At 43.1% G+C, this 144,179-nt stretch overlaps 2 protein-coding genes and 1 long non-coding RNA gene across 10 annotated transcripts; 2 read left to right on the top strand and 1 right to left on the bottom strand.

Moving 5' to 3' along the window:
- Window positions 1–47,362: 47,362 nt before the first annotated feature.
- MAP3K8 (mitogen-activated protein kinase kinase kinase 8) lies at window positions 47,363–76,040 on the bottom strand. Of its 4 annotated transcripts, none has more exons than XM_060006366.1 (8): window positions 75,931–76,040; window positions 68,681–69,042; window positions 59,884–60,051; window positions 56,725–56,986; window positions 55,120–55,226; window positions 50,583–50,735; window positions 49,694–49,940; window positions 47,363–48,397 (listed from the first exon to the last, which is right to left on the bottom strand). In XM_060006366.1, the coding sequence occupies exons 2-8, from the start codon at window positions 69,017–69,019 to the stop codon at window positions 48,267–48,269; spliced, it is 1,407 nt and encodes a 468-aa protein (XP_059862349.1). In that variant the 5' UTR covers window positions 69,020–69,042; window positions 75,931–76,040; the 3' UTR covers window positions 47,363–48,266. The 4 variants fall into 4 exon arrangements, with proteins under 4 accessions (XP_059862349.1, XP_059862348.1, XP_059862350.1 ...); XM_060006365.2 differs by lacking the exon at window positions 75,931–76,040 and adding an exon at window positions 74,138–74,636; XM_060006367.2 differs by lacking the exon at window positions 75,931–76,040 and adding an exon at window positions 73,796–73,833.
- Window positions 73,846–80,425, top strand: LOC132421143 (uncharacterized). 4 transcript variants are annotated; one of them, XR_011246383.1, is made up of 3 exons: window positions 73,846–74,070; window positions 77,469–77,555; window positions 80,149–80,425. It is a non-coding gene; the product is annotated as an uncharacterized lncRNA (long non-coding RNA). The 4 variants fall into 4 exon arrangements; XR_011246384.1 differs by lacking the exon at window positions 73,846–74,070 and adding an exon at window positions 74,099–74,191; XR_009518512.1 differs by lacking the exon at window positions 73,846–74,070 and adding an exon at window positions 74,690–74,767.
- A 12,016-nt stretch (window positions 80,426–92,441) lies between these two features.
- On the top strand, window positions 92,442–126,077 carry MTPAP (mitochondrial poly(A) polymerase). 2 transcript variants are annotated; one of them, XR_009518510.1, is made up of 10 exons: window positions 92,442–92,604; window positions 97,399–97,571; window positions 98,099–98,332; window positions 99,391–99,615; window positions 105,403–105,614; window positions 108,832–109,058; window positions 118,174–118,266; window positions 118,346–118,419; window positions 120,106–123,091; window positions 123,633–126,077. XR_009518510.1 is itself a non-coding variant. In XM_060006364.1 (9 exons), exons 1-9 carry the CDS (start codon window positions 92,451–92,453, stop codon window positions 120,439–120,441), a joined length of 1,728 nt encoding a protein of 575 aa, XP_059862347.1. In that variant the 5' UTR covers window positions 92,442–92,450; the 3' UTR covers window positions 120,442–126,077. The 2 variants fall into 2 exon arrangements, 1 of the variants encoding a protein (XP_059862347.1); XM_060006364.1 differs by having other exon boundaries at window positions 120,106–126,077.
- The last annotated feature ends 18,102 nt before the right edge of the window (window positions 126,078–144,179 follow it).

Raw genomic sequence — 144,179 nt, 5'->3', positions numbered from 1 at the left:
CTTTTCGGAGTCCTGTCTCTGGCCCTCACTTTATAGAGCAGGCACTGCTCCGTCGAAGTTGTTAGACACTTTTCAAACTACAGCCGTAGAAGGACTTGGTAATGGGAGGAAGCCCTTTGGGAGGCACTAATGTAAACAGAATCGTCCACGCTAATTATACAGTAGACCTTTGCCCTTCCCGAGGCCACAGACCCCGACACTGATGACGACAGAAACAGCTCTTGAGCAGACGACGTGCTTTCAAGCATCACGTTTCTTCCAGGGTCGTGTTTCCCTTGCAGATCTTCAACCCGCTCGCTAACTGTAATGTAAACTTTAAGAAGCATGTATCACGTTGGATGACCATTCTTGTCAAGGAAACACGCCTTTTCAACTCACAGGCCTACCGAAGGCACGGTGGGCCTGTAGCCAGGCTGCCCGGGTTGATACCAGCTGTACTTATGGGTGGAGGGACAGCGGGCTTGTGAGCCAGTGTCCTTCTGCCTCGGGGGCTGCGTCCCACCATAAAATAACAGCCCCTCCTTCCTAGGCATGTCTTGAGGCTCAGAGCACATAGATCTGTGGTCAGAGACCCCCCGCCCCACTACCCTCCCGTTTCAAACCCGCACCTCAGTGAAAGCTTTCTTCGCTTACCATGTGACGTGCACCTTCATGGCTACTCCCAACCAATGGTAAGACAAAGATAACGTAAATCTGCACACCTCACAGTAGAACTAAGACCACTTGTCGGAATATCTGGTATGTCCCAGGTGCTCACATTATTATTTCTAATCTCTGCAGCCCGGCTCGAAGATTATTATTATCTTCATTGCATAGAAAAGGCAATTGAGGCGCAGAAAAATGAATCACCTGCCAAAGGTCGGCCAGCCAGGAACAGCGGACGCAGGGCTGCCCCACTCTGAGCCCCGTCCCCCGCGGTCAGGCCCCGGGGTCTTTCCCTAAACCTGCAGGGAACATGTGCTTCGGGGCAGGCCCCAGCAGGCCCCTGTGCCACGAAGACGCCCTGACACACAGAGGCCTGGGCCCGGAGGAGGCTTGTCTCTTAAGGCGCCATTTACTTTTCCTTCTTCACAATTCACCAGGGATGCAGAGGGCAGAGCTTCTCATCCTCTGGACCCATGGGATTTGTTACCTCGGTAGCTGGTGTCATGCGTAATATGTCACACCTGTCAGGGTGAATTCCACAAGGTCACACCATTCGGGATGAGGGGCAGACTTCCTGGGGGAAAGGGACAATTCCATAGGCCAAGGGTCAGCAAGAGAAGAAGAAGGCCTGAGATTTGGCTTTGAGAAATAGGTACTAACAAATAGAGCAAACGTAAGCAGACTTCATAGAGAACGGAAAAGTCAAAGGTTTTGGTGGGCCAGATTTCCAGGAGCTTATTACAAATACGAAGGATTAAATTCAGTGCACCTCTACGTCAGCCCTATTCCGTACGTGCTCCAAATCAGTGACTTTTACCAATGGGACCAAGAATAAAGAATTCCCTCTACGTGGAACCCTAAGTCTCTCCTCGCCCCCTGCTGAGGAGACGGACCTCTGCTCACCCATCTGAGTTCTCACCTTCCCGCGAGAAGACCATTCTCGGTGCCAAAGGAAATCTATTTTATTGTCACTTTCTCCTGGTCTCACTTTCCTGGGATTAACCATTATGCGTTTGCTATTTCCTCACATCCCTGTGCAAGGCCATGCTTTTCTATTCAGTGCAACTTCATTTTTTCCAATGTCCATCACAATCTACTACATTATTTCACCACCCACTTTTTTAAAAAAAATACGCGTTTATCGGAGAAAAGCAAGGATTATTCTATCTCAATCACCGTCACACACCTAGGGTTGGTGGAGTGGTATGTGTGTGTTGAATAAATGAACGAAAAATCTAATGAGTCAGAACCACACGGGGTCCTCTTAAACGTTAACAGCCAAGGAGAAGGCAAATTTCAACACCGTGTGGAGCAGACTCGGGCCTTGGGGGTTAATTCTTTTTCTCCGTTTGTTGCAGTAAAATAGAAGGAACAAAGGCGGATTTGGGTTTCCCACTCTCCCATGGTTTTTCACTCACCGCTTCCCAAAGAGAGTTTTTGGTGGAGAATTAGGGTATTCAGGGTCAATAACCACAGTGTAACCCATCTCAGAACAGAAGGAGATCCACTGATGTCTACACCCTGGGGGGCACCATACGAAACACAAAACAAACGACGGCTTCGAGCAAAGCTATCATAGGTACCCGCCTGCTGGGCTGGTTAAGATTGTAGTCGGGCCATAAACAGGAGTGTGCACATGACCTTCCCAGGGGCTCCTGGGTCTGTGCTGTGCTTCTGCCCAGGCTCTGCATGGCTTTGGCTGCAGAGGGTTGCGTCAGCGCTGGAGAGAGACCTGGGAAGGGCGACAGTGAGGCTGAATTTTGAAAACTCGTCACTAGATGGCATCACGGAGTTGTCAAGTCACACAAGGAACTGGTTTTTCTGCTTCTTAACTAATTAATGAGATGCCCTGGGATTTTTCGGTGCAGTGTTTTCCTTAGTAGTTGGTAACCTCTTGTGACCATTTCTTCGAGGGCAATCTTATAAGCAGCAGCTTGAAATCCTGCAGCAGATGCATGAGAGTCCTGTGAGAGCCCTGGGTGCCACGTGTGATCTCCACGTGTGAGCTGGCCAAGAAACGGCTCTCTGTGAACCGTGGTTCTCAAATTTCTGCACAGTCCACTTTCATGGGCAGACGTCAAAGAAAAAAGGTGGGGATCAGACGGGTGTACGCAAACCAAAGAGTACACAAAATTCAATTCAGAATAATACCGTACACGGTTCAGAATTGGCGACATGGCCAGTGTCATTTGTGCCATGTCGTGACAATAGGGAAACGTCAAGTTTCAGTCGGGTCACAATAGGGTGTGTGAGATATTGTTTCTGTCGTGATTTCTCCTCCTGCCGACGGACCTTTCCTGGAAGGAGAATTTCAAGTGCATGAAGACAAGTCCTGAGTCTCTAGGGGCCCATCAGACTTGGTCTCTCTAATTTACTTTGGGTGCTAAGAATGGTACTCTTCAAACAAACACCCAGCCAAAACTATCTACTACTCTTCAAGTCTCGAGCATGAGCCTGAACAACTCCCAAGCTAAAAACAATCATTGCTAGCGTTTACTGAGCACCTACTGCATGCCTGGTCATGTGTCGAGCCCTCCACCGGCATGTCTCATCCTACAAGAGGCCTTTGAAGAAGGTACTGTTAAGATCACACGCATTGCCTGGCAAAAGGAGAGGCTTCTTTAGGTCGCGTTCCCAGTAGCAGTAGATTAGGGTTCAAATCCAGGCCTAATTAACCACTACGTTATTCCAGCCCCCCAAGACCAGTGAACTGCCAAGAAAACAACGTTTTAAACCCTTCACGGAATTTTCCTGTAACTCAAGAGGGGCTCGTGGGCAGCGCTGATCTTGGAGATTTTCTGCAGCCTGCCTCCTATGTGGCCTCCAGCGGGTCCAATCACGTGTCTCCTTTATACAAGACTTTGGCTAAGCTGTTTCCATAGGGTCGGGACGTGGACTATTGACCGCTGGGTATGAAGCCTTTTACACGTGTGGATCACGTTAAGCCAACATGATATCTTGGATGTAGGAAAGTGGGCTTAAGTAATGAAATGCCTTACGTCTATGTATTTTCTATTTTCTATATATTTATATTATTTAGATATATAATATGTTATATACTTATATGTGTACCATACAGCACTTTTCCAAAATACTTTCTCTATCTTCTCCCTGGGTTCTCAGAACAGAGCTGTGAGCTAGAAGAGAGGCACTATTATCCCTTTATCATATGCAAGTTAATAGCTCTGTGCAGGGCCAGCCTCGCTGATGGGCAACCGATGTAGTCACACAGGGCTCCACACTCTGAGGTCTCAGAAATTGAGGATTAGTTAATTACCCGTTAAAATTCTTTCCAGTTTGGTCTTTGAATTTGTGTTTTGTCAGGGAAGTCCGATAGGAGGATGGGACATGTCGGGAGGTTAGCGTCACCTGCAGTCCCACCCCTGCTGCCTCCTGGCCTCCAACTTTTTGGCCATATGCTCCCGGCTGCCACCGCCCGTCCCACCCGCCGAGGCCTGGACACAGGCCTGGAAAGGGCCAGGCTGGGATGCATGCACCAGGCACCCTGTCTCATGGCGGGGCCCTGGGGGTCTGTGAGGGTCCGTACTCACCCTCGAGCTGTCCCTGTGCTTAAGGGGGTGAGACCCTAAACAGAAAATACAAACCACCATGGCAGGTGGGCCGAGACGCGGCAGGGAAGACTTTTTCCCCACTTTTAGAACAAGTCCACAGTCTCATACCGCACCGGACCTTGCTAATTATGCACCTAGCCCTGGTTCTGTGAGTCGCTCAAGGTTCCAAAATCAGTGCAGACCCATGAGGGGCTCCTACCATGCTTTCCACCGAGTCAGACTGGCAAGGAGCCCATGTCTCACGAAAGAGTTCAGTAAGTTTCTGCAAGCAGCAGTCTCCCTTGGGGGTGTTTAAAAACCAGATTCCGAGAATAAAAATGCATTTGTGGGGCTTCCCTGGTGGCACAGTGGTTAAGAACCCGCTTGCCAATGCAGGGGACACGGGTTCGAGCCCTGGTCCGGGAAGATCTCACATGCCACGGAGCAACCAAGCCCGTGCACCACAACTACTGAGCCTGCACTCTAGAGCCCGCGAGCCACAACTACTGAGCCCATGTGCCACAACTACTGAAGCCCGCGTGCCTAGAGCCCGTGCTCCACAACAAGAGAAGCCACCGCAGTGAGAAGCCCGCGCACCACAACGAAGAGTAGCCCCCGCTCGCTGCAACTAGAGAAAGCCCGCGTGCAGCAACAAAGACCCAACGCAGTCAAAAATAAATAACTAAATTTAAAAACTTTTAAAAAATGCATTTGTGCACACCTAGGAAGGATGTTCTGCAGGGCAGGGGTCTTTGTCTATTTCGATCTGTATCCCAAATGCCCACATCAGGACCCGGCATGTAGTTGGTGCTCAAAAAAATATTTGTTGAATAAATGAATGAGTGACGGTTCAGAAACCCTTCTCTAGAGAGGTGTTATCCGGAAGGCAGGGCCTGTGTCTTGTTTCCTCTTCCCCTCTGAGCAAAGGACAAGGCCGAGCTCTGTGAGGGAGCCAAGTTCATTCTGGCTCGTGGGTCAGTAGTTACCTGATGGAACGGGCAAAAGTCAACAGGCCATCGTTTCATCCAGGGAAGTCTTTACGTGTTTCTGCCCCCGTGACAGCCACCAGGGCCCCCAAATAATGCCATGAGCATTGCTCTAATGTCCACTGATGAATGACCCGAATGACCACAAAGTACATATGTGGCCAGGGTGAACCCTCCCCAGGAAGGAACGTGAAGGTCTGGGTCTTTCCTCAGCCTCTCTCTGGCCAAGTTCCATTTGCCTTGGGTGTGGGACTCGGGGGCCAGGCCCACCCAGCCGCACGAGGCCTCAGAGAAGAGCATCTCAGGCAGGGAGGCGGGCAGTTGCCGTGGTGAGCCGTCGTACTTCCAGCCTGCACATCTCACAGATTCACAGAATGTGGATGCGGCTCTCGTAAAGGGCTGACCACAGAGCCTCGGAGGCCTGTGTCCTCGGCCCGGGTTACCTGAAACGCCGTGCCCAGGAGTCCGCGATGCGCAGAGAGTTTCAGTGAGAATGCCTGGTGGGCGAGCTCCCTGTCCAGGTCCTTATTAAGCATATTATTTCTACTGGAGCACATTCAGTTACATAGAACTGTCAGACTAAAGCCTTAACTATGCAGCACCCAACTCCATGAAGTGTATTTCTCCATGACTGGGGGAACGACGCTGCTTACTCTAGGAAAGAGAGGTTAAGCAGCCATGTTAATGTCTTTAAAAACTTATTTTTTTATTTTTAAAAAAAGTTTATTGGAGTATAGTTGATTTACAATGTTTAAAACCTTAACCGTTTTTAAAATGAGAAAATTGCCAATCACCTATTCTCCATAATCACAGAGGGCAAAACAGAGGGAAATAGGTTAGCAGTTCTGAACGGAGATTTTGAGTAGACGGATTGGAGGCTTTTAATGTAAAGGTGACTAATATACAAAACAGCTCCCGAGAACGCGTATAACACCTCCCTCACCAGAGAGATAAGACAAGGTACTTGTATATTCATTCAACAAGCATTACGATAAGCCCCAAACAAGTGCATAACACTAAGCTAGGTGCTAGGACAGACATAAAAGACATGCAAAACAGGGGCTAATGGGAGAGATGGGATTCACACACGACACAGCAATCACACATACATTCAACATACATGTAAGTGCCTTCCAGGCGGAAGAAATAGATTCGAGATTGGCGAGCAGGTTATAAAACTGAATCAGAGGTCTGCTTTTAGGAAGAAGGTGGACCAGGAATCCTGAAACCCTCCTGCTACAAAATCTAAAAATGTTAGATAAAATTCAGTATTTTAAGGGAATGGATGAGTTTGCAAGAAACTGAGGAAGCTCTCGTAAGAATGAAGTAGAAGCGCAAGTTCGGGGAGACACGCCCACATTGACCTTGTGGCTGATCCAGAGACATTTATCACCCACGGTGGTTTAGCCTCTGTTTAGCCTCGTTTAGGGACAGAGGAGACAAGACTTCTGCACCATTTGAAAGGGAGTCAGGTCAATGAACACCCCCTATAACCTAAAGACACACACACACGCACACGCACACGCACATTGCCCAGACCCAGGAAAAGACTAGGTCCCCAGGAAAGGGTGAAGTGAGAAGAAAAAAACTCTACCTCATGGGAGCATAGAACAAAGGGTAGGTCTATTTCTGCTTTGGCTCTGGGAAAAGGTTTTTAAATCCTCCTTGAGTATTCCTAGCCACTGACCAGCCCTCGTGTCAGCAGGGTTTGCACAGCCTGGAAAGCCACGAGCGGAGACTTTTGATTTCAAGTGGACATGATTGACAATGTCGTCACTGCCGGTAAGAAGCAAATGCGAATCCCTCCTGAAAATAAGTACACTCGAACCAACGAGGCCTTAAATAATTCCCACAGTGAAATGACAATAGCAAGGGCTCACATTAAAAAACTATAAACACACATGGAAGCAAGACACCATAAGCAAGAATGAGCAAAAAGAAGAAACAACAGGGAGCTCTCCAAAAGGACTTTGGCGTTGCAATGAACAAAAAATATAATTACTATAAGCAAAATTTGAAGAGTGAATACCATATTAGACACAATTGAAGAGAAAATTGGAACCTGGAAGATAGTTCTAATACACATACCCTAGAGGGACAGAAAATGAGAAGAAGAAAACATTAAAGAAAGGCATAGTGACATAGAGTGAGAGGGACCAACATACATTCAATCAGGGTTTAAAACCAAATATAACAGAAGTAGGGATGAGGCACTATTGGAAAAGGTAAGTCTGAGAATTTCCAGAATTGATGTATATTCAATAAGTCCAACAAATCCCAGATGCATACCTATAGATGCATACCTATAGAAACCTTATAGTAAACTTCAACATTACAAAAACTAAAAGATCTTTTAAGAAGTGAGAGAAAAAAGACAGATTATCTGCTGAGGAATGAAAATAAAATGAATAGCTATTTCTCAACAGCAAAAGTGGAAGTTAGAAAACTGTATTAATAACAATATAAATGCTACAAGAAAGTGAATATCAACCTAGAATTGCCTGAAAGAAACTATCTTTTAAGAAAAAGAGAAAAATGGGGACATTTTCAAAAAAGAAAAAAAAAATGAGAATGTTTAACGTAACAGATCCTCAAAAAGAAATTCTTAAAAAACAGGCTTTAAGAAAAAGGATATGATGACAGAGAGAAGGCCTGAGATACAAGAAAGTTCAGCGAGTAGACAAAGGGTAGGGAAGCCGTGTGGGAAATCTAAACTATAGACTATACGAACCGCTATACTGTTTAACGTGTGAAGTTCACAGTGATTGGACAGCATTCGTACGGGAACTGGGAGAAAAGAGACTGGCGTTAAAGCACCAGGAGTCTTTGATTTGGGAAGAAAAGAAAATTATTACTTAACTTTGGGTTTTGTAAGCTATTGACGTTAAATCATCAAGGGCAACCGATGAAAGAACCAATAACTTATCAATGGAGGGGGGAAAATGAATGACAAACACGCCCTACGTCACATGGTTGCGACTCAGAAACACAATTTTATGCCAAACCAAGTTCACACAGTAGAAGTTGATTTATATAAAGTTTAAAAAAATAAGCAAAACTAAGCAATATCCTTGTTTAGGGATTCATAAAAGGTTGGTAAAATTATTTTTGAAGAAGGCGAAGAAGTGCTCAGGATCATAATGAGCTCTGGGAAAGGAATGTAGGAAAGGTATTTGGTAAAATGCTTCGTTCTTAACTTGGGGTCATGCGTATATGCTCTTCTGTTAGTTGTGATGTTAAGTGTGAGTGTTATTATTATTTGAAACGCACATAGGCATTATAGGTATTGTTCTAAAATCTGAAGTGGGTTTACACTTACATTAGCTTGCTGCTGCTGAGAAACACACCCAAACTCAGTGGTTTTAAACAGGAATCATTTATAACCGCTCGTGCATCTGCAGACTCTCTGGGGCTCAGCTCATCTAGGCTGGCTTGACAAGGGACAAAGAAATAGGCTCTGCTGCTTGGAGGAACTATAAAGTCAGATGGCAGAAGTTATGAATAAAGAGAGAAGTGAAAACTTGAGGTCAAGGATATATCATATAACAGCTCTGAGGGGATTCGTTCAATAAACCAACACATTTTTTTCCCTTTTTACTGTGGTAAAATACACATAACCTAAAAAGTACCATCTTAACCATTTTTAAGTGCACAGTTGTGTTAAGTATATTTACATTATTGTGCAACCACCTCCAGGACCCCTTTCATCTTGAAAACCGAAACTCTTTCCCCATTAGGCAGTAATTCTTCATTCTTTCATTCCTCCAGCCCCAGGAGGCCACCATCCCACTTTCTGTTTTTATGAATTTTATGATTCCATAAGTGGAATCACATGGCATTTTTCTTTTTGTGACCGGCTCATTTCACTTAGCATAGTGTCCTCAAGGTTCATCCGTGTTGCAGCGTGTATCAGAATTTCATTCCTTTCTAAGGTGGGATAATATTCCGTTGTGCGTATGTGCCACATTTTTTTCAGCCATTCATGTGTTGATGGACACTTGGGTTGCTTCCACCATGTGGCTATTGCGAATAATGCTACTACGTACAGGGATGTACAAATATCTCTTCAAGTTCCTGCTTGCAATTCTTCTGAGTATATACCCAGAAGTGGAATTGCTGGATCACACAGTAATTCTATTTTTAATTTTAGAGGAACCACTATTCCGTTTTTCATTGCGGCTGCACCATTTTACATTCATTCCAACAGTGCACAAGTGTTCCAGTTTCTCTGCATCCTCACCAACACTTGTTATTTCCCGGGTGTTTTTTTTTTTTAATAGATATATACGTTAGCCATCCTAATGAGTTTGAGGTGGTCTCTCGTTGAGGATTGAATTTGCATTCAAGCAATGAGTGATCCTGAGCATCTTTTCACGAGCTTGTTTAGCCATTTGTGTACCTTCTTTGGAGAAATGTCTCCAAGTCCTTTGCTCATTTTTTAACCAGGTTGTTTGTTTTGCTGTTGCTGAGTTGTAGGAGTTCTTTATATAATCTGGACATTAATCTCTTATCATATAAATTATTTACAAATATTGTCTCCTATTCTGTCGGTTATGTTTTCACTGCATTGATTGTGTCCTTTGATGCACAGAAGTTTTTAACTGTGTTACAGTTAATTTATTCTTTTTCCTTTGCTGCCTGTGCTTTTGGTGTCATATCAAAGAAATTATTGCCAAATCCAATGCCATGAAGATTTTTCACTATGTTTTCTTCTAAGAATTTTATAGTTTTAGCTCTTACATTTAGGGATTTAATTTTTGTATACGGTATAAGGTAAAGGTCTAATTTCATTCTTTGCATGTAGATATCCAGTTTTCCCAACATTTGTTGAAAAGACTGTCCTTTCCCCATTGAACGGTCTTGGCATCTTTGTCAACAATAATTTGACCATATATATAAGGGTTTATTTCTGGGCTGTCTATTCCATTCCATTGGTCTGTAGGTCTGTCTGTAAGCCAGTATCACAGGTTTGATTACTGTAGCTTTGTAGTAAGATTTGAAATCAGGAAGTGTGAGGCCCCCAAGTTTAATCTTCTTTTTAAGATGGCTTTGGCTATTTGGGAATTGGACAAGCTCTATCGCGATTTCATATAAACTTTAGGATCGATTTTTCTATTTCTGCACACATGTCATTGGAGCTTTGATAGAGATTGCAGTGAATATGTAGGTCAATGTGGGTACTGTTGACATCGTAACAATCTTAAATCTTCTGACTCATGAATGTGGATGGCCTTTCCATTTACTGTTATATTTAATTTCTTTCAGCAATGTCTTGTAGTTTTCAGTATACAAGTATTTTCCTCCTTAGTTAAGAATATTCCTAAGCATTTTATTGTTTTCTTTTCAGTTTGTTTATTGTTAGTTGATAGATTAACTTCCTTGTTTTAGGCATAATGCCTTAAACACATGCCTAAGTAGGTAAGTCATTCATTTATCAATTATTTCTTGAGTACAAAAAAGTTAATGTTGAAAGTACATATATTGTATAGTCATAGAACCCTTAAAGAAAACTAACCGATAATTGGGTATATTCCCACAAAGAAAATTCAGGCCCCAAAGTTTCACAGGCAAGTTTCACCAATTATTCAAGGATTCAAAAATTTGAATATACTAATTCCTTAAGAGAATATATAAAGTCAGGAAAATTACCCAACAAATCCAATGAGATTAATATGACCTCATCATCATCAAATCATACAAGCAGTATGAGAAAGAAAATATTAATCTTGAGCACAGATGCAAAAATTTTATACAAAATATGTGCAAAATGAATCCAAGAACACGTTTAAAAAACAGATCATCGGGCTTCCCTGGTGGCGCAGTGGTTGGGAGTCCGCCTGCCGATGCAGGGGACGCGGGTTCGTGCCCCGGTCCGGGAAGATCCCACATGCCGCGGAGCAGCTGGGCCCGTGAGCCATGGCCGCTGAGCCTGCGCGTCCGGAGCCTGTGCTCCGCAGCGGGAGAGGCCACAACAGTGAGAGGCCTGCGTACCGCAAAAAAAAAAAAACAAAAAAAAAAAAAACAGATCATCACCGAATTCATTCCAGGAATGCAGCCAGATGGCTTCATTTAGAAACAGTCCCATATTTTATCACTAAATACATTAAAGGAGAAAACTATGTTTATCTTATAAAAAGGATTTGATCTTAGTAAAAACATTTGATAAAAATTCACCAACAATTCATTAAAAAAAAAACACCTCAGCAAACTTGTCAGGATCCAAGCACACTCAGTTGGGGTAATTTGAAAGAGTTTAATGATTTACAACAGCAAAGGCATAATGAAGGGAAACCAGTTGAGCTAGTACATACCTTAGGTCAAGTTCCCTGAAAAGCAAGACCTGAAACAGAAGTCAGATGCATGGATTGTATCGAGAGTTTTCGGGAAAAAGGAAGTGAGGGAGGCAGGATATGGCAGGAAAAGAAACTAGCAAGAACGTGATCTACCTGGAGTCTAGCTTTGGTCGGACCCCAGAGGAATTTCTGGAGCTTCAACTGCACCAGAGTTGGTCTTACCTTTAGGCAGCCTAGGGAGTCAGCCTCAATACCACTGGGTATGTTCATTCCCATCGTACATCCGGGAATCCAGGCAGTCGCCATTGGGTGAGCCTGTGCACTTAGTGGACCCACTACGAGATGGACCTGGGCTAAGACTCCATTTACCACCTGATTTCCAAGTGCCCCTCCTCGGGATGGTAGTAGCAGCTCAACCTGCCCTGTATCCAATAGTCTTCAAAAGGTGTCGCAGTACCACAGTCTTCAGTATTTTGTACCCAAGTAAATTTTGGGGGGAAGGACTAGGAAAATCACTACTTTATGCAATTTCCATGATGCTTCAGGGTCCTTTATGGCGAGCCAGCCTCTCCTTCAGCTGATAAGTTTTAGGTCTAAAAGCTACTTAGAAAAAAAGCAAAAGGGCCCTAACTTTCCACTGTGGTGACTGACCTCAGCCTTCTGCTCACCTATTTTTGAGGGCCTTTGATTCTATATGTTGACTCATACCCTTGAAGTCTGTCCATCTCTCTTGTCTGAGGCCCAACACGTTCTAGTAACCATCGCTATGGACCTCTATGGATAAGAGCTATTCAAACTCTGCAGCCCTTTCTGGTCATTACACGCACCTGGCTTCTGAGGGTTAAATGCTAGGATCCCAATTCTGGAACGATATCTCTCCCCTTCAGCCCAGGCGTACAGAAGACCACCTCCACTGAGCTTGCCAGCAAAGTCGGTGCTCCCCTAGCCAGCACATCCCTCATTATCTTAGTAAACAGGTGTCCTGCAGGGGCTCCCAAGAAGCAACCTCAGCTGGTGGTTTCCCCATCTTACATAGCAAATCACTGCAGCAGGCCCACCTCTCAGGGCCTTTGACCCCTCCCCACACGGTTGCCATGGCAGCAGCCACTCTGCTTCCCCATCACTCTTTCTGAGCGAAGCCAGGCAGCCAGGTCCTCACTCTTGGGCCCTTGCCAAGGTGGTCCCTCCTACTTAATAGGAGTCTCTCCATATCGACAAACACTCCCTTATCCAGACACACACGGATCCACCTTGATTCTGAACCCTCAAAAGCCACTCCCAGACACAGACTTCCTGCTCCTGCCAGGGCTGAGTAGCCAGGGCCTGCAGTGACTTGAGGGTACATCCTTCTCCGGCCCTAGCACACGCCAGGCTGGGATTTAGCCTCGAATGGGTCTGGTGGGCTGGAGGGGAGGGAAGGGCAGATGCTGAGGAGGACAAGCATTAACCCACACCAGCCTCTGCCTCATTTAAGGCTTCCGCACGGTCCTCGGGAGGCGAGGCGTCGCTATTCTTTAGAAGGAGGAAAGAGCCCTTTTCTTTATGAAGGGGCGTGGGCCACTTCCCGGCTGCAGACGGTTTAGGGGAATTCGTGTCTTGGTGGTTTATAAATACCAATAACCAGACTGCCCCGTGCAAAGCTTTAAGGTTCTACTTCTTTCCTACCAGATCCCTGACTTTGGCAGGAGGCTTATCAGGGCTGAGAATGTGACCTTCCGTAAAGATCTGCTACTCAACCAATTGGTTCCTGAGCTCAGAACTCAGCTTGGTGTCCCTCTAACTTTAGGAGAAATTAAGATTTGTTTAATGCTGCCAAGGAAACCCTGCTTCCACACTTTGCTTTGAACTGATGACTGATGGCCCCGAGCCTGACATTTTCTTCCTTCAAAGCATCAATTCAAGCCCCCTATTCCACAGTTCTTTGATGACTAAGGTATACCTTTCAGACAGATGAGACACTGTATAAGCCAATGCATCTATTTCCACCTATATTCCAGCCCAGTGTAAGAGAGGCAAAAATCTGGGCAGTTGCATTGGTGCTGCACACCAGGGACTAGCAGTACTGCAGCTTCCACCAGGGGCACTGCAAATAAATGTGGAAGAAATAGACCCTTCGTTAAAAGGGGCCATTCATTCAAAGGGGTAGGTATGCATTACAGCTAAAAAAGGAGAAAATGGCTTCCTACATGATATCATACACAAAGTGAATTACAGGTAGATTAGAAACTAAATGTCAGAGGCAAAACAATGAGCTTTGGAAAAATATTCTTACAACCCCAAAGTAGGAAAGGCTTTTTAGACTAGATACACATACACACACATGCAACCGAAGCCCAGAGAATCTCTTGCACATGTGCGCCAAGGGACAGGAAAAGAATGTTCCCGGTAGCGTTGTTGAAAAAGCAAAAAGGCCAGAAACAACCCAGCTGTTTCTTGATGGGAGAATTGATCAATAAATCATGGTATTTTCTTATAATGGAACACTGTACATCCCAGATTCATAATGAAAATGAATGAACGACAGCCACAGACATCAGTATGAATGAAGCCTCGAAATTTTAAAAACAAGTTGCTGCAGAACACAGACAGTCCGACCTTGTTTCCAGTTAGCTCTGGTGGCGGGAGGGATGTGGGATCAGAGCAGTCTGCAGGATGGTTAATAATCTCAGCCTCATTAAGAACAAGTGTATTTGATTCTTTTCTACGTATGTAAGAGTTCACCATCTTTTAATTAAAAAATGAAACTTATTTGACAGGATCCTTTGCCTCAAGCTGTTCGAAATCTAGGGAGGGAAGTGAGACATATAAGAAAAGAAAACTCTGAGACAAAATGTTTAAGAAAACTGCACGAGGGAAGAATGACTAGAACTAATATCATAACTGGGAAGATCAGGAAAGGCTGGTGACGTTCAGGATGAGCCTTGAGAAGATTTTTAAGGACTAGAGAGCAAGGGAGGAAAGTTGTCATCCAGGGTGAGTGCAGGTTTGGAGAACTGCAGAGGATCCTGGGAAAATGAGGGCAGTACTACATGACCAGGTCCCCTAGGAATTCCTACCACCCACTTCTTTAGAACAGCCTCCGCCATATCCAGGGTCCACCCATTTTCTCCAGTGAAATAGAAAGAGCGCGGCTTTGGAGCGTAAAGAAAGGTTTAGCTGTAGCCCCGCCATGCGCCATCTCTATGATCTGGGACGGACTCTCCTCCTTCAGTTGCCCCACAGTTATTTCAAGGTACGAAAAATGTGGGCAACTATGAGAACAGCATGGAGGTTCCTTAAAAACTAAAAACAGAGCTACCATATGACCCAGCAATCCCACTCCCGGGCACATACCCTGAGAAAACCACAATTCGAAAAGATACCTGAACCCCAGTGCTCACCGCCGCACTATTCACAACAGCCAGGACGTGGGAGCGACCTAAGCGTCCATCGACACATGAATGGATGAAGAAGATGTGGTGCATGTATACAGTGGAATATTACTCAGCCATGACCAAAAATGAAATAATGCCATCTGCAGCAACATGGATGGACCCAGAGATTATCATACTAAGTGAAGTCAGACAGAGAAAGACAAATAGCATATGATATCATTTATATGTGGAATCTAAAATATGACATAAATGAATCTACATACAAAACAGAAATAGACTCAGACATAGAAAACAAACTTATGGTTACCAAAGGGGAAACGGGGGGGGTGGAGGGAGAGATAAATTAGGAGGCTGGGAATATCATACACACACTACTATGTATAAAATAGATAAACAAACAAGGACCTACTGTATAGCACAGGGAACTATACTCAATTTTATGTAATAACCTATATGGGAAAAGGATCTGAAAAAGAATATATATATATATATATATATATATATATATATACACACACACAGATATATACGTATAACTGAATCACTGTGCTGTACACCTGAAACGTATAGGATATTATAAATCAACTATATTTCTGTAAAAAAAATTTTTTAATGTGGGTAAATGTTGGCTCTCCTTTTCTCAGGACACAGTTGTGTCAATGGCTTGATTTTTATCTTTGGCTTGACTTGTATCTTTAAATTCTACGTAGAGCAAGTATTGCTTCCTTGGGCCCAGAGAGAGGTGGCCCCAAAGCCAGCTTGGCCACGACCCGGAAGGCTTGAGGGAAGCGGTTTGTCCCTGCAACTCCTGCCCTGAGGCTCAGTTTCCAGGCTTGAAAAGCAGAAGACTGAGTCAGGGTAGGAAAAGAGTCCATCTCACTTGCCCCCCAGGGCAGCGGCTGAGTGAGGCGCACTGAGTGAGGAAGACTTCTGACTTTGCTTTTGGCCTCAGTGGAAGAGGAGGTCCTGACCTGTTCATATCTGGTCACTGGGCCAAGATCAAGGGCAGTGGTCTGTCCTGTTCTATGGTCTCCTGAAGTCAGAGGCCAAGTACCGTAGCTGGCCCACCGTCCAGACCCTCTAAAACAGCCAAGGTTACGATGAGCTCCCTGTTCACCAGGCGCTTCTTTCCTCTAAGTAAACAAGTCAGTTTATGCTTTAGGCAGATTTTAACTCTAAAATGAATGTCACCAAAGAGCTTAGCGTGCTTTTAGGAAATGTCCCCTTTTTAGTTCCTAGCTAGAGTGACATCAGACAGAAGCTCCCAGATGGAGAGCAAGCTTCTCTGGAGGAAAGTTGTGACCTTTCAAGAGGGGTATTAAATAGCCCCTCCTCATTTCAGCCAGGCCTGGGTGTTCCCACCTTGATAATCCGTGCCCATAACAGTCAGATGTGAACCTCTGATTTGGTGTGTGAGTCACCACAGGCCAGCATGGGACAGGGGAATACCCCGTCCACTAGACAAAACCTCACTACGGCCCGGGCGATGGGGTGAGTCAGACAACAGCTACCCTCGAGAATCTCTGGCTTGATATTTCCCCCACTTGGCTCAAGTACTTGAGGGGCTTTCTCCTTGTTTATAAAAGCAAAAGCAAAAAAAAAAAAAAAAACGCCAAGACACCAAATGGGATTTCAGAAGCTGGTTTCCAAATTGTTACATCCTGAATCCTTTGAAGGACTCTTTTGCTTGTCTGTTTTCACTTTGTGTTATGAGATATTTCAAAATTATTTAGGACAAACCGCCAGGTACTGACCACTCAGCTTCAGCAGCTGTGAATTCAAAGACCGTCTCGTTTCACCTCTACCCTCCCCACTTCCCCCACCCCATCCCCTGGGTTATTCTGAAGTAAATCCCATATATCACATCATCTCATCAGCAAATTCAATGGGGTTTTTTAACTTTTGTTTCAGAAATTAAACAAGCTATGGCCAAGCAAGTGGGTTCTGTCAGCAGTAAGAACCCATGTGTTACTACTCCCCCCTTACGGACGGTAACTTGTCCTAGGTCACGGTGGTGGTAAGTGACAGAGCTGGGGACAAACACGGGCGGTCCAGCTCAGCCAGAAGATAAACGCTTGGAACTTGGAGCCCTTGTTAAACTGCAAGTGACTCTCTAATAAGAAATACTGAGTGTGCAAGCTGGCGGCGGGCTTGCCTAATGGGCTCAATCAGTCTTTTTTCAAGCACCTGTTATGTTCAGAATAAACACTTCTCCATAAGCAGAGTTTTGCAATGTGCAAAGCCCTTTGGACTTCCTGATAGCCCTCTAAGAGTTATTACTGTGCATGCTTTAGGAAGGAGTAAACTAAAGTTCTGAACAGCCAACCAAGTCTCCCCGACATTGGCTGGTAAGAGGCCAGTTCCCTTCCAACGGGCAGGCTAGGTGTTGCCATCAGCAAATGTGCCTGGAAAAGCAAGAAGCATTGTAAAAATGTAACTTGTGTGTCTCCCTCTCTACCAAAAAAGCAAGCAAGCAAGCAAAGAGTGAGCAGTTCTTCCTGAAGGAGAGTGAGCACAGTGTCAAGTCCTGAACCCACTACAAGTTACCTAGGATAACTAAGGGTTGCATGACGCGCGGATGACTGCACCCGCGATCCGTGCCGTTGTAATAAACTTCAGTCTAAAAAGACGACGTGTGCCCTGCAGAAAATGAGAGCTCCGATTTGAAATTCTAAATTACTAGAAGCCTCCGTCTCAAGCTCAGCCACTCTCCCCAGACCCTCTCCACCCTCGGGCTGCTTGGCCCACACTAACCCCGCAAGGAAAGGGTGTGTTTGGATTCAGACACAAAGTATAGGCACAAAAAGTCCATCAGAGGAGCGGCCTTAAGAGGGGGAAAAAAATGCAATAGATAAAGGAATCTCAAGAAGCCACAGGAAAGAAATACGAGCACTGAAGTTACGTTTCCTGTAGTTTCAGGGAAAACATTCACTGTCATCATTCTGTGAAGCATGTCCACAGTCCTGCTTGCGCACAGGGCAGCGAGGCTGGGGTGCTTCCTGCCATCTTCACTCTTTCTGGGAAGTCTTACAAAATCACTCATCTGCGTCTTTTTTTTTTCGTTGAAGTCGAGTTGGTTTACAATGTTGTGTTAATTTCTGCTGTACAGCAAAGTGACTCAGCTACACACACACACACACACACACACACACACACACACACATTCTTTTTCATATTCTTTTCCATGACGGTTTATCACAGGATATTGAATACAGTTCCGTGTGCTGTACAGTAGGACCTTGTTGTCCATCCATCCTATGTATAATCGTTTGTATCTATTAACCCCAAACTCCCAGTCCAGCCCTCCCGAGTCTTATTTCTTGAAACCTCTCAACCAAAATATTTGTCACCTATTTAATAAAGTGCTCCTTCTACATACTGAAAAACAAGGCGTGCATTAATTATTTCAGTGTACCAAAAGGAAAACATGTTTACATGACTTACTAATTGACATGCTTGCTTGGACTACCTTTGCATGAAGTACTTAAAATCTACTTCTAAACAATCAAAGAATTACGACATGCACATTTTAAATCAATTTAGGGTTTAGTCTGTTCTAGTGAATGATTTCTTACATGATAGATTTAACCAAAAAGTCCTTTAAGGAGCCAGTGTTATTTTTTAACACAAGACCTCCTAGAGAACGGACTTGAGGTTATGGGGAGGGGGAAGGGCGAGCTGTGACGGGGCGAGAGAGAGTCATGGACATATACACACTAACAAACGTAGTAAGGTAGATAGCTAGTGGGAAGCAGCCGCATGGCACAGGGATATTGGCTCGGTGCTTTGTGACAGCCTGGAGGGGTGGGATAGGGAGGGTGGGAGGGAGGGAGACGCAAGAGGGAAGAGATATGGGAACATATGTATATGTATAACTGATTCACTTTGTTATAAGGCAGAAACTAACACACCATTGTAGAGTAATTATACCCCAATAAAGATGTTAAAAAAAAAAAAAGAGCTAAATATTCAGTCAGATTTCTGAGTATCTTTGTCAAATCATGATTTTTAAATTTTTTTTTTACTTGGCTTTTTCCCAGATACAATAGAAGCCAAAAAAATCTGCTTACTCGGAGATACTTCTTAAGCTACAGTAAAATTACCAAGTCCTAGGAGGCAGATACCAATTCCAAGTAAAATTAACAATTCCAAGGAGTCAGTTTCTCCTTTGGCAAGGGGCTAAGGGGTGTATCTTCTATTCCTCGGGGCCCAGGAGGAGATGATGGGGGGAGGGGGAATCAAAGCAGCAAGGCATTATGGGAAAGTCTTTAAATGATAATGAACCTTGTGTTTGGGTGGTACCACCTTGTGTGCACCATTGATCCTAGCTTCCAGTCCTCAGAGGGTCATCCCCTGCTGATTTCCTTCAAATGGAATGTCAAAGCCATCCCAACTTCACCCCCTCGCCCTCAAAAAACTAACAACCTAGATTCAGTTTTGTGGTTCTTGTTGTTCTAAGGAATCTAACCAGACACTTTTTTTCTCACATGAGCTTTGTAAACACTCACTTACTGCTGTCCTCTGGTTCTCTTGAGCAGTGGAACCAGCTGGGGACCTCTTGTCTGAAAGAGTTCTTAAGGGCCAATAGGCAGTTAATGTGGATTCGGAGTTTAGATTCTATCCTGAAGTTTAGACGATGCTGACCACGAATTTATTTTTAAAATACACTCTTCAGGAAGAGCTTTTGTTTGTTTTGAAGAGCAGAGCTCTGATGACTAAACTAAAACATTTATTCAAGATGTACCTCTGCTCCGAAGGAACCAGAATCAATTTTCCAACCACATCTCCTTAAACTCCCCAGCAAGGAAATGAAGGAGTGATCTGGTGACGGTACACCCTCTGGGATACTGATAACTAACTGTGAGCGAGGTCGGGCCATAGCCCCAGCATTTTATGTGCATTGCCTCATTGAACCCTCATAACTCTTTGAGGCTGCAAAATTATAATCCTCATTTTACAGATAAATGAAACCCACCCATGGAGAGGTTAAATAACTGCGTAAGTCACAGAGTGAGTCACGAGTGGTCCAGCCAGGACTCAAACCTGGGCTGTCCATCCCAGGGTCCACATCGTTACCTGCTCCTCCCTGACAGCTAGCATTATCTACACAGGGGCCACGGTGAGTACTTGACATGCATTATCGCACAGAAACCCCTCAGCAGCCCTATGAATTAGCACCATAATTATCCCCATTTTCCATAAGAAATTCTGAGGACCCCAGCTTGCTCAGAGAGCTAAGTCAACTCTTGAAGCCACGTCTATTCCTACAAAACCCAGCTCTTAACCAATGCACCCATCACAACCCACTGGGCTTGGAGAACTTTGTGCATTCAGGTAACCTAACACCAGGCACATAGATTGTTCCAGTGATATCTGTTCTCCATTGAAAAACTGAAACAAGAACAGATAGCATATGAGGAAGCACAGGGATATGGAAGTTTTACTCTTCAAAGTTTTACTTTTCAAAAGTAAAAGTTTCATTACTTTTCTGTAATTAAGGATTACAGACTGAAGATTAAGTTGCTCCGAATAATTACTTGCTGAATCATCTGTGTGTTCATCAAAGCTTAGCATAAAGAGTAACCGTTTAGTGGCAGAATGTAGATAATAAATACTGCATACTGTACATACTGCCGTTCAGTGGCCCTCGACACTATACCAAAGGCTTCCTTTCCTACTGAAAAATGAAACTGATGGACAATAAAACCTACACACGTATCCAAAACACTTTTTCATGCATAAGGATTTGTTTTGGATTTGAGAGAAATTAGAAATAAAGTTTTTTTAATCACTCATCGTGCTCGTACAGCTGCCTTCCAGTTAAAGATGGTGCGCTGAGCGCATGCCTTAGTCTCCACACTCTTCTAAATCACCACTAATATAACAGCAAAGGATTTTCTAAAGACCAGAAAAAAATGGGGAGGGGGGAATTGGGAAGCAGACAAGTAGGTGGTAATTGACTTAGCAGAACAAAGAAATTGAACACTAACCCAGTATTGGGAAAAGTCGAGAAAGTACCTTACATAAGCTACAGACTTCCAAAGGTTGAAGACGTGACATCATCGGGTACTTCTGAAGAACTGAAGACTGGAGATTTGGTTAAAAGTCTGTTTAAGGGCTTCCCTGGTGGCGCAGTGACTGAGAGTCCGCCTGCCGACGCAGGGGACGCGGGTTCGTGCCCCGGTCCGGGAAGATCCCACATGCCGCGGAGCGGCTGCGCCCGTGAGCCATGGCCGCTGAGCCTGCGCGTCCGGAGCCTGTGCTCCGCAACGGGAGAGGCCGCAGCAGTGAGAGGCCCCCACTCCTTTACTCCTAGGACTTCCCTCCCTGCCCTAGTGCAAGACTGGAGGGTTATTCTCTGGAAAGAGGAAAACAGAAGCCTTCTGGACTGAGGGAAGCCAGGCATAATCATCAAGGGTGATGCTTAGATTCCAAGAAAAAAGGATTAATTGAAGACATACTGAACGTTGAGACTCCAACCATCTTCCATGCTTGGTTCCCAGAAGGCTGATAGCCAGGCTTGTCACCTGAAACAAAAAATAACGCACAATCTAAAAGTTGAGAATTATGTTTTATTCAGTGGACACACTGAGGACTTCAGCCTCTCAGATAGCTCTGAGGCACTGTTCCGAAGAGGTCAGGGAGGAGCCAGGATGTATAGGAGTTTTTGCAACAAAGACCAGGTGGTCAGAACATCAAAAGATTACTGTTGGTTAATTAAAGAAAACCAGACGTCTCAAGTTAATTAATTTAGCACTTGTGTATTTATGGGAAGGCGCTGGAGTCTGGGCTCATTGAAGTCATTCTTTGATATGCACCTTAACTATCTAGGGCCAGTACCCTGTTTTTGTCCATCCTGAATGCCCTCAGAGTGCACCGTTAGGGGCAGCTGTAGTGGCTGATGTGACAGGTGACATTCTTGTCCACAGGCTTATACCATCCCAACAGGAGACCAGAAAATTCAAAGTCTACTCCAAGCCTGCGCATCCGGAGCCTGTGCTCCGCAACGGGAGAGGCCACAACAGTGAGAGGCCCGCATAGCGCAAAAAAAAAAAAAAAAAAAAATCTACTCCAAAAGGAAAGACGTAAAGATACAAATATTGATACAAATACTGAGTTTTTTCCAATGAAAGAGCACTTCCAGATCATGCTATAGTGTATCCCACAGTTAAAAACCATGCCTGTACGTCCAGCACAGCCAATCAGCTTTGAGCATCCAACGGTTAGACACAAGTGAACAGCCGAGGATCAGCAGACATTAGAAAAGCCTTTTAATAGGAAAAACAGAGGTCAAAGCAACGAAGCAAGAATAAAAATGTAAAGAAAAAAGAAAAGAAACATTTGTTAAAAACCTACCAACTTCCTCAGAACAAAATAAGATAGTCTATGCATAAAATAAGAGCAATGTTTTAAAAGAAGTTTTCCTGAGAAAAAACATTGTGCTTTAAAATTAAAATATAATAGGAGAAAAAAATTCTGGAAGGTTTTGAAGTTAAATTGAGAAAATGTCCCAGAAATTAAAAAGAAAAATAGGAGGAAAAACAACCACAAGAAATTTCTAGGAGCTAATTAAGAGTCCAGAGGAAGCTACCTGAGAAAATAAAAGAGAGCATAACATTAAAGGAATTATGCATATAAATTTCCCCAAGTCTGAACCTGAGTTTCCAAATTAAGAGTCCCAGGATGCCAGAATGATGTGCCGAGACACATTATCGCAAAGTTTCAGAACACGGGAGTTAAGGGTCAAGAATCTGAATGACTTCAAAGTTGTCAACAGCAATACCGGAAGGCAGGAGAAAACAGAACAAAATTTTCAAGGGAAATTATTTCTTATCTAGACACCTATACTCAGCTAACTATCAATTAAGCATGAGAGTCATTGGGGAAGAAGCAATTTCCTCTGTCTTTCTAGGTTCTTCTGTCTGGTCTAAGAATTAAATTGACATGAAACAGATCAACAGGAGAAAATCAAACAAAAGTTTAATAAAATGTCTACATGGGAGAGACCCAGAAAAACTGAGTAACTCACCAAAATGGCTGAAGCCCGCACCTTAAGTACCATCTTCAACTGAAGACCAAAGAGGATGCTGGGCTAGTGGTTTGGGACTTCAAAGGGGAGAGGACAGTTGACATGAGGATGGAAAAGCAAACGTTGGTAAACAGATGTTTGCTGGGCCACGTGGAGACAATGGGACACAGAGTGGACTCTGGTCTCCAGGCCCGGCTAGGGTTTCCCCACTACACCTGGCACATAATCTTTGCAGACATCTCTGGTAGTAACTCTATTCTGGAAACAGGACTTTTATTTAAATTCTTCAGGCAGCTAAGGAGCAAGGTGAAAGTTACTTTCTGAGTCTTTTTGGCCTTGACTGTTTTCAGCTCAAAATAATCTGCCTTTCAAGGAGACATTTTAAAAATATATATTTATTTATTTGGCCGTGCCGGGTCTTAGTTGCGGCATGCGGGATCTTTTAGTTGTGGCATGCAGACTCTTGGTCGTGGCATGCATGTGGGATCTAGTTCTCTGACCAGGGATGGAACTCGGGCCCCCTGCATTGGGAGTGTGGAGTCTTAAACACTGGACCACCAGGGAAGTCCCCAAAGAGACATTCTGGGGTGGCAAATCTTGCTCCCCTACAGAGTAAAATAAAGACACTTTCAGAGATGCAAGTTCTCAAAAACTGTCTCCCATGCACTCTTTCTCAGGAAGCTACAGAGAAATACTGAGATGAAGAAGTAAACAGGTAAGAAAGAGGACGGAAACCATGTGGTGGTGAACGTTCTCAAGATCTCCAGCCTTATTTGGTGGCTCTAGGGACCAGAAGACCAGGAGTTCCACCGACCTGTGAAGACGTGGGTGAGCCCCTCAGCCCTTCCTTCAGGAGAGAACCTGCTGGAAGGGAAGCAGCCAGTGACAGCCTCCGGCTGCCATGCTGGGCTTACTCTCAGCAGGCTGCCCCCACACAATGCCTGAGCTCGGCAGTGCTAGGGAACCGTTGGCTGAAACCTCCTGCCTTGGCCAGGTGTGACAACATGAGCTGTCTCACAGGAGGAGCTCCCAGTAAGGACCACAGTGCTGCCGCTGAGAACTAACTGGGAGAATCGGGTGGGGGGGGCGCGAAAGGAGGGAGGAGACCCCAGCCCATCATATATCCTGCCAATCTCCCAGAATCCACCTTGGCTGAGAGATGCACACTTCACCAGGAAGGATCCCGAGTCACCAGATGTGGACCAAGCAAGACGACTGGCCAGAGATGACCCGGAAACTGCCCCCATGACCATGAAACCCGAGACTGAACCGCACGGCAGAGCCATTCCCCTGGGCTCCCTCACCCTGCGGCTCTCCGCCCGGGCGCCCCTTCCCAATAAAGTCTTTTACTTTGTCAGCACGTGTGTCTCCTTGGACGATTGATTCCTGAGCGTTAGACAGGAGCCCACTCGCAGTCCCTGGAAGGGGTCCCCCTTCCTGCAAGAGCAGGGGTCCTAGAGCCAGCCACTTCTCCCCGACCTGGCAGCCCTCTAAGGGGACTCGAGCTGCCGTGCTGAGATTTCCTCAGAGCCACACTGCAGTCTGAGGCTCTTCCTACCCCACCTTCCTTCCTTCCCCTCTCCCTCCCCAGGTGCCAGGCCGGCATTCTGCTCTGAAGGCTCTCCTTACCTCTTCCAGCTCGGCCCTTCATCTTTCCCCAGGTGTTTCTTCCAGTAAATTGCTTGCCCTTTAAATACCATCTTGGTGTCTGTTTCCTGGAGGACCCAAACTGGCACAAATGCAAAACAAATTAGGTTAGAAGATTCCTGGAAAAGATTCTTCAAGAAGACAAAATATTAGAACACCCAATATGTTTGACTTTATTGAGCAATATTAACACAAGTGGAAGAGAGTTGAGGATGAGTAGTGATAAATAGACAATTATCTCCCTGCCTGTCCCCAGTAAAGGCAATGGTTAACTCCAGTGGGGAAAAGGCTAGTTTACCATGTCAACTGAAAAATTAACAACCTAGAAGTCGAGAATTATGTTTTATTCTGTGGACTAAAGAATTATGTTTTATACTGAGGACTTAAGCCTGGGAGGCAGCCTCTGGGGACCATCGTGACGAAGTGAGGGAAGAGTCAGGATATAAAGGGGGTTCTGCAACAAAGATCAGGTAGTCAGAACATCAAAAGATGACACTTAATTAAAGAAAACCAGACACCTCAAGTTAATGAATTTAGTACTTTTCTGTGTATGGGAAGATGCAAGAGTCTGGCCTCATTGCATTCATTCCTTTGATATGGACCTTAGCTATCTAGGGCCAGTATCCTGCCTTTCTCCATCCTGAGTCTCTTCCAGGTGCACAGTCAGGGCAGCTACAGTGGCTGCTGGCTTGCTGCCCACACATCCTTTATTACTGACATGGCAGGCGACATTTTTGATCCATGGCTACATGACTCAGCTCTAAAAAGCATAATAATAATAGAAACACCACACTGTGTAACCTAACTGAAATTATGACGTATGTTGGAAGAATAGGGAATCAGAAAGGGTCGGAGGATGTCATAGAAGCTGGTGCGGAAGAAGAATTAAATTGCCACCTTTTATATGGAGAAATCAATAGATAACGCCTAAACAGGAAACTCAAGGAGTAAGTATTTTATTTAGTGATGAGGTGACTGTTACCAAAAGAGTCAATTAAAACTTTTGAAAGTATTAGATGCCCTTTTAGGGAGCAGAAAATGGAGGGGGTAGTTCGGCCAACTGGGATTTGGGGGTTAAAAACCATAAAGAACAATCTAACTCTTAAACCATGCACAACTATAGCTTTCGTTTCAAAATACATTGACAGAGACTTCCCTGGTGGTCCAGTGGTTAAGACTGCGCTCCCAATGCAGGCGGCCCGGGTCCCAACCCTGGTTGGGCAACTAAATCCCGCATGCATGCCGCAACTAAGATGCGGGGAAGCCAAATAAATAAATAAATATTTTAAAAATAAAAATCTGTTGCTGAACAAAAGAATACAATAGGAGGAACCCAAGTATGAAGAAACAGGAAGGACTCAAGGAGACCTTGGAGGAGAGAGAAGAGTTAGGTGGGTGCGAGTTGAGGGCAGAGCACACGAGCTGGACCGAGCATCGCGGACATGTCTGACCCCGGGCTGTGCAAGGTGAGCACGGCTGGAGCCCGGCGATCAGTAAGGACAAGGACGCAGATGCGCCGGGACAGTCAAGTGGGGACACGGATGACCTTGTGAGCCACATCATCTCAGGGCTTCATCTTAGGAGCCATGGGAAGACTGAATTGTTCTCTGTGCAAGGATGTCTCAGACTAACATTTACTATTCATGTCTAGGATGCTGAGAACTTTTGAGGGGTGGGGCCGGGAGCCGGAGGGGGAGAAAGAGGGGTGTCCCGGACGCTGGCCGGCATCCTGAGGTCCTGAAGGATGGCTGTGCATCTTGATAAAGCACATACCTCAGTGCAGGGTGGAAACAAAAGACGTGAATGTGTTCTGTTTTAGCGACCATAGTTGACTTTGTCTGAAAGTCCTCTGGGTCAAGACGTCAAGGAAGCAATGAGATTCATAGGTTTAACGGAAAGATCTGGCCTAGACATGCAAATATCAATCATTAACACATAGACATCGGTAATTGAAACCCCTGGGAACAGGTGGTTTGGGAAGAGAGCTTGGAGCAGACAGACCTTGGGCAGAACCCCAGGGAAGCCCACAGCTTAAGGGTTGAGTACTGAGCAGCAAAGGAAATAGAGAGGGAACAGCCAGAGAGGAGGAACCACCGAGAAATGACACATGTCAGTGGTTAAGATTAAGTCATTGGAGAGTTTGCATCAATCTGTTCAAATGAATGACGAAAAGCCAAAGAAATCACTCAAGCTAGTGGTCTAGAGGAGTGTGTGTGTGTGTGTGTGTGTGTGTGTGTCTACACTCTCGCGCTGAAAATCTGCTTTGACACATAATTCAGATATCCAAATGGAACTCTCTCAGGATCACTTGAGTTTGGCTACATAGAGAGAGGATCCTCAAGGGCAGGCAATCATCAAACAAAAAATGGCCACAGGGGCTGCAGACTGACGGAAAAGAGACACCAGTGCCCAGCAAGTATGTGCCAAAGAGGCGTGACGCTGCTCACAAAGGCTGAGGCACAAGGAGACAACGGCGCAAAGGATACAGAAAAGTCAGAGAGGAAGAAAAAAAATGCTATTGTGACAAACTGGAAATTAGCTAAACTTTCAGGAGTTTTCAGACCTGTCTTAATAGGTGACAAACGGTTGTAACCAACGAACGGGTTTATAAGAAACTGTTTGGTGCATAAACACTAGATTGAGCGAGTTCTTTGGATTTTCGTCATTCATTTGGGCAGATTGATGCAAACTCTCAAACGGCTACACCTTACCCACTAACATGTGTCATTTCTGGAGGGTTCTTCCTCTCAGTGGGCTGCCTGGGGCAGGTATTGTCAGAACCTCCGGCTTGGCCAGACCTGCTTATCACACCCTGTGACTGAGGTCTTTCCAAGTGCTGAAACCACTTCCTAAGTACGAGAAATGAGATGTTTTTCTACTCAGGTAAAGTGCAAAATATAAACACAAGCCCTCTTGAAAGGGCAACTGAATAAAATTATGCCAAACTGGAACATCCACTTTAAAAGCCTGAAAATAATGCCCCCTTTGTTGAAATGATCTTATCAATTGCTTCTTTTCCTCTATACACTGTCTCAATAAAGCAACATCAAAAAACCCAATGAGGGGCTTCCCTGGTGTCGCAGTGGTTGAGAGTCCGCCTGCCGATGCAGGGGACGCGGGTTCGTGTCCCAGTCCGGGAAGATCCCACATGCCGCAGAGCGTCTGGGCCCGTGAGCCATGGCCGCTGAGCCTGCGCGTCCGGAGCCTGTGCTCTGCAACGGGAGAGACTACAACAGTGAGAGGCCCACGTACCGCAAAAAAAAAAAAAAAAAAAAAAAAAAAATGATAGGAAGGGGTTATCATTTTTTACTCTAGCAAAAAATAAATAAATGAAGTTCCTGGTCTCTGGAAGGTCCTCTGGGTATTTTCTGCATATATTCTGAATATTGTCTTGCTTGCTGTGAATGTTATATAAATAGTAAATGCCTCAGGAGAAGAGTTAATGCTAATAAATACTAACCCGTAGCAGTCAAAATAGGGCATCAGGAAAATCACAGAACAGTGGTTTTGACACGTAGGCCGTCGTTGGTGTTTTCACCACTGCAATAAAAGGAAATGCTTACTTCTTTCATTTCTCCTGTCCTGAAACAAAGCTTGTTAAACCATACCTTTGAAAAAATACCTTAAAAGAATATATTTTTTTCTCTTTTCATCTATTTCTTTTTTTAAAATTTTATTGAAGTATAGTTGATTTAAAATATTATATTAGTTTCAGGTGTATAACAAAGTGATTCAATATTTTCATAGATTATACTCCATTTAAAGTTATTATAAAATATTGGCTCTATTCCCTGGGCTGTACAACATAACCTTGTAGCTTATTTATTTTAAACCTAGCTGTTTGTACCTCTTAAGTCTATTTCTTTACTTCTTTATTTGCATTGATACATTTTGGTTGCTCGAAAATTTAGGCTTAGGGGATAGGTGAATCACACCCGAAGTTCAGCACCCCAGGAAAATGAGTGTATCTTGGTCAGAGTTATTGGTGGCAAACAATAAACATTGACTTGAGCAAATGTATGCAAAAAAAGCCATTTATTGGAAACATACTGAATGGCTCATCAGAAAACAGGTAGCAGCCAAGGGTGGTTGGGCATCTGAGCACATCACAGAGTCATGCTAGTTAGAACGCTGCCACTGGCCTTTGCTACTGTCCACCTTCGACTGGTTGTTCTTCTGCAACTCAACCCCATTCTGCCACCGTGAGGAATCCCTACCTGCCTGAGCCTCTCCTTCGCCCCATCCAGATTCCAAGCTTTAGCTGAGAAGCAGCAACTGGCCCTGCCTTGCAAATGAGCTCATACTCTGTATCCCAGGGAGAGCAGGGACAGAATACTTTTCCCACTTTGGGTTCTGTAGAGGAAAGCAGGACGCTGGCCCCATCAAGATTCCCACAATTAGGCATTCCTCAACACCAGAAAGGGAGTTCCAGTGCTGGGCAACCAAAAAATGACACACGACGACAATAAGAGCTTTCAAACTTTTTTGACTATGACTGTAAGAAGTGCACTTTACAGCACACATAAGACCCACCTCCTACTGTCCCATGAGTGGTGCACAAAAATCCACGTAGACTATAAAGCAAATGACATTCATAGAGTGTGCAGTGCGCAACCTGCGCATCTGTACCTAGCAGCCCTGTGGGCAAGCCATTTCATTCTGTTTACTTGGATTCAACTTCTTACAAATGTTCATTGCAATCCACTAAATCAACTACACACCCCATGCTCTGGACTGAATTGGGTCTCCCCCACCAAAATCCAGGTGTTGAAGCCCAAACCCCCAATGTGAGTGTATTTAGAGATAGGGTGTTTAGGACAGAATTAAAGTTACATGAGGTCATAAGGGTGGGCCCTAATCCAATAGGACTGGTGTCCTTATAAGAAGAGGAAGCACTCTCCCCATCACTTCCCCCAGGTGCGCACACACCCGGGAAAAGCCACGTGATCACACAGTTAGAAGGTAAGAAGGCAGCCGTCTGCAAGCCAGGGAGGGAGCTCTCACCAGAGCCCAACGGTGCTGGCACCCTCATCTCAGACTTCCAGCCTCCAGAACCTGTGAGAAATAAATCTCTGCTGTTTGAGGTACCCAGTATATGGTATTTTGTTATGGCCGCCCTAGCAGACTAAGAGGTCTCGAAACCACAATCTGAAAAACACTAAACTACACTCTGCCTAGGGGAAGGAGTTAGAAATATGTGGGTCCCTTTAGAACTCCATTTCTAGCTTCAGGGATTCCCTGATAGTTCCAGGCTGCAGCTGTTCCAGGGAAAGCTTACCTGTTCTGAACTTCCACCTCCCATTTCCCTCCCTCGGGCTTTGTTCTCCTTGTGTTTCTCCTTTGACCACTTCACTAACTCCACGTGGGAAATTGAAGAGGCCATCTTCCTTCCTCCCTCCCTCCCTCCTTTCCTTCCTTTCTCCCTTCCTTCCTTTGCCCCCTTTTCCTTCTTTACATCCTTAAGTAAACAGATTTTTTACGATCGCAACACTTCCTTAAGCTGCAGTATCTGTTGAAAACATTTTCACCAACTCAAAGTGGATCTCAAGTATCAAGGATCAACATGGAATGTTTGGCTTTGAAAGCTTTGTTAAGCCTTATTCTCCTCTCATTACGAGCAAAATGATAGTTTTTACAGATAAAAAAATAGAAAGGCCAGTTGTTTTGAAGACAAGCCTAGCCCCACCCAATATATAAAACCTAATCTAACGGGGGTCTAGATTAGGACTCTGCACCTTACAATGTTAAAAGGGTAGAGAATAATCTTACATCGACTTTCCTACATGCCTGTTACTTTGTATGTATTATCCCACCTTATCCTCATACTCATGGGGTAAAAACTCTGAACCCCACTTTCCAGGTGAGGACTTGTTCAGTCAGACAGTTTAAGTTCACAATGTAGTAAGTTTTGTCCAATTCTAAAGTTTGGAATTCTTTATTCTGTACAACATTGTCTTCCATTTTCTTCAAATCCAAGCAGAGTGCTATCTTTCCAGAATTTTGTATTTGGACATTGGAGTGTCCTAGACAGTGGGGCACTGTGACAGCTGCTTTTTGAGCCCCTGTGGTCCAAGTTCCCACGGTGGGCACTGCACACAAGTCCCCTGGATGGTAGGGTTTGTCCCCTGAAAATGTATAGTCTCTGCCCAAATGGGCTGCCATTGAAGCAGTCTGCTGAATTCTGAAGATAATTCATGGGCTTAGGCATTAGTACTGTAGTGTTTCTAGACTGGCAGAGAAGGCAAGGGAGGGCATGAGAAGGAAGTGGTGAGGGCAAGGTGCCCAGAGTCCCTCAAAGAGGTAAACAGTGGTCAGCGCCAGGTTGGGGAAATTTCTCTCTCTGGTCCTGCAAATAGAGTTGCACGCTAGAGTGATTCCCCGACACTTCTTCTGGAAGTACCCTGGGAGGCCCTCTGCTGGGACCCAGTTGTGGTCTTGACTGACCAGGTGGTTTGTTGCATCACATTGTAGCCAGGAAGAGTCTCTCTCTCTCTCTCTCTCTCTCTCTCTCTCTCTCTTTCCTCTCTTCCTCTCCTTTTGAAATGGAATTTCAGCTTTACAAGCAGGAAAACTGTGAACAAAGTTTGGTACAAATCCTGAACATCAAAGTGCAAGGTGAAGCCACAAGTGCTGGTGTAGAAGCTGCAGGAAGTCACCCAGGAGATCTAGCTAAGATCATTCATGAAGGTACCTACACTCAACAGATTTCCAATGTAGACTGAAAGAGCCGTCTGTTTCATAGAGAGAAGTCGATGCCTGGCTTCAAAGCTTCAAAGCACAGGCTGTCTCTCTCAGGGGCTAAGGCAGCTGGTGACTTGAAGTTGAAGCCAATGCTCTTCTACCATCCGAAAATCCCAGAGCCCTTAAGAACTCTATGCTAAATCTATCTACTCTGCCTGTGCTCTGTAAAAGGAACAGCAAAGCCTGGATGACAGCCCATCAGTTTATAACATGGTTTACTGAATATGTTCAGCCCACTGCTGAGACCTACTGCTAAGAAAAAAAGATTCCTTTCAAAATATTACAGCTCACTGACAAGGCATCTGGTCACCCAAGAACTCTGATGGAGATGGACAAGATTCATGTTGTTTCCATGCCTGTTAACGCAACATCTATTCTGCAGCCCATGGATCAAGGCTCACTTCAACTTCCTGTTCTTTTTTGAGAAATACATTTCATAAGGCTATAGTTGCCATAGACAGTGAGTCTTCTGACTGATCTAGGTAAAGCGAATTGAAAACCCTCTGGAAAGGATTCACCATTGTAGATGCCATTAAGAACATTCATGGTTCATGGTAAGAGGTCAAAATATCAACATTCACAGGAGTTTGGAAGAAGCTGATTCCAACCCTCACGGATGACTTTGAGGGGTTCAAGACTTCAGTGAAGGAAGGAACTGCAAACGTGGTGGAAACAGCAAGAGAACCAGAAGTGGAGCTGAAGATGGGACAAATTGCTGCAATCTCATGATAAAACCTGAATAGATGAGGAACTGCTTCTCATGGATAAGCAAAGAAGGTGGTTTCTTGAGAGGGAATCTACTCCTGGTGAAGATTGTTTGAAATGAAAACAAAGTGTTTAGAATATTCAATAGACTTAGTTGATAAAGCAGCAGGGTCTGAGAGCATTGACCCCAAAGTTGAAAGATGTTGTACTGTGGGTAAAGTGCTATCAACCAGCATTGTGTGCGAAAGAAATCACTTGTGAAAGAAAGAGCCAACCAATGCGGCAAACTTCACTGTTGTCTTATTTTAAGAAATCGCCAGGGCCAGCCCAACCGTCAGCTACTGGTCGAAATCAGCAGCCGTCAACATCCAGGCCTTCCACCAGCAAAAAGATTAGGACTCACTGAACGCTCAGATGATGGTTAGCATTTCTTAGCAATGAAGCATTTGTTAAATTAAGGTATGTAAATTCATTTTTTAGATATAATGCTATTGCACACCTAATGTACTACAGTAGAGTGTAAACATAACTTTTCTATGTATTGGGAGACCAAAAATTCAGTGTGACTCTCTTTGTTGCAATATTCACTCTATTGAGGTAGTCTAGAACCAACCCTGAGATATCTCTGAGGTTCGTCTGTAATGAGGTTCCTTAAGACGTGAGAGGAAGAGCAGGCTTAGACAAAAAGAAGAAAAGTCACCATTTGCCCCACCTTGGCTCCCATGTGGGGCTCCCAGGTGCAGGTAACTAGGGCTCGGATAAACAGGCTGGAGATACCTGTTTGGGGGTCTCCAGGAGGAGAAGACCAAAGGCTCTCGTCCCTGGAGCCAGCAGCTCTGTGGGATCTGGCCCCAGCTACCCCAGCTCCTCCCGGCCACTGTCCTGCTCTGCCTCACACGACCATGTGGATCTGGACACGGCTGCTGCCATGTTTTCAAACGTGCCAAGCTCTTTCCCACCTGAGGACCTGGTGTGGGAAGTGTGTAGAGAAACCATAGGTGTAGGGCAGGGGGCGTGCTGTTACCACCCCAGGGCCCAAGGGACATGGAGAGAGTGATCACCGGAGCCTGGAGAGAGAGCAAGCATCACCTGGCAGCACCTGGGATCTTGGCTTGAGGGAGGGAACCAAGGAACTAAGTGGCTGACCTCATGTTTTGCCCTCACCTCCTCTGGGTTCCCTTTGCCCAAACTGGACACCAGGGAGGAGAGTGGCAAGGGAGCCGGAGGCTGTTCATGTGGTCCATACAGGTCAGCCTCTTGGTACAGAGAAGGTGGAGAAAAGGTGGAGAGCGGATCTGGAATGGCAAATGGAAGACACACTACACAAGGACCCTAGGACCCGATAAAACCCACCAAAAATATGGACTTCGGTTGAGACGCTTCCCGACCAGAAGAGCACGACTACATGTTCAGACCTGTATTGCAAAGGCTCCTGGGAGACAAGGAAGCACCCTCTACCCCAGGGAAATCGGGTGTGTTCTAAGCCCCCAAGGACCACACAGATTGCATTTCCAAAGTATGTTCTTAGATGTGCCTCTCAAAACGAAATTCCACGTTCCATGAAAAAAAGGTATTGTAATCAAATAAGTTCAGAAAATCCTGGGTTAAGCTGATTTTTCACTTCGAGGTTTCTGAAGCCCTGTACTGTTCTAGGATACATAGTTAATCTCCAAAAGGAAGGGCTTCTTGGGAGCATCTCATGGACCACCGTGTTCTTTATGATACACACAGGTGCCACCCTGAGGATCAGGCTACTGTGATTCTAGCTGCAGGCCTGCCACTGCCGGGCTCTGTGGACACTGCAAGCCACTTAACCCACTTGGATCTCATCTTCCTTGTCCGCCCGAGTTAAGGGGTTGATCTACGATGTTCATATTTTTAAGATTTGTTGTCCACCCCAGAGTCAAAGTTGACCGATAACCTTGAATTTCTCAGGATAAAAAGCACGAGTCCTTGGGGGAACCTCAGAGCAACGGCCTCCTCAGAGGGCTCCCTGGTGACCATCTTCTCCCCTTGACCCAGACCTTAGTCCTGAACTGGTTAATCATCAGTTCTGCACAGCTCTGGTTCCTGGAAGTGACGCACGCTGACCTGAGTACCTGCAGCAAATTACACAGCCTCGGATTCTGCCCGGTCTGGTTCTACCTCTGTGACTTACTCATCTCCATCTGTGACACTCCAGGGTTCCCCAAGGTCATCCCGCTGTGCCCGGGATCACATGTCCTGTGGTTCTGAGCTCACCAGACCTCACCAGCAGCTCCACCCATTCTGTCCTCAGCACTTTTCTTCTAGCTGCTGATTTTTTTTCCATACCATTTTGTTTATTCCTTATATCTTCCTCTTTTTTCCTACCAACTATGGATAGCAGTTTCATTTTTCTTCTCTTTCTTCCTCAAACTGCCACTTCCCTCCTTCCCGTCTTCTCACTGCTCTCTGTGGCTCCCCTGTATTTTTCAGGGCAAAAGTTCCCATTCCCCTTCCTCAGTTGGGACCTTGAAATCTAACACCCCCGTCAATTGTGACACGGTAGCAAGTTAGCTATTCACTAGGGTGACGGTAGAATTGATCTTTCAGACTGAGATACTTTTGAGTGTGAAGGAGGGTGCTGGTAACAATTATGCCAAAACAATGGGTGTAAACCAGGACTGTTGCAGGCGGGGTTTTATGGTCGCCCCGTTGTGCGCAGACATGTGATTTAGCATACGGCTGACATTTTATATAATTTTCTCTCGAGTTGCATTTCTGTCCTAATCCTGCAGATTAGAAGCACTATTCCTGATGCATGTTTTCTTGAGTCACATGCGTTGCATGTCTGTCTCTGACCATCCCCTAGATCAGCAGAATTTCTCCTCTAAATGATGAGCTCCCTGATTTGGAGGTTAAACCTGCTGTCCTATTCATGGTCATGGTCACTGGAGTTGCCATTCAGACACCAGTAGCATCTGCATCCTTGCCTTACCCCTATCAACGTCCCAGCTTTTTTTTTTTTGTACCTTCTTTATCCACCCTGTCCCAACTTCCCGGCTCGATCTGATTGTCTTTCTTCTAGTCACCTATAGCAGCATTCACCAGCATAGCCCCAAAGTCGAGAGCAAGAACCTCTGGGTCCTAAACACCCGAAACCTCACCAGCCTGCTTCTGCTGTGAAGTTTGTGCTCTTCCTCCTCAGCAACTAGGTGCTTTTCGGCAAGTACCCACCCTGGTTTCACCAGCCTCTCTGTATTGTTTTGATGGTAAGAGATAGAACCCCAACTCAAGCCAGTTTAGCTCCAATGGGGAATTCATTGACGCAAGGAGTTGATAATGTGATGCAGCTGAGCCTGAAGAAAGACTGGGACCAGAGACATGAGTGGCCCCAGACCGTCTGCATCTCTTGACCTATTTGCGTCGTCAGCTTGAGTCTTCCCCCTTGATGCCTAGCGTGACCACATGCCAGGAAATGTGCTTTCTGTGCTCCCAAGTTTTACAGCTTCGTGCTGGGGAGACGGGGGGGCCAGCCATAGCCATATTTCCATCAATTCCTAGTTATGAACTTGGGGTATGACCACCAGGAGTCCCTGAGGTCACACCTGGCTGGGAGGGCACAATGGGTCGAGGCTTATCTCCTGGAGTATTGACGAGATCTCTGTTTGGATACAGGGGGGCGATCTCCCAACCGCTTGGTTCTTAAGGCAGGAAACAGGTTTCTTGGTGATCTATGTACCCGGGTGGTTTCTGGTGCATTCTCAGATTCTTCGGCCAGTTTGGGTTGATGACTGGGTGAGGAAGAGTTCATTTTGCTTAACTGGTGTGTGCTGGGTGAACGTCTGACATACCTTAGTGTTTTGACACTGAGGTAATTAACCCCATGGCATTGGGTCCCCAGTCCAAAATTCCAGGCAGGAACCAGCTCGCGTCTGATTCTCCATCCCTAAGTGGACGACCTGGAGCCAGAGCGAGAAAGGCAGCGGTGCTTTCCGGGAGGAGGGAGGTGCTGGTGGAGAGTCCCACAGATTCCTCGACGCTGTGTCTCCTGGACCCCACGGGCCATCCATCATCTTCCCCGTTTCTTCTCCTAACCCCTGGGAGATGTGCTTTCTCCTGCTTAGTGTGCAACGCTCTATCAGTTAAACTCACTCTACTTTCCTTTTTTGTTATTGTTTTATTTGTGATTATCAGCTGCTGGTGAGGTTGTTATTTTAGGAAGGTCCTTGGGAGTTGTCATTATATAACTGCCCGAGCCACCGCCCAACAAGCCAGAAATTGTCGGGGACACTCACCTCCACCCCGTTGTTCTAGCACAACAAACAACTTCTCATCTCTGCCCCCGCACCCATCTCCCCACTTCCTCCCCCGTGTCCCTTGCTGCTCCCTGGATTAGTCACATGCCTGTCAACTTTCAGCTGAGTTTTATCACGTGGGAGATTGATTCATTTGAGTTGAACTCCCAAGTTTCCTTCACCTTTGACACCTTTCTTTTGTGCACCTTGAGCTTCTTTTCAGATAACGTATGGTTGCTCCCTTTGGTCAAGTGGAGTGTCTCCTTCTTCAAATTTCTCTTGCGGTCTTTTCCGAGGACCTTGTTGCCCATGTGCCCTAGATCCACAGACCCACACACATACACCCACCACCACCTCCTCCATCACCTCCAGTTGGTGGATTTTCCCTCGGTGCCTCCCCTTCCCTCTTTCTCTTTAGGGATCTGAACCACACAAGCCCATCCTTGCCCCAGTGGGGACTATCTGCTTCCGCCTGTCCTTCACTCTTCTCGTGGTTATTCCCAGCTAATTCTTCAGCACCCCTTCAATTTCTTCAGCATGCCCTGATCCACCCCTGTTCCTGCCCCAAACCTGTCCTGCAAGCTTTGCCCTAGCGGTCCCCTGCCAGCCCTGTTTCACTTCCCCTCTCGCTCTGGGCCCACCTCTCCTGTGGCCTGCATGTGAGTAGTTTATATAAATGTAACTTCCTTCCACCCAGAGATTACCCCAGGCTTTTTGTTTTTTGAAACTCAAATCACAGATACAGGCACTATGCTTAAAACCCCATTCTCAACGGCACAGTTGAATTCAGAGTGTTTCCTCTTTTCTGTTGTATTTTTAAAATAACAAAGGTATTCTTTGTTGTTGTGAAAATAATACATGGTTTCAACAGAAAATTGTCAATTGAAATATTAACTTTTGCTGTCCAGTATATCTTTTCTTCTGTTTAAAAGGTACATTTGTTTTAATTGTAATCATATCACATATGCAGTTGTAGATCTTCCCATTTTCACTTAATATTAAGACTCGTTCCTCAGATATTCATTGTGTGTATCTGTGTGTGAAGGAGTGTTTCAGGTCCTGGAGATAGAATGCTTTCCACCCTCCTTGAGTTTATGGTCTAATGTCGGAAGTCACAGGGCACTCGTGATACTGTGTGGAAAGCATAAAGTCCAGTCTTGGAGGGGGTGATCAGGAAGGCTCCCTGCAGTGAAGCGAGGTCCCACCTAAGATCTAAAGAATTATCAGGGGTTACCTGGCAATAGGGAAAGACTGTTCTAGGCACAGGAAACAGCATGTGTGCAGCCTAGAGGGGAAAGGGCAAGAGAAGTTTAAAGGCTGATTCTAGAGAGGCGGTAATGGACGGTGTGAGCCAGGTTATTGAGTGTGTATTTTATCTTAAGAGCACCAGACACTTCCTTTTGAGCATGATTAGATTTTCCTGTAAGACAACTGTAGCTACAGTCATGAAGCAGGGATCAACTCCTTTGTCTAATTATTAACTCTCCCTAATATACTTTTTACTGATAACGTGAGATTCATAAGTGGAGGTACCATCACTTACTTAATCCTCTCCCTGCTGTTCCTGATATCTCACAGCTATAAATAACGTCGCAGTAAACATATTTCTCCTGGGTTCTCCTCTGCACAAACTGAAACCCTTTGGGACGCTAACTGAACAGCCTCTTCTACGTACTTAACCCTATGTTTTCTTTGTTCCGACTCTAGTTCATATTTCATGCCTCCAATCCAAGCACTTAACCAGCCTACAGATTTCGCAGGGCCTATTAGGACCAGCAGCTGGATAGGAGGTCCCCCCCGGGCTTGACTGTCCGAGTTCAGCCACCTCTCCATCCACTACCGAAGTTCCACGGGAGCTCTCAGCATTGCAGCAGAGACTCTCGCACATTTCACATCATAAAGAAAGCCCCGTGGAATGGACAGGTTCACGTGTGTTTCCGAAAGGAGCCGGGAGTCCCAGTGGGTAGAGAGCACGGTGGTGCATGGACACCACACACACTGACCGAAAAGGGACTGGAAACTCACATCAACCCTTTTCACACACTTCTTCTTTTTCTTCGGACCTTTTTTTAGTTTCCCCAGCTTACCTCTTAATTACCATCAGTGAGTGCAGGAGAGGAGGGAAGCATATGCCACCCTTCTTGAGTTGTTGGGCTATCTTAGGTCAGATGTCATGGATCCGCAATTGAAGATTTGAACTAAAAGTTCTAGGAAGCTTCTCACCAGTATCATAAATTACTAAACCTCATTTCACCAGCTTGGGTATCAAAAAGCCAAAACGAGTGTTGGTGGTTCCATGACTATTTAGGTAACGTGGCGTTCCTGCTTCTCCATCTTATTTCCTACTCGTTGCAACCCTTCTTGTTCTGGTGTCATCTTTCTTGACCACCTAGCTTCCTCTCAAATTAAATTTTATTCATTAAGGAAACACCATTTTCATGGTTCACAATTTCTTGCAAACTATGCTTTGTACGGCCGGGATATTAAAAACCACACCAAAGTTTATAGAACTTCCAGAAACCTTATACTAATAAACTATCCCATCCTTGGTACATTTTTGGGTGTATTTTTAAATCTCTTCTAAGTCTTATTAAAATTCCACATGCTTCCTTGTGCAGAAGCAGATTGCCAGGTAGAAGTCTTTCATTCACTTATTCATTCATTTATTCAAAAAATGTTTATTAAAGAACCCACTGTGAGTGAGCTTTGTGGTACACACTCTACTATACAAGGATCCGGGTGATGTAAAGTGGGACCCGGCTCCCAGGTCTAATCTCAAACTCTGATCAAGAGTTAAGAAGATATTCAATGTTCTGAATACCTCAATAAAAAAAGACGTTTTTGTACAACTTACAAAGATGACTCTATCACAGTGGCACACCTAACATAATGCCCGGAGCGTATCATGTTTTAACACTCCCTTCCTCTACATGACAAAACAAGTATGAAATGAAATAAATTATAGTTATGACCATAAAAGAAGCACAATGTTCTTTTACTGAGCTTCAACTATCTAATAACCATGCTAGTAAAAATATTAAGAATGAAATAAATATTACAGTTCAAAAAATATGTCAAATGATTAATATTTTTAATTGCATTCATTTGTTTTTTGAAAGAGGTAAAAACTGTACTTGTTTCTGTTGCAGTAGACAATAATAAATTATAGCTTCTGTTTTCCAGCCATAACACCTGCGACTCTGTCAATGACAGCCTGAGGTTTGGCTGATCTTCTTTGCATCTTCATGCGCAATACACTCTTTATTTGTATGCATTAGGTAAGTTGGTTACATTTTCTGATCTTGGAGTTGTGGCCTTACGTAGGAGACTCCAGTGGGACCCTGCAGCACACTCCTCTCTGGTCACCAGAGCTGCACGCTCTAGGGGTGCTGCTGTGTGTTCTGTGGGGGCCCTTCTGTCGGGGTGGGGCTGACTACTGTGGGCGTGCTGGTAGGTGGGGCTGACCCCCAGTCCAGTGGGCTGCCCGGCCCTGCCTCATGAGGACGTTGCTGGTCTGTTGCTGGCTGGTGTGGGCCCCGGCATGGTACCTTAAACTTATACAGTGCTGTATATCAATTACGTCTCAATAAAATTGGAAGGAAATAATTTTAATAAACCACCTATGTTCTCTGTAATTTTGGTACTCGGTAGACATTTATGAAATCATGATATTGCCTGTTTTATTCTCTCTTTCCTTTCTTTTAAACGGTAGAGTAGGGACCATCATTATTGTGAGAGACTCATTTTCCTTCTTGATGAGCTTACTCTTCAAGTCATATGCACCTGGTATTGGCCACACACAAAAAAGTTTTATTTTCTTGGTCCGTATTTTAGTTTGAAAACAACAATCAGTCATTTAAAAAGAAAAAATAATTTCAATTTTAAAGATGTTTTTCAAATTTAAAATATTTCGCATTTTGTAAATTTTACACTTACAAAACAAAAATATTGTACCTCATGGTTAGCTCTTTTTTACTATTTCAAATTTTAAACACGAATAGGAACTCCAAGCGGTCACATAGAATGACAGAATTGAAGTGACTCAAATCTGTTTCTTCTTCTCTCAAACCACTGGGCTATCAGTCATTGTTTATTTTGAATCGGTTTAAGCACGGGGATGCGAAAGACCAAGGGGCTGCAGACACCAACCATGACTGAGCGACGGTCCACAGTTATGTCACATTGGAAACTCATTCTTGAAACAAGTATATGGAGCTGAGTTCTCTGTGGGGATAACTTTGTAATTAGCGCCCAAAGTCAGCACCATACGTTTATTAAATAAGTAATGACTCCACTCTTATGAGGTACTTAGAGCAGTCAATTCAGAGACCGAAAGTAGAAGGGTGGTCACCAGGGGCTGAGGGGAGGGGGACAGGAAGTTAGTGTTTAGTGGGGCCAGATGGAAAGGGTTCTGTGGATGGGTGGCGGCGATGGTTGCGTCACAACGTGGATGTGCTTAGTGGCCCGTAACTGTGCACTTCAAAGTGGTGAAAATGGGAAGTTGTATGTTTTATGTAGCTTATTTTACCACAGTTTTTAAAATAACTAATTTTTTGAAAAACAAAAAAAGGGTAAGTAATTAAAATGTGCTAACTTTTAGCTTACACCTGTATTGAAAAGTCAACAGTCACCACAGCAATTGCTTAGACTTTAGGTCAAGAGATCATTTTTCAGGAAGGAGCGTTTTAGCACCAGTCAGGGCATAGTAGTGATCAAAAGCACAGCAGCTTGTGCTGATTTCATTATAGTTTGTGAGTTCTCTGTAGACAGTGCCCCGCCATCCCCTGAACCCTGGAGGACAGCTCCCAAGGCTCCATCTGAAACCGAGTAGGACCCTGTGGGGCTCCTGGGTATGGAAGCCTTTCTGTCCCCCATTTCTTCTTTGTAGGGGATAGACTCCAGCCTCCATGACCTTCCCTGAGTTCCGAAGGGCAGATTCAAACAGTTGCTAATCAGGGATGGGTGGGGATGCAGAGACAAGGGAGGAATAGCCAAGAAACAGAATCAGTTTTTCTGATTGCCTTACCCCTCGAAAAGGATCCTCTAGAAGGTTCTCTGTCTCTTGAATGTCTGCCTTCGTTCCCTTGGAGCTCTGTATTGGATACCATTCACACACCTCCCCAGAATCACGTGACCCCACCAGTCTCCTGTGTCCTTGTCTGCTTACTCATGGCTAACCAAGCCCCCTGCCATTGCCACACCTGCCACCACCTTATCGCCAGGTCTCCACCGAGGGAGGCGGCCACGTGCCAACATGGCCTCCATCGCTCGCTCGCTGGTGGGAACCACAGCCGCTCTGGCGCCCAGGCCTGACGGGACCCAGGAGGCTCTGGTTCCTCCCTCACGTACGGATTTGAGTGAAGCCACGCCGGAGCACGTGGAAACTGGTTTCCCAGCAACCGCTCAAAGGTGCCTGGAGACTGAACCCCGTGGCGCAGGGGAGCCAACACTCATGGGCAAACCTAGATCAGTGAGACAGGACACCTGTGCTTTTTCCTGAAGCTGCGGCCAGTTCAGTAATATATTGACTTGCTTCCCATCGTTTTCCGTCTCACTCCCTCTTCTTTCACTCTCACTGCCCTCGGATTGTACCACCCTCCAACCTCCAGGGAGGGAAGCGGGGCTGGAGGTTGAATCAGTCACCAATGGCCAATGATTCAATCAGTCGTGTCTGTGTAATGAAGCCTCCGTTAAAACCCAAAGGGAGAAAAAAAAAAAAAAAACCCAAAGGGAGAAAAAAAAACAACCCAAAGGGAGAAAAAAAAAAACAACCCAAAGGGAGAAAAAAAACAACCCAAAGGGAGAAAAAAAAACAACCCAAAGGGAGAAAAAAAAACAACCCAAAGGGAGGGCCTCAGAGAGCTTCCAGGTTCCAGCCAGACCTTTCCAGTTGCCACCAGGCGAGGTCCCAAACTCCACAAGGACAGAAGTTCCTCGGTTCAGGACCTCGCCCTGTGGATCTCTTCTTCTGGCTGTTAATCCCTTTAATATGCCTTGTAATAAGCAGGGGATCTAGTAAGGAAAACGATTCTCTGAGTTCTGTGAGCCACTCTAGCAGATTAGTCGAACCCCAGGAGGGGGTCGTGGGAACCTGAGAAGCCCAGGTGACGACCTGGACTGGCATCTGGAGTGGGGGCTGAGGGCAGTCTTGTAGGACTGAGCCCTTCTCCTTGGGATCTGTTACCGGAATGTGTCAGAATCGTGTTGAATTGTGGGACAGCCAGCTGGTGCCTGAGAATTGCAGGTATGTGGAGAACCACCCCCTGCATCAGAACTGTTGACTAGACATTGATTCAACAGCACAATTACAACACAATTTGCACGAAAAGGAGTTTGAATGCCATAGAGTTCGTTCACTGGAATAGGACCGTCTCTCCGCACTGCATCCCACAGCTCTGGGGCACAGAGTGGGCACCTGGCAACATATTTTGTCATTGTTAACGTTAATGAGAAGCTCATGACCTTGTTTCTGTATCAAACACCATCAATTCTTCTCCTTTAGTTTCACCTTGATGCTCCTCCACGTACAGAGTCTCTCCCTCCTGCATCCTTCCTCCCAGAGCCTGTTCTCATAGGTCACATCTCATGACCTCAGCTGGAGACAGGATCCAGCCTCTTGGTACCCACAGAAGGGAAACTTGACGGGTCCAGTTCAGTCCTATCCACTCGGTGCACCCCAAAGCTAACAGGAGTGTAAAGTGCTGTCTTGCTTCTGCTCTGGGATTGCCCAGGTCCTCGAGAGCCCCATCGTGGTCTGGGGGCAAGACCCTGATGTTAGAAGTCAGAAGCTTTGGTTCCCATCCCTGTCCTGAGAACAGTTTAATTCGGACCTTCGGTGGCTTGGTAAACTTGGCCTGTCCAACGTACAATGAATCTTAAAGATGTCAATGGCTGGGAGCAAACCGAGACGCCCTCTGGCCCCAGCCCTCCATTTCGAGAGGAAAGAAAAGCAGGGGCGCCAGACTGGAGCCCCCCGCCTCCTGGCAGAAGCAGCTGGGGAAAGGCTTTGTCTAAGACAAATGCAAGACACATGTTAAATGTGATTGCTCTTATTAAAACACTTCCTTCTGTCATCGCTGGGAAATATTCCGTCAAAAGACGAGACGTAAAACTATGTACACATTATGCTGCCGTGTATGTATTTTGTTGTTATTGTTTTCCAAGGAAGGGCGTTGGATAATCACGTACATGTGCAGAATATCTTTGGGAGCAGCGACTGCTTCTGGACAGTGGGCTGGGGACTGGGTGGGGCTGCGGAGGAGAATGAGGAAGGTATTTACCAAATCTTTCTGTTCATTCTTGCCTGCTGGCCAGGCGACAAAAGGAACTTTGGGTTTCAGTGAGGGAACCTGAGTTAATTACCCTGTTCTCTTTCTCTCTTTCCTCTGTAACTTAATTAAGATAGAAGCTATCGGCACTTTCTTGCTCGCTGGCCCTGGAGAGGACTCACAAATAAATCCACACCCAGAAGTTGTGAGAGGTCCAGGCCGTTTCCTGGACCCCCGAGTCCCCACCCAGCCTCCTCTTCTATTGGGCAAAGCTTGGGCAAGACCTGAATTTCCAAGCAGAAGAAATACCCAGGCAGAGAGCGGGGAGGTTCTGCTGAGCCCCAGAGTTGGCAAAGACCTTGTGGGCACCAACTCTTGTCATCCTGTAACTTCTCCATTGTCCTCACTGCCCGTGGGCTCACGGCCCCTGGAGTCCACACACGTGCTTTGGTGAGAAGCAGTGTTGAACTAGAAATCAGCTCCACCCCTGGCGTGCACTAACTCTCTTGTTCCTGAGAGTTTTCTTCTTCCTTTTCATCCCCCTGATGCCTTGGAAGAGTGTTAGTTAGGCTCAGAAGTATCGAGTCTATTGCAGTTTATTGATGGACCACTACAGAGACATGTTCCGATGAAACGCAAGGCAATTCCTGCTCTCTGGAATTCTACATCCACGTGGGAAAGAGAGACCGGAAGTACATGAAGCTTCAAAGAGAGAAAAATTAGCATGAATCTATTAAAGGAAATAATAAGAGTAGCAAACATTTGTAGAGTGGTTCCCTATCTCTTTTAATCTCTAGTGTCATTCCTAGGATGATAGAATTACCAGGTCAACTCAGGGCACCTCTGCATGGACGGAAGGCTGTAATGAGAGACTATTTTGTTCTCTAGCTGATTCCTCACTGCTTGTATCTCCAGTTCACTTCCCTTGTACGGTCACCAGAATTAACAGGATCTCATGACATCAGCTTTGATGCTCTGGGCACCCAGATAAGCCAGGTTTTATCACTTCTATCTCCATAATTTCTGATGAAACGGATGTCTGAAGGTTAAGTACTCAGAACGTCCCCCAGCACTGATCATAAATGAAGCCCACGCTCTGTCCTCACGTGTGATCGCTTGCAGTGGTCATCTGTCACTTCAACTTCGGAGTGAGACAAAACAGACTTCCCATATCTAGGTGAAATATAGGTAGAACGGGGAGAAATTGTGCTCCTTACCGAGGGAGGAGCCCAGCTCCAGCTGTAGAGGTTGGGGGACAGCTGCTACTCCAGGGCCCGTGATTGCACGATGCCCCCTCCCTCCGACACTGTCACCTGAATGCCTACCCCGCAGAGAGCCAGCAAAAATCCCCGCGAGGATGCGTGAGATCGGGACAAAAGTGCTTTGCGCAGCTACCTTGCATTCTCCTCTCTCTGGCTCAGAGTGAAGTTCTGAAACCATGTTACTGCGATTATCATTTTCTTGTGCATTTGAGACTAAATTGACATCTGAAAACCTAGCTCACAGGCAAAAAGGTAAAACTGCAGATGTTTGGCCAAAAAAGTATTTTTGGAAACAGCAAGTAATATATCAAAACAAAGAATTTTCTAACAATTCCAAAATGGGATGTGCTTCATTTCAGCAGGGACTGGATGTGTGAGAGAGCTATGACCCTCCGCTACTTGTGTCCCCTGCAGGGGCCAGCCCAGTTCTTTGCCCAGAGAAGGTCCCCTTAAGGCTTCAACTCAACTGCTCACCCACTGGGCAGCGCATTCCTTCCTGGCTGCCCCCAGGGGTTGGCCAATCTTTACTTCCAATCACATTGCAGACCTACTAAAAACTCCCCAAGGCTGTCTAGAAAACATTGTTTTCTATTGAGTTACACCACAGAAATTTGCTATCAAGGCAAGATCGATTGGCTTTGGTCTTTCAGATAGTGGAGGAACTCAGGGCTGATAGAAAGCACCCCACTGCTTTCAGGTCCTATGGGGTCGTGACACGGCACACGTCCAGTGGAAACATCACCAGGAGTATAGATGCACCAGTTGACCCCCCCGCTGGGAGCCATCTCTCCGAGGCTGTGCAAACCCCCATTCGGTCCAGCTCATTCCGGGTAGGCAGTCTTCGTGATCTGTTTCAGACCTCGAGGCAAACACAAGGGCATTGTGAGCATGAGAAGACCCGGCTCCAGCGTTGCCTGTGTGACCCCCAGTGAGCACGTCTACATACAGGCCATCTCAGAGAGGTTTAGACAAGACCATCTCCAAGGCCCAAGCTGGAAAGGTCCCATCCATCTTCCGTAATGCATTCCGACGCACCCGCACCATCAGAAGCCTTGGTGCCTGGAGCATGAAGTACCTGGGTGGGCAGATGTTGGTTTCAGGATGTGATCATTCTGTCCTCGCTACGCGCGGCCTGACAGCCCCACTGCTCACCTTCTCAGGAGGAGGTGAGCAGTGGATTCCCTCGAACCGTCTCGGGGCCTCCTCGCTTCTCTTAAGCTGATGCTCTGTCTGGTGGCCCATCTCGCTGCACCTGTGGCTTCCCGGGTTGACAGCTCTGCGAGTGCGTGGGGCACAGGTCCCAGCCCTGAACTCCCCCGGCTGTCCTCCTTCCCAGCCGCTCCAGCCCTGATCACCTCTTGGCAAACAAACATCCCCAGATCTTTCCACGAGAGCTCTAGATCTTTCCACGAGAGCTCTAGTTCATTTAAGAGGAATGTTCTTCCCCGAGTGGAATTTAACTGGAACCCAGATCTTTCCACGAGAGCTCTAGTGCATTTAAGAGGAATGTTCTTCCCCGAGTGGAATTTAAGTGGAACCCAGATCTTTCCACGAGAGCTCTAGTTCATCTAAAAGGAATGTTCTTCCCCGAGTGGAATTCAACTGGAACTCAAATCACATGGGCCCTTTAGGTTTTTTTTATGAAAAGCATCAAAATTGTGCACCTTGACACTTGTACACTAGTGCAGATCCAGGTTTGTTGGGCCTGGTCTGGGAGAGTACGAAAGCAGACCCAGGGCCACAGAGGGGCCCAAGCGGGGGAGGAGCCCTGAGGCGGAAGCTACATTAGCTTCATGGTAATTCCACCTCTGTCCTTACTTGGAGACCTGAATCCTGGGGACACTGTGCTTCTCTGCCGCGGATGTTCTATCACTTGTGTTGGTCTGTCACCATCATAAGGACAACGTGAGGAAGAGATTAAGCATGCCAGCCAGAGGGGCCTGGGTGCCAACACCAGCTGCCTCTGTCCTTGCTTTGTGGTCTCGAGCTAACCTCCCTCTGCTTCAGTTTCTTCCTCTGAAAACAAACAGAGGGAACCATGCCTCTCACGGATGTGCTGTTGAGAATCACAGGGAGGGCGTGTTTATGTGACACGGAGACGAGTGTTTAATTCTGTTCATTCAGTGAATGATGGACCAAACTCCCATTCAACAGTGTTGATTAGAGTTTGGTAGATGTGGTTGAAATCTACCTTCTACAAAGGCAGGTCGGTTATTCACTTGGCAATAATCGGCATGGAGAATGCAAGCAGATATTCAGAGGTAGCATAAATCTGTAAAAACAAGATGCAAAACAGAATCACACTTAGCCCGAACAGGCGGCCAAGAATTATTTTCCTACCACAATGTACCAAAGGGATAAAACAGAATCCAGACGATGACAGCAGCAGCTTCCTACGGCAGCAAGAGGCGCACACACACAGTTTTCAGAGCTCTCAGGTGTTGTTGCCTCTTCGTGGTACTTGATCTCCTCCGAGTTCCATTCCAACACCTAAAACCCATTCCCGTGCCAGCTGGGAATCACACTCCTTACAAGACTACAGGCAAAATACTGAATCTATTGACTTGATTTGACCAGTCACGTTGGATAAAAGTGTCATTTTTATTTGCATGATGTAAAAACATACTTTGAAGTAGGAACACTCACATACTTTACAGTGTTAAAAAAATATATATAAGAAGAAAGATTCATGAAGGCATTTGATATAAAACATACACAGTATGCTATTTTAATATACAAATGCTTTAAAGAAAAGAGAGAAATAAGAGTTATAAAAGTCGCATTATTAAGAATTTATAAATGGTTCCATTTTTCTTAAAGGTCACATTCTCATCCTTTGGGATGTACAGACATTATGTGGTTTAACACAGTTTTATCCACATTCAAAACATCACGTTTTAAATGTTTGAAGCATAGCACGTACAGTACAAAATGTTTCCATAGGAACGTAACAGAACCCATCTCTAGTGGCCTGCCGCCAGACGGCTCCTAACTCATCAGCCATTTTTAAGGCACTAGTCCAGCTCATTGTTACAATATTTTCATTTATATTGGAGTTTACTGACAAAGACTCAAAGAGTTATCATAGAATACACACTAATATACACCAAACTATTCTGAGTTCAATGAACTTCCCATACTTAAATTAGAACCGAGAATAGTAATTTTAGGCTAATATATTATCCTTGTGATTGGTATTTTTAAAATTTTGAGCAAAGTGCACAGTGAATGGAATCAGCCACTGGAAATGATCCTTCGGTGAACTCTCAGCTTCCTTTGAGTCAGACGTACCACCTGAGAAATGAGAACCTTCCAGCCTGATGGGGCCCCGGGCAGCTTCACAGATCAACACACAGGAGCCACGTGGAGTCACGTCCATGAGTCGTGGGAGCCCAGCCGATAAACGCACAATTCACTTGACAGAGCCCCTGCGCGGAGTCAGCAGAATCAGCTTCCCAGAGACCAGCAAATGCTGAGTCCTAATTTAGGGCAAATGCCGCCATCCATCAGCCGTATTCTAGCGTTGGTGGACCCCGGACAAGGTTGAAATAGCCAGCCAGGGCCCCAAGGTCTATGTAGAGAGAACGCTGTCTCTTCAGCACCTCCGATTCCTCAGTGCTCCCTGTGCATGAAGAATCTGAAAAGGGAAACATCGAAAAAATAAAATAAATGACCAGGGGAATGTTCAATGACAAATGCCTGGTTCTTCAGCAAAAAAAACAGAAACAACAGCAAACTGTGGGCCTAATGGGACGGCATTCCAACTCTGGTTTTATTAAGGAGCCTCAGAGTTGAACACTATTGGCTAGTCTGTGTGATACGACACAGACAGAAGAACGCAAAAAAGAGTCAACGACCACAAGAAATCAGCTAGAAATCCTGGCCCATCTTCCAACATCCCAGATGATTCTTTTTAAATGCAGAAAAGTCAGACAAGAAGCCGAGAAATGCAAACCAGAGTTCCAGGCTTGACGTCTGGGTTTGGACCCAAACAGATTGAGAATGTCACAGATTTTCATAAGAAAAACGGAAACCCCTCTCTGTGCATATTCAATGCTCCTGGAATGCGTATTGTCTTTCCTAAATGGGAAAGCTTCACAGCTGGCAGAGAGATTTTGAGCAGAGGAAGCAGAAATGCAAGTTGCCTTCAAACTCAATATTTTATCAACACCGTGATGTTTCCAAACAAGCGCTGGTGTGGTTTACCATAATTGCATTAAAAAGAACCCGGCTCTTTGCTAACAGCAGAACTGTCAAGCTTGATCTGTTTTTAAAAGCAAATGCTAATTCTCTGCTGCAAAAAAGCAAGGCAGAGCAATTCTCAAAGACTGCATGATCTCCATTTGCCTGGAAACCAGTTAGACTTTGCTGATAGGGTAGCCAATTTTTTTCTTAATTGTGATTTTTTTCTTTTTGGCCGTGCCCCGCGACAGGTGATATCTTAGTTCCCCGACCAGGGATAGAACCCGTGCCCCCTGCGATGGAAGCACAGAGTCTCAACCACTGGGCCACCAGGGAATTCCCAGCCAATTTTTTTTTTTGTGTGTATATGTTTTAGCTAACGTTCTTGCTGAAATTTCTCCAACAACTTACGGCATGCAGGAAGTCACTTCAACTTTTTTAAATTTTATTGAAGTCGAGTTGATTGACAATGTTGTGTTCATCTCTGCTGTACAGCAAAGTGACTCAGTTACACACATGTATGTATTCTTTCTCATATTCTTTCCCATCCTGGTTTTATCACAGGATATTGACTATAGTTCCCTGTGCTCTACAGCAGGACCTTGCTGTTTATCCATCGTATAGATACCAGTTTGCATCTGCTAATTCCATTTTTTCCCCAAGTGCTTTCGTGAGCTCTAATTCTTAGAAGTTGGACAGAGGCAGAAAAAGAAGGGAAGCAAGGGCGCTGCACACTGCAGGGCGTCCATACCGGCAATGTTCTCAGGAAGCTCCAACTCCTTGCGGCTCAGCAGCCGCTTCTGCTCAAAGAGGGCAGAGTCCAGGCTCTGACAGCGGGGCTGATCCTCCCTAGGGGGGTTCAGGGCGTCGTGTTTCAGCAGGTCTGCTGCCCTGGGGCGGTGACTGGGGTTCCTCTCCAGAGCGGCCTCCATCAGCTCTCTCATGCCAGGACTGCAGTCTTCAGCGATATCTTCCAAAGGAGGCGCTTGCTTGTGGATCTATGAACAAACCAGCTCTCTTAGCGTCACTGGTATGAAAATCTACCCTCGACAGCACGAGTGCTTTAGTTACAAGACCTGCGCGGTCTTTTGTTTCGAAGCAAATACAGCTCATACCCTTCAGGAACATTTCCTAAGGAAACTGAGTGAAACCCATGTTTTGGTTGAATGCAGTCAAAGAGACATGCGAGGTTTGAATAAACAGCTTTCCAGCAGAGCAGTGGCCAAAGGTCCCTGTGCAGTAACGGGGAAGGGTCTACTTCTCAACCTCTCCACTGTCAAAGGGGGCCTGCGTGTTTCACTACGTTCCAGGCTGCCGTGGGGATCTATAATCTAACCTCTTATTTTGGAACGTGTTCAAAGAACACATACGACTTCCTCGGCGCAAGGATTTATGCTACTCTGATGCTCTTCAGTGGCATCTTGTATACCAGCATAGCTATAATTTCTGCTCATGCACATTGGGGTAGGTTCCCACTCAAACAGCGATGCCTTCTTTGCGGGAACGGGTCATCGCTCCACGTGGGAGGAACTTTCAGCGTGCCCTCATGGGTCATAGTTCACCATCATCCCATTCAGGTGTGTCACCCGAGAAAGAGCAGCTCTCCTGAGCAGGTGGGGTGCCCCGCTGCCCCTGCTTACTATGTACAGGTAGGAGGGGTAGGCGGAGCGTGGGTAGCGCTTCACCCAGGGCGGGGTGCCCGTCTGCATGTGGATGAGCGTGGCCCCCAGGCTGTAGATGTCTGCTTTGGTCGAATGGCCTCTGCACAGGATCACCTCCGGGCTCATGTAAATCTGAAAGAGAAGCAGGACAGTTCAGTCTGACTCCCCTCACCTGTCTAGGTACCACTTCCCTAATCCAGTTCAGGAAGTTTCACCATATTCCCCGCACACTTCATCCCCTCAGAAGGGCCTGGCATTGCTGTGTTCCCTTCAGCGAAGGAGAAGCACAGACCCTCGGGGACCCAGGCAGCCTTGGCCGAGGGGCCCCTGCAGCCTCAGAACACCTCTTCGCACAGACTGAACACAAGGCAGACCAGGCAGCAAAGGACCCGCAGCCGAGAGCCCACCTGGGAGTCCCACCCATCCAAGTTCTGCAAAGCACAGATCGACGCTTCCTGTTTCTATTAAAACATCAATTCCTTTCATATCTAAATGACACTGAAATACATGTCCTCATTTCATGTTTGTCATTAAAATGCCAAACCACTAATTATCTACAGTCATCAAAGGCAGCAGAAGTCTCCATGGTATCAACATCGACTACGCGGAAGAGAAGAATTTAAAGTGTAATGATGGGAAAGTGATCCTAATTGGTCAATTCTATGACCCACTTCTTATTTCTACACACCAGGGAGCCCAGTGACTAAATATTGAAGGCATGCCATGTTCACATTGTGTAAGTTCTGTCTGGTTTTATGAGCCGATCCTGGAAAAGGAGGGCTAGTTTTAGAGATAGTTTCTCTAAGCAGCGTTTGTTTCTAAACGTAAAAAAGAGCAAACCCTGGGGACCCGTGTCTTTACGGCGGGTACAGGCAGAGAGCAGTTACTACCCTCATTGTCAATATTTAGCTCTAAGAAGTTTTGATGCTGCCTGTCATCTGAATATGGAAACGCGGGTGAGTGTTCCCAGAATACATTTCAGAGTAAATAAATAAAGAACTGGCTTACAAAACCTGGGGAAATTGCCCAGTTTCCCCCTCCTAACTTGCCTCAAGTACTTGCTACAACACAACTCCGGGCTGGCTGGCTTTGGTCCCCTCGCTGACTCTCTGACTCTCTCTCTCTCTCTCTCTCTCTCTCTCTCTCTCTCTCTCTCAAGGGCCGTTCCCCGTCACCCCGCAGAGGCCCACGGCTCACATTCCTGGGTCCTCAAGCCACCAGAGCAGCAGGGCGTGGGGGTCAAGGGCACTTCCTTTCAGGGCTGGCTCTGTGGGGCTTGTGTGCCCGAGGGTGTGGGCACTGGAGCAAAGGAGCCTAGAGGTCAGGGGTCAAGGCCTTCACCTCTGATAACATTTATTACAAAGGGAAAGAGACTGTGTGTGTGTGTGTGTGTGTGTGTGTGTGTGTGTGTCCCGGCACGAGAGGATGACGAGGGACCTTACATAAGAACTTTACAAAAGGAAGCATGCAATCAAAGGAATTCTAATTAGCTATGCACGTTGATTTTTCCTTCCTTCTCTGTAGCAGGGAATTCAAAAACAATAGCTTAAAGATAGGACAGATGAACCCTGTCATTGTATTAACAATACATGGTTATAAGGTCATGTCCCGAATTTGAAGGAGCTCTGTTGGGGGGATCAGAAATCATCTGCAGCCAAGTGATCAAGTTCTAATGGGAAGCGAATCTGCACGGGCGACCTTGACTAATTATACCTTCTTGCTCTCTAAGGATGAGGAGTCATAACAAGGTTGCCGAGAGCTTTCCTTCCCAATTCATCACGCTCGCCGTCACACTCACCGTCACTCACTGTCACACTCACTGTCACTCTCACCGTCACAATCACCATCACACTCACCATCACCGTCACACTCACCGTCTCACCATCACACGCACCGTCACTCTCACCATCATACTCACCGTCACTCTCACTGTCACACCCACCGTGACACGCACCGTCACTCTCAACATCACACTCACTGTCACACTCACCGTCACTCTCACCGTCACTCTCACCGTCACACTCACCGTCACATTCACCATCGCTCCCACCATCGCTCTCACCATCGCTCTCACCATCACTCTCACCATCACACTCACCGTCGCTCTCACTGTCACACTCACCATCACATTCACCATCGCTCTCACCGTCGCTCTCACTGTCGCACTCACCATCACTCTCACCATCACACTCACCATCGCTCTCACCATCACACTCACCATCGCTCTCACCATCACTCTCACCATCACACCATCACACTCACCGTCACTCTCACCGTCACACTCACCGTCACTCTCACTGTCACAATCACCGTCACACTCACCATCACTGTCACACTCACCGTCTCACCGTCACACGCACCGTCACTCTCACCATCATACTCACCGTCACACTCACCGTCACACCCACCGTGACACGCACCGTCACTCTCAACATCACACTCACCGTCACACTCACCGTCACTCTCACCATCACTCTCACCATCGCTCTCACCATCACACTCACCATCACACCCACCATCGCTCTCACCATTGCTCTCCTCATCGCACTCACCATCGCACTCACCGTCACACTCACCGTCGCACTCACCGTCACTCTCACCGTCACACTCACCATCGCTCTCACCGTCACACTCACCATCACTCTCACCGTCACTCTTCGATCGTGAGTGCCATACAGAGGGTGAACAAACACGAGTTATCAGAATAGTTTATAACTAGGAACACCAAGGCCAGTTTATCCCGTCATGGAAAGCAATTTACATTTGGTGAAAATACCTCAATCCAAATACTATCCAGGAACAGACGCTGTGCTCCTATCTCATACTCGAGCACACACTCTGTTTCTGCTAGAAAATCCCAGAAAGGAGATGTCTTTCCCTGGCTATTGCAAAATATTCAATCTGATCACCCTGCCGGGAAGAGAAAGGTATTTTCCATCTTTAATACCATAAACAGCTTGTTTCTCAAACGGCTCCAGGAAAAAGGGTAGAGTGTCACATATCTGAATGTCTGATGACTGCCAAACATGCTGAAGTATTTTCCGAAAAAAACATGTCATAAGTGTTGTCTTATTAGATTTTGTGCTTTGGGGAAGTTTTCCTAAGATCTGGTGATTAAAACATTCTTTAAAAAAATAATAAATAGATAATGTTTTCTTCTGAACATTATTCTGCTTGAAGACAGCTCTCTAGAATCCTCTCCCAAGTATTTTCCAGAATAAGTTCAGTGATAACAGCAAAATCAAAGACCTCTTCTGCTGCCCGGGGGGAGTCTTTGCTTTCAGAGGGTTAAGAAAAGCCTTACAGAATCTTGGTTTGAAAGGCAGACAATTTTTTTTAGCACTGCAATGAGTTCAGTGCAATACATTCACTAGCTAAACTAGAGGTTATCGTCCGATTAACACTAGGACTGACCTGATAATCTTGGGGCAAACGTCCAGGCAACTGCCCCCTCTCCACTTCCTGAGGGTACTTTCTATAGCTACAAGGGCAGGGGGCTGGGAGGCTCTGACAGTTCACCCTCTGATAGTTTGTCATCTCACAGTCATGGAGATGGGTCAGGAAGGCAGATTCTACACCCACGTACCTTCCCAGATGCATCCAACCCCATACCCATCATAACCAACCGTGAACTAAACGGTTAAACGTTCGTAATTCAGGTAAATTTAAAATGGGTCCTCCCTCCTTCCTTATTGGCTTTGCCCTGTGCTCCATCCCTGGCACCTACAGCAGCCTTCACACAGCAGGTGCCGGATAGACACTCACTACACAGGTCAACTGCTCAGCCTAATAAGGTGAGCACTAAATATATTATTTGACAGCCCGGGAACGCATTTCTCTGAACCCCATGTAGATTCAGGAAAGTTTTGTTTTTGTTGTTCCCGCTTCACAAATGAGTTAAATAGTATAGCAAGTTTATATCTTCAAATAAGATTCATTTGTACTCCAGTAAATGAGACTTCTTTTAAGATTTCCAGGATTCAAGAGAGGCCTGAAATGCCATCAGTTCTCAGTAAATGTTCTTAAGGACCATGACAATTATGGCTGTAACTGAACCAAAACAGTAATATTAGTTATGCTAAAACCACATATATTAGTTATATCAAAAAGTTACAGAAAAAAAAAAATAAAAAAAAATAAAAAAAAAAAAGTTACAGAGCCGTTACACCTTAGACTTTAGACTCAGAAAGAACTAGATTTCGAGGCCCTGATCTATCAGTAGCTGAGTAACTTGGGGCACTTTATTTTAACCTCTTCAAGCTTATTTTCTTATTTTAAAATGGGAATAATAGTATTTGCCTATAATAATAGTATTGTGAGGATTAAACAATATAATTTATTTCAAGGGCTAAAGAGTATATGGCACAGAGTAAATGCTCATTAAACATGGTCCAATGATAACAATGATTTAATGTAATGGTTTTCTTCCCCTTCTTTGTCCTTTCTGCAGTAATGCTAGCACATCTTATTTTTACTCTTAGTAAGATATTGCCCATTCTGGTGTGAACATAATTACCTCTGTTCCTCGCAGCTCCTTAGGAAAATAGATCTCTTCAGTCATTTGGACACTTAGACCAAAATCCACCAAAACAGCTTTTGTGGACATGAAAACAATGTTGCTAGCTATAAAGAGAGGAAATTTTTCAGTAAAAAAATTGTGTATCTATCCCTAAATAAAATGAAAACATTATTTAAAACAACGAGTTCCATATAAAGATAGATTGAAATGCTTCCCCTACTAAAGTGGGCTTATTACGTTCAAAAGAGAAGGATGAATCTGGGTGAGAGTTTAGGTAAAAATCACTTCAGATTTGTCAAGAATTCAGCCAAGGTGGATATAAATGATTGTAGCCATTAATAATCCTCAAGATACAACAGCCAAGACACGGAAACAACCGAAGTGTCCATTGATAGATGAATGGATGAAGAAGATTTGTATATATATATAAATTTTTGTGACACATAATATATACATATAAATTGTGTGGTATATAGAATGGAATATTATTCAGCCATAAAAAAGAAGGAAACTCTGCTATCTGTGACAATATGGATGAACCTTGACGGCATTATGCGAAAGGAAATGAGTCAGACAGGAAAAGACAAATACCGTATGATCTAACATATGTGGAATCTAAAAAAGAAAAAAACAAACAAACAGAGAAACAGAGAACAGAGTGGTTGCCTCGGGTTGAGGTGGGGGGACTTCGGGAAGGTGGTCAAAGGTTACAAATAATAAGATGAAAAATAATAGTAAGATGAATATTATTTCATCTTCCAATAATAAGATGAAAAAGTTCTGGGGCTGTGACGTACAGCATGGTGACTATAGTCCATAATACCGAATGGCGTATTGGAGAGTTGCTAAGAGAATAGATTTTAAAAGTTCCCACCACACAAAAAAATTATAAATACATGAGATGGATGGATGTTAACTAACCCTATTGTGGTGATAAGTTTGCAATATATACATATATCAAATCATTCCCTTGTACACCTTAAACTCACACAATGTTACGTGTCAATTATTTCTCAGTAAAGCTGGAAAAAATATTTCTTACATTTTATATATTGAGTTTCAAATTCTAAGACATAAGCATAGTATTATCAAGCCACTTCCTAAAACAAAAAAGTGAAATACCCAATTTCTGTCAGGACAACTTTTGCCAGTCCAATTTACCCTTAGATATTAGGGGTTCACAGCAGGTCTCTCTTGTATATTTCCCCACAATCTCTTTATTCCTAGACAGCAGTCAGTGAAAGCTTCTTTAATGGACTATTGCCAAATTTGTATTCAAAATTAAAAAGCAATTTGTTTTTCCAAAACGTTGACTGTGTTTTTAAGTATGTTACCATTTTTAAAGCCTAGTAACAAGGCAGTGGTTAATGATATGTGGCTATAATCTCTTCCACAACAACTGGAAAATCATCCTTCCTTATGACTTTGAAAGCTCTCGTGACCCCACTGGACTCTAAAATGTATCTCAGGGACCCAGGGAGAAAGCGGGGGAGGGGTGTCTTCCCTGCCACCGAGGACCTTCAGATTGAAGGAGGAGCCATGTGCCTAAGGTCTATCTAGTCCTTTTTAAGCCAAAAAGGGACACGTCCAAGGAGAACTCACGTTTAATGTCATGGTGAATCACTTTCTTCGAGTGCAGAAAATCAAGTCCCTTGAGAACATGCTTTGTCACCCAAATAATCTCAAATTCTCTCATGGGTCCACAGCTCTCCAGTTTCTCCAGGACAGACCCTCCCTCGCCTGCTTCCATAAAGAGATGGACGGTTTCGCCCCATAGAACCGCGCCGTATAACTCAGCGATGTTCTCGTGCCGGAAGCAAGCCTGGATTTCCACGTCAGAGGGCTTAAATTGGTCTACTGGGATCTAGAACACAAAACACAAGGAAGATTCTAAACACCCCCAGGATAAAGAAAAGAATACACAGCCCAGGTCAGCTCACAAACCAGAAGGCAAGTAAATGCCCTCAAGGATACTCGGACGTGTTGTGAAATTCACTCCTGAGTTACGATAACGTTTACTGAGAGGTACCTTTACATTCATGTCCGCTTAAGGTAAAAAAAAAAAGAAAAAACAAAATCATGAAATACTGCTTTCATTTAGAGTATAGGTACCCAACCGAAGAATTTTTCATGATGACTGAAACAAAGGAGGTAATTTCCCGTCTTTTATACATGTAATTTCTATGGCACCTAGATTTTAGGCCATATTTTCAATATTCCTTATCACGAAATAACATAATGTCTCTGGTCTCTCAGTTTGTGTTCTAACAATGCATTTAAATAAGCACTGGCATCTACTCTACAGAAAATCGGAAGTCATTAATAAAGAAAGAAGTAGCTCTTTCAGTGCAGAGAGATATGGAATGTCTCCAAAATATACTGATAGACTGAAAACAATCAAGATGCAGGAGTACATATATTCTATTCCCACTTGTAATGAACTCTTCAGCCATACACATGTCCATGGAAATTCTCTGGAAGGACATGTAAGAACCCGTTAACAGTAGTTACTTCAAGGAAAGGGATCTCATTCTTTAGCCTGCATCCTTTTGGACCTGTTTGGGGTTGTTAATCATCTTGTATGTTTCTGTTTTTTCAGAAAAAATATGGCTTCAATATTAAATATGAGGACTGCAAGGAAAACAAACCCACAAATCTATTTCCCACGCCTTTTGCGATGAAACTGAAAAACAGAACACTTTGGTTCTAAGAGCTATAAATAATGTCTCCAGATTTTTTTTTTTAACTTGGACGTATCTCCTAAATGCAACCTTCAGGTAACTTACTATATCACCTCCTTTTCTTCCTTTTTTTTTTTTTTTTTTTTTTGGCAGTACGCGGGCCTCTCACTGTTGCGGCCTCTCCCGTTGCGGAGCACAGGCTCCGGACGCGCAGGCTCAGCGGCCATGGCTCACGGGCCCAGCCGCTCCGCGGCATGTGGGATCTTCCCAGATCTGGGCATGAACCCGTGTCCCCTGCATCAGCAGGCGGACTCTCAACCACTGCGCCACCAGGGAAGCCCTCTTCCTTTTAATAACAGCTGCTCTGGCCACCCTTTAAGGGGGAACAAACAAGGCCCACATGACAATAAGAGAGACTGAGATGATATTCAGTAATTATTTTATGTTTTGTTTTCGTTAAATCAAAAGTGAGTTTGTTTGTTTGTTTTTTGCGGTACGTGGGCCTCCTACTGCCGTGGCCTCTCCCGTTGCGGAGCACGGGCTCCGGACGCGCAGGCTCAGCAGCCATGGCTCACGCGCCCAGCCGCTCCGCGGCATGTGGGATCTTCCCGGACCGGGACACGAACCCGCGTCCCCTGCATCGGCAGGCAGACTCTCAACCACTGCGCCACCAGGGAAGCCCAGTGAGTTTGTTTTATTGCACTTTAAAAAAACACAAAACTTTAAAGTAGAACAGACATACACAAAAGTGCAAAACTGGTCAAGTATCAAACTCAATAAATTTTCAACTGAACACACCCATGTAACCACTATGTAGATCAGGAAACAGAAGCCCACCAGCGCCCTGAAGCCCCCTGCTGTCCCCTGCCTGTCCCTGCTCCTCATGGGCAGCCACTCATGGGACTTCCAACAGCATGGGTTTGTTTAGCTTTTTTCGGCCCTTATGTAAGAGGAATCTCATACAGTAGATCCTATTTTGTGTCCAGCTGCCCTGGCGTAACCTAATGTAGATCTATCATCGTCAATAGGAAGTTGTAAATCATTTCTTCTCTTCACTGGACAGCATCCCAGTATGTAAATACACCATATTTCAGCACTTGGAAACTTCCCAGTTTGGGGCTATTACAAATACTGCTGCTATGAGCACTCTAGCACGTGGCTCTGGTGACCACGTGTGCATGCCTACTGGGCGAGCACCTGCAGGAGTGGAACTGCTGGGTCACAGGGCGTGTGCGCGTTCACTTTGCTAGGTCGTGCCAAACGGTTTTCCAAAGTGGGGCACCTCAGCAGTGATTGCTCAATAAGAAGAGATGCGGGGCTTCCCTGGGGGTGCAGTTGTTGAGAATCTGCCTGCCGATGCAGGGGACATGGGTTCGAGCCCTGGTCTGGGAGGATCCCACATGCCGCGGAGCAACTAAGCCCGTGAGCCACAACTACTGAGCCTGCGCGTCCGGAGTCTGTGCTCCGCAACAAGAGAGGCTGCGATAGTGAGAGGCCCGCCCACCGCGATGAAGAGTGGCCCCTGCTTGCCACAACTAGAGAAAGCCCTCGCACAGAAACGAAGACCCAACGCAGCAAAAATAAATTAATTAATTAATAAACTCCTACCCCCAGCATCTTAAAAAAAAAAAAAAAGAGATGGGTTTTTTCTCTGAAATTCAGCCCTTTAATCTACAGTCCTGAGGAGACTTACAGCTTTCCCAGGGTCTGCTTCCCTGCCTGGTCCCCTCCCCAGTGGGTGGCATTGAAGCAGCAGCAAACAGATGTGCTCTTGCAGGGTAGCTCCCCTTCAGCCACCCCAAGAGGGATGAAGTTATCCAAGCTGGCGCTAAAGAAGCTGGTACTTTCTTTGTTATCAGAGCAAACTGATTAAAATCAACTATGGCCTTAAGCAGACCTGGGGGCTGAATGGCCCCAGGTAGCAAGCAAACCTATAAAACAGAGATGCTTTTCTTGGACTCAGCACCCTTAGATAAGAGGCCGTCAAGGGGTAGCCAGCTTTGAGTAAAGTGAATAAACGAGCACGCAAAAGCCCCCATGCCGAGCACGCAGGGCACCCTGTTGCTTATGAAGTACGTACCAGTTTACACGCCATTCTTTTCTTAGTTTTTATGTCTTGTGCTAAGTACACTTTTCCAAAGGCCCCCCGAGGAATAAAATTAGAGCCAATATTCCTGTAAGTCAGCTTCCAAGGGATGAGAAGAACATCAGAGTCTATCTGATAGCGTCCGTTCTGGGGAGTGATTACCTACAACAAAACAAAAGTGCAGGAGGGTAAGAATTTCAGCAAAGTCCTTTTCTGAGACCCGCCCTTTAGAAACTGGTTACGTTAGACCGCATTCCTACACGCAGGGTTCAAAATTAATGTCACCGTATATAACCGTAACAGTGTACAGAAGCCTCTTAGAGCTCCCATCCAGAGCTTCAGCACAACAGAGAAAGCATGTAACAGAAACACACCCCTGGTCAGACCTGATCATATTTCTATCTACGTGTGAGTAATTCACTGCCAAAGAGAACTTTAAAAATGATTTACCGAATGCACCACGACTGCTGTGACCAAAAGGCTGAAAAGAAACATCGCAGACATGTAAACCGTGCCTGCTAGCTGACTCGTTTCCAGTTAAAATGTGCTAACCTGTTAGTCTGCATACCTATTACTCAGAGGTGACGCACTCATAGAGAGAGTAGGGAAATGAACTGAGGATCACAGAGGGTTCTGGAAAACAGTGTGTTACGCCAGAGCTATGAGTTGACAGCGCCACGCAAGCCAAGTAAGGGCAGAACCATTTCTCATCCATTCACTCATTTAATATTTACTGAGTGCATGGTATGTGCCAGGCACTGTGTTTGGTTCTGAGCAGGTAGCGATGAACAAGAGACAGATGACCCCTGACCTCTGAGGGTTCATGAGTCAGTAAACACTTTGAACAAGAGGTCTGAACACCAGCCGACTCAAAAGCTGAGAGCGACAACCTAAGTGTCCGTCAACAGAGGAATGGACAAAGAAGATGTGGCACATATACACAGTGGAATACGGCTCAGCCATAAAAAGGAATGAAATAACGCCATCTGCAGCAACGTGGATGGACCTGGAGATGATCATACTAAGTGAAGTGAGTCAGACAGAGAAAGGCAAATACATATGATATCACTTACATGTGGAATCTAAAATATGACACAAATGAACTTATATACAAAACAGAAATAAACCCACAGACATAGAAAACAAACTTATGGTTACGAAAGGGGACGGGGGGAGGATAAATTAGGAGTTTGGGATTAACACATACATACAGCTATGTATAAAATAGATAACCAACAAGGACCTACTGTATAGCACAGGGGACTATACTCAATATTTTGCAATAACCTATAAGGGAAAAGAATCTGAAAAAAAAAATATATACACAGTATAGTATAACTGAAACACGTTGCTGTACACCTGAAAATAACACGACATTGTAAATCAACTATACTTCAATTTTTAAATAAATGAATAAAAATAACAATTAACAAAAATTAGGAGAGCGATATCCTGATAGCAGTGTGGGTTATAAGGTATGTACCCTTGTCAAAACCCATCAAACTGGATATGAAAGCCCTGTGTATTTTACTGCATATAAAGTCTATGTCAATTTTTCAAAAGTGAAAAATTGAGAGGAGAAATAATTACAAATCAAATGAAAACAACTTAATAAGATAGTCCGTGGGAGACATGACCTGGAGCACATTCCCAAAAAAAATGTGTTGGGTATGCTTTCAAGGGTTAGAGTCTCAAAAATACAGGTTTTACCTACGTTTCATTAGGAATATTACGACTTCAGATTATGAATTCGGGGATTATGAAACTATCAAAGTGACATGAAGTTATTTCAGGAATGGGAGAGGGTGAAGGGGAGTGCAGATCACGTGGGTAAAGGGTAGACTCCGAGTCATCTCCAGATGCAGGGGGCCTTACACGGGCCCTGCTCTGGGAATAATCCTGGTGACCGTAAGCGTTATTCACTCAGGACCTACTATTGCTAATCTTAGCTACACCCCGTGAACAGGCGTGCTCACTATTAGGGAATGAAGCGAAGAACGCTAATACTTCGAAATGTGAAGTCACTACACTAAAAACTTCAGTATTCACTGAGTGCAGCCTCTGCGCAGGTCCCGAGAGGGAAAATGACCAAGTGCAGACCGCGGCGTTGCCAAGTTTGAAATATGACGTCCTTTCAAGAATTGTCACCTCAAGTTCCTGGAGGCCACTTCTACAGCACGCTGGGAACCACATGCAGACAGAACCATGCTCACGGCACTCAGCTGCACTCGCTTTATTGCCTCTTCCTTGTTATTAAATATTTACAGACCCAATTTCATTCGATTCTCCAGGAATCCACTTCAGGGCTTAACTCACCTTTGGAAAACAAAAGTTTTACTTAAAAATTTTTTTTTAATTGAAGTATAGCTGATTTACAATGTTGTGCTAGTTTCAGGTGTACGGCAGTGATTCAGTTATACATATACATCTCTATTCTTTTTCAGATTCTTTTCCATTATAGGTTATTACAAGATATTGAATACAGTTCCCTGTGCTATACAGTAGGTCCTTGGTGGTTATCTATTTTATATATAGCTGTATGTATATGTTAATCCCAAACTCCTAATTTATCCTCCCCCCATCCCCTTTCGTAACCGTAAGTTTGTTTTCTATGTCTGTGGGTTGATTTCTGTTTTGTATATAAGTTTGTTCTAGATCCGTGGGATCTGGCTCTGTCCTGCTCTGCTGGTCCCACAGCAAAGGGACAGCCAGGTTCAAGTTCGGGGCTGTAACCAGTAGGTCCTGGCTGTTTACCTATTTATATATAGTAGTGTGTAACTGTTAATCTCAAACTCCTCATTTATCCCTCCCCCCTCCCTTTCCCCTTTGGAAACCATAAGTTTGTTTTCTATGTCTATGAGTCTATTTCCATTTTGTAAATAAGTTCATTTGTATCATGTTTTTAGATTCCACGTATAAGTGATGTCATATAATATTTGTCTTTGTCTGACTTACTTCCCTTGAAAGTTTTACTCTTGTCCAACCCAAATCTGCTCTAACCCCCTCTGATGCGGTGCGCTCTTAGCCGACAGGATGGAGAGTAGTAACGCCAGCCAGCTACCGAGCGTTAATTCTGGGCCAGGCACTGTGCTGAGTACTTCATACATTAACTCAGCAATTTCTCATAACAGGCCTGTGACGTAAGGGCTCTTTTTATCTCCACTCACAGATGAGGAAACTGGCTTCAGGAGGTTAAGGAACTCACTAGGCGGCAAGAGTCAGGATTCAAACTCGGGTCTGTCTGACCCCAAAGCCGCAGCTCCTATTCCTCAGGTAAGAGCCTTTGATCTTGCAGAGGCTGTAATTCAAGCTGAGCTGTGATCAGAACACAGTTGTTAAATGTCTACATTTACATATCACTGAGCACGGCTTGGCCTCTTCTCTTTAGATCAAATACTACAGTTCCTTCACTGCAGTTTATCATCCCCAGCGTTCTGGGGACCCTCCTCCAAACACCCTGCAAGTTCTCCCGGGCCACCTCAGACGACAGTCCCTGAACGTGTGGTGTGACATGCAAGTGATGGCCAGTTTGTGGTTCTGCAAAGTCCCTGGATCATAACAGGCAGAGCAGTTCTCAGAGTTTCCTGAGATGCTCTTCCCAGGATACAAGCCTCTATTTTGGCTCAAATAAAATTTTCCATTTTTTTCTTAGATGCACTGGTTTATTTTCTGGTGATGCTCTGGAAGGGGTATGTTAATTTCTTCCTTCGTGAAGCCATTCACAGGTGGGCCTGGTCAGGATGCTTCCTGGGAGCTAAGCAAAGGTATTTTACATTAACACTCGTTACAAGGGTGGCTTTGCATCCTTTCAACACGCACTGTGTGTACACAGGTCACGTGCTTCATTGTATGGAATGAAGGTGGCCATTTGCCCATTTTACAGATGAGTAAACAGAGGCATAGAGGTTGTAATGACTGGGCCAATGTCACCCAGCTAGTCCATTTCAGAGCTGAGACACATGCTGGGCACTTTAATTCAAGGGCCTGCCGTCTTCACAACTCCTCATGGTATATGTATATACCATATACCATGGCCAAGAAGTAGGGCTTAGGAGTCAGGGGAGTCAGAGATGGCTTTTAGTCCCCTCTAAGGAAGGACTTCCCTACAATCAGCATTGGCCCGATATGACATTAAATGCCCTAGAATATGATGCATGCTTCGTCACAGGTTTCCCGGCACAGACCAAAATGGCCCAGCAATTATTGGAGCTGATAAAGGGGGTGATTCAAGCTTCAGACAGAGAGCTTGAGTCAAGTATCTTTAAGGGTTTTTTTAACCCTGAGAAACCAGGAATCCGTGACTTGGCCTGTGGAGCAGGACAGCATCTCACACCCACATCTATGAGCAAGCTCTTTGGGGCTCGTGAGTTTCCCAAACAATCACCCAAGAGTTGAGTGTTTAGAACCCATTTTAGGTTATTCATCCCCAGGTGAGGGTGACAGTTGGTCTAGATTGTAAGTAACTTGTAGCACCCTCACGCAAAGCAACCCCTGGCTTAGTCTCCTAAAGTTTCTTCCCCAGGTCCTGCTGGATGTTGGTGGAATCTCTTAAATATTATTTTCTGAAAATAGCACCCACTTGCACACACATGCAGACCACCATTTTACACGCCTATGCTTCAGGATATGATTGTAACTCCTGGGTCCCCCACCCTAATTAACTCCACAGGCGCTGTGCTGGTAGGTTGCCTGTAATACACCGGGCGTCTGTGACTCCATTCTCTCCATCTGAAACATTCCCTGCTCTCCAGCCCCTTTATCTGGCTGATTCCAGCTCAGTAATTTAGGTATCAATTCCTCTCGGGGAAATTCCCTGGCGGTCCAGTGGTTAGGACGCAGCACTTTCGCTGCCGAGGGCCTGGGTTCAATCCCTGGTTGGGGAACTAAGATCCCACAAGCTGTGTAGTGCGGCCAAAAAAAGAATGTTTTTAATTCCTCTTGGAAGCCTATCTGACATTCCTCCTTTCCACCTGCTCACCCTCGGGGTTATGTGAGGTATCCCGCCTGAGTGTTCCCATAGCGATCAGGGCTAGCTGTATGGAGAAGTCCTACAGTGCATTACAATTACCTGTCTACTTGCCCTCTCCAGAACGCAGAAAGCTACCAGGGGACACAAACTGTATCTCCAGCACCTGGAGAAGTACCTCATCTCTTGCAGAAGTTTGAGCTCTGTCTAAAATGAATGGATGAATACCGGAAGGAAAGCATTTGGTCCGCATGTGGATACACTTGAAGGTCGACTTTACCTTGGAACCAAGCTGTTGGGTAGATAATTAGCTGCCACCTTGTAAAGCAGAGAAACAGACAGCAGCAAGGCCAGGAGAGAAAAGTTTTGATGGTCTTAGGGGGAGGGCCATGGGAAGAGGAAGGTCTTGAAGGTGGGATGGTTCCCAGGAGAACACACGCGAGGCTGAAGGAAGCCAGGAGCCAACGTGGCCTCCTTCACCATCTTGTCTCAGACTGGCTATGATCTGGGATGGCAAGTCGCCGTTCTTGTGCCATTATTTATAAAACACGGAGCTGTGCCAGGCTACTAGCTGTCACAGGGGTGCATCCAATCCTTAAGGACAGTGACAGGAAAGCCAATCACAGCCCCCTGAGCCATCAATCACAGGGTGATTTGCCAAATAAGGCATGGTCTACTTTCCTGTGGATTTTAAGGTTAGGTCTTCTTGCTGTATTTTATATTCTTGATCACTTTTTAAAACAAAAAGACTTTTTTTTTTTTTTTTTTCTGCGGTACGCGGGCCTCTCACTGCTGCGGCCTCTCCCGTTGCGGAGCACAGGCTCCGGACGCGCAGGCTCAGCGGCCATGGCTCACGGGCCCAGCCGCTCCGCGGCATGTGGGATCTTCCCGGACCGGGGCACGAACCCGTGTCCCCTGCGTCGGCAGGTGGACTCTCAACCACTGCGCCACCTGGGAAGCCCAACAAAAAGCTTTTTGAAAGTTGTAAAGTTCCCTGCTTTTTTGATGTGTCCTATTTGCAAATTTTCTCCCAAATATGCCTTGATTCATTTCTGGAGCACAGGCTCCATGACAGGACTAACAACAGTCTACTCTTACGCTTTGCTGATAATATTTTCACCTCCTTTTAATGCCTTCATTTCTCTCTTTTGCCGCATGAGCTTCTTTTTGCCCCTCACTCCAAAACCTTCAGGAAGCTACTCCTTTGTACTCTTTATATTTTTCCTGAATTCCCTCTGTACGTTCCCAATTCTATGGCCCATCTCATCAGTCTGATAGTCCAGGGGAAATAAGCCCAAGTCTCTACATATTCACAAGCAAAGATAACGTGTTTATTCTGCATCTTTTCCTTTAAGACACCCATTTTAACAAATAAATATGTAAAAAGAAAAGAGAGAGAAATACATAAACAATTATGTTTCTGATTATAGATATATATATTATTTTGAACCAGAATTCTCCAGCTATATTTTACCTAAGACAAACAGGTATTAACCCTTATTCAAATTATGACTTCCCATTTATAAACAGAAGTACTCTTCTCAAGGCAAAGTTAACTATCAAGCACAGTTTGGTATATCCAGACCAAAGCAAGTCATACAATGATGCCAAAGGTAATCTTTTTTTTTCGGGGTGGGGGGAGGTAATTTTGCAATTCTGCTGCAAATTGAGCTATAGCTGAACACAACTGGCTTCTAACAAAATAATTCACTACACGGCTGACCTAAATCACTGTGTTGTTTTGAACTGAACGAATGTGGTATGCAAAAAATAATAATAGTAATTAAGTACTCGGTCCAGAATCTTTACTTGTTCAGCACCACCCCCCATACATTAGCCTTCTTGCCATTTAGATACACCAGAGGCAAGGAGGCACTCTCATCAATAAGCGAGTTTTGCAAGTTCCCAGCCACTCCTCTGTGAATTGTCCTTTTTAAAAAATAACATCACCTCTAGCCAGCAACTACATTCACCTTTGAGAGACTAAGACACTGACCACACCCGAACACATCACCTGATCCCCTCCTGTGGCAACTAAGTGTTGTCACAATATGTTGGATCTTTTGGATACTTGGGGTGACTAAACAAGTATAGCCCTTGTCATTCATACTTTGTCAATTAAAGAGAGTGAATCTGTGGATAACTATTTACTGCCACAAACTACATTTCTGCAAGAACTGAATGTAGCCAGTATTAATATCGTGACGTTTCAAGATGTGACAAGAGAGGAGCACAAAAATTCAGCCTTCAAAAAAATTCAACAGACATTCTTTGACATAAATTGTAGCAATATTTTTTGGCTCTGTCTCCTAAAGCAAAGGAAATAAAAGCAAAAATAAACAAATGGGACTTAATTAAACTTAAAAGCTTTTGCACAGCAAAGGAAACCATTGACAAAACAAAAAGACAACCTACTGGACAGGAGAAAATATTTGCAAATGATACAACCAATAAGGAAGGGATGAATATCGAAAATATGTAAACAGCTCCTATAACTCAACATCAAAAAAACAACAACCCAATTAAAAAATGGGCAGAAGACCTGAAGAGACATTTTTCCAGAGAGGACATGCAGATGGCCAACAGACCCATGAAAAGATGCTCAACATCTCTAATCATCAGGGAAATGCAAATCAAGACCACAATGAGACATCACTTCACACCTGGCAGAACGGCCATCATCAAAAAACACAAATAACAAATGTGGAGAGGATATGGAGAAAAGGGAACCCTCCTGCACTGTTGCTGGGAGTGTAAACCGGTGCAACCACTGTGGAGAACAGCATGGAGGCACCTCAGAAAACCAAAAAGAACCACCATATGATCCAGCAATTCCACCCCTGGGCATATATCCGAAAAAATGGAAATACAAATTTGAAAAGATACATGTACCCCAATGTTCATAGCAGCGTTATTTACAATTGCCAAGGAATGGAAGCAATCTAGCTGTCCCTCAACAGATGAATGGATAAAGAAGATGTGTTTTATATATATATATATATATATATATACACACACACACACACATATACATACAATGGAATACTACTCAGCCATAAAAAAGAATGAAAGTTTGCCATTTGCAGTAACATGGATGGACTTGGAGGGTATTATGCTAAGTGAAATAAGTCAGACAGAGAAAGACCAACACTGTATGCTATCCCTTATATGTAGAATCTGAAAAATAAAACAAACTAGTGAATATAACAAAAAAGAAACAGACCATAGATATAGAGAACAAACTAGTGGTTACCAGTGGGGAGAGGGAAGAGGAAAGGAGTAGAGGATTAAAAGACACAAACTATTATGTATAAAATAACCTGCAAGGATATACCGTGTAACACATGGAATACAGCCAATATTTCATAATGATATAAATGGAGTATAACCTCCAAAAATTGTGAATCACTATATTGTACACCTATAACTTATAAAAATTATACATCAACAGTACTACATAAAAAATACATGTTCATTAAAGACAAAGCCTTTATTCCCCTCTCAGATGAAGGAATCTCAGGAAGCCTTTCTCTTCGGCCTAATTGACGCATGAGCTCTTCAGTGAACTGTTAAATTAAAATTCATTCTTCTTAATTACCTATTTGTAGAACTACTCCTAAAATATGGAAAAGATTCTTTAAATGGAACTTTTAACGAAGACCGTGTTTTGCGCCTTTCACACGGAGGTGATTCTTACAGATATTCCATTTTTAAACACCATACCTGGCAGCCAGCCTGAACCAGGTTCACATCCTACTCAGCAGTAAGTGCAGCAGCAGTAGTAAGCTGAACACACGGCACTCAACTGATCAGGAAAAAACATACCATATTTAATAAAATTCCAGATTCTTGCGGTCGGTGTCCGTACAAACGCTTGGCGGTGTTGGATATGTGGTTTGCAAAAGCAAGCAAGTCCTCCACGGTTCCGTATCGGACCGATGACAGCCAAGGCCCCTCCTGGCCGCTGAGCAGCACGGAGTCGGCACGCCCCTCCTCCTCGTGATTGCTGTCCTGACACACGGTCATCAGACTGGGTTCGTAGGCCACAGGCTCTTCACTCGCGTAAAGATTTTCCATAATGTCTATTACATCAGACACGTTCAAATGCTTCATTAATAAATCGATTTCTTCTTTGCTGTCACTTCCAGTGCTCATGAACTCCATCACGGTCAGGCTCTCCAGAGAGTCTGCAAAAGAAACCTCGACTACTTAGTTCACTGTATTTGTATTTGCATTTGAGATCAATGGGAAACTGACATGAAAGGATTGGGAACAGGCTTCTATACGACTTTGTTTATAAAATAAGGGCGGGTTTCCCGGGTGGCGCAGTGGTTGAGAGTCCGCCTGCCGATGCAGGAGACACGGGTTCGTGCCCCGGTCCGGGAAGGTCCCACATGCCGCGGAGCGGCTGGGCCCGTGAGCCATGGCCGCTGAGCCTGCGCGTCCGGAGCCTCGCAACGGGAGGGGTCTCAGCAGTGAGAGGCCCGCGTACCACAAAAACAAACAAACAAATAAAATAAGGGCTCTGGCCACAGTGTGTGTGAGGTCAAATGCACAGACAGTGAAGAAAGGGACCTTAGACAACCTTTAGTCCGGCGCTCACTTGACCGTTTCCAACCCTGCCGCAGGGGACAATCTTCCCTGCATGATCTCTGTGGCTTTTAGGCCGTGGGTGGCTTTTTTTTTAAAAAAAGAAACTCCTTGGGACTTCCCTGGCAGTCCAGTGGTTAGGACTCAGCACTTTCACTGTGGTGGCCCGGGTTCAATCCCTGGTTGGGGAACTAGGATCCCGCAAGCCACACAGCACAGCCAAAAAATAAATAAATAAATAAAATGAAAATGGAAATTTACTTAAAAACAAAAAACTCCTTTACCAAATTCAGGAGCTAACTTTGCAAATAAAATTCAGGCCCTGAAGCCAGAAGCATGTCACACGGATTTTAATCTGAGCAAATGTGATGATGGTAAGTCAAGTTTCAGGAAAAATTCTGACACAAATAACAGCTCATTTAGAAAGGAGACGGCAAATCTCAAACTTCTTTCTGCTGAGGACGGGTATGAGAAAGGAGAAGATTCCTTTAACCTGTAATCAGCTGTCCCCTCCTGTGACCAGGATTCTTTAACAGTACAAAGCATGCATCTCAAAGACTCAAGAAAGTTAACTTAATATCTAGATCAATGACTCTCTAGAAGTTGTGGTTTTATAAAGAAGCCAGGGAAGCCAAACCTATCATAAGCAAGACATGGGCAAGACTGACTAACTCTGATTAGCCAAAACCCTATTTCAGCTCTTCTATACAAATCAGGAGCCTTGGGGATCTGTAAATGAGAAGAAGAAGGTAAGTCAAGAGTAAACAGTGATGCTGTTACTCAGGATCTGGGAACAACACCATTCCAGAGGATTAAAGGTAAAAGGACTTAAGAGACCTAAGAAAATGAAAAGGTATGTATGTCTACCTAAACTACTGTGCTCCTGGAAGCAGCCTCTCTCTGCCAAGTCTTTCAGGTTCTTGAAAGCACAAGCCTTCAATGCGTTCAACACACAGGGCTAAACAAAAGCCACAGGCTCCCATCAACCTGGATGGAGCACAAGCACCAAACTCCAGGAAATATTCCACCTTGGGGCCACCTGCCCACAAGACCCAGACATAGGCCTCTTGGTGAATTTCACTTGAGAAAAGAACCATGCAATTTAGTGTCGTTATTAAGTTACTGGACGATCCATTTCTTTCTTTCTTTTTTTTTTTTAATGCTCTTTTTTAAAAATATTTATTTTATTTGGTTGGGCCAGGTCTTAGTTGTGGCCAGCGGGCTCCTTAGTTGTGGCTCACAGTCTCCTTAGTTGTGGCATGTGAAGTCTTAGTTGCGGCATGCACTGTGGGATCTAGTTCCCTGACTAGGGGTCGGACCCTGGCCCCCAGCATTGGGAGCGTGGAGTCTTAACCCCTGTGCCACTACAAATTGTGTATGGGGAAAGAAGTCTAGGATTACGCAGTTATGACACGGCATCTAGACTCAGGCTGCGGGGGGCCAATCTCAGCCCCTCCTTTAGTGTTTGCATGATCTTGGTCAAGTTTTGTACTTTAACCTCACTTCATGTCGACGTCCCCCACCTGCAAAATGCAAGTAATAACAGCATGTCCCTTGTAGGTGGTTGTGAGGGTCAAAGGCGTTCCAGAGCATAAGGTGCTGGGCACAGACTCTGGTGCACAGTACATAAACTATGTCTTTTGAAGCTGCTACGATGCGCATGAAATCGAAGGACTGGGTCGGATCCCTGGCTTTGCAGGTACTGCATTAGGCCGCCTTTCTTAACTGCAAATGGGCTGCGGCTACCTATTCCCCTCCAACCCCCATCCTCCCCCTTCTTCACAGTAAGGTTTTAAAGACTGTTTCTAAAATAAGAGACAAAGAAAGAAAAAAAATAAAGGCAGAAACCAATGAAATGTTTTGATGGCTGTTATCCTTACAGTTACATCTGGAGAGCAAAGGAAAGCCCCCTCTCTGAGACCTGGCTGGTCTTGGAGGAAGACTGATTCAGGCTCTTGGAGTCTCTTGACTTATGAAAGGAATTTTTTAGGTTAACGGAGGAACATTGGACTAGGTTTCACGGGGCCATTTAGTTGCAGTTTCTACTTGTAGAATTTACAGGGAAAAAAATGGAATTGAAACAACAACAGCTCGATTTAGGGCCCCACTGGCTGAAAAGTTCCAAACCTGCTGAATTTACTTAGCGAATGGCTGGCCAGAGAGAAAGTAAAGTTCCCAGTAGTAACAGGGCTATAGAAAGAGAGGAAAAGGTCCATACAGTTTACAAGTCGGTTAGCTGATCCAGAGAGGAAAGGCAGGTTTTGGTTTTTAAATCCTGCAGAAAGTCTGGAACATTTGTATGTAAAACCTGAGAGGCGGAAACACACACGCCCGTAATCTGCTGGGGGAGGGCAGGGAGGTGGAGGCGTGTGTCTTCGGTGCCACTAATCCCCTAGCAACGCCAACCTCCACTCCTGCAAACCCGCGTGCAAACCCGTGTGCGCCCCAGAAAACCCTGACAACCGCCCGCTCGAGGTGCCGGCAGAAGCCTCAGCGTTTTCAGGCCTTAATTAAGCAGACAAGATGCTAATGATCTCTGCGTTACTCACCACCAGCAGACGTCTAGAAAAGTGAATGATGAAGGGATCTGTATTTCACTTCAGCAGCAAGCACCCTTCCCCACACAGTGTTCAATAAAAATCTGCATTAAATCCCCACTTGTTAACGCAGGAGGGGACTATACCAATTTTAGAAATGGACAAATGGGCAGATACAGTCAAAATGATCTGCTTCAAATAATTTCTGAAATTGGCAGTAAAGCCAAGAGGCGATACTCTCCTAAACAGAATGGCATACTCTTAGCTACTTCCATCTCCATAGACAAAAGGTGAGCGTTTCCTGGCAAGTGCGCATGAAAATGGCCAAGATTACTGGTGTAGGCTCCTACCTTACAAAGGATGATTATACCTCATGTTACTTCACATTTAAAAGATTTTTCTGCCAAGATAGTACATTGCCCCTCAGGGCACACCTCCAATAAGACTTCTAATAATATTTTTTTCTCAAAAAGCCCGAGAATTGGGACTTCCCTGGTGGTGCAGTGGTTAAGAATCCGCCTGCCAATGCAGGGCACACGGGTTCAATCCCTGGTCTGGGAAGATCCCACATGAGGCGAAGCAACTAAGCCCGCACACCACAACCACTGAGCCTGCGCTCTAGAGCCCATGCACCACAACTACTGAGCCTGAGCTCTAGAGCCTGCGCGCCACAACCACTGAGCCTGCGCTCTAGAGCCCGCGCGCCACAACCACTGAGCCTGCGCTCTAGAGCCCGTGTGCCACAACTACTGAGCCTGCGCTCTAGAGCCCGCGCGCCACAACCACTGAGCCTGCGCTCTAGAGCCTGCGCGCCACAACCACTGAGCCTGCGCTCTAGAGCCCGCGCGCCACAACCACTGAGCCTGCGCTCTAGAGCCCGCGTGCCACAACTACTGAGCCTGCGCTCTTGAGCCCGCAAGCCACAACTATTGAAGCCCCTGCACCTAGAGCGCGAGTGCTCCGCCACAAGAGAAGCCACAGCAAGGAGAAGCCCGCGCACCTCAGCACCCCCTGCTCGCTGCAACCAGAGAAAGCCCGTGCAGCAACGAAGACCCAACACAGCCAAACATAAATAATAAATAAATAAACAAATTTATTTTTTAAAAGAAACCGAGAATGAAGACATTCTAGCTGTATTAGAAGCACAGCCACTTCAAAACCTCTAGATGCCTCAACCATCCGATTCTCCTTATAGGACGTCTGCCAGAAATACCGCACACCAACCTCACGCCATCAGATCCGGGGGCGTCTGCCGATCCAAATTACCTTCTACTTGGCAAGTACCTAAAACTCAGGCCACAGGTACGCAAAGCAACTGTATTACTGCTTCCTTCCCTGTTTTTGTCGGGAGCAGTCCTTTATTCTGGGCCAAAATACGTCTTTCCAAAAGTGAAACAGACGTTGCAATGTTTTCTTAAAGATAGCTCGCGGCCTTCCCCGTTAACTTTTGGGACGATCTGGACGCTGCGCTTCCTTTTTCAACGTGGTTCCCCTCCTAGAACTAGAACTTCGGAATCCTGATACTGCATTTCCACGGGGAAACATCTGTGAAATAACATTTTTCCCCTTAACATTCTTTCTTAGGCCAAAAGCCCAGCATTCGTGTTCTGCTATAACCACCCTACTGGTCGCAGAATGGGATCCGGGATGCAAGCGTGAAGTTGCTCGGAGGCTCTCGACCCTGCTAAACCCCCTCCCCTCCATTCCTCCCGGTCCTTAAGACGAAGGGAGCGTTAAAGGACTTGCACATGAGAAGAGCACCCATCGCCAGGGCCAGCGGCAGCCGGGCCCCGCGCCTCCGGGGCACACTCACCGGGTCTGAGCAGGGAGGGCGCAGCCTTGCGGGTGGCGCCCGCGGCGGGAAGCCGGGACCTGCCCTGCTCGCGCGCTAGGGATCCCGGAAGGAGGAGGAAAGGGGAGGAGTCGCGGCCGGTGCCCCGTGGGACCCTTGCGCAAGGTGCTTTCCAGCTGCGCCGGCTGCAGCCGCGACCCGCGCGCAGCCCCGAAGCGCCGCAGCCGGAGACGGGCACGCCCCCCCGCCCAGGGCCCCGGAGCCCTCCCGGATGCCGGGACGCCCCGGACCTCAGGGTGCGAACCGCCGGGGCACCCAACAGGGCTGCGATCGAACGATAGCCCCGAGCCCCGGAACTCTTACCTGCGGCCTCCGCGCGGCCCCGCCGCCGTCCCCCGACGGCTCGCGGCGCAGCTGGTGGGCGGCCCCCAGGAGTCGGGCGCGCCGGGGTCCCCAGGTCCGGCGTCGGCAGGAGCGGGAACCAGGGCTACCGGCCCCGGAGCGTTGGCGCGCTGTCCGGGCCCGAGCGGTCGAGTGAGCCCCGCGCCTCCCGCGCGCCCGGGCTGCCCTCGTCGGCCCCTGACTCACAGCTTCTGGGCCGGCCGAGGGGCGGCGCAGCGGACTCCAGCCGCCGCCTCCCCGCCTCTTCCATTTCCCCTTTCTCTCCGTAAACAGAAAGAGCCCGCGGGCTTACAAGGCTGCCCGAGCCCCCGCGAGGGGAAATTCCGGCCTCCCCCCGCTTGCCCTCGGGGCGCTGGGCGGAGCTGGAGGTGGGACGGGGGTGGGGCGCGCCGGGAGCGGGGTAGGTCTCGCCACGCCTCCCGGGGGCCACCGCCGGCTGCGCGGCCCCGGCCCTCAGCGTGGAAAAACACCCCCGAGTTCCCTCCGACCTGGGGACCCGGCAGCCGGGGGTAGAGGGCGCCCCGACGCGGAGCTGGAAAGGGCGACCCTGCCTCCGCCCCCGGCCGCCGAGGGAAGCTCGTATTTCCTAAGGTGCCGGCGCCCTCGGCGCTGCTGTGGGGTCCCCGGCCCTTTCCCGCGCACCCCATGCCGGAGGGTGTGTCTGTGTGCTCGGGGGGGGGGGAGTGGCGAACAGGGGCGCCGCGTGCTGCCCCCGCCGCGCTACAGGAGGCGCAGGGAGCTTCCCGGAACCGCGGCCCGCCCCGCTCAGGTTTCGGTCCAGGTCACACACGCAGGGCGGTGATGCGTGGCCCCCAGCACGGACCCAGTTGAAGGGCTTGGGAGAGGCTGCCGTGGGAGGTGACGGGGCGCTGGACGAGGGCCGGGGTCCCCGCCAGGAAAACCTGGTTTCGCTCTTTGCAGCCTTTATCGGAACTGGTTAGGTGGCACCGCCCGGTTACAAAGTGTATCTGCCCCGTCTCTTCCTATAACCCCCAGCTTCGAGTCTGGGATTCTCTGTCCCGCTGGGGAAGAAGGTCCAAATGCGTCTAGAGCGATCTTCCTTCTCGAGTGGAAAGCGTTTTCTCGCGGCGAAGCCGGAAGGAAGTTCTAGGGAAACAGCGCCTCTCTCCGCGAAATCCTCTCTGCTGGACATTGCCGATACCCACCGAGAGGCGGCACACGCTCCCCCCTGCCCCGCGCCCCTGCCAGTACTTCTTGAGTATCGGGACATTTTGAAAGACAGCCCCGAGAGGGAGAGACGCTGTAACGCACCGACCCTCTCCATCTCGGCGACCCGGACGTTGGACGTGCCAGGTGGAGCCCAGATTCCAACGTCCTCGCTGAGTCCGCGTCCGGCCCTTTCCTGTCCCCAAGCTCGTCTCGGGCCCACGCACCCTCACTCGCACACAAGGGCAAGACTGCAGCGGAGCCGCTCGAAGACTCTCCGCGTTTCTCCTACGGAAAGTGAATTGTTATTCCCACCCAAGGAAGTCATCTGAGAATTGCCGGCGGACAGAGGCTAGCTGAGATGAGAAGCAAGGCCCTCGCTGTGGGACCTTAACGCCCATCACTTCTTTGTGCTTCTGGGCCCGCGGCGTTGGTGATAACAAGGGGATTGACAGACGCCCGAGACTTTAGTAAAAGCGAGCCCAACTAGCAAATTAAACGCTGACGACTGATTGGAGACACTGAGCCATCCCCCCAATTATTTTAAGTACTAGAGTGCAGCGGCATGAATGACGCGGGGCGAGTACCATTTCCAAGTGGTCTCAGGGCTGGACCACCCCCCGACCCTGGTCCAGGGGACTGGGCTGCTTCTGCTCTTGCAGGAGGGCGCGCTGCCTGGACCGACCCTGCTGCCCTGACTGGGCAGATGCAGCCCGCGCCCAGGCGGGGAGAAGCCCGGCTGGCCTGGCCGCGGACTCCGTGGAATTTGGCCGGGACTCAAAAGCAGATTATCCCAGTCTCGGCTGAAACTGTAGCATCAGCTCCCTTCGCCTTTTCTCTGGGAACCAGATTGGCCTGGTTGTTGCCTCTGATCATAACGTGAGAGACGTCTCTCCTCTATCTGTTGTCTCTGACCAACGAAGGATGATCTTTATAAGCAATTTTAAAAATAGAAACATGGAACCACCCCGTTGATGAGCTAATGAAAACCACACCTAATCTTCTGGGAACTAAGTATTAGTCTTACTTCCTACACAGAGGTCTTCCAAATATAGTTGCATTTTAGGGAGCTGGTGAAATGGCTGCTGCAGCGGGGTTCTCTCTGGCTGTTCATTGCTTATGCAGTAGCAGAGTTCATCTGGTGGGGTGGATTAAGAGATTTTACTCAAATACATTTTTAAAGTCGAGCAGAGATTGGATCTGGTGACCCGGATTACCAGAGAGAGAGGACAATTGAAGAGAAAGAAAAAGTTTGCAGACTACTTGCATTTTTCTCCGTCAAGACTTCGTTACACAGGCTTGCAAAAGCAATACTGCTCAGCATGCTAGAACGGTGAGGTTTAAACTTGCCAAGGAGAAACCACCGGAGCGGGAGTGTGCACAGCCGGAGGTGGCTGATGAGAGCACGTGACAAAACAGCTCTGGAAGCTGTTTGCGCCCAACAAAATGCACTTGAAAATTGAGTTGCAAGGTTGCAGTGTACTTGAAGAGGCTTTCTCCACTGGCAGGTTGGGACAATAATAGGTTTGTCATCTGTAGTTTGGAAATCAGAGCTCATTTACTCAACAGAACCAAAACGATGTACAGTAGTAGGTGACCCAGTCAGTGCCTCAGCCTACGTAACCTTAACGGGCTCTAGACTAATAAATAGAATACTGGACACTGCTTTCCAGTCTTCTTCATATTCAAAAACTATAATATTTTTAGAGAATACTAGGATAAACTGGAAAAAAGTAGGGGATACCCATATGTGGCTTGGTGAAAAAATGTATTTCTTTTTCTTAAATTATAATAACAGTAAAATACAAAAGGGTTTGAGGAAGATCATTAAATACTGAATTTCAGTTAAGCTTTAAATAAGATTTGGGGCTCTCACTGCTGTGGCCTCTCCCGTTGCGGAGCACAGGTTCCATACGCGCAGGATCAGCGGCCATGGCTCACGGGCCCAGCCGCTCCGCGGCATGTGGGATCTTCCCGGACCGGGGCACGAACCCGTGTCCCCTGCATCGGCAGGCGGACTCTCAACCACTGCGCCACCAGGGAAGCCAAAGATATTTTTAAAGTTAAGAGGAACTTGAGCCTGATTTCATGAGCATAACTTTTTTCTGTCTGGCTTTTGTTACAGCTATACATATTTACCCATCAAGAGGTTTAAACAATGACCTCTTTAAACTTCTGACAATAACCTTCAGATGAGAAACTGTACAGACACGTGAGTAATCAATTTAAAACCACTATTACAATCTTTAACTTTTTTGAACCGTTGAAATTGTATTTTAGAAGTCCAGTAGGTCTTATTTTTTTCATTGACGGAGGTAAGTTTCTTATGATAATGTGAGTGGATTTCAGTGATAATTGAACTTTTTCATATTAAGTCTTTCTAAGTTACAAAGCTGTAATTTGCAAAACTTGCGTATGCACTGGCAGAGAATTTAGCTTGGATGCCACTAAAAAGACACAGCAGATGGAAGGATGAAGCACCCAGGGGAGGAGATTCAGGACCGCCAGACCCACCCTGTCCCCCCACTCCCAAGGCTGATGCTCCTTGGACTTTGGCCCTGCTCCTCTGGTACCTGAAACACAAACTGCTTCCTCCAGCCCGGCCCGGGCCCCCTGCAGCTGCTGGCGATGAACCTGCTGGCCTCTCGCAGCATCTTGAGGTGGATTAGGATTCCAGCAGAGCTGTGGGGACCACCACGTGTGCAACATTACATTCTGCTCTGCCGTCCCCGCCGCCCTGGCCACCCTACGGCATCCCAGAGAAGATTGCAGGGGCACCTGAATGCCTTAAGGAATCCGGGGGTATCTATATTCCTGCCACGTCGCCATGCAAGGCTTTCCCCTGCAGACCACCCAGAGGGCGGACAAGGATGAAAGGGACAGTCCCCTCTGTCCTCATCCCTCCTGTGTCTCTCCTCACCTTCTGTACTCACAACTTCTGCCATCACTGTGCAAAGCGGGAACAGCAAGGAAGGAGGGCAGTGGGGCCCGGAGTAGAGATGGAGACCTCACGTGGGGGAGATGGGGGGAGAAATCCCCTGCTTCCAGATGCTCTCAGCTGTGGCCGTTGTTTATCTCTGAAGGCCGTGTTTAAACTGGGCCTAGGTGTGAGTCAGACACCTTTTGTTCTCACGTGCAGAGAGCTAAAACTCGGGTCTCTCAAAGAACCTACATCACGCCGTTCTGTATGAAATGTATTATGTTGTTTTGTTCGTTGCTTTGTGCTGTGACTTCCCCAAATGTGAGGTCCATGAACCACACTTTGAAAACAGAAACTACTGCCCTGTGCTTCTCTCCTCCACCCCCCAAATGGAAACTCCTGGTACAGCATTTCTTAATCTCGAGCTTCCGAGATTACCACATGGGTTGGGATGCCCCCAGGAACTGTTCAAGGCTCTCTCCTCCGGCCAGTGCAATAACTTTCATTTTTCCCATTTTTAGAGGGGGGGAAAAGGGCTCAGCAGTGAGGCTCCCCCAAACTGCATGGGGCCAAATGTTGGAGCAGTCCCTGATGGGTTTGTGGAAATTATCTCCTAAGCATCTCCCACGACTCCTTATTAGCCAGAGTCCCCTCATCCCAGGACCACACATCACCTGCAAACACGATGTGAGGGACTACCGGCAACTTATTGCTTGGGTGAGGCAAGGAATTGTTTTAAAAAATTAAGCACCGGCTGATGTGCAAGTGTAAATGTAGAGGTAGGAAAAAAAAAAACAAAAAAACAAACACCAGAAGAGCATCCTCTCCAAAAACAATCATTACTGACCTCCTTTGAAACGGTGTTCTTCACACATTACATGTTAGGAAATTGGCCGGATTAGTATTTCAACAGCCTTTAAAAAAAGGTGTTTCATGCTTATTCTCACGTGATTAGTTGAAACCAAGTGAGTTAAACACATTTGGGGGTTTGCCGTTGCAGTTACAACACTAAGAACAATTGCCAACAGTTTCCTCGCAGCGTGTCTTGGGGAGACTTCTCCCCCTTCTTAACCAAAGCCCGGGATTAATGTTCATGAGAACATTTTTCTAAGTATCAAGATGCTTCGATGGATGGACTGCATCATAATGAAGCATCCTGATACGTTCCGACCGTATTGAAAATAATGCGAGTAGCTGTCGTCTTTTAGGCACTAGCTGCGTCCCGAGCACTGTGCCCATTGCTTTCCTGAGACGGGCACTAGTCTCTCTTTTTTGCCAGTAGGATTTACATGACTTTAAAGAGGCTAACTAATGTGTCCAAGGAAACCAGACGCTAATCCACGTCTGATCCCAAGTTCAAAGAAGCGATGTCTTCCATCTACCAGCACGGGGTTAGATGGACGCAGAAGCGCCAGGGTGCATGGCTGGGTCTGCTGGTGCCACTCGGAGGAGAACAGGACTGAACCTCAGCCCGTTGGGAAAGGCCCCCCACTGCTTTCCCATCTGGCCTCTCCTTTGCGGGAGGTTGGTCTCCCTTTTCAGGCTCTAGCCTCTGGCTCCCTTCTGCCGCATATGAATAAATGTCAGACATACCTCTACTGGGTCTTCAGCTGGACAATCTATTATCTCTAACCACGGGAGGAGAGGTTCTGAAAGCATTTCAGCTGTCTCCCAGGGGGTAGAGATGTGGAAGAGGGCTGAGCCCAGGAAAACTCAGAAATAGAACGCTAGTTTTGCTTAGGCTTAAGGGAAACCAGCTTTAATGTCTCTTGGGGTCTGTGGGAGCCCAGAGGGACTTCCTGCCCTCTCAGCCCGGTTCTGGGTGGGATGATGTGTGCTTAGAGGCACTGCTGGGGCTTAAGAGCGTCCTGAAATGTTCTCACAGATGCTGAGGGCGGATGGACCGGCAGTTTTTCCCACTCACCCACCCAGCTCTGGCACAGAGCACAGCCCCCCGAGGCCAAGGCTCTCCCCAAAACAAGGGTCCTCACCCAAAGCCCTACAGAGGATGGACGGAACCTACTTCTATCAGCTCACAGAGCCGAGGATAAACTCTTCAGGAACTGTGACAGCTGGTTGTTAAATAGAGTCATGACTAAAAATAAAATTATATAAAATTACAAGTAAATGAAATATATATTAAAGACAATGTAATAAATATGAAAAACTTACCACTTCCCGATTATTTTGTTGCATTTTATTGCTGTCCAGGCTCTCACTCATGTCTATTACATCCACATGGTGGAAATACTGCACCGTGAGGGGTTCCTGTATGTCTCTTTCCAACTCTGCACTTGGTTACCTCGAGTTAGCAACTGAAAATAGGCCATCGTGGGAGTATTTACACCACAGAAACCAGCAAATGCTACACACCAGGGCAGGGCTTTCGCAAAGCTGGCTGTTAAACCTTTGCCGGCACAGAACTGCATCCAGGTACTTGTGACGCCCTTTTCAGGTACTTCTGACACACTTTAGGTTATTCGTTTTTGGACTCTACCCTCCCTTTTCTAACACTCAATAATTCATCGGAATAACTTTTATTTCTACCCAAGTAGCAAAATCTCCAGCAATGAAGGGTGATCGTGGGCCCCCATCTCTCTGTCATTCCTGGAGCTTCATCTCTGTCCTAACAGTAGAGCCATGGGAAGGGGAGAAGGGCATGGAGGGTCTGTCCTGAGAGCGAGGCTGCAGCCTGGGCTGACCCCTCGGGAGCGGTGGCAGCGGACACTTTCCTTCCTAATCTAAACTCCCAAGCTGATGCTGGCTGGGTTTACGATCAGGGTTGCCCACTGCCTCTTAGGAATCCCCTGGGGAATTCTTGTTCAGTATAAAGGGGCTTGGGCCCCTGAGATATGAATTTCAGAAAGCTCCAAGAGAAGGGGAGTATGGGGCAGGCAAAAAGAACATGTCCTGCATTCACACCTGTGCTTTGCCACTTTCTGTCCCTGTGACTGTAGGCAAATCAATAAATTCATGGAGCTTTAGTTTCTTTATTTACAGAAAGGGAAACAAATAAAAATTACTTTGTTTTCATTTTGCTTTTTACACTTTCCTTTCCTTTTTTTTCAAAATAACATCAAGTGCTATCAACAACTCACAGCTTTGACACCAGGAGCAAAGCGAAATCCATTATTATGTGTCTTTATACTAAAATACTTATGAAAACCACAATACGTTCATATATTTGTCAGTTCTTATCATTCATACAATAACCTTGAAAGTGACTGTCATTAGGCCTGTCTGACATTTGAGGAATCTGAAATTTACAGTAAGTAATTTATCTGAGATTACTCAGATAATACACAGAGCCATAATTCTAACCCACACTTGCTACTTTCAAAACGCTGCGTCAACTATACTCCAATATAAAATAAAAATTTAAAAATAAATTTTAAAACTACATAAGTAAATAAACAAACTAAAAAAACAAAAGCCCAGGCAGCCATTAGATTTATGATATTCTTTGACATAGCGGGGGCTACAAGTCATTCATTCAAGAGCCACTTATGGGAATCAGTAGACTCCAGGGACAAACCTCACCGTGCATCTGCTGCTCTTTATTTATTGTCCGTGAAGCCGCTGGCCAGTCCTCCCTACTTCTGCCTGCAGCCCTGCTCTCAGAGGCCACACCAGCCTCCCCCAAACCCCATCTTGGTTGCTTGAAACCTGCCACTATGGGTGGTTCTAGCTAATTGAACTGCAGGAGAGTCAACAACCTGGGCTTCACCCACCAGATCCAAGATTCATGAGCATATTCCAGGGCACAGACCTCTGAGAGGGGCTGGAAAAGTAAGATGCCTGTCCTTAGCCGTAGATAATAAAGTCGGAGAAGCTCCAGACACACCACATGTAGGCGCCCCTGTTCCCGGTGCTCAGGTTGTAGCTTTAACTGCCCCCCAAAGAACTCCAAATTAGACATCACACCAAGAATCTGTACTTCGTAAAAATTTCAATCTGATGGCAAAACAAGTTATGTTCAGTAAAGACATTCTGGTAAATAGAGATGATGGAATGTGCCCCCTGTCCCAATACTCAGGTCAGCCATGACTACTGTCAACACTGTAGGGAACGTCATTCTGATTTTTTTTTTTTTTTTGTAATGCACAGAAATTAAGATTTTGTTGCCTTTACCCCTGGCGACTGCTTCTAAAATTAGCTTTGCAAGTGAGAAGCAAAGAGTAACCACCACACTATTCAGAAGGCAATTTGCTCACTCATTTGTTTATTCACCAAACACTTGAGTGAGTACTGTACGGCAGGCACAGTTCCAGGTGCTGGGAAACAGCAGTGGACAAACTCAATGGCCTTCAGGGAACCTGTAGCCTGGGGACAGCAGAACACTGAAGAAACAAACACATATAAGAGGTCAACTTCTGACAAGTACCATGACGGAAATGAACAAGGTGGAGGAAGTAAAGGGAAGTGAAAGATGCTTATGAACTGGATCTTGCGAAGTTCAGAGAGGACCTTTCTGAGAATGTGCCCCTCACATAAAGATGACGATGTAGATGACAGCAGCCTGATGTAGGTCAGAAGTCACCATGTAGGTGTAGCTGTTGATCACTTAAATCCAGGCTTCAATTTTGTTATGAGCTGATGGCGATCAAGTCTCAAAGTCAGCAAAGATCTTAGAGATGATTTAATTTAACACCTTCACTTTTATAAATGATGAAGATGATGTCAGGGCGGTGACTTAGCCAAAACCATGTTACTAGCAAAGAGAAGAAATATGTCTAGAGGCTAACTTTTGTCACCCACAAATCCCATCTATTATTACTATAACATGCGTCTCCTTTTAGAGAAGCATAATATAAAGAAATGTTGCTCTATATTGTTCCCATAAATACACTGTAATCAAATATAATCAATGACATAGTATCTGGTATCTTTTTTTTTTCCCTGATGCAAAGTCTGGGGCGAAAGAAAGAACAAGGGTTTTAGTGTCAGTTACATAACATCGGGATGCCTTTTCTTTTTCTTTTTTTTTTTTTTCTTTCTTTCTTCCTTCCTTTCTTTCTCTCTCTCTTTTCTTTTTTTTCTTCCTTGTCATTCCCTAGCTGTGTGATTTGGAAAAGCTACTTAATCTTCTGGGCTTTAGTGTCCTTACTTATGAAACCAGGATGCATCATAAATGTGGTTTTTATTCCAATGTTTAAATGGAGAAAATAGGGAGAGGTTATAAGGGGAAAATATAGCATACGTAGAATGATAAAAGTTAACATCTTCTACACAGGGGAAATAGAGCCAAGCTTGCCAGTGGTTGGGTTTTTCTTGCAACTGAGTAGGGCTCAGGTTAGTAACAGAAACCCTGGGTCAGTGTGTGGAGAAACCTGGTAACCAACCCAGCAGTTCGAAGCTGTATCGCTGTGGTTTTTCTCTTTAAGTAACCAAACCTTCCGGTTTTCTTTGGAGCCTGTTTTCTAACACTTGCTTTATTTATTGCATCATCAGCTGTGTGGTAGTGGTATCATTTTTACCAGTGAACTGGATTATCCCTCTGCAAATCTCCCTGGGGTTCTTGGAAAATTATCTGAAATTGATCACAGCCAGGGCATTTTGAAGGAAATACCCAACTAAGAAACCATCGACTGTTCTACAGAGTTTGCAGAGGTGTTAGGAAGATCTTAAGAATCTCTTTAGAAAGGTCCATTTAAAGGTCCATGTTTAGGTCTCAGAGATCTCCACGGAGTGCTCATTTTTTTAGAACACTGAAACAGACAGGAAGAAGCCGAATTTTAATGTGTTTGCGCCTTTAGCTCTGAGGCTCCTCAGGCAGGCTGCTCTTTTCCTATCCCAGCTGGGGATATCCCACAGACCAAGCAGGAGTGGGAGAAGGATCCAGGGAGAAGATGCGGCTGCATCCCAAGGATGGGAATCACACTCTTCCCAGATACCAGCCCCCTTCAGCTCAAGGCTGCTCTCCTCTGCTCTGCAGCCCCTGGCAGGCATTTCTGCCCAGAAAAGGGCATTCTTGTGGCTTGTTGGCAACAACATTTCCAGATGTGTGGGCAATGCAGCCAGTGACAGATGGCCCAGAGAAGGGACACCGGCCTGCAGAGGAAAGAAACCTGGTACCACCATCTCACTTCCCTCTTGCCCCTTCAAAGAAATTTTCTTTCTTCTTTCTTGCCTTTCCTTTTTTTTTTTTTTTAAGAAAATAAGATATGAGTTAGCATTAAATGTGGCAAGAATAAAAATGAATATTTCTGTGCTGGTGACTACGTGTCTGAGTTCATGGGTTTGTTGGCATCTAAGGTCATGGACCTCATCATTAAAGACAGGATCACAATGAAAACTCACCTATAAGTGAATCAGTAGAACTCTTTGTAATCTAAGTAAAAAAAAAAAATAGCATAAGCATGGACTTCCCTGGTGGTGCAGTGGTTAAGAATCCGCCTGCCCGTGCAGGGGACACGGGTTCCATCCCCGGTCCGGGGAGATTCCACATGCCGCGGAGCAACTAATCCCATGAGCCACAACTACTGAGCCTGTGTGCCACAACTACTGAAGCCCGCACGCCTAGAACCCGTGCTCCACAACAAGAGAAGCCACCTCAATGAGAAGCCCGCGCACCACAATGAAGAGTAGTCCCCGCTCGCTGCAACTAGAGAAAGCCCATGCGCAGCAATGAAGACCCAACACAGAAAAAAAAAAAATAATATAGGCAAATATAGCCATTATTATTATTACTATTAAGAGGAAGTAAAATAGGCCACCTCAAAATATACCAATTTAGTGTATTGATTATTCTGAATTAAGTTCACTTGAAAAACAGCTGGTACAAGACACACTGACCCTCCTTTTTCCCACTGGAAGCAGGAAATAAGTGTCCCATGTGAAGTTATCCTCCCTGTACCAGGAGGGTAGAAAGACATCCTTATCACCAGAGACAGGGAATTCGAGGCTGAGAAGGCTGTGGAAACAAACCTCACTTGCTTTTACTAATTTACTGCCCCAAGCCCACACTTCTTCGTGTTGTGGATTCTTCACGAATTACTGTTTCTCTGTCTAAAAGGTATAAAAGCTGTTGGCTTGGGCTTCCCTGGTGGCGCAGTGGTTGAGAGTCCGCCTGCCGATGCAGGGGACGTGGGTTCGTGCCCCGGTCCGGGAAGATCCCACATGCCGCGGAGCGGCTGGGCCCGTGAGCCATGGCCGCTGAGCCTGCGCGTCCGGAACCTGTGCTCCGCAACGGGAGAGGCCACAACAGTGAGAGGCCCGCGTACCCCCCAAAAAAAAAAAAAAAAAAGCTGCTTGCTTTAGTCACTTCTTTGAGTCTCATATATTTATGGACTTCCTTCCATACAAAAATTCAGTTTGCTTTTCTTCTGTTCGGTGTGTCTTGTGTCAATTTAATGATTAGATCAGCCAAAGAACTTAGAAGGAAAGAGGAAAAGTTTTCCTCCCCTGCATTACAAATATGGCAAAAAGCATCTCCACGGAGAAAAGTACATAGTAACTCTAGCAATGACTAGATTAGATGAGGTGTTTTTTCATGGGCTAAACAACTTCTTCAGAAAAGTGTAGAATTCCATGGGATTCTACACACACACACACACACACACACACACACACCCAGAGGCACACACAGAGCAGTGATTCTCAAGCTTGAGCATACCTAACTCTAACAGCTCGTAAAAAAATGCAGATTCCTGAATCCCACCCCGGATAGTCTGATTAAGTAAATCTGGGGGTACAACCCAGAACTCTCTATTTTAGCAAGCTCACCAAATGCTTCTGATGCAAGAATCAGGTCCCTGGACCAACTTCAGAAATCCTAGCATCCCCGAAGAGAAAGAACACTTAGTGTGAAATATACGAAGTAAAACTGCAGGACCTGCAGGACCATCGGTATCACATTTCCAAAGCCTATGTTCACATTTGAAAACATTTGATTATAAGCATTTGTACAGGACTCTCAACCTAATGTTCCATCTTCATGTTCCCCAGACAGCAGCAGCCACTTAAAAAAAAAGTCACAGGAGAAAGAGAAAAGCTGTCAGTGCCACTGCTTTATATAAAGCATCTCAGGGGGAATGAAGATACGAAACACTTTCAATTAAGGCAACTTTGTAGCTCAGAGCTCTGTTTAGTTCACTTAATAGAAGAGATTCTTGTGGTCCTAATAGAAATATTACCCGTGATTTGAGGTTTGTACCAAAGCCCTCTATGTGTCTGGAGGTGCCTGAACTACTCTTTCTTTAAGGGTCTTCTGTTGTTGTTTTTAAAAAGTACTGTTAAAATATCATACTTTTTCTTGAGAAAGAAAGAGATATTGACCAGGCAGGGACTGTTGGTTACCCTAATTACTATTCTACCTTTACTCACAGCCTTTTTTTTTTCTTTTACCTTGGGCAAATTATTTAATCTATGCTTCAGTTTCCTCACCCATAAAATGAGGATGATAATAGTTTATTTTATCAATTCTAAGATGAACATTTTCCCCATATTTTGATATTGCTGAAATCAGAGTGCACCTCTCCATTGACGATTTTTTAAAAAGCATTGTGTCCTACATTAATTGGCAGATTTTTCTTAGAGGTGCATAAAATAATGGAGTGTCTTATAATGAGGATGTCTTAGGTTAGATGAAATATGATAATAATATGGATATCCTAAGGTTTTGCGAGGGTTAACTGAGTCAAAAAACAAAATGCTTAGAACTGTGACTCGCTAATAATTAATCACTTGATAAATATAATCTTAATATTCTCACCCATGGATGGATTATAAATTAACTAGTCCCTCCTTGGTGGCACTTTAGATTGTCTCCACTATTCCTACCATTATATTCTGCATCAAATATCTTTGTATGTAAACCTTTAAGTGCACCTCTAATTAGGACAGATTCCTAGAAATGGAATTACCGGGTCAGAAAGCAAGGACGTGTAGAAAGGACGGACTTAAAGTCAGTCAAACCTGGGTTAGGATCACCAAAGGATCTTAGTCATTTTATGTAATCTTTCTACATCTCAAGTTTTGCAGGTATCAAATGGGGATAATAATAAAATCCACAGGTGTTACAGAGAAAAACTACAGGCCCAGAATGGCATCACTTGGGCTAAAGCCCAGGATATCAAGCCTCGACTTAATACCTCACCTGTTTGCAGTTTCAACCTCCCCTGGAAATGTAATCGTAATCAACCAGTCTGGAATTTCCTGGTCAGCACCAGTGACATCCTCTATCAAGTGGGCCCAGTCCATTCCCCCCGCGGCCCCCCAGAGGAAGAGGCCAGCTGTTTGTTAAAATCCCTGCTATTCCCTTCCCACCCTGCCCCCCCAAAAAAGTGTCCTGGCCTGAAAATAATCCTTTCCTTTCTTTTGTTAATAGCTCCCTTGTCCCGCCCATCTCTCTATAATAACTCTCCATTTTGTATAACCCCCTGGGGTGCCTTTTAGTTGCAAGGTTGGGTGCTGCCCTGTTCAGGAACCGTTGAATGAAACTAATCAGAGCTTCAAATATACTCGGTGGAATTTTGTTTTTTTAACACAGGCATATTGTGAGGTTTAAATTAAACGATGCAATTAGACAGCATACAATACGGGCCCAGAGTAAGTTAAAAATGAAGGTAAGCTATTTTGCTGGGACGTTGAGACCCCAACAGTAAGCAGGGCTTCACGCCAGCTTTGGAGGGGTCTGAGCTGCACTGCTTGAAATCACCAGTTTCCAACAGTGACCTCGTGTGGCCATAATAGAAACAGCATCCGCGGAAAGGAGGCCTGTGTCGTCAGAATTGATGAGATTCCCTCAGTTCTTTCTCCCGGTGTCGGTTGACCAGACCGTCCGCTGGCAGAAGCCTGTGCCTGGGATTCTTGAACAACCTGAGATAGACAGACTCAGGGAAGGGATAAGGGGCTCCGCCGATCTGAATAGAACGGCCTGAGCGATTGCTTTAAAGGTTGACAGGGGATGACCTCCTAGATACCAATGAACTGGGGAAACAGTTTATCATCATTTCTGTGAAACTGCGTGGGAACAGTTGATCTCCCTGCATAATATAACCATGAGACATACTTTGGCAGTCGTATTTGTCCATTATAAATCCCAACGAATTCTAAGACTGAATTTTAGTGAGTGTTTGGGATGGGCAGCTGATACCCAGGCTCTAATTCACCAAAGGCCTCCTGGCTTGAACTTCTGGAGCAGGAGTTTATATAATGAGCACATTGAATATATTTAACAACTGGCTTGTCAGATGATCAATTTTCATATTTTCATCGATTGTATGTCACAGAACATCATGCCAACCTTGATTCCCTGGTTTCTACAACCTACTCATAAAGATTAACTAAAAGAGAATATGATTTTAAAAGAAGCTTTTAGTTTCTTAAGTAGATAGCTTCTAGGGCTTCCCTGGTGGCGCAGTGGTTAAGAATCCGCCTGCCAGTGCAAAGGACACAGGTTCGAGCCCTGGTCCGGGAAGATCCCACATGCCGCAGAGCAAATAAGCCCGTGAGCCACAACTACTGAGCCTGAGCCCACGTGCCACAACTACTGAAGCCCGCACGCCTAGAGCCTGTGCTCCGCAACAAGAGAAGCCACCACAATAAGAAGCCTGCGCACCACGACGAAGAGTAGCCCCCACTCGCGGCAACTAGAGAAAGCCCACACACAGCAACAAAGACCCAAGGGAGCCAAGAATAAATAAATTAAAAAAAAAATCACTCACCTTATGCCTATGTAAGGATATACTAGTATCTACATATAGTTTATGAATTCATAACGTAAACTTTTTCTTATTTTTCTTGATATTTCTAGGCTATGAGTTTCACCTGTAAGTTTTTTCAAATTGTCACAAATGTCCAGAAAACTTTCCGATATATTTATTGAAAAAAATTCACATGTTACGTAGACTCATGCAGTTCAAAGCCATGTTGTTCAAGAGCTAACTGTACTTTAAATCATTTCTAGATTACTTATAATACCTAATACACTGTAAATGCTATGTAAAGAGTTGCTTTCATGGGGAGAATTCAAGTTTGGCTTTTTAGAACTTTCTGGAATTTTATTTTTCAAATGTTTTCCATCTGTGATTGGTTGAACCTGCAGATGTGGAAACGGTGGATAGAGAGGGCTGACTAATTTAATTCTATAGTGAGGAAAAGTGTTATTTTTCTATTGCAGCAAAAATATAAATATTGTAGAGAATGCAAACTTTTCATGATTTTATAGATAAAAAACATAATTTCACAGAAATTGCAAGATTGTGATGGCTCATTCTTTTCAAAATCCCAGTGACTATAAGTTTGCTTTTCTTTGCTAGTAAAGCTTTCCCTGGCCTCTCTGCTTGCTGAGCTGTTCTCAGTCGATATATTCAGCTTTGAATGTGAAAATCCTTCTTGGTGACTTGAACAGGAAACCAGGATCTGAAAGGGCGTTAGTAAGGTAGCCGGACAATTTATCATCCGAATGGGAACACTTTTGAGAGTGAAAGAGTGTGGAGTTAATAATTACATGGGCACAACCTGAATATACGGTTTCTGGAGCCTTATATCACACACGTTCACATTTTATCAAAGACTAGCTTACCGTGTAAAAAGTATTTTAGTGGCATATGAAATGTAGACACAATTTAAGAATTCGCTAATTCTTTTTCTATTGGCTTTCCAACCTGCATAGGATTCCTTTTTCTTTTTAATGATAAAAATAATACCTGTTTGTTTTTTTAAAAAATACCGAGATGCTAAAAGTCTCTCATTTCTATGCCCCTCAGCCCCTACTTTCCCATTTATTGTCTCACCGTTCTGAAAGATAGAAATCCAAAGTGAAGGTGTTAGCAGGGTTATGTTCCCTCTGAAACCTACAGAAGAATTCTTTCTTGTCTGTTCCCAACTTCTGTGGTTTGCTGGCCAACTTTGGTGTTCTTTGTTTTTTGGCTACATCCCTCCAATCTCTGCCTTGTTATCACCTGGTATTCTCCCTGTGTGTCTGACTTTACATGGCTGTCTTCTTATAAGGACACCAGTTTCACCTCCCCTACTCCAGTAGACATCATCTTAACTGATTACATCTGTAATAACCCTATTTCAAAATAAGGTCACATTCTGAGGTCCTGGGGGTTAGGACTTCAACATATCTTTTTTTGGTGGGGCCACAATTCAATCCATGATAGAAGGTAAAATCGTAAGTCAATAGATTAAGGCTGCCATCTTTGTTATTGTTATTTGTTATTGTTATTTGTTATTGATTTGCCATCTGTAACAAATATTCAGTAATACCTCGAAGTTTGGTTGTTTTTTCCCATGTTTAAGAGAATCTATGGGGGGAATTTTTTTTTATTGAAGTAGAGTTGATTTACAATGTTGTATTAATTTTTGCTGCACAGCAAAGTGATTCAGTTTTATATATATATATATATGTTCTTTTTCATATTCTTTTCCACTATAGTTTATCACAGGATATTGAATATAGTTTCCTGTGCTATACAGTAGGACCGTGTTGCTTATCCATTCTATACATAATAGTTTGCATCTGCCAGTCCCAACCTCCCATTCCATCTCTCCCCCATCCACCCTCCTCCTTGGCAACATGCGGGTAATTACTGACGGACGTAGAGAAACCTGAATGAACTGACCTCAGCTAACCAGGACCTCCAACTTATGGACCAGAATGTATTTGCACTGGCCTTTCCAAAGGAGCAGTCATTAATAAGAAAAGAATCAGATGAGTGTAACTTTTTATTAAACATTGAGTAGATACAAAATAACATTCATAAACATGGGTGTGGTAAGGAGAATTCAAAAACAATGAGCCACTGTAGCCCCACCACACAGTTCAAAGAATAAAACGCTACCATTATCCTTCAAGAACCCTATATTTAATTTTTAATGGCTAAATTAATATGTTGACACGTTTATTATAAAACCTTTTTATAATTAGAATTCTACTGAGCAAAAATAGAATGGAATAAGTAAACACAATGGAAAATGAAAAGTATTGGACAAGAATGTGCAGAAATTGGAACACTCATACGCTAGTGATGAGAGTGAAAATGATGCGGCTGCTTTGGAAAATAGCCTGCAGTTCCTCAAAAAGTTAAAACATATGACCCAGCAGTTCTACTCCTAGGTATACACCCAAGAGAAGTGAAAACATATGTTCACACAAAAACTTGTACATGAAAATTCAAAGCAGCACAAAAAGGTGGAAACAACCCAAAACAAACAGCCCAAATGCCCCTTAAGTGATGACAGGATAACCACCTGTGGCATATTCCTACAATGGAGTATTATTCAGCCATAGAAAGGAATAAGGTACTGATAGATGCTACAACATGGAAGAACCATAAAACCATTATACCAAGTGAAAGAAGCCAGTCACAAAAAAACACACATTGTATGATTCCACTTGTATGAAATGTCCAGAAAGGCAGTTCCGAGGAGACACATAGGTACGTGGTTATTTAGGGCTGGGGGGAGTGTTGGTGATTAGGGGTGGTAGCTAGCCGGCACAAGGTTTCTTTTGGAGGTGATGAAGCGTTCTAAGCATAACTGTGATTATTGCCCATCTCTGTGAATATACTAAAAACCATTGAATGGTACACCTAAAGGGGTGAATTGTGTAGTATATGACTTAAATCTCAGTCAAACTGTTACAGAAAGTGTGAAAGAGGGAGCGAGGGGGAGAGGGAGGAAGGAAGGAAGGGGAGGAAAGGAGGGAAAGAAAAAAACCCTGTATAAGGAAACCTAGGTTTAACTTCCATTTCCGCCCCTGCCTGGCTGTAGAACTTTAGGAATGTTACTCAACGTCTCTATGCCTTAACCTCCCCGTAAATAAATGGAGATAAGAGTTCCTACGTCACAGGCTTGTTGTAAGGATTAAAAAAGTCAACCCACGTAGAGCACTTAGAACAGTGTTTGGTAAAGAAAAAGTGTCGTTTATCATCTTCTAAGTATAGATTCGCAAGTCAGTGCTCCTTCCTCATGCCCTTGCTCTCTGGTTCTATTTTCATGACTCAGTTTGAAAAAGTAGGTGGCGTGCTCGTTCTCCTGGGAGCCTTCTTTTAGAGAACCGTGGGAGAGGGGAAATCAGACACGTGCGAAAGCCTCATTCAAGCCGCAACTCGCTCGCTTGTATAAGCGAGCGTCCTTCGCCTAGTTTGACCCTCTAGGCCTCCCATCCTTTCCCACCTCCTCCGCGCGCATGCGCGGAAGCGCCGCCCTTTCGTCCGCGCTCTTGCACTTTTGACGATGGCGGCTCGTGGTTTGGGGCTGTTGACCAGTTTGCGCCTCCGTGCTCGGAGAAGTCAAGTCCAGCGTCCTCTCTGCAGGCTTCTCAGTTGCCCGGGAACGGTGGCCGCAGCCCTCGGGAGGGAAGAGCAGTCCTCGGGGAGCTCGGAGACAGGTATGGCGCCGGGGCTGGGGTCGCGGGCGGGCGCAGGGCCGGTGGAAGCGGCGGGGGGACCGCACGGCAGTGTCCCGGCCTCGCTCGGGGAACCTAGGGCTGCCGCCGTGCTTCCGGCGGCGTGGCGGCGGCGTGGTGTGGGACGTTCCTTCCTTCGGGGACTGTGTGCCCGGTGATGAAGTCGTTCAGAGCTCCGCAGCGCAGGCCAGGAGCAGAGTTTGCTAGTGTCTGACAGTTGGACGAAACGCTGTTGCCAGTTACGGTAGTGATGCCACAGTTGAGCCAGTCGCTTCTTCGTTCACGGATGTAACTGAGGTTGATGCTCGCAAGTTGCCGATGGAGGCCGAGCGGAGTGAAGCCTTGATGAATAACCAGGACCCCTGGTCCTCCAGTGGAGGCTCTGCCTCTGCAGTTACTGACGTTTGCTTTATTTTTCTGATTCTACCAAGAATCAGCTTGGTAACAGATTTGCCTGGGCTGGAATAGGCAGGCGTTGTAAGTTTATAGGCTGGTGTGTTGAGAAGCCCAGTCCCCCTCTTGTGATCCAAGAGCTGCGTTTATGTTATTTACTATTCTTAAAACAATCTGGCAGGATTGTATCACGGTCTCCATTTTGGAGATGGAGACAGAGGCGCAGAGAGCCTAGGGACTTGCCGCTGAGTTAAGTTAGACCTCGAGCCCCGCTGTTAAATAAAAGGTGTTGATTTCTACCATTTCTTGGAGCTGTAGTTTTAAGGTATGAGATTATTTGTGGGAACAGTTCTAAAGAAGGCTAAACAAGTACGGTATTTTCCCGTAAAGTAAATGATAGGGTTGCTGTCCTCATCAGACTGTATGAGAGACTCAAATTGACAGAGCGTTGGAAATATCAATTACCATGACAGTTCATTGAAATGGTGATTGGACTGTATTTAGTAGAAGCTGTTTCTGTTAAAAACTCTTAAGTGACTGAAAATGTGAGTAAGGCTTTTGCCAAAGGAGCTATTGTGATTTAACATGGGTATAGTGGTTTAAATTTTAGAGTATTTTCATATGCTCTTTGAGATATAAAACTCTGTGAACTAGGTTTGGAAGGAATTACTATTACTCCATTTTATAGATGTGGAAACAGGCTGGTACAGCTGGCTGGTAAGTGGATCATGCTTAGCTATTCAGTAGCAAAGGTGAGAATAAACCCTTCTGATTCCAAGGCTTCACTTAGTAGAGCTTTGTCGTTTTTCTCAGGAAATGTGTTTCATTTTGTATCATTAGGATAATATGACTGGCTAAATATCCAGGGCCTCTTGTGAGGCATAACAAGTAACAAAATCCTCATTTGAATTTCTTTTCCATTTTTAAAGAGAAGAAGGTGATTATTATAACTCACTTAGAAGCATATACTTTTTTTTTTACATCTTTATTGGAGTATAATTGCTTTACAATGGTGTTAGTTTCTGCTTTATAACAAAGTGAATCAGTTATACATATACATATGTTCCCTCTTGTGTCTCCCTCCCTCCCACCCTCCCTATCCCACCCCTCCAGGCGAGCACAAAGCACCGAGCTGATCTCCCTGTGCTATGTGGCTGCTTCCCACTAGCTATCTACCTTACCTTTGGTAGTGTATATATGTCCATGCCTCTCTCTCGCTTTGTCACAGCTCACCCTTCCCGATCCCCATGTCCTCAAGTCCATTCTCTAGTAGGTCTGTGTCTTTATTCCTGTCTTACCCCTAGGTTAGAAGCATATATACTTTTATAATTAGAAGGAAATTGAGAAATCTCCAGTTCAGTTTTTCACTCAGTGTGAGAACTCGTTGCCAAAAGTTTGGCCTGACCAGTAAATAGGAAGGAAGTGCTCTTACCCCCTTGGGTTTGGATTTGATATCTATATGAGTCTTCTCCCTTTCCTCACCCCGGAAGCTAAGACATTCCCTTGGCTCATTTTGAGCCTTCATCAGATCAAACTTTTGGTCTTCTTTTGTCCATCTACTGCTGGCTGAATTCCCCCCCCCATTATGTGCTTGTGTCTTTATGTTGTTTTTAATTCTAAACGCAGGACAGTGTGTTTTGTGCTTATGGTTTTCAGATTCTGTTATCAAGACCGTTGCAAATTTGAGTCTGTCTTAAAATACTAACACTTATTAGTTTTTCCTCCCAACTTTGTGTTGTTTGTAGATTTGACAAGCCTTTTGCAAGCTCATGTACTTATGCTACCTGAACTTTTTGTCCCCCTCATGACTTTGTCCCGTCTACTCCGTCGTGCCTACTGCTGTTCAAGGTTAGAGCCGTCAGTCCTGTTCAAGCCTGTCGCCCCATCTGTCATCACACTTCTCTGTCTCCCTCTCGCACGCAGTCCTGCGCTTCCCCAGTAATCCAGCTGCAGGGATACCTGCATAATAGTGCAAAACATTGTATACCAGTGATATTGCAGTATTGTTTGTGATAGTGAAAAAGGTAAACCATCTCCGTATTTATCAGAAGATTGATTAAATTACCATAAACACCTAAGCATGTTTATGCAGTTATTTTAAAAATGAGGTAAATATATATCTACTGACACAAAAAGATATCAACTATGTATTAAGTATTTAAAAGCATGTTACAGAAGAGAATGTATAGTACATTTTCAGTAATTGTGTGAAAAATGTTTATCTCCGGGGAGATACAAATGTATATGTTTATGTCGCACCTAATAAGTGGGTATTGGAGGGAACAAGGGGAGGATTTATACTTTTACTCTCTGAAAGTTTACAGCTTGACTTGACTTTTACAGTAAGCAGTTGGACGTCAGTGTAGACTCGGTAAATATCAGAGACAAGAAGATAGAGGTGGTAATTCCAGCTGGAAAAGCGGGTGAGGAAAGCCTGGACCATAAGAAAAAGAAGGACCAGTTGGAAGGGCTGTCAGCAGACTGAGGTCCAAGTGAGTGAGAGTAGTCCCTGCCCTCAGCCTGGAAGACAGACGTTCTTCCGTGCTGTTACGTAAACACAGCACCGTGACTTACCTTCTTCCATAGATGTTGAAGTGAGGTAGTGCAGAGGTGGAAGCAATTCTGCCTTGCACAGTCAGCTCTTCTCAGAGCTGAGCACAGTTTGGAGGATGAATGGGAGTTTGCAGGGCAGAAAATGAGAAGGTGGGCATTCCAGCCAGAGAGGAGAAGACTGAAGAGTTCAAGTGTGTGTGGTGGTGCCCTGTGAAGGGCAGCGTGCGTGAGCATCGTGGAGGAGGTGGGGCTGAGGTTGACATGGCTGAGGAGGGGGCCGAGATGCCGGCAGCTTCATAGCCGGGCTGTGGGGCTCAGACCTCATCACGGATGCGGCAGGGAAGTCAGAGAAGAAGACTCTCTGAAAACGATTACCTTAGGAAGCTGACTTCGGCAGCAGTGTGGAGAGTGGCTTGAGAAGGACAAGACGGGAGCGAATGAGACCAGTTTAGCGATCAGGCTGCTGTGTTCCAGGCCTGAGATGAGAGATTGATGTGGAAGAATTGGCGTCCGGAGGAGAGGAGAGGACGCGTATTTAGGAGGTGCACGTCTAGCATCTCTACAGTGAGTGTAGGGAAGACGCGCAGTGTGTTTGATCAGTTGTTAGAAATGTGGAGTAGGGCAGGGCCAAGAGTGCTCTGCGGAGACCTGCCTCCAGGTGGACGCAGCCCAGCAGGCTGGAGGGTCCCACCGGCGCGTACTGCCTGCCTTCCTCTGTCTTGACCATGAGGATGTCTTGGGGTTTGCTGAAATGAAGGTTCAGTGTGTGTGCAGTATTTCCTGTATCCATCAGTTTTGTGACCTTTTGAAAGAAGATGAGACTGAAAGCTTTTGCTGATTTCTGTGCATCGGTTACATTTAACCTCTTTGGAATTAGAACTTGAATGAATGATTTTCGTTTTCCTTGTGTTTAGTTCACTTGTTGATCTTTCCTTTGTGGTCAGTGGAGTATTTACTTCTTGCCTGTCACAGCTCTTGCCTGCATTTCCTGTGATTGTAAACTCCCTAACCCCCGGATGGTTTTTAATGGGGAAAAAAACCCGTCTATTTCTGTAGTAAAAAGTATCATGAGCTCTTTATGGGCAGCAGCTAGGGTTCGGGCTCGCAGATTTCCCTGTGATGCAGAGCACATGATAGTGGGTAACTCATTGTTAATTGTTTGAGCCAGATCAGGACCCTTTACAGAGAAAAACTAATCACTTATTTTATTTTTTAAATATTAATTAATTAATTAATTTTGGCTGCACCGGGTCTTAGTTACAGTGTGGGGATCTTCATTGCGGTGTGTGGGATCTTTTAGTTGCAGCACGCGGACTTCTTAGCTGCGGCGTGTGGGATCTGGTTCCCCAGTGAGGGATCGAACCCGGACCCCCTGCATCGCGAGCGCAGAGTCTCACCCACTGGACCGCCAGGGAAGTCCCCAAAACTAATAACTTACTGTAATACATTAAACTTCTAAACTCATTGTCTCGTTGCGCTCAGGCTTGTAATCATTTTTTTTCAGGTTTTGGAATGTTACAGCTTATACAGACTTTGTATGTGTGTATTTGTGGAAGTGGTTTTACTTTTAAAATTTTGTGGAGTGCTCCCTTTTTAGCGCTCTGCATTGAGTATAGTCAGTCAAAACAGAGTGGACAATTTAATGGTAATCACAAGAGAATGGTAATAGGAAGACTGGGAATAGTATAGCTTCCCCCTTATCAAGGAGAAGAAAGCAGACGGAATGAGGATGAAGTTGGTGTGGTCAGGAGTAAAATCTGTATATACCACACCAAGAGATGCTTTGAATTTTACGTGTGTGTGTTGGGAATGTCTTTGTCTCATTCATAGGCTCTGAAGACAGGACTCCAAAAAAGAGATTCTCTGAGGTGCAAAAAGAGAGACGAGAACAGGCGCAGCGGACTGTGTTAATCCACTGCCCAAATAAAATCAGCGAGAAGAAGTTTCTCAAGTACTTATCCCAACATGGATCTATTAACAACCACTTCTTCTATGAAAGCTTTGTAAGTATTTGAAAAACAGTCTAACTTAACATTCATACTTTTTTTAAAGTTATTTTTTGCTCTGTTGCCTCTGCAATATGGTAAAGTTAGATTCTTTTTTGATATCCTGCATCTATCTTTGTCTAAATTTCTTCAATGAGATTTTTTTTGATATGAGAATAGAAATCCTTATAGGAGTATCACAGAATTATAAGCGTAATTATACCTGAATCATTTCATAATTTGAATACTTTAAATCGTTCCATTACCTTAGGTGTAGAAGCCAGCGGGAGATCTTTGTTTTGCCTTTTAATTTTCTATTTCAGCATTATTTTCAGCTTCTCTTAACTAATACCACTTTATAATGTTCCTTTTCTTAATCTGCTTATAATGGTTAAAACCATTGCTCGTGTTAGAAGTGTATCATTGTAAATTTTAAAAATTAGTATTTTGCCTGTTATGATAATTGCTTTGAAATATGAACTAAAATACTGTGTTAAAAATAGAATTTTGAAATGTGTTCTGTTCTTCTCGTGCTTTTGGTATAGGGTCTTTATGCTGTTGTAGAATTCAGTCAGAAGGAAAGCGTAGCTTCGCTGCAGAATGTAACTCGCACTCCAAGCCTGGGCACAGAGGCTGCAATTCCATTCAGATCACGTTACTTCAATTTAAAGTTGAAGACTCCATTAAACCAGACTTCTGAGCAATCAAGTATTCGATGTAGGAATCAGTCTTCTCCTTCAAGCAAGAAGCTTTTTGAATTACTTTGTTGTGCAGAAAGTGTAAGTTTATAGGTGTCCTTCCCCGACTTGATATGTGTGTGTGTTTGACTTGTTTTGTATATTGTAAGTTTTTATTATTAGATATTCCTACTGAATGAAAAGTAAAAGTAATCCTTCCCTACTCCCTGCCACCATATCCCATTTGTAATCCTCAGAAGGAACCACATTCTTCCAAAGTTTTGGGCCTTTGGATTATTCTGGCTTTCTTTCTCTTGTCAACATGGCATATAATCGTACATGGCATTCTTTTATAAATTTTAAAATACCTTATTTCTGGTTTTATCTCTTTTTTTCTGCTCTAGTAATGTTTATAGTAGTTTTGGTTTTTCTTACTCAGACTTGTCAAAGGTTTAGCTAGTCCTTTCCAAGAATATGTTCATGGTTTTAGTTATCAAAATACTATTTTGGGGGTTGATTTTCTAATTTTTAAAGAAAAAACCTTTTGTATTTCCTCTGCTTTCTGTTATTTATTTTTCTTGAGTTAAGTGTTTAGTTCAGTTATTTTCAATATTATTTTCAAATGTGGGCATTTAAGGCTGTGGTTTTCATTTTAAATATTCAGCTCCAGCATGCGCCTTCACAGTGTGTGATCGTTCTATCACCAGCCTTCTAGGGAACATACAGGACTGCTGTTCGGAGGAACTGGGGGACCTTGGGCCTGCATTCCTCGGAGCCTTGCTTATTTCTGGTGTTACTTGCCTTTAACATTGGTTCTTCTCTCCCCCCAACTTCATTTAAATGTCCAGCTTTGTGGTTGCTTTGACCTCCTCTACTGGGGCATTTTACTGTTTGCATTTTCTAAAACAATACTTTATACTCATGGCCTAAGAAAAACAGTAGTTTTAATTCTAGGCAACTTTTGTTTTTTGCTGGTGTCCTCATTCCTTAGTGCTTTTTAAAGGGCATTTGTAAAATCCACTTTTAAGGCTACATGTAAAAAGATTGCGCCTTTTTAAGGTAGGTCTCCTGAGCCATCAAATTTCAGGAAGTAAAATGACAATTATTTCACGTGACCTTAACATTTTCTATATTCTCTTGTTTTTGTTCTGGCCAGCTAGGTCGATGATCAGCTGAACACTCTCCTGAGGGAATTCCAGCTCACAGAGGAGAACACCAGGCTCCGATATCTCACCTGCTCTCTTATTGAAGATGTAGCCGCTGCGTATTTTCCGGACTGCACCGTCAGACCCTTTGGCTCTTCAGTGAACAGTTTTGGAAAATTAGGATGTGATTTGGACATGTTTTTGGATCTAGATGAAATTGAAAAATTTAGTACTCACAAGGTAATTACATTTCTTTAAATCACAACGTTGTCAGAAAAAATAAAGGAAATCTTTGGATTTAATAAAATTACAACTTGATTTCTAAGCTTAAGAAGCAATATGGTTAAAGAATAGGGTCTGTTTGATGCTGATTCTTTGGAATTGTAAAGTCTTCCTTTGTATTGGTCTAATGTTATCATTTTTTTGTGAATATCTTAAACATGTAATAAAATGATTGTTCTTTTTGAGGGTTGAGAATTTTTTGGGGTAGGCCAGGGTTCCTTACTGTGTTATTCAGATTATGTGTGTATTAACTAATTTTTTCATCTGCGTGATCTAGTTAGTGAAATGCTTTTTACATCTCATGATTTTTGTTTCTCTTCATTTCTCAGAATTCTTTTGATATTTGTTTTATTCAGACTATGTTAGCTACATATAGGTATATGATTATTATACCTTTTTATTGGGTTGTTCATTTATCATTAAATTTTGTCCATCATCTCTAAATGCCTTTTCTTTCAATTCTTGTTTGTTGGTGAAGATGGCGGCTCGTCACTTGTCTCACGCACCTTCTCCTCCTGCATCAGCATTTCCAGCCTTCACATGTGTTGTTACGTTTCGGGTATAAATAGCAGATACTGAATTCTATGCTTTTACTCCAGTCTGGGAGTCTTCTTATTTATTATGACTGGTAATTTTTGGATTTATTTCTACTGTCTTATTTTTTATTTCCTATTTTCTATGCTTTTTCTTTGCTTTTCATTCCTTTCCTTTCCTCCTCCTGTTGGATTCTTTCTTTAGTCTGCCCTTTCCTCCCTTCCTGTTACAGTTTAGAAATTGTATATCCCATTTATGTTCTTATTAACATGTGTGTCTGGCAGAGTAAACTTAATCAGTGTGTCTGTCATCATCCCAAACAATATGAGGTGCTTTAATTTCATTACAACTTTGATTTGAAAAGGCTTCTGTGTTTTTGTAAAATCTTAGCTTTTTAGGACTGTTCTTTCTTATGTATTTCAAACTAGTAATCATCTCTGTGTAGATGTCCAGTTGAAACTTCAAACTTGACATTTTGAAAACAAAACTTTATCTTCATCTCCTTGTAAATATTCTTTATAAGTTTTTATAAAAGTTCTTAGGTATGTGTCCCATGTTAATCAGTGGCATTTTAGCTTTCCTGACATTTGCTGTCGTCTAAGCGAAGATACCTAAGCTAATCTTTCAGGTCTACCTCTTCATTTACATACTCAAAGCTATAGTGACACGGTCCCTTATAAATTCTCACTTAGATGGTTGTAGCAACATCCTGCTTTCCACGTGCTTCTCGTGTCATGCCTTGGTATTCCAGCCCTCAGTCTCTGCTGGGGTTATCTTAAAACACAGACTGGATCATCCACAAGCTTAGAACAGTTCTTGGTTTTAACACAGAATTGAAATGATCTGTCTCATAATTGATTTTAGTAATCGTTTGTCTTTCTCTATCTTCACACACCCGGTTTTCCAATCACATCATTTAATTACCAGTTGTGGGGCACTTTTAGGGTATGAATGGCCACTGAACCGTCGTTCTGTGTCTTCACCGAGGAGTGCGCTTCCCTTCCACGCCTGGCTACCATTCCTACACGGGTTTCAAGGCCTCGTTCTGACTCCACCGTCTTAAACCATACTTGATTGTTTCCTCTGCTCCGGTCAAAATTAGTCACTCCGTTTTTGGAGTGTAGCTCATACTTCTGTCTCCAGATTCCTTCTGTGTTACGTTTAGTTCGTGGTTGATCTGTGTCTCTCACTGTGTCCTAAGCGTGGGCAGGGCAGGATCCACGTGTGTTCATTTTCTCATCCCACACAGTGCCCGCCATACTTTGTCTGCTCAGCATGTAATTACATAGTTGAAACTGGCCAAGAAATACGAAACACATGAAAGTGAAACGGGTCAGTCAGATTAAGACTAACATGTCCTTGAAATTGTATTAAATTCCTGGCAGGGACACTTAAATTATTTTAGGCTATTTTTATATTAAATAAAAGACCTTGCCAGATAATTGAAGTGCATTATAATGTGCTGTAATGGTGAAAGCTTGGGCTCGGGAGGGCAGAATAGCAGTTCTTTTCCTTACCAGCTGTATGACCCTGGGAAAGTTATTTGCCTTCTCTGTGCCTCGATTTTCCTAGCCATAAAATTGGCATAGTGCTGTAATGCCAGCTCATGGGGTGTTTGGAGGATTGCTAGACAGTAAGAAATACATTTTTTTCTGTTGGAAGCAGAGGAAGGAGTTGGAAACTTAGTTGGATCTTAGATTTCTGAAATAGAGAGCTGTTAGGAAAAGATATTTTAAAAGACGGCGCTCCAGTCTCACTAAACAATTTAACATTATTTCGTATGTAGGTTTAACTTACGCAGTGTTGTTATAAACATATACTCTGAAATATATGCTTGTTTAAGATGATAATAGCTTTGCTAATAGAAACATTTTAAAAATGAAACATGAAAAACAGGAACACTTTTATTTTTTTTTATTTTTAAATAAATAAGAATAGATTTTAAAAAACCAGGAGCACTCTTAAACTCATCCTCCATAAAGCAGCTTCCTGACCACTGTATGCAGGTGTGAGCCTCTCCCTCTTACCTCTTGGTGCTCCGTGTGTCCCAGCACTCCCCCTTGGTGTGTGGTTCTCTGGGCTTGTTTTATTCTTCAGCCTGAGTTGAGGGCAGTTAGGAAGAGATTATAATATAATCTATACAGCTTTTAACGTGATTTTTCCCCCCACTTAATAGTGTCTCAGCATCTCAGTCTACTGCATCCTTTTCAATGGATGCAGAATGTTCTGTTGAACGAATGTACCATAATTTACTTAACCAGTGCTTTATTTGTTAGACAGGGGACGGTATCTTTTTTCCTCACTTTATTGCCAACTATATTAGGTAATATTCTTAGGTTGTGCATAACAGAAACCAACCCAAAGCAGCTTAAACAAGCAAACAAAAGAAGTAGAGGAAGCATCCCAGAGCCCAGGGTCAGGAATGTGGGTGAGTCTTAGGAAAGGACAGCACTAGGAAGTATAACCAATCAAGAGTCCACGAAGGGTTCTGCTGCTTCTCCACGTATTTGATTTACTTAATATCTTCCTTCCCTTCACTCCCCTCTCCCCACCCGCTTCGATCTTCTTTACATTTTCATCCTCATGGTGTAGACTGTGCCCGCCCCAAAGCTTCTGAGTTCTGTTTCAACCACGTGGTTGCCTCGTAACCTCAGCTGCAGTTCCTGGTGGAGACGGCTGGCTGGATGAGGGTGTGCCCCCACAGTGCTCACATCAGCCGCCCTGCCTGGTGCACGTGTGTTGTCAGGGCCATGATCCTTTCAGGGGGACTGAGTTCTCAAAGAGGGGCAGGAGGCTTTACTAAGCTAGACGGAGCTCTTAAAAAGTGTCTACCACACAAATAATGCTGCAGTGAGGGGACAGCCTTGCAAATCAGCTCATCTGTATGAGCGTTCCTTTGGGGTGATTTCCTAGGATTTGAATAGCTAATCAAAAGCTTATTGATATGTATTTTGCTATTTCAATACTGAAGTTGTCCCAAAAGTATGTCCCGGTTTACACTCCCACTGACGGGATGTATGTGTTTCCCCTCACCCACCAACACTGGTCCTGTCGCCCTTTTTGTCTTTGCCAGACTGATAAATGAAAAATCTCATTGTTATTTTAATTTCTTCTTAGTTTCTGGACAACAAGAACATCTCTTTCTATGTTTCTTACTCATTTTTATTTCTTCTGTTAGTTTCTTATTCAAGTGTTTTTGTCCATTTTTAGAATTGGGTGGGCTTTCCTCCCTTCCATTTGTACAAACCCTTCATAAATTAGGAAAGTTAGCCCTTTATATGATATGTATTATTGTCTTCATTTGTCTTTTATCTAGTAAGGAATATATGCTTGGCCTGAAGATGGTTTTAATTTTTATTCATCCGTATTCTTTTGTGTGTTCTGGAATTTCATGTCATGCTTAGAGAATCCTTCACTCCAGGATTGTAGAAACTTTGCCCCATTGTGTTCTGGTACTTTATTGATTAAAACCTTTTATGTTTAAGTCTTTGGTCTGTGTTGAATTTACTTTGGTTTTGGACTAGTCTAGTGTACTTTTTTAATGGCCACTTGGCTCATTGTTTCAATAGCAATTTTCCTGCAGTAATTTGCAGAGTTCATTTTATTAACTATTAAATTTCTGTAGTTAGGTCTGTTTGTACTGTTTTCTTCTATTGATCTACTGTCCTTGTGCATATATTTCCTGTTATAACTACTGTGGGTTTACAGATCTTATTAAAATGGAAAGGCTAACTTGGAAAGGGCACATGTATGTTCACAGAATTTATAGAATCTATGGTTCTACTATAGTATTACTTTATGATATATACTGTGGTATGTAAGTTAATTATAAAAAGCCAATGATTTTTCAGGTTAGTATTTTTACTCTAGAGAAACAAAAGAAAACTGAAGATATTTTGAAAGTATTTTTATTGAAGTATAGTTGGTTTACAATGTTGTGTTGATTTCCGGTGTCCAGCAAAGTGATTCAGTTATACATACATATATTCTTTTTCATATTCTTTTCCATTATGGTTTATCACAGGATATTTAATATAGTTCCCTGTGCTCTACAGTAGGACCTTGTTGTTTATTTTATGTATAGTATCAATAGTTTGTATCTGCTAATCCTAAACTCCTAATTTATCCCTCCCCCACCCCCTTGGGTAACCATAAGTTGGTCTTCTATGTCTTCTGAGTCTGTTTCTGTTTCATAAATAAGTTCATTTGTATCATATGTTAGATTCCATACACAAGAGGTATCACATATTTGTCTTTCTCTTTCTGACTTCACTTAGTATGATAATCTCTGGGTCCATCCGTGTTGCTGCAGATAGCATTATTTTGTCCTTTTTAATGGCTGAGTAGTATTCCATTGTGTGTGGGGGTGTGTGTGTCACATTGTCTTTATCCATTCATCTGTCGATGGACACTTAGGTTGCTTCCATGTCCTGGCTATTGTAAATAGAGCTGCAGTGAGCATTGTGGTACATGACTCTTTGAATTATGGTTTTCTCAGGGTGTATGCCCAGTAGTGGGATTGCTGGGTTGTATAGTAGTTCTATTTTTAGTTTTTTAAGGAACCTCCATACTGTTCTCCATAGTGGCTGTATCAATTTCCATTCCCACCAACAGAGTAGGAAGGTTCCCTTTTCTACACACCCTCTCCAGCATTTATTATTTGTCGACTTTTTAATGATGGCCATTCTGATGGGTGTGAGGTGATACCTCACTGTAGTTTTGATTTGCATCTCTCTAATAATTAGTGATGTTGAGCATTCTTTCATGTGTTTGTTGGCCATCTGTATGTCTTCTTTGGAGAAATGTCTATTTAGGTCTTCTGCCCATTTTTTGATTGGGTTGTTTGCTTTTTTGTTATTGAGTTGTATGAACTGTTTGTATATATTGGAAATTAAGCCCTTGTCGGTCACATCGTTTGCAAATATTTTCTCCTAGTCTGTAGGTTGTCTATTTTGAGAGCTGAAGATTTTTGGTCTGCTTTTGGCTGTGATTGCATGAAGAATTTTTTGTGTATGTGTTTGTGTGGTTATTGATTTTCTTTGTTTGTTTTGGGTTTTGTTGGGGTGTGTGTGTGTGTGTGTGTGTGTGTGTGTGTGTGTGTGTGTGTGTGTGTGTTGGCCAGAAATGACTTAGAGCATCCTTTTAGAAAAATTTTTTTAAGAAATTCCTTTTTATGAAAAGCTCGTATTTACAAATGTTTTTATTATTCAGGCCTCAGGAAATTTTCTGATGGAATTTCAAGTGAAAAATGTTCCTTCGGAAAGAATTGCAACACAGAAGATCCTGTCTGTGGTAGGAGAATGCCTTGACCACTTCGGCCCGGGCTGTGTGGGAGTGCAGAAAATACTAAATGCTCGGTGCCCCCTTGTCCGGTTCTCACACCAGGCCTCTGGATTTCAGTGTGATTTGACTACTAACAATAGGTATGGTCTCTTATTTATTATCTTAAATGTGAATGTTATAAGGTATTAGGATAGTTTTTCTGGTACAGAAACAATGGCTTTCGACTCTTTGATATGCTTTAATAATAATTTTTTAAAAATTTGAACACTTGAATTGAAAAGTAGGGTTTTCAATTATTAAAATGTTAACATGCCTAACTAACATCCTCTGAGAAGACTTGTGTTTCATTGTTCTTACTTACGTAGCCTGATAACAACTCAGAAATTCCGAAGTATATAGCCTTCTAGCGCACTTGGAAAATAAAGCAGTACCTTGGGTTTGTGCTCTCAGCTGCTTCCAGATGCAGTCGACTGTGTGTCCAAACAAAGGTAGCATTTGCTTAAGTCAGACGGTGGTCTGAGCAGCCTAATGAGACTGCGTAGTTTTTCTTCAGCATGTTTTCATTTTATTATCAACCTGTTTGCTTTAAAACACATGGGATGAGAATGACAAGTTCTTTTATACTCTGACGACTTTTCTTTGGTTCTCAGTAGGGAAGACTTCTCAGCTGAGGAGTTTGTTTCTTTATACTCTAGTATGCTCATTACGTGTGTTTGGTTTCACTGTACTATCTGCTAGATACATAATCAGAAGTACAAATAGATTCAGAAAATCCAATCTAGAGCAGTTTTGATTAAACTCAAGTGTTCACTAACAAGTCAGTGCTAAGTACTTTTGAATAATAAAAATATATACTGTATTTCTATCATTACTATATTTTCTTTATAGTATATAAATAGAATAAAATGACTTTTTTTTTTAGAGGTGAAAGATTACATCATTAATTTTTTTTTTTTAGCAAGAAACACCTTTATATAAATCCATGCAATCAGAATAGTTTTTAAACTATTGAAATTTTTTTTTCACACACACACGCTGTATTTTATTTTTACAAGAGATAGACTGACACCGAGCATTGTACATGGATGGCCACAACGAAAGCAACAATGACTGCAGTTACCAAACACGAAACCCACTCACACTGTGTCATAATAGTGACATTCAGTCCAGGAATCGTCCACTGTAACAGCTCCTTTACTTTGCAGTGAAAATTGATTTGTATATATTTTGCTTCTGAGTCCTTGTGGGATTTTTCTTTTATTCAAACAGAAAGTCACAAAAATTATAATCGTCCTCATCAGTTCACTCAGTCCCGTGTAATTAATTTTTTTTCATCTTGATCTTTTGTTAGCACTGTTATGAGTTCATCAGTTTTCCATTAGAGTTCTGAAAATGCTTATTCATGCAGTTCAGCGGTATAGTCAGTTACCAGAAACCTGTACTTGTCAGAGTCTTTTCCATGAATTCCTTGAAGATGAAACCCTTTTATAGGAACATTTTTGCAAGAGCATCAGAGTACACCCAGAACTGTCTGTAAATGACAAAAGACTTAAAAGTGCCCACGGTTAAAGATTTGATAAAAGTTTATAATAATGCAGTTGACAAGGAAATTTAGTTATTTCTGAGATATACATTTTAAAGTAATAACTAGAATTATGACTTATAACATTATACCAGGACATATAAGATTTTTAGAAATTTCATGTAACGTCTGAAACATTTATTTTAACATATTTCCATACAAATAACCCAAAGAAAGTTTAGTATTAGTTGTTTTTCTGTTTGTTTTTTTATACAGCAGGTTCTTATTAGTCATCAGTTTTATACACATCAGTGTATACATGTCAATCCCAATCGCACAATTCATCTCACCCGCCCCCCCCCGTGGTTTTCCCCCCTTGGTGTCCATATGTTTGTTCTCTACATCTGTGTCTCTAAAAGGACATTTATCTTTGTAATAGTGTTATTTTCATGGTCTTGTTGGTATAGTTTTAAAAATTTTGTCTTAATATGCTTCAGGTTTTTATACTCTCATTGTTTTTTTATATCAGATACCTTGCACTATTTGATATTTATTTTTCAGCTTAATTTACCTTCATTTACATGGATAAAACACTTAATCACCATGAATTTCTAATTTGACATTTCTGTTCTTTTCCTTAAACTCAGGAGGTAAATGCCATCCATGGTGGTACTTAGTAGACAGTTTGGAGCTGATACTGTGAAATGATGCTGTGCCCTCTCTCAGCTCTTTGAGTAATTAAAAAACATGTCTTGATCAGTAGGAGATTAATTTTAAAATAATTCTTATAATTCTTTGCACTGTAACATTATGACTAGAAAACTTATTGAAAACAGGCTCTGAAGATTGATTTCTTAATAGACATTTTATCTTCATGGATTGTGGTTTTTATAAATATTAAACTTAAGTAATTTGGGCTGAATTTTAAGACATTTATACTTTCTTGATAAAATAAGTAGAATGTTTTCCTTGTCTGTCAAAGGACTAGATAACCCCCCTGTCCCATTCTAAAGTGTCCTGATTTAGATGATAAAGTATAAGGTTATTTCACCTATAATCTACAATGAGATCAAATTGTTTTTGAAATTCAGTTATCAGGAAATCTTTACCCTGGAAGAATTATCATGTTTCTCCTTGTGGCCAGTGTAAATCCTACAAATGACCGCATTTCATTTCTAGCTACTTCTGGTAGGAAGATCAGAAATAAACTTGCAGCTCAAATTTTAATTAATCTGCAGAACCATCGGGCTGGAATGCCTACAGCCCGAATGCATTCTGGTGCTGACTTTGTTCATTCTGTCTGTATCTTCTCTGATCTAAATTTCTAGACTCATACCTGGACAACTTACTATAGGGGTTCTTAAATGCTCCGTAAAAACACTGGAAAAGCAATGGGTGCAACAAATAAACACATGAACTGGTAGCTCAAAAAAAAAAAAAAGAAAAAAGGACTAGATAATCCAGGTGTGCAACTGAAGTGTGAAGCGTCTTATTGACAGATGTGCTGGTGTCTTTACTGCTAGTTAATAAAGAGTGCTTAGGTAGTATTTCACTTAGTAGCTCATGTCTAGGAACTTTGTTTTTAAAATTTTAAGCTTTAGACCTGCATCATGGTGGTCAGCAGTTAGGAGAATGTTCTAAGGTAATGAAGGTATAACCGTTCACGTTAAATGTTATATTGCGAATACATAATGCTTTTGATGATCCGCTCTTGTTATTCTGAATATGTTCAGGTAGAGTAAGATATTTAGATACGTCCCCAGGTATGTGTTTTATTCTACTCTGGGATCATAATTCGGGGGTTTGAAAATTCCTGTTATTTTTCTCTTTTGAAGGATTGCCTTGAAGAGTTCTGAACTCCTTTATATGTATGGTGCCCTGGACTCCCGAGTGAGAGCCTTGGTGTTCAGTATCCGATGCTGGGCTCGAGCACATTCGTTAACGAGTAGTATTCCTGGTGCTTGGATTACAAATTTCTCCCTTACCGTGATGGTCATCTTTTTTCTCCAGAGGAGATCACCCCCTATTCTTCCAACACTAGACTACCTAAAAACCCTTGCAGGTGAGACTGGAAGCATCTATTTTCTCTCTGACATTTGAATGGATAGAATTACCATGTGTTTTCAAAAGCATGTGTGTGTGTTTGGTGGTCATGTATTTTCAAAGCCTTATGAATCTAAAATTTAAGAGCTTTTAATTTTCTTAATGTCCAGCAGAGGTCATGAGAGCAGATGATTTGTGAAGCTGAGGCCTTTAGAATTTTTTGAGAGTTCTGTCTTGTGTCAGTTGGCAATGTTGTTTACAATCTCCTGAGCCAGTTGGAACCTCTCCCTTGGTTTACCAATCTTGGAATGACCTTGGAAAAAAATATATCCCAGACGCAGCTTCTGATAGGATCCCAGCTTCAGAGATGGCTTTCCAAGTCTGAAGCTATTTCCAGATTTCTCTTAGAGATGCTAAAAACTGTTTCATGTTTTTTTGTTGTTTTCGTTTTAGCATCTTTATTGGATCATAATTGCTTTATAGAGATCCTAAATTTTTTTTTTGTTAACGCTTATAAGGAATCGTAGGTAAATGGTTTTAAAATTAGTATACTATTTAATTTATATCTTAAATAAATTGAAATTTTGCTAGACTGCTGGATGAGATACTAAAGTATTACAGTCCTAAATTCCAAAAGGAAGATGATTCAGGGATGTGCTCAAAGTGTATGCGCCCTCCATCTTCTGCCCCTCCTATATATTGCTGCCGAATGGTTCTTTTAAAGTACATCCCTGAATCGCCCCTGTTTAAAATCACCTTAAAGGAATTCTATTCCCTGTAGAATAAACCTCAAGCAGTTGACTTAGCTTGGTGTTTAAGATTTTCACCTGTAGCCACATCCAATTTTTCCAACCTCTTCTCCCACCATTTTTCTTCATGTGTTCCCACGTTTCAGCCAATATCACGTTCATAACATTTCCTCTTAGCTCTTTCATTTATGCTGTGTGTTTTTCTTCCTAGAATGTGCCTTTTCTTCTCTTAAGTTCTTTTAAGTTCCCTTCCATGCCACTTTTCCTTACTATTCAAATGAGAAGTAATCTCTTCTTTCCTGTGAACACTGTAAGTGGTGGTACAGCTTGAAAGTAAGCTTTAAAAAAAGCTCCATGTGGCAGGTTAATGGAAAGTAGCAGGTTTTCAGGGAGGTGGAGTGGTGAGCCTGTGTCTCATCTTTGAGGTTGGGATAAAGGGCATCGTCCGCGCCGGTGCTCATCTCATCGTTTGGTGTCATTCATTCACTAAAGATCTGTTGGTAACTTACTATGTGTCAGGTGTGATTTTTGGCACAGACGATGTTCTCAGGTAACTCAATCTAGTAAAGAGGTAAGAAACAAACAGAAAACATGGGTAGATCTCACCAGTAAGCAGCCTAGAAATAGCACTTCCTGCTCAGTCCCTGCTGTGTGCCCTGACGCTTCTGACTGCTCTCCTAGAAACCACTTCGGGGAAATATCATGGAATCTTGGAGTTCAGAAACTAAGAAAGAGTAGAAACTGAAAAAGAGGAGGAATTGAGGCAGGTTTCTGTTGGGGGCTGACTGCTGCTAACATCGTGATTGTTCTCTTCCAGTCTGACAAGCGCTGCCCCCCTGCCACGCTCAGGCCCCTCGCATCCCTGCCCGGGGAGGTTTATACTGCTTCTCTCCTTCCCACTGCCCCATTCTTAACAGAGTGATTTTCAGAAATTCATGTCTAATTGTAGTATTCTCTCTCTTGAAATCCTTCAGTAATTTCCTAGTATCTTTTTTTTTTAATTTTCACTAATTGTTTCAGAAAAAATATGATTTGTGAACTAATTATAAATGACATGTTGGGCTTCCCTGGTGGCATAGTGGTTGCGAGTCCGCCTGCCGATGCAGGGGACACGGGTTCGTGCCCCGGTCCGGGAAGACCCCACATGCCGTGGAGCGGCTGAGCCTGTGAGCCATGGCCGCTGAGCCTGCGCGTCCGGAGCCTGTGCTCTGCAACGGGAGAGGCCACAGCAGTGAGATGCTCGCGTACCGAAAAAAAAAAAAAAAAAAAAAAGACATGTTGAGTTTTTATTCCAAATCTATTTTAAACCCAATTTAAATTTATTCACATCTTATGGCATCAAAACTGACAAAATTAGTTTGTGAATTCCTTCATTTTCTACTTAAAAACACCAAATTAGTTGTTAAAAATTCTTCATGTTAGTTTTTAAACGTGGTCAGAGAAACTTTGGGACCACTTCAGTTGCTTCTTTCCACACAGCACATTATAGGTGTGAATTGCCAACAATGTAAAGCGAATTTGATGTTGCTACTTTTTTATCTTTGGTTTTTGAAGTTCTAGTGAAATCTTGAACTTGTAAAATAATTTTTTGTGGATGAATGTATATGAAGGATGTGGTGAAGATGATTTTGAGGAGAATTTGTCAAAATAATTTTTTCCTACTCATTTAAGTATTTTTCAGAATCCATGTCTTTTATACTTTCTGATTTTAACCAATGGTCCCATACTGATGTACATTCAACAGTATATGGCTAAGAATAAAAACAGTGTTAAATCGTGAAATAATCAAGCCATCTTGGGCACTGCATAACTAAGCAGCTGAGGGACTCGTGTCCTGTTACAGTCCTTGTCTTCTAAACTGCGCCTCTCATTGGATATTCAAGTAGAGGCTGTCGTTTGTGTTGTTTCACAAAGAAGACAGTGAGACCCTGTCGACACGAGTGCCTACCTGCATGCCTGCCTGCTGGCTTGTTTGTTAGTAGACGGCAGCGTCAATTTCTGGGGCGCCTGTTAGCACTTCTAGGACTTTGTCAACCGCTGTTTGAAATCCAGAAGTGGAAGTCCAAACTTCTTATCCTTGTGTTTCGGGTCCTTCGTGGTCTTCGTTTTCCTCCTCCTCTTGTACCTTCCCTCTTGTGTGTCGATCGGGAGCTGCAGCCCTTCTGCACATCTCTGTGCCTTCGCCTGAGGTGGCCTTTTCCTCCTGCCTCCTCTTCTTGCCTGGAGGACCCCCTCATCATCAAGGCAGAGAGGACATGCCCAGTCCACAGACTTGCTTGTTAGCTCTTTCCTGGCTTCTCTCTCCCCGCTGCCTCCCAGGAGGCAGTGCCTTGTCGGCTCCCAAGTACCTGGAGCGCACCTGGCTGGTAACAGCGGGTAGACTGCTGTCGTTCTTTTACCTGCCTGCCTTGGCCAGGCTTTTCTAGGGCAGGCTGTCTGATTCGTCTCTGCATTTTCTGCTCCTGGCTTAGAGAAGTTCGGTAAATAGATTGAAATGATTGGATGAACATTTTAAAGTTGAAGGTGGTTTTGTACTGAGCATGATGGCAAGTTTCGTTTTTTGGTTATTCTTGAATTTTTGTTTCTTTATCTTTTCTTAGTCGCTACTACTTTCCCCCATGTGTCTTATTTTCGTGGGTCTTCTGCCCTTTTTTGGGCTTTGCTACCTTTGTTATATTTACTTCTGTGTTTAATGCTTTTAATATAGCATCTTCCTCTTACACTCAGTTGTTTGATTAGAGCTCTTTTGTTTAGGATTCCTGCTTTTCTTTCCTATGACAAATTGAAGGTTTGAGGAAGAAACGACTGGGTAGTGTTTTCAGCAAATTTGATGCGGAGACCCCAGCACAGAAGAGAGCTTTATTTGCCAGCTTTCTGTGACCCAGTAACAATGTATTGAGTACCAGGCACTTGGCTAAAAAATTTTATGCATCGTCTCAATTTCCTAAGTTCACGTAGTTAGAACATGCTAGAGTCAGAATTCAAATGCAAGCACTTTTCAGAGCTTATACTTTTTTTCCAACTGAAATATAATACACATCAAAGTGCATATGTGTGTGTGTGTATAGATTTTCGCAAACTGAACACACCTCTGTAACCGCCACCCAGATTGGATAAAGCACCTAGAAGTACCAGCTGTGCTCCTTTCTGGTCACTGTACACCTTCCCGCAGCCCAGTCTCTTCTGACAGCGTAGATGAATCTTACCTGTTCGTGTCTCTTATGTCAAAGGTATCACAGAGTACATATTCTTCTGTGTCTGGCTTTTCCCTCTCAACATTGTGTTTAGGAGATTCACTCATCTTACTGCATTTGTGGACCATTCATTTCCATTGCTATGTAGTATTCTGTTACATGAATATTCCAGAAGTTTTTTCAAGTTCTATTTTGGTGGACACTTGGGTGATTTGTAGTCTGGAACTGTGACAGGTAGTGCTGGCGTGCCTGTTCTGGCGCATTTCTTTTGGTGAGAACTGAACACAGGTACTCATTTCTGTCCAGTGTATCTGAGGAGTAGAGTTTCTGAGTCTCAGGCTTCGGGTATATTGACCTTTGGTAGAGACACTGGCAAACAGTTTTCCACAGTGTGAACTCCCGCAGGCCCAGCATACAAGTTGTAAATGCTGTTGGTCTTTGCCAACACCTGGGATTATCTTTTTTTATGTAGTTCTTCTAATTGCATGTGTCGTGGCATCGCGGTTTGTTTTGATTTTCTTTTCCCCGGTGACTAATAACATTGAGCACCTTTTCGTATATGTATTAGCCATTTGGGTATCTCTTGTGAAGTTTCTGTAAGTCTTTCGCTTATTTTTCTGTTGGATTATCTGTCATTTTCTAATTCATTCGTTGGAATTCTTTACATATTCTGCATGTGAGTCCTTGGTCGCGTGTTCTGTATGTATATGCGTATCTGTGTATCTCAACTATGTGCACACTGGTTCCCTTCACGCCCTTGATAGTGTCTGATGAAAAGGACTGTGGCTTTTAAAGTTCTATCAGTTACAGATGCGCATGGTTATTGCGGACTTTGTGACTGTAACTCGCGCTCTGGGCCCGTGCCTTCTACTCCTTTAGTCTCTCACTGTAGGCACCGCTTTTAACTCTTTTACCTGATCTGTTTAATATTTTAAGCCATATTTCCAAAATAAAATCCTGAATTGCTGTTTCTTGATTTTCCTTTTTCTTTAGCATTCGGCGCCGTCTGTGACTTCCCTTTGTGGAAGAGGAGGAATAACTCTTGCTCCTGTAGGGCCCTCACACATACACACGTATTTTCCACCCCTCGTATTGTGACTAGAGCTACGGCATGATCTTGCTGTGCACTCTTGACACTGTTGTGACTATGGAAGCACTATTCATATCTGATCCATGCAGTAAACTAAAATTAATTTCCTTTCCTGCCCAACTTCTTATATTTTTTGGAGTTAATAGTTTTTAATATTCCTTATTTATTTTGTTTGCTTAGTTTTTCATGTACTTAACGTTAATTGAATCTCAAACTTGCCATGAGTTATCTCAATAAATCTTTTCTCAAAATAGAAGCGTCAAATACTCTGTTAATTAATTCTTCTTCACCTAACCTCTGTTTTTAAAAATAGTTCTTCATTTTATTTTGTTTAGTCTCATGTTAGAGGCCTTCCTCAGGTGTCTGGTAATCTTTGAATTTCTGCTCATGTTTGAGTTAGAAACTAAAAGCTCATCTGAGTCTCTGAGCCCGGGGGGAGCTTGCTGGCTGTGACACACGATACAGGGCCCGGCCGGGCTGTTCTCTGGGGCTTTGGGTCCCCATATCCAGGTCGTTCCTCTGGGGCTGCAGGCTCCCCAGAAAGGACTCTTTCGATCTTTTTCTCTGGCAGAAAAGGCCTGGCTACTGGCATGCTGAAACTTTGGCATTTATTGTGTCATTTATTGCATTTAGAACAGTTTTCCCACCGTCAGCTGTGCCTTGCATCTCCCAGTCTAGAGGTTCTTTCTTCTGTCTCCAGGGTAAACGCGACATTTTCCGTCAGGAAGAGACCTGGGGTCGGGGGAGGGTCTCAGTGCTTCTGTCACCGTCAGGCGTCCAGGCTGGGCCTGGCGCTTCAGCTCCTGAGCCATTGGGAGCTCTGCCTGGACATCTGGTTTCTTCTTGGCTTTCTTTACTGCTGGTTTAGGACCCGGTGTTTGCACATTGCCTGAGTCATTGCTGCTTGTGCATCTGTTCTTCATCTTAAAAATGTTGGTTGCTCTTGGCTCTTCTTTTCTCCACCTTTAAGATTGTATGTCATCTTACTGTCATTTCAGTGGTGCTCTGGGAGGGGGTAAAGGTGGATGCCTGAGTTTATTCTGCCATCTTTACCCCAGAGGGGCTGAGTGTCACTGGAGCGCGCGGCGTGATGGGGGGGCGTAGAAGGACCTGGCCTCGTTTGTAGATTAGCACGGGTGATTAGCAGTAAGTAGTCTGTGTTACAGATGCACACGTGTGAGGAACAGCATCTAAGTGTGAATTATTCTGGAGTCGAGTGAGCCACGAGGTGTTAGAGCTGCTTTCAAGGGGGGATGTGCCCATGCCACTCAGAGTCTTCACGGAGATAGATCCAGGTACTTGAGAGGCGATCCCTTGGATGTGCATTTTCAAAAATCACTCTGGCTGGTGGACTAGAAGGAAGCAAAACGGCAACTGCCCGGGTGTGTTACCCCCGCCCCACCCCCAGATATTAAAGAGTTAGCCTCACAAGTGAGTGGGGCGGAGTCCCCTGCCACCTGCTGGCGTCTCTCAGTTACTACTGACCCATGGCATACCGGAAGGCTTGGCGCTGTTAATAGTTACAGTAGAAGCGGAATGTAGTTAGTTATATAATTGTAGCTATTCAAGTTTAATTCCAGTAAACTCTTCTTATAAGAGTAGGACATGATAAAGGATTTGTTACCAAAGAAAAATTAATCAGCTTTCATGTAAACTTGATGCCTGTTGTTACGTCCCTTATTTAGATGCCTGTCCACTTCAGGTTGTTTGTTAGAAATGCATGTGGCTGGTGCAGTGTTGATTTTGGCTCTTTCGAACAGAAAGATGAACCTAAATAATTATATAACCCCATAGATACGATCATCTCTACTGCAGCCCCTAGTAATCTATCAATATATACCAACTCTTGCCAGTTGTGATCTCTCTGGCAGACTGTGAGTTATGGTAGTTCAGTATTAGTTCCCTGACAAATGTGGGTACGCTTATCAATCTGGATATGTCTGTGAGAATGTTATTCAGTGAATTTCATTTGTCATATGTATCATGTTGAAAAACAGTAATTGCTGTACCAATCATTGAAAATCTAAAGATTTCCAAAGGAAGCAAGAAAATCAGATTTAGTAAATACATAATCCTGATTGTTTTCGTGTAGTTTTGAAGCTCACTTAAGGGGAAGGACTCTATTCTGAGTTAATTAAGGAGCTTACACGGCTATTTTGTCCACAGCTGAGAAAGTTCGTATTAAGAATTTTTGCCAGTGTTTCATACAGTACATTTAAGAAGAAAGTCATTGCCGCGGGAATTAACGCAGAGTAATAGGGTATCTTACGTCTGAGTAGGTTGAGCATCATTTCTCTGTGGCAGTGCTGTCCAGTAGAACTTTCTGTGGTCATGTTGTACATTAGGGCAGCCACTTGTTATCTGTGGCTATCAGGCACTTGAAATATGGTTAGTGTGACTGAGGAACTGAATTTTTAATTTTAATGGCCGCATGTGTCTAGTGGCTGTTATATTGGGCTGTGTAGCTGTTGTTTGAGTGATAGTTTAATAGCAGAAAAACGAGGGAGAGAAAAAAGGGGAAGACTTTAACAGCTGAGTTGTTTCTTAGGTTTGAATGCCTTGGGGATTTTGAAAAAACAAAAATGGCCCTATCTTAAATCAGAGGATAATTTTTGTCCTTTAAGTTTTACTACTTTGTTAAAAACTCTTTTAGTGAAGACCAGCAGTCATAGACACAGTCTGTTTTTCATCAGTGTACATTCCTAGAAATACTTTAATGTAGAAATACTTTAATGTGGATCTCATTTTTCTATTAGAATTACATTTCTGGGGGAAAAAAAGGACATAGCAGCTAAAAGAGCATCAATATATGTGACTGGCCTGTGTCACAAAAAATATAAACTGTTGATAATTTGAAATAATAAAACATATGCCCAGGTCCCATAAAAAGTAGATCTAAGTGGAACTGTATATAAGTTCTTCAGTTGTATAGTAGAGTACATAAAATTTGCTACTAAAATTAATAGCAATTAGTTTTAGAATCTAGAATTAATGGTAGAATCTGGAATGCTTTTTGACAACTTAAGTCAGTAACTCAGGTCTTAACCAAAAAATAACCAAAATCATAAAAAAGGGGAGACAGAAGTTGGAAGGAATCTTGTTTATCTCTTTCTAAATTTCTTTCTGGCTGTTCTAGATAAGCACTCAGAGTCAAATATCAGCGATCATTCAGATTCTTGGTTGTGTGCCCGCTGTACGCTGGACTCTGTTCTTATGGGCTGGATGGGAGCGGGGAGGGAAGGTCATCACTGCCTTGATTGGACAGTGGCCTCTGTAGCCCCAGACTGGGGTAAGGGAGCAGACAGCATGCACGCAGTCATAGCGCAGTCGGGCAAGTGCCGATGGAGCACAGAACAGAAAGGCTGGAGCGCCAGCTTGGAGTTAGGGAAGGCGAAAGCCGTTTTTAGGTGGCCACTCATTAGACTTTCCAGAATGGGAGTTTGCCTGCATGTTGTACAGTGGAAGGTAGGTTAAAATGGTTGCAGGATTTCATGGTAGCTGTATATTTATTGATAACTAGGGAAATGATGACCTCTGAAGATGTATATACTGTTAGGAAAGGTGAATGTTTAAGTCCACTGTGCTGTTTAATGTGTGGTACTGAATCCCAGTCACTCTAGAGGCCTGCATCTTAGAAATTACTGGAAGCTTTTCAGAATTCTTAGAACATTCAATTTGTATGTATCGTGGATGAATTGTTGAAAGTAAACGCACAAAAGGGTGATAAGAATGAAAATGGAAATTAAATATTATTGATCAAAGATAGTGCCAGGATTTAAGTTGGTGAAAGATGGGAACTGTCTACATTTTCAACTAGAAAACTGATGACCTCAAAAGATAGATTAGGAGTCATCGAGTGTTGATAGACAATTCTAGTGTGCTAAAGTACATGTGAAGTTAATTTTACCGAAGTAAAATTGCTCTCAAATCTTTTTTTAATCGAGTTTTAATCCTACTAACCGTCTATACTATATATAAAAAACACTGACTAATAATAGGGCACATTTATCTGTAACTTTGATTTATGTGATTATAGATTTCTGAAATAGGGAATATCTTTGAAACAGAATGTTAAATATTTTTCATTCCTGTTTATTTAAGATGCAGAAGATAAGTGTATAATAGAAGGCCACAACTGTACATTTGTTCGCGACTTCAATAGAATTAAACCTTCAGGAAACGCAGAAACACTAGGTAGGTGTTTTCTTGCTCTTTGTTCCTTTTGGACTGAAACAGACTTTTTTATTATTTTCCTTGTTTTATTTTCTTACAGAATTACTACTGAAAGAATTTTTTGAATATTTTGGAAATTTCGCGTTCAATAAAAATTCCATTAATATTCGACAGGTAAATACTGTTTCAATGTTTGGTTATTAGCTACATGGTCTTCTACTGCACTAATATTTAACGAGTTTAGTTTTCAAAGCACTGTAACAAATGTCATTGCATGTCACCTCTATGGTGATAGACGGTAATAAGAAAGCTGGTACCTTAGTGGAGCTACATGACTTGGCTAAGATCAGTCATCTAGTGTCTGGAGGAGCAAAGGCCAGCTCTTTTCAACTTCTGCCTTTGTCACGTGGCCAAGTAACTTTGTGTCACTTACTACTAATACTGTGTCCTTCAAAATGTGGAATATATTCTGAAAGTTTTTTAGAAAGCATGATTTTACATATAGTTCTCTTTAAACTGGATTTGGGTTTCTATGAAAGAAACAGAATACCTAGTCCCAAAGATAGATGTGAGTGATTCCCTCAGTTTGAACCCTTAGGGTTTAAATTACTTAGGCAAGTGAATTATGATTTGGGTTCATCTGAGTAGCTGGAATGACAGACATTTTCCCTAAAGAGAATCTATCAGAGTAAACCCTGAGCAAAACTTGTTTGCACGTGGGAAATACTCGAGATGGCGCTCCGGGTCTGTTCTGCTCAGCATGTAGGTATCTGGTTACAGCCCTTAGAAGACGGGCTTCATAAAGCACATACTCAGATATTGTTTTTGTTTCTTCAACTCTCCTTTTTTCATTCTTCCCTAACCCTTATCCTGCTCATGGAGATCTTGTTTTTAACAAATAAAAAAGAAAGAAAGTGTGGGGTTGGGAGAGGGTAGAGGCACAGCGCTCTGGACTGCAGTCTAGAAGGAAGAAGGCACGGAGCATAGGGAGTTCTTCACGCTTTCTGCACCCTTACCCCTTAAGGTTCGGGGATGGTGGTCAGGCAGGACCCTGCGGGGCAGCGGCCTGAGAGGAGTTAGGGAATTAACGGGCTGCTCGCGTTGGAGACCTGACTGCTGGTTTTGCAGTGTCTGAGTCATATATGTGGTGTCATTTGCAAGAGGAAACGATTATATAGGCTAGTGGATCACTGATGTTTGTGTGACTCGAGCTCTAGCTTTTCTTTTTATTTCTGTGTCTTACCTGGCAGAGCCTTATTTAAGTTGGATCTTTAGGAATGTAGATGGGAAACGTCTAGTGTTTTTAAATGAATAATCCTTTGTTCCTTCTCTTCCTTTCTCATTTCATATTTGTGCAACATTAATTACTATATTTAATTTAAGGCTTCTGATTTTGTGTGCTTCTATTCCCACTGTAATAAGTATGTTTTTAGCAAGTTTCAAACGTAACTGTATCTTGTTTTCTGCCATTTTTCTTTTTCATATTTTTTTTCTTTCCCAGCTCTATTCTGTTAGGTAAATATTATGTTATTTTAAAAATACTTTTATTGGTTGACTCAGCCCAGATACCTCGCATCAGAGCAGTGACATCATCATCCGTAGCTCATAAACCTAATTTACTTTTCTCTAAAGAATATTCATAAAACTACAGTGGAAAAAATCAGTCAGAAGTACACACACACATATACACTAACTCATAACATGCATATATACCCACTCCCCTTGGGGAAGAAACTCTTTACTCTGTAAAGTTAATGCTGGTATTTTATGCATTTTTGACATTTTATTAAACCAAACAGTTTTTATATCTGAGCCCTTCATATATTTATACATCTTTGTCTTCCTTGTAATTATCTGTAGGGAAGGGAACAAAACAAACCTGAATCTTCTCCACTGCACATTCAGAATCCTTTTGAAACTTCTCTCAACATTAGCAAAAATGTAAGTCAAAGTCAGCTGCAAAAATTTGTAGATCTGGCCAGAGAAAGTGCCTGGATTTTACATCAGGAAGATAAAGATCGCCTTTCGCCATCAAATAATCAGCCCTGGGGGCTGGCAGCCCTGCTGCTACCTTCTGTAGCAAATAGTATGTCTCTTGCCAAGAAGAAAAAGAAGCCTGCAAGTGAAAGAATTAAAAACTTGTTGGAATCCATAAAAAGTGAGAGTACAGAAAATTCCACAGCCACCAATGGGTAAAGAGCAGTTAGTACTCAGGCATGATGGCTGCTCCTTCGCTTTCAGAACTGGTTTTAGCCTCTAAGATAATCCCTGGACTGCCTGGAAGAATGGTGTGAAATTCTGGCAGATCACACTTTCATCCGATGTCTCTGTTTTCATGATCTTCTCATTGGGCCCCTTAAACTGGTCTGACATTCTGCGATGTTTTCAGTCTGAAAGCCAGTGGCACTGTATTAAAACGCCAGCCATGGGAACAGGTGAAAGAAGATTGGAATATACTTCAGTTAAAATATACAAAGCAAGTGGGAAAAATTAGTTTTACAATCAAACCATTGTTGAAATCTGCATCAGTCTCTGGGTGTAAATCATTTAGAAGGACTTCTAGGTATGTACATACGTAGGCAATGAATACAATAAAGCTGCAGAATTTGATAGTACTCTTTAATTTTGTATTCTTCAAAGTACTCGTATTCACATATAAATAAAAACAGATGGGTACTGATTTCCAAAAATGTTCATGTTTTTAAAACAGATGAATGCAGACACTTCAGTTACTACATTCTAGGTATTCTAAGCCAAATATATGAAAATACTAGTGCGCTGTATTTAAAAATATTACTTAGTTAATTTTTCTGTTTTCAAAAATAAAATCCTTTTTCTACTAGTATGTGGTATTGCCAATATTCCTTCACTTCTCTTTTAAGAATTCCTTTCTCCCTGTGGGGAATAGGTATGTATTGAAATACTATTTCCATTACATTCCCTGTAGAGTAACTTTCAGTTTATGCAGCAAATATAGAGTTGGAAAATACACACTTGAGCCAGCTGACTTCACGGTGAATTACTCAGCCGCTTTGGGCCCCAGTTTTCTCTTCTGTTAAATGGGGATGATAATAGTGCCTCCTTCACCAGCTGGCTGTGAAGGTTAGGCGAGGCCCATAGGAAAGTGCAAGGTCATGGGCCTGGCACTTAGCACATGTTTGTAATGTTTGTGGTATAGAATTATTATTCTTGCTACTCAGAATACAGATGTAGCATTTGTACTGGTTTTCAAAATAGTTTCCCATCTAAATTTTAGGTCAGAAACGATAATGAGCTCTGCTTGGGGCGTTATGGGAAACTCATTAATAGAATTGTCATGAAGCACGTAAGTTCTGTGCCCATGTGCCGTGCTATTTGATTTCTCATCTGAAACCAACAAACAGGCAGGCATCAGTGTTCTTCTATACAGGCGGTGTCCTTAAATTAAAAGCCGTTTTTCATTTGTTTTTTAATTAGGTTAATTCTGTTGGGCCGGAAATCTGTATTGAGAGTTAAAAAGAGGTTTAAAGAGCATAAATATTTAAGAGTTTCTAAATGAAATGATTTTTTTCTGTTCACAGGTATTTGATTGGACATTTTCATTTTCTGGTTGGTGTTAAGTCTGAAATGGTCATTTAAGCACATAAAGTATGCATATGTCTTAGCACTTCTTTTCTGTTTTGTAATTTATAGAATAACTTTGACACCCTAGGTCTGTTTTACTTTTCAGAATGAGGTTTAATTATAGGATGTTTTAATCTACACTGATCTTTTTTTTATTTTTATTTTTTTAATTTACTTTTGGCTGTGTTTGGTCTTCATTTCTGCGCATGGGCTTTCTCTAGTTGCGGCGAGCGGGGGCTACTCTTCGTTGCGGTGTGCGGGCTTCTCATTGCAGTGGCTTCTCTTGTTGCGGAGCACAGGCTCTAGAGCGCAGGCTCAGTAGTTGAAGCGCCCGGGCTTAGTTGCTCCGCGGCATGTGGGATCTTCCCGAACCAGGGATTGAACCTGTGTCACCTGCATTGGCAGGCGAATTCTTAACCACTGTGCCACCAGGGAAGTCCCTACACTAATCTTTTAACATGAAGTTTTCATTCCAGTAAACTGCATATGACTACAAACAAATGTATTATGTTTTTTCATAAGTTCATTGTATCACTTACCAAATTTTTAAAAGATAGTTTTTATTACATCTTAGGGGATAATCAGCAGTTATTTGTCATTGCCATTTCTTAGTTAAAACTAACTGCAGCAATAAAGGTAAGGAAAATTTTTCAAGGTTTTTCTTTTCTAGCTATTATGAGGGTTTCATCCACTAACTCTCATGAACAATAAGTTTTATTCTCTGTGTGAAAGTAACTTTGATGTGAGCCTACCTGAATCAGATTGATTTCATTATACATCATTCCTGATTTTATAGCCCACTAGGCTAATTCGTGGAGTTATTATCCATTTTTAGGAGATCAGAGAATTGTCCAGACATTCTAGGAAAACAACGCGTAATCTGTCTCATTCACAGACCTTCAGTCATCATAGAGAAGAAGAGAGGATAAAAACAGTTGCAGTTGGACTTTCTTCCTGCGATCATTCACTACTTAGCTCTTTGTTTTGCTCTAGGGTGAGACCAGAATTAGACTGTTTCAAGTCACTTCATGTTCCTAGAAATCACTTGGCCTTAGACATACAGCTCTATTCAATTCGTTACAGCCTGATGCTGCCACAGTAGGCAAACGCCACATTTACGTGTATAATTTAAACCTGCACAGAGAACATCTGCAGCAAAACCCGCAGAAAGAGCCACCAGGCAGTCCCAGCACGCCCGGGTAGCAGCTCTCTTCTCCACTCTCCAGAGTTCCGTGTTCAGTTGGTGAGTAGCTGTCCTAGTGTCTCGGTTCAGCCCCTTCAGGAGCCGTTGTGGGAGGGGAACATTCAAAACGCTGTAGCAAGGAAGAAACTGTTTCTACCGGAGATAGAAGAGGCCGATGTTCGTCAACTAGAATAGGGTAGGCCTTGAAGGAACTGTAATCCCTGTAGACCAAAGGCGGGGCCATAGGGATTGTCATTCTGGCAGCAGAAGGCAGTGTAAATGGGAGTCAGGAGGACGAAGCGCGTTTGGAGTGCGGGCCGCCTGACCGGCTGGGGTGGGGTTTTGGCTGTGATACTCAGAGAGTCGAGGTTGAGCAAGATGGTGAAGGACAGCGAGTTAAGGAGGTTGAGTATATTTGCAGCGGTAGAGCGTTGAAGGTTTTTGTGTACGAGAGTAATAAAAGTTAAAGCAGTACTTTAGATGATTAATCTGTTGATACTAAGTAGTTATCAAGCGCCGCTGCTTTTTTCTTAGCAAATTTGAGTACCTTAGGTTCCATCATTGAGTTAGATAAAATTTGGCTGTTAAATTTTGCACACAGGTCCAGGAGCTGACTCTCATATACCTCAGAAGAGTATTTAACAAGAAGGCAAAGTTTAAGTGGCTTAAAGCCATCATCAGGAAATATCATCAGGTCATGGTATGTAATTTTATGTAAAGCCTTCCTAATGAGAAATTCTTTGCAGTATATACTTGGACAGGAATGAAAACATGATCAGAAGTCACTTTTCACCTTGGGATGATGTTGGAAATTTTATTTTAAATACTTGAAAGGCTTATTTTAGTTTCCATGCTGAGTTCAATTTCTTGTGGATACATATTCCAACGAATATAAACATTACAATGTTCCTCTGGAATTCCCATGGAGCAACTCCCAGAAAATGTCTATTTTAGGTGGAATCTTTAATCAGAAATATCTATGATACAGGATATATAAATCACCACAAACTATTTTGAAAATACACTCTTTATATTTCAAATGCGATCCCTTATGTTATCTGTGTGTATGTGTATCCACCCAGCTTTAAGTGCTCAGTGGGGTCAAAACTAGATTAAAGTCATTATTCACTTTTTCTGTCTACTTTCAGATGAATACATTTAAACTTTTTTTTTTTTTCACGGCAAAGTTTCTAATCTTTTAGGATGGGGTGCTGAGATGTTTTAAAGAGAGTATTGGAAAGATGGGATTTGAAACAGTAAATGTTACACTGTGAAGAATACATAGTATGGTAAAATACCTAATTTGGAATAGAGCAAGTCCAACATAATGAAAAATATAAATTATAAATGATATTTTCTGGGTTTATTTTGAAGTATGACACATTGAAAACTTACTACAATGGATGCCGTCAAATAAAATGGAGCAAGTTAATGAAAGATTACAAATTAGGTTTGTGTTATGTTCTGTGTCACCAAATTCATTAACGTGTCAGGCACAATGGAAGTCATACATCTTGAAGCTTCTTATTACAGAGTTACTGGTACTTGGCTTAGATTAATGGTGCCTAATGGTTAGAGTTTTAATTAATCTTTGCTAAACTTACACGTGGGCTTGGAGAGTGGTGTGAAATAACATTAACATCTCTTTGTCTCAAAAACTGAGTAAAAGGTGGATTATGAAGCTGGCTGATGTCTTGCAGTGGAATTTGAAACTCAAAGCCTGATTTTTTTTTTTTTTTACTTCATGTGAGATGTGTATTATAATTCTATAGATACGCCTGTCAGTCTAACAGTAGCACAAGCTTCACCTTGTGTTTCTTCTTTAGCAGTTGATTTTGGTGATTTGAGAAGGACTGTTTGTTTATGATTTATGTGATAATGTCCCCTTTCCCCCCAGTTCTCTAATCAAACCTAAAGCAAGTATCTTTGGCATTTCCCTGCTAGATTCTTGGCATCACTGGTTGTAAAGCTCAGTTATCAGGACTGAGGGGTCTTCTTCAGCTTTATATAATTGAATTTTTAAAACAGAGGATTACAGCATTTTTCGTATATTTTTTATTTGATCAAAATATTTTTATATTTTGATATCTTTCTTTTTTAAAAAAGTGATGACTAGAATAACAGTGAGCAGTGGTACTTCACTTATCTCTTGTTAAGTGGTAAGATGGGTTCAAATGAACACATTTTTCATATAACACTGATTTCCAGAGCTTCATCCTCATCTCTGGACATAGGACTGTCAAATGATTATTTTAGTCCCACCTCTAGAACTTCATCATTATTGTGCACTGGACTTTGTGCTTTACTTCCAATTCAACCTGTTTTATTTATTTATTTATTTATTTATTTATTTATTTATTTAGGCTGTGCTGGGTCTTCATTGCGGCACGCGGGCTGTTCGTTGCAGGATTCTCTCTAGTTGTGGTGCGCGGGCTCAGTAGTTGAGATGTGCGGGCTCCAGAGTGCGCAGGCTTAGTTGTTCCATGGCATGTGGGATCTTAGTTCCCCAACCAGGGATCGAACGCATGTCCCCTGCATTGGAAGGCGGATTCTTAACCACTGGACCACCGGGAAAGTCCCTCAACCTGTTTTAAATTAAAATTATTTTCTTCCTCAAAACTGGCTAACCTCATAATTGGCTCATTTCTGTTGTTGGTATCATTATTCTCTGCCACCATAGCTCAGACTCTGGGATCCTTTTAGACTCCTTTTTTTTTCACCTTGTTTAATTAATCTCTCTATTTCTGTTGCCATTAGCTTAGTTTATGTCATTACCTCTCTTCTAACTTAATACAATAATGTATTAGCTAGTTTCCCAACCCACTGTTTTCCCTCTTCTGTGTACCCATGTAAACCGTCAATTTTCAGAGGAATAGGAGTCAAAGTACCTTTTATGGTAAATTAACATTAAATTATATGTGTTTATTGCAGTTCTAAAGATACCTTGAAACTGTGCAGAGCTTAAGGTCATTCTAAATATCAGGTGTACAAAACATATACCAGTTGAAGGTTCTAATTAGTACAAAGCACTGGATTCTTTTCTGTAACATCATTCTTTTCTGTAACATCATTCTGTAACATCTATAAACATCTTCTGTTTATAAACTCCACTGACTTCTGAAAGTTTTCAAACTTCTCTACTAATGACACTTAATCCCCCAAATACTGGTACAATAGAGTCATTCATTCAGTAAACATTTACCCGTGATTGCTATGTACCAGACCCTCTAAATTGAGACATACCTAGAGACGGAAGGTTTGAATTGCCAGAAAAATGATTTCTGTTCTTGGATAGAAAGGCTTAGTGTAAGGGTAACAGTTTTGCCTACGTAACAATTAATGATGATGCAGTCAATTAAAATTCTTTAAGAATTTTTTAAAGAAACTTGAAAGTCATTGGAAGTGTATGAGGAAGAATAAACATACAAAAATAGGAGAAAAAATTTTTAAAAATTCAACAAATAACATTAAAATATAAGGCACGGTAATTAAAATAATACTACTGGTTTGAGATAGACAAACCAATGGAACAGTAACAGAAATATACTCAAGATATATAAGGGAATTTACAGTGATATGATAAAGGGCAACATTTCAAATCAATAGAAAGATGGATTATTCAGTAGTGTTGGGACAACTGGTAGCTATTGGAAAAAAATAGTTTGATCCTAGTCTCACTCTAATACCCAAATAAACTCCAGGTGGGTTGGAATTTAAATGTGGAGGGGAAGAAAGTGAAATCATAAAGTCCTAAAGAAACCCTGGATGAATATTATGAACTTGGGATAGGGAAGGGTGCCTTTTCAAGGGTGACATGCATTTATAAAAGAATATATTGATAAATTTGACTACTTTAAAATGGAAAGCTATGCCACAAAACAGCCGTAACCAAAATTCTGATCCTAATGGAAAAAGGGCCAATTTTTCTGATAATGAGCTCCACAAATGTATAAGAAATAGGCAGAACAAAGCTATATCATAGAAGCAGTTAAAATGGACAAGTAATAAAGATGGTCAAGCTTACAGATAATTACATAAAACATTATTATTATGGAGAATTTTGAACCCAGGCAAAAGTAAACTGAAAAGTATAATGAACTTGCATAAATCCATCACCTGTTTCAATAATTAACTCGTGGCAAATTTGCTTTAATATATAACCCATTTACTTACCCAATCTGTATTATTTTAAGTATATTTCAGTCATTCTATCATTTTATCTGTAAATGTGTCAGTTACTGGCAAAAGATAAGAGCTTTTTTCTAACATAATCACAAATCATTATTAAACCTAAGAAGAACAAACAAAACAATAACTCTCTAGTATCTTCATATCTACTTAGAGTTCAAGTTTCCATTGTCTTATGGATGTCACAGTTGTTTTTTCCCAAGACTGTTTGTTTGAATTGTGATCCAGTTACGGTCCCCATGTTGTGATTGGTTGGCCTGTTTCTGAAGTCTCTTGAATTCTTAGGTTTACACTTCATCTCTTTTTCTTTTGCGATATATTGAAGATATGGGGTTATCTGTCTTAGGGAGTTTCCCACAACATGGACGGTGCTGATTTTGTTGGCGCATATGATTCTGTGCTGTGGAGTTGTTCAACATTAATGACATAAGAATATTTATCAGATTTAGAAAACTTTCAGTCATGTTCTTTCCTGTTTTTTTCCTATCTTTGTCTCTTCATTGTGGGTATTTCTAATCTGTATTACAGCTCATCAGTTTTTTTCTTCAGAGGTGTCTAATTTTTTAAACCCATTCATTCAGTTCTCAATTCCAGTAGGGTTTTTATTTTTGTTTTTTCAGTTCTAGGATTTCTATCTGGTATTTGAAATTATTTTTTCTAATTTTCTGACAGAATTCTGAGTCTCGTCTTTGATTTTCTTATAAAGTCTGTCTGATAAGTTGATTGATTATCTGGTCTGCTTCTGTGTTTCATGATGCTGACTTCTATTCTAGGATGCCTGACTGGTGGTGTTTTGTGTGTTGACATTGTATGTGGAAAATAGATTACTTGAGGGAGGGTGATGTTGATTTCCCTTCAGAATGGATTTATTTTTGCTTCTGGAAGGTGGGTGGGAGTACTTATGATCCTGGATCACTGTGGTCCAGAAGGGGCTTAAGATTTTGGAACTGAATTTGGATTCAGTTCCAGATTCTAGCCTCGCCCAAAGCCAGGAGGGCTCAGCGGGGCCCCTTCTCCTCGTTAGGTCCTGAGCTCCCTTTCCCTGCGATCCTTCTGAAAGCCCTGCTCAGCTCTGATTGCCTCATCCGCAGGCGTCCCTGTGGGGAAAGCAGTCCCACGTGCTAGGCTCACCTAGTGTAGGTCTGCGTCTCTGCAGTCCTGGAGGTTTTCACTGCCTTGATAGCATTTGGATGCTTTCAAGCAACTGCTTTTTGTCTTGCCCAGCTGCAAAGACAGCTGAGAGAGAGAGAGAGTTGGTATGTACTGCCTAGACTGCCATTACTGGAAGCCACTGAGTTCTTTTTGAGTCCAGCTTCTGATCCCATATGTGTGTATATATATATATATATTTTTTTTTTTTTTTTTTTTTTAATTTTATAGGAATGACGTATACTGTTCATTTAGTTTACTTCCTTCTAAGGGGCTTTCACATGATGTCTCAGTTGCCGAAAAGCCTTGAGTTGGGCTTTACCTAGCAGTGCGGACACCTGGCTGAAGTGAAAGCCTAGTTCACCCTTGAGGAAACAAGGTTCTGCAGGTGTTGTTCTGTGCTCGGCTTCAGAAATCAGAAATTTCCAGCTTTTACTTCTGGATTGTGATTTCCTCATAGAGGATTTTGTCCATGCCATTTGAAAGTTTAAATTTATGCCATGTGTGAATGAGTGGCAAAGTGCCCAAATAAGAATGGGGAAAATATCTTCTTTTTCCAACCATGTTCAGACACCTCAAACAACTGTGAAATACAATTTTTCTTCCAGTTTTCCAAAATATTTATCTGGGCTGAGACCAAGAATGAAAGCATTTTAGGCCAAAAACCCCTTGGAAATTTTATGATTTATAATAGAGTTCCCTTTTGAATTTTAGGCATATGTTGTTAGAGTATCTTATTTATGAACGCAAGATTTTAGTGCATTTTTACATCAGTGAAATAACTCGTGTTTCTTTTCAAAAGTTATTTTTCTAATATTTAGCTATTTCATATTTGTAGTTTTTCGGCTATATTATCAGCCTATATTTGTTTAGGTAACAGAGAGGTAGCAATTAAAAATAGCTATCATAATTTTGAGTTAGTTTTCAAATTATAATTTGATACTTGTCTTCTAGCATTGCCATATTGCCAGAAACGTTAACTCAAGTCTAAATATTTAATAAAATCATTTTGAAAAGCAAAATAATTCGGTGTTTTTATCTTGGTTGCTCTGAACAAAGCCAGTACTTCAAACTTCTCGACACTTCAGGGTGAAAATTGTGTTAAGTAGTATTTGAATTTAAATGTGGTTTAAAATGTTTCTTAATTCTAAAGCCCTCTGTAGTTTCCGTTTTCTAAGCAATATTAGCTATATTTGATCTTTAGATGAAGAAAGATTTGACTATGATTAAATACGTACAGTACCATCCTGGAATAAATTTTATTCATAGATTAGTAAAATATGTGCAGCGTGATTTAGGAGAAAATATTTTAGGCCATTAAATTTAGTTACATAAGCTATGGTATGTTTTAAATTCTGTGCAATGAAATCTGTTTTGCTTTAAAAATAAAAAGTTCATTGCACTTGGAAAATGTGGAGTATTTGTTATCCAAGACCATCAAAAGCATACCCGGTCACATATTTAGGAAAATTTTGAAATACTAGTTTTAGCCTATCAATTTAATGGCATTTGTTATGATTGTCTGATTTTCTTATCTGTACTTAAAAGCCTTAAGAGGGCTTCTCTGGTGGCACAGTGGTTGAGAGTCCGCCTGCCGATGCGGGGGACACGGGTTCGTGCCCCGGTCCAGGAAGATCCCACATGCCGCGGAGCGGCTGGGCCCGTGAGCCATGGCCGCTGAGCCTGCACGTCCGGAGCCTGTGCTCCGCAGCGGGAGAGGCCACAACAGTGAGAGCCCCACGTACCGAAAAAAAAAAAAAAAGCCTTAAGAACACTCTTAATATTTGATTTGGTCACATTTCTTACAGTACATCGGTTTCAATGCAGTTCTTTTCTCTGATATGGAGTAAGTATAGGACCTGGCACAGTGCCTGGCACATATTCGGTAATCGATAAACATTGCTTTCTTTCCCTTATCCCACCCCCATTCTTAGCCCATGATTTTAAAGGTATTAAGAAATAAAAATAGTACTAGGAAAAATTTAAGAGCTCAGCTTCCATTTAAAAATTTTTAACTTCTTTTTCTAAAAGAAGGATTCAAAATTAATGCATGGTGTTGTAGGCAGGGTTCTATGATGGCCCCAAGATTCCCACCCTCTGGAGGACACCCCTGTGTAACCCCCTCTCCTTGAGTGTGATCAGACCTGTGAGTCAGTCCCTTGATTGGGTTGTGTTACCTGGCGAAGGTGATGGTTGAATCGTTCTGTGATTATTACCTGATATGACTCCTAGCCGACTGGAGAGAGACATTTCTGCTGGCTTCGAAGAAGTAAGCTGTCTCATTGTGCATGGCCACGTGGCTGGAACCTGAGGGTGGCTTCTAAGAGCTGAGAGCCGTCCCCACCAACAGCCAGCAAGCAATCAGGGGCCTTGTTCCCAGCCACAAGGAAACTGTGAGATAATAAACAAATGTAGGGGCTTTTAAGAGCATCCTGAGCATAGGTGAGATGACACCTTGGCCAACACATCGATTTTAGCACTCTAAGACTGAGAAGAGGACCAGTTAAATCGATTTCTGACTCAAGCCACAGAAACTGAGAAAATCAATGTATATTGTTTTAAGCTGCTAAGTTCGTGGGAGTTTGTTATGCAGTAATAGAAAATCAATACATTAGGGAAAACCTCCCTTGTGAAAGTTAAATTATTGTTTATTCACTTTACAGTGTAAATATCTTTGTTCAGGACTGGAGTCAAAGGATGAAGATTGATATGAGTAATCATCCTCATCAGTAAACAATCAAAGGTTATAGCTGTGCTCTGAATAAAGGCCTCAACTATGTCTATGTTCTAATCCCAGAAACTGAACATGTCACTTTACATGGCTAAAGGGACTTTGTGGGTGTGATTAAGTTAAAGGCCCTGAGATTATTCTGGATTTTCCAAGTGGCCGCAATGTAATCGTAAGGGTCAGTAGGAGGAAAGAAGATGTGATGAGGGATTCAGAGGTCAGGTGGAGAAGTATTTGAAGATACTGCACTGCTGTCTTTGACGATGGAACTGTAAGTTAAGAAATCTGTGGTGTCTTAAGCCACTACATTTGTGGTAATTTGTGCAGCAGTAGGAAAATAGTACACAAGATATCTGAGAGAAGCCTGTTACATCGAAGAAAGCAAAACAGTGATTCGTAGGACACAAGCTATACAGGACGAAGAACACCTCAAAGATAAAAACTTTAGTAGTTGTTTTTTGGGGGTTCTAGGATTGAGACCTCCTAGTCTGCCATCTTGCTAATGTCCTATGAATATCTTCATTACATTCTTATTATCTACTTATAGCTTTATATACTTTATATATATATCCTTTTTTTCAACTTTATTACATATTTTATTAAAACTGAGAGGACATTTAATGTAAGTTGTACCCAAAATGCTATCATTCAAAATCTTAAGACACCAACAATTGTAAAATGGATCTGCATTTCAGAAATGTTAAAATGTGTGTGTATGGGGGTAGGGGGTGGAGATCAGGGAGAAGCATCTTAGAATCAATGCAATGCAGCAGATACCTCCAAATTCCTTTGCCAAGTGATTGTAAAACCTTTCCCTCCTACCAGAAATACAAAAATTCAAAATTTCCACATCGCTACAAAAACTTAGAGAGTTTGATGATACGGCTTAAAAAAAAAAAAACAAAAAAACCCTGCAGTTCCCTAAGCACATTTTCCAAATATTTATAGTTATTTTGTGTTCCCTCTAGTGTAAATTGCTGTTGCCATTTTTCTACTCAGTTTTGTATTTTCCCTATTAATTTTAAGAGCTTTTTATGTATTCTAGCTTTATTCATTGTGAATATAGTCTGTCATATTCTGGATTGGTTTTGTAATTATTTTTTACATTTTTCTAATTATCTCTTTCTTCACCAAATCAACTTTTTTATTAAGTTTTATAACCAGTCTTCACATCTTATAGGTGTTTCATCCCTGTTCTTATTCAAAATTGTCTTGCCTATTCTGGGCTTCAACATTTCTTTGTGAATATAAGGGTCTGTTTGTCAAGTTTTATGAACAAAAATCTTTGAAATTATATTGATTGTATAGATTAACCTTCAACATTTGCATCTTTATTATAGTGCATTTTCCCATCCATGAACGTGGTATACCTCTCCAACTGGTCTTCCTTTATATCCTTCAATAAAGTATGAAATTTGTTCTCATAGAGCATTTACAGATCTTTTGTTAGATTTATTCTATGGAATGTTATTTTTTGTTAGCTACTTGGAGTAAGACATTAAAACTACATTTTCTAACTTATTGTTCGTGGTGTTCAAATACACTAATTTTATTTGACTTTGTATCCATAATTTTAAAAAAATCAGCTTGCCTAGATGGTCTCTTAATTTGCTTATGTAGATAATAATATCAAATGCAAATGTTTCTTCAAGGAATTTCCCTATTATTTCTAGTTCGCTAATTTTTTTCTAATATCTTTATTGGAGTACAATGGTGTGTTAGTTTCTGCTATATAACAAAGTGAATCAGCTATACATATACACATATCCCCGTATCCCCTCCCTCTTGTGTCTCCCTCCCACCTTCCCTATCCCACCCCTCTAGATGGTCACAAAGCACCGAGGTGATCTCCCTGTGCTACGTGGCTGCTTCCCACTAGCTATCTGTTTTACATTTGGTAGTGTATATATGTCCATGCCACTCTCTCACTTTCTCCCAGCTTACCTTTCCCCTCCCTGTGTCCTCAACTCCATTCTCAACGTCTGCGTCTTTATTCATGTCCTGCTGCTAGGTTCTTCAGAACCTTTTTCTTTTTTTTTTGTTTTTTTGGATTCCATATATATGTGTTAGCATATGTTTTTCTCTTTCTGACTTACTTCATTCTGTATGACAGACTCTAGGTCCATCCACCTCACTACAAATAACTCAATTTCAGTTCATTTTATGGCTGAGTAATATTCCATTGTATATATGTGCCACATCTTCTTTATCCATTGATGGACACATAGGTTGCTTCCATGTCCTGGCTATTGTAAATAGAGCTGCAATGAACATTGTGGTACATGACTCTTTTTGAATTATGGTTTTCTCAGGGTATCTGCCCAGTAGTGGGATTGCTTGGTCATATGGTAGTTCTATTTTTAGATTTTTTAAAGGAACCTCCATAATGTTCTCCATAGTGGCTGTATCAATTTCCATTCCCACCAACAGTGCAAGAGGGTTCCCTTTTCTCCACACCCTCTCCAGCATTTATTGTTTGTAGATTTTTTGATGATGGCTATTCTGACTGGTGTGAGGTGATACCTCATTGTAGTTTTGATTTGCATTTCTCTAATGATTAGTGATGTTGAGCATCCTTTCATGTGTTTGTTGGCAATCTGTATGTCTTCTTTGGAGAAATGTCTATTTAGGTCTTCTGCCCAGTTTTGGATTGGGTTGTTTGTTTTTTTGATATTGAGCTGCATGAGCTGCTTGTAAATTTTGGAGATTAATCCTTTGTCAGTTGCTTCATTTGTAAATATTTTTTCCCATTCTGACGGTTGTCTTTTCGTCTTGTTTATATTTTCCTTTGCTGTGCAAAAGCTTTTAAGTTTCATAAGGTCCCATGTGTTTATTTTTGTTTTTGTTTTCATTTCTCTAGGAGGTGGGTCAAAAAGGATCTTGCTGTGATTTATGTCATACAGTGTTCTGCCTATGTTTTCCTCTAAGAGTTTTATAGTGTCTGGTCTTACATTTAGGTCTTTAATCCCATTTTGAGTTTATTTTTGTGTATGGTGTTAGAGAGTGTTCTAATTTTATTCTTTCATATGTAGCTGTCCAGTTTTCCCAGCACCACTTATTGAAGAGGCTGTCTTTTCTCCATTGTATATTCTTGCCTCATTTATCAAAAATAAGGTGACCAGGGGCTTCCCTGGTGGCGCAGTGGTTGAGAGTCCACCTGCCGATTCAGGAGACACGGGTTCATGTCCCGGTCCAGGAAGATCCCACATGTCGCGGAGCGGGTAGGCCCGTGAGCTGTGGCCGCTGGGCCTGCGCGTCCAGAGCCTGTGCTCCGCAGTGGGAGCGGCCACAACAGTGAGAGGCCCGCATACCGCAAAAAAAAAAAAAAAAAAAAAAAAAAAAGGTGAACATAGGTGTGTGGATTTATCTCTGGGCTTTCTATCCTGTTGCATTGATCTGTATTTCTGTTTTTGTGCCAGTACCATACTGTCTTGATTATTGTAGCTTTGTAGTATAATCTGAAGTCCGGGAGCCTGATTCCTCCAGCTCCGTTTTTCTTTCTCAAGATTGCTCTGGCTATTTGGGGTCTTTTGTGTTTCCATACAAATTGTGAAATTGTTTGTTCTAGTTCTGTGAAAAATGCCAGTGGTAGTTTGATAGAGATTGCATTGAATCTATAGATGGCTTTGGGTAGTACAGTCATTTTCACAATGTTGATTCTTCCAATCCAAGAACATGGTATATCTCTCCATCTGTTTGTACCATCTTTAATTTCTTTCATCAGTGTCTTATAGTTTTCTGCATACAGGTCTTTTGTCTCCTTAGGTAGGTTTATTCCTAGGTATTTTATTCTTTTTGTTGCAGTGGTAAATGGAAATGTTTCTCTAATTTCTCTTTCAGATTTTTCATCATTACTGTATAGGAATGCAAGAGATTTCTGTGAATTAATTTTGTATCCTGCTACTTTACCAAATTCATTGATTAGCTCTAGTATTTTTCTGGTAGCATCTTTAGGATTCTCTATGTATAGTATCATGTTATCTGCAAACAGTGACAGCTTACCTCTTTTCAGATTTGGATTCCTTTTATTTCTTTTTCTTCTCTGATTGCTGTGGCTAAAACTTCTAAAACTATGTTGAATAACAGTGGTGAGAGTGGATATCCTTGTCTTGTTCCTGATCATAGAGGAAGTGTTTTCAGTTTTTCACAATTGACAACAATATTGGCTGTGGGTTTGTCATATATGGCCTTTATTATGTTGAGGTAGGTTCCCTCTATGCCTACTTTCTGGAGGATTTTTATCATAAATGGGTGTCGAATTTTTTCAAAAGCTTTTTCTGCATCTATTGAGATGATAATATGGTTTTTCTCCTTCAATTTGTTAATATGGTTTATCACATTGATTGATTTGCCTATACTGAAGAATCCTTGCATTCCGGGGATAAACCCCACTTAATCATGGTGTATGATACTTTTAATATGCTGTTGGATTCTGTTTGCTAGTATTTTGTTGAGGATTTTTACATCTATGTTCATCAGTGATGTTGGCCTGTAGTTTTCTTTCTTTGTGACATCTTTGTCTGGTTTTGGTATCAGGGTGATGGTGGCCTCATAGAATGAGTTTGGGAGTGTTCCTCCCTCTGCTATATTTTGGAAAAGTTTCAGAAGGATAGATGTTAGTTCTTCTCTGAAAGTTTGATAGAATTCGCCTGTGAAGCCATCTGGTCCTGAGCTTTTGTTTGTTGGAAGATTTTTAATCACAGTTTCAATTTCAGTGCTTGTAATTGGTCTGTTTATATTTTCTATTTCTTCCTGGTTCAGTCTCAGAAGGTTGTGCTTTTCTAAGAATTTGTCCATTTCTTCCATTTGTCCATTTCATTGGCATATAGTTGCCTGTAGTAATCTCTAATGATTCTTTGTATTTCTGCAGCGTCAGTTGTTACTTCTTTTTCATTTCTAATTCTGTTGATATGAGTCTTCTCCCTTTTTTTTCTTGATGTGTCTGGCTAATGGTTTATCAATTTTGTTTATTTTCTCAAAGAACCAGGTTTTAATTTTATTGATTTCGCTATTGTTTCATTCATTTTTCCCTTTATTTCTGATCTGATCTTTATGATTTCTTTCCTTCTGCTAACGTCGGCTTGTTTTTGTTCTTCTTTTTCTAATTGCTTTAGGTGTAAGGTTAGATTGTTTATTTGAGATGTTTCTTGTTCCGTGAGGTAGGATTGTATTGCTATAAACTTCCCTCTTAGAACTGCTTTTGCTGCGTCCCATAGGTTTTGGGTCATCGTGTTTTCATTGTCATTTGTTTCTAGGTATTTTTTGATTTCCTCTTTAATTTCTTCAGTGATCTCTTGGTTATTTAGTAGTGTATTGTTTATCCTTCCTGTGTTTGTATTTTTTTATGGATTTTTTTTCTGTAATTGATATCTGGTCATAGCGTTGTGGTCAAAAAAGATACTTGATATGATTTCCATTTTTTAAAATTTACCAAGGCTTGATTTATGACCCAAGATATGATCTATCCTGGAGAATGTTCCATGAGCACTTGAGAAGAAAATGTATTCTGTTGCTTTTGGATGGAATGTCCTATAAATATCAATTGAGTCCATCTTGTTTAATGTATCATTTAAAGCTTGTGTTTCCTTATTTATTTTCATTTTGGATGATCTATCCATTGGTGAAAGTGGGTGTTAAAGTCCCCTACTATGATTGTGTTACCATCGATTTCCCCTTTTATGGCTGTTAGTATTTGCATTATGTATTGAGGTGCTCCTATGTTGGGTGCATAAATATTTACAGTTGTTATATCTTCTTCTTGGATTGATCCCTTGATCATTATTTAGTGTTCTTCTTTGTCTCTTGTAATAGTCTTTATTTTAAAATTATTTTGTCTGATATGAGAATTGCTACTCCAGCTTTCGTTTGATTTCCATTTGTATGGAATATCTTTTTCCATCCCCTCATTTTCAGTCTGTATATATCCCTAAGTCTGAAGTGGGTCTCTTGTGCACAGCATACATACAGGTCTTGTTTTTGTATCCATTCAGCCAGTCTACGTCTTTTGGTTGGAGCATTTAATCCATTTACATTTAAGGTAATTATATGTATGTTCCTATTACCATTTTCTTAATTGTTTTGGGTTTGTTATTGTAGGTCTTTTCCTTCTTTTGTGTTTCCTGCCTAGAGAAGTTCCTTTAGCATTTGTTGTAAAGCTGGTTTGGTGGTGCTGACTTCTCTTAGCTTTTGCTTGTCTGTTAAGGTTTTAATATCTCCATCAAATCTGAATGAGATGCTCGCTGGGTTGAGTAATCTTGGTTGTAGGTTTTCCCCCTTCATCACTTTAAATATGTCCTGCTACTCCCTTCTCGCTTGCAGAGTTGCTGCTGAAAGATCAGCTGATAACCTCATGGGGATTCCCTTGTATGTTATTTGTTGTTTTTCCCTTGCTGCTTTTAATATTTTTTTCTTTGTATTTAATTTTTGATAGTTTGATTAATATGTTTCTTGGAATGTTTCTCCTTGGATTTATCCTTTATGGGACTCTCTGTGCTTCCTGGACTTCATTGACTATTTCCTTTTCCATCCTAAGGAAGTTTTCAACTACAATCTCTTCAAATATTTTCTCAGTCCCTTTCTTTTTCTCTTCTTCTTCTGGGATCCCCTATAATTCAAACGTTGGTGCATTTGATGTTGTCCCAGAGGTCTCTGAGACTGTCCTCAATTCTTTTCATTCTTTTTTCTTTATTCTGCTCTGTGGTAGTTATTTCCACTATTTTATCTTCCAGGTTACTTATCCGTTCTTCTGCCTCAGTTATTCTGCTATTGATTCCTTCTAGAGAATATTTAATTTCATTTATTGTGGTGTTCGTCATTTATTGTGGTGTTCGTCGTTTATTGTGGTGTTCGTCATTTATTGTGGTGTTCATCATTGTTTGTTTGCTCTTTAGTTCTTCTGCGTCCTTGTTAAAGGACATTCTTGTATTTTCTCCATTCTATTTCCAAGATTTTGGATCATCTTTACTATCATTACTCTGAATTCTTTTTCAGGTAGACTGCCTATTTCCTCTTCATTTGTTTGGTCTGGTGGGTTTTTACCTTGCTCCTTCATCTGCTGTGTGTTCCTCTGTTTTCTCATTTTAATTCATTTACTGTGTTTGGGGTCTCCTTTTCACAGGCTGCATGTTCTTAGTTCCTGTTGTTTTTTGTGACTGCCCCCAGTGGGTAAGGTTGATTCAGTGGATTGTGTAGACTTCCTGGTGGAGGGGACTGGTACCTGTGTTCTGGTGGATGAGGCTGGATCTTGTCTTTCTAATGGGCAGAACCACCTCTGGTGGTGTGTTTTGGGGTGTCTGTTGATCTTATTATGATTTTAGGCAGCCTCTCTGCTAATGGGTGGGTTTGTTTTCCTGTCTTGCTAGTTGTTTGGCATGGGGTGTCCAGCACTGTAGCTTGCTGGTTGTTGAGCGGAGCTGGGTCTTAGCGTTGAGATGGAGATCTTTGGGAGAGCTCTCGCCGATTGATATTATGTGGAGCTGGGAGGTCTCTTGTGGACCAGTGTCCTGAACTCGGCTCTCCCACCTCAGAGGCACAAGCCTGACACCAGGCTGGAGCACCAAGACCCTGTCAGCCACACCGTTCAGAAGAAAAGGGAGAAGGACATGAAAGAAAGAAAGGAAAAAAAATTAAAATTTTTTAAATTATTAAAAATTAAAACGTAATAAAAAAAGAAAGAATGAAGAGAGCAACCAAACCAAAAAACAAATCCACCAATGATCACAAGCACTAAAAACTATACTAAAGAAAAAAAAAAAAAACACGGACAGACAGAACCCTAGGACAAATGGTAAAAGCAAAGCTCTACAGACAAAAATCACACAAAGAAGCATGCACATACTCACAAAAAAGAAAAGGGGGAAAATATATATATATATATATATAAACTAAAAAAAGAGTAACCAAATCAATAAACAAATGTACCAATGATAATAAACTCTGAATACTAAACTAAGATAAACATAAAACCAGAAACAAATTAGATGCAGAAAGCAAACCCCAAGTCTACAGTTGCTCCCGAAGTCCACCGCCTCAATTTTGGGTTGATCGTTGTCTATTCAGGTATCCCACAGATGCAGGGTACATCAAGTTGATTGTTGAGATATGCTCTGCTACTCCCGATACCGCACAGAGAGATTTTCCTTTCTTTGTTCGCACAGCTCCTGGGGTTCAGCTTTAGATTTGGCTCCGCCTCTGCGTGTAGGTCACCTGAGGGCGTCTGTTCTTCGCTCAGGCAGGACGGGATTAAAGTAGCAGCTGATTAGGGGCCTCTGAATGCGGGGTGAGCCTGCGGCACCAGAGGGCAGTGTGACGTTGCTCCAGCCTGAGGCGCACCATGTGTTCTCCTGGGGAAGTTGTCCCTGGATCATGGGACCCTGGCGGTGGCAGGCTGCACAGCCTCCCAGGAGAGGAGGTGTGGATAGTGACCTTTGCTTGCACACAGGCTTCTTGGTGACTGCAGCAGCAGCCTTAGCATTTCATGCCCTTCTCTGGGGTCCGCGCTGATGGCCGCAGCTCGCGCCTGTCTCTGGAGCTTGTTTAGGTGGTGCTCTGAATCCCCTCTCCTTGTACACTCTGAAACAATGGTCTCTTGCCTCTTAGGCAGGTCCAGACTCTTTCCTGGTCTCCCTCCCAGCTAGCTGTGGCGCACTAGCCCCCTTCAGGCTGTGCTCACGCAGCCAACCCCAGTCCTCTCCCTGGGGTTTGACCTCCAAAACCAGAGCCTCAGCTCCTAGCCCCTGCCTGCCCCAGCAGGTGAGCAGACAAGCCTCTCGGGCTGGTGAGTGCTGGCCAGCACCGATCCTCTGTGGGGGAACCTCTCCGCTTTGCCCTCTGCACCCCTGTTGCTGCATGCTCCTCCATGGCTCCAAAGTGTCCCCCCTGCCCACCCCCCATCTCCGCCAGTGAAGGGGCTTCATAGTGTGTGGACACCTTTCCTCCTTCACAGCTCCCTCCCTGAGGTGCAAGTCCCATCCCTATTCTTTTGTCTCTGTTTTTTCTTTTTTCTTTTGCCCTACCCAGGTACGTGGGGGGTTTCTTGCCTTGTGGGAAGTCTGAGGTCTTCTGCCAGCGTTCAGTAGGTGTTCTGTAGGAGTTGTTCCACGTGTAGATGTATTTCTGATATATTTGTGGGGAGGAAGGTGATCTCTATGTCTTACTCCTCCGCCATCTTGAAGGTCTCAATATTTATATATGTTCTTTATTGAGGTGTTTCTTCAAATCTTTCATAATTAAAAAAGTGAGTTGTTTTCTTTTTGAGGTTTGAATATTATTTATATACTTTGGATACAAGTTCTTTATCAGGTATATTTTCTTTCAATCTGTAGCTTATCTTTGCGTTATTTTAACAGTATCTTTTAAAGGGCCGAAGTTTTAGATTTTGATGAAGTTCAGTTTATACATTTCTTCTTTTATGGATCCTGCTTTTGCAGTCACATCTAATTTTTGCCTAATCCAAGGCAGCAGGTTTTCTCATTTGTTTTCTTTTAGATGTTTTACATTTTTGCATTTTACATCTTGCAGATGTTTTATATTTTAAATTTAGTTTATGTTTCATTCTGAGTTAATTTTTATATGCGGTGTAGAGTATGGATTGAGTACCTTGTTTTGCATGCAGTTATCCATCAAATTGACTCCGTGCCATTGTCCATGAGAGTCATCATTGAACATGGTAGGGTAGGGAACTCCGAAATGCCATCCCTCCCCTGAAACAAGGATTAAGCTGGTAAAATCTTTCAGAATCAACTTTTCTTGAAGTTTGAAATCTAACAAAAAAAAAAACTTAATGGGAGGATGCATAATGAAAAAGGAAGCTGCTGAATTTCAGGGAGGGTTATGTGGCCTTTTAATTCACCTGTTTGCCATTTATTACTCCTATGCTCGGCAGTGACTATGAAGATAGCAACCCATATGCTTAGTTAGCTTCCTGGTGCGGAGGGGGTAATATGGACCCAGTTCTCAAATAATTGTGGTTATGTGTCTTGATCCATTTGGTGACTCCCTGAGGAATCAACTCAAGGGCTTGGCTTTCTTTCATCTGCCTCAGAACCTTCTCGGAGACACATGAGATTCCTGGGAAACATTTGTCCAAAGCATTTAGTGACAAATATACTTGCTATAGCTGCCTGGGGGTAAGAGATAACAATTGGGACAAGCAGTAGACACACTGAAAAATTCCAGGAAAGAAGAGACTGGGAAAGGAAATGCATAGGGATATAAGGGCTTCGAAAAGCTCTCAGGTATACAGGGAATCTAGAAAGCCACACACATGCACAGGACTGGAGGTGTGCTCATTAAAGACCTGAGAAGATCCTAAGCTTTCACCTCCAACTGACATGTAGGCTCCAGAGAATCAGGAATTCCAGTCATACACAGCTTGACTAAGCACTGGAGTGCTTAAACAGAGAGCCAATCTGCAAAGACTGGGAGGTGACAATGATGACAGTGATGACAATGATGATTAGATCAAGTCAATTAAGGAAATCTCTGTTACATCACTAGCTGACCAATAAGCTTAAATAACAGAGATTTCAGTGGCCATGAATGACAAAGAATACTGTCCTTACAAATTTATTTTAGAAAAACCACTAACAAGCAACTACAACCTCCCTCAAAGTAGCAACAACAAACCCAGAGTTGCCACATTATAATATTCAAAATGTCCAGGTTTCAAAAAATATTATGTTGCATGCAAAGAAACAAAGTATGGCCCATTATTTGGGAAAAAAATAACAGTAACTGTCCCAGAGGAAGCAGAGACATTGGACTTACTAGACAAAGACTTTAGAACATCTTAAATATGCCAAGAGATCAAGGATATCATAAACAAAGAAGTAAAGGAAATAGGGGAATAATGTCTCACCAAGTAGAGCATATCAATAAAGAGACACAAACCATAAAAAGGAGCCAAATAGAAATTTTGAAACTTATAACAATTAAAAAGTTCTTTGGAAAAATATAACAATAGATTTGAGTAGGTAGAAGGAAGGATCAGTGAGCTTGAAGGTAGGTGAGTTGAGATCCAGTCTAGAGAGCAGAAAAGAAAATGAAGGAAAGTGGACAGAACCCACAGACTTGTGGGACCTGATCAAGCTTACAACATATGCATAATGGAAACCCAAGCAGAGAAGAGAAAGAAAAGGGCAGAAGGAATATTTGAAAAATTAATGACCTTCACCAAATTTGGTGAAAGATGTGAATCTACAAATGCAAGAACCTCAGGATAAATTCAAAGAGATTCACACCAAGACACATTATAATTAAACCATCAAAGCCAGAGAGAGCCTTGAAAGTGACCCATCATGTACAGGAAATCCTGAATAAGATTAACAGCCAATTTCTTACCAGAAATCATGGATGCCAGAGAGTGGATAATATATTGAAAATCTGGAAGGAAAAAACCTGTCAAACAAGAATACTGTATCTGGCAAAATTATCCTTCAAAACTGAAGGAGAATAGGATTTTGCTGGATGAACAAAAGCTGAGGCAACCAGTCACCTGGAGACATGCCCTACAAGAAATGCTAAAGGGAACCTTCAGGCTTAAATGAAGGGCATTAGACATAACTCAAAGCCATACGAAAGAATGAAGTACGAGAATGAGGTCAACTATGTAGGTAAATAGAAAAGCCAGCATTACTGTATTTTTCTGGTAATTTTTACTTTGTATATGATTTAAGGGACAAATGCATAAAACAGTGATTATAAATCTATGTAATGGACACACAATGTATAAAGATGTACTTTGTGACAATTACAACATAAAGGGGGGACAGAGCTGTGTAAAAGCAGAGATTTTTTACACTATTGAAGCTAAATTGGTATTCAAACTGGATTGTTATAGATTTAAGATGTTAATGTTAATCCCTATAAGTAAAAAATATACAGAAATGTAAATTAGAGAATCATAATAGTATCCTAGAACAAATAAACACTAAACAAGACAGTAATGGAGGAATTGAGGAACCAAAAAATATGATATATAAAAAAGCAAATAGCAAAATGGCAGAAGTAAGACCTTTACCAGCAATTGCTTTAAATGAAAATAGATTAAACTCTCCAACTAAGAGGCAGAGATGGCAGAAAGGATAAAAAAACAAGATCCAACTGTACACTGTTTGTGCCCCTCTCTCCTCTCCAACGTTCTGCATTGCAAACTGTAGTGCCTTGGTCTCCATCCTCTTGATTCAGGAAGTCCTCTTGTCTCTGCCTGGGTCCCCTTCCCAGAGATGTGTTTGGGAAACTCAAGGCAGTGAGCTGGGAGAACCCTCTCTCAGGGCTCACTTCTTTTTTCCTTTATGTCCAAAGTCATGAAAGCTGTTTTTTCGTAGTTTAACATTTTAGTTGTTTTAAGTGGGATAGTAAATCTAGTTACTCTAGTTACTCCATCTTGGGCAGAAGCAGAAGACAGTATTGATTAATTTTTTTAATCTATAAAAGTTTTATAAAAAGTTTTATAATTTTTTAAACTTGGCTTTTATTAGTAATCTTTGGTTTTACCAATTACTCTGTAAACTAGATTTACATTGATAACCTTACAATTATCCATTAAAAAGGTATTTCTTTGACCTTTTAAAAATCATTTTAATGATGATAAATATGTTAATTCAAAAAGCATCCTAGTTTCTTTTAAGCATACTATAAAAGTGCTTTATACTGATCTTAATCTTTTGGCTTTTCTTCCCCCCTTAGAGTAAGAGGAAAAAAAATAAATTTTGAATGTGTTGACAAGTATCCATTGCCAGTGAGCTATTTTTCATGTCTCAGGAAAATAGTTATTTTATGCACTAGGTCATTGTGGACTTATATTAATTACAGCAGTTACAGGGGTAAAGAAAGAAAGCTTGAGTAGGCATTCTAATTACTGATCTGGAAACAGAACAACTGGAAATGTGGTTCTAAGTTTTCCTTAAGAAATAATGCCTTTTGATCTAAAAACATTAATTTAGATAGCAAGAAACTCCTAAATTTGTATATTTATATCTTTTTTTTAGGTTTCATGAAAATAATTTTGTGGGTCTGTGTCTGTGTTTGGTCTCTTCCTCTGAAAGCTGCTTTAGATTAGAACGCCCTGCTCATTTAAATGAA

This window comes from Delphinus delphis, chromosome 2 (assembly GCF_949987515.2).
Source record: "Delphinus delphis chromosome 2, mDelDel1.2, whole genome shotgun sequence".
In the NCBI taxonomy this organism is placed as follows: Eukaryota; Metazoa; Chordata; class Mammalia; order Artiodactyla; family Delphinidae; genus Delphinus; species Delphinus delphis.
Note: the sequence above shows the minus strand (reverse complement) of the source record. Positions and strands in the feature narration are given on the sequence as shown.

What these genes read in the sequence shown, in the direction of transcription:
- MTPAP (XM_060006364.1), top strand. Translation starts at nt 92,451, where the DNA reads ATGGCGGCTCGTGGTTTGGGGCTGTTGACCAGTTTGCGCCTCCGTGCT. An exon ending in CTCGGGGAGCTCGGAGACAG is followed by an intron (nt 92,605 to 97,398) that starts GTATGGCGCCGG and finishes TCTCATTCATAG; the next exon opens with GCTCTGAAGACAGGACTCCA. An exon ending in ATTCCATTAATATTCGACAG is followed by an intron (nt 118,420 to 120,105) that starts GTAAATACTGTT and finishes AATTATCTGTAG; the next exon opens with GGAAGGGAACAAAACAAACC.
- MAP3K8 (XM_060006366.1), bottom strand. Translation starts at nt 69,019, where the DNA reads ATGGAGTTCATGAGCACTGGAAGTGACAGCAAAGAAGAAATCGATTTA. An exon ending in AGGAGCTGCGAGGAACAGAG is followed by an intron (nt 50,736 to 55,119) that starts GTAATTATGTTC and finishes CTTCTCTTTCAG; the next exon opens with ATTTACATGAGCCCGGAGGT. An exon ending in ACCCCTCCTACCTGTACATA is followed by an intron (nt 49,941 to 50,582) that starts GTAAGCAGGGGC and finishes GTTTGTTCATAG; the next exon opens with ATCCACAAGCAAGCGCCTCC.